The 144,179-nt window shown below is 47.0% G+C and overlaps 3 protein-coding genes across 6 annotated transcripts in view; 2 read left to right on the top strand and 1 right to left on the bottom strand.

Annotated features, from left to right (window-relative positions):
* The window catches only part of DPP10 (dipeptidyl peptidase like 10), a 285,774-nt gene extending 276,713 nt beyond the window's left edge, over positions 1 to 9,061 (top strand). The window contains 3 exon segments of the mRNA XM_075831017.1: positions 7,172 to 7,233; positions 7,235 to 7,246; positions 8,282 to 9,061. Coding sequence (XP_075687132.1) covers positions 7,172 to 7,233; positions 7,235 to 7,246; positions 8,282 to 8,419 — 212 coding nt within the window. The 3' untranslated portion in view covers positions 8,420 to 9,061.
* A 25,326-nt stretch (positions 9,062 to 34,387) lies between these two features.
* DDX18 (DEAD-box helicase 18) lies at positions 34,388 to 79,335 on the top strand. 2 transcript variants are annotated; one of them, XM_075828986.1, is made up of 14 exons: positions 34,388 to 34,550; positions 37,790 to 37,933; positions 39,776 to 39,880; positions 39,953 to 40,088; positions 42,387 to 42,487; positions 52,730 to 52,929; positions 53,008 to 53,122; positions 53,194 to 53,333; positions 76,216 to 76,377; positions 77,033 to 77,185; positions 77,268 to 77,381; positions 77,465 to 77,521; positions 77,614 to 77,791; positions 78,838 to 79,335. In XM_075828986.1, exons 1-14 carry the CDS (start codon positions 34,457 to 34,459, stop codon positions 79,005 to 79,007), a joined length of 1,869 nt encoding a protein of 622 aa, XP_075685101.1. In that variant the 5' UTR covers positions 34,388 to 34,456; the 3' UTR covers positions 79,008 to 79,335. The 2 variants fall into 2 exon arrangements, with proteins under 2 accessions (XP_075685101.1, XP_075685100.1); XM_075828985.1 differs by having other exon boundaries at positions 34,388 to 34,574.
* Positions 79,336 to 86,861: 7,526 nt separating this feature from the next.
* CCDC93 (CCC complex scaffolding subunit CCDC93) lies at positions 86,862 to 136,372 on the bottom strand. Of its 3 annotated transcripts, none has more exons than XM_075828978.1 (23): positions 136,236 to 136,372; positions 124,558 to 124,671; positions 124,367 to 124,461; positions 119,041 to 119,152; positions 118,600 to 118,698; positions 118,063 to 118,119; positions 111,740 to 111,840; positions 110,899 to 110,935; positions 105,914 to 105,997; positions 105,728 to 105,778; positions 105,399 to 105,485; positions 105,181 to 105,297; positions 104,304 to 104,366; positions 104,030 to 104,103; positions 103,102 to 103,183; positions 102,899 to 102,970; positions 102,736 to 102,807; positions 100,003 to 100,111; positions 89,235 to 89,317; positions 87,552 to 87,589; positions 87,376 to 87,460; positions 87,184 to 87,297; positions 86,862 to 87,045 (listed from the first exon to the last, which is right to left on the bottom strand). In XM_075828978.1, exons 1-23 carry the CDS (start codon positions 136,284 to 136,286, stop codon positions 86,992 to 86,994), a joined length of 1,851 nt encoding a protein of 616 aa, XP_075685093.1. In that variant the 5' UTR covers positions 136,287 to 136,372; the 3' UTR covers positions 86,862 to 86,991. The 3 variants fall into 3 exon arrangements, with proteins under 3 accessions (XP_075685093.1, XP_075685094.1, XP_075685095.1); XM_075828979.1 differs by having other exon boundaries at positions 136,254 to 136,370; XM_075828980.1 differs by lacking the exon at positions 118,600 to 118,698.
* Between the last annotated feature and the right edge of the window lie 7,807 nt (positions 136,373 to 144,179).

Here is a 144,179-nt window from a genome sequence, read left to right as displayed (position 1 = left end):
TTGGATTTCTCTTCAACTTGTAGTTCCACGCAGGGATGTAGAGATGCTGCGATCCCAGTCCAACACCGCACTGTATCTCCAAAGAGGGAGCAAGGAAACAAATAGCGCAACACTTTTTGGACCCGTTCACTTCACGCTTTTTATTCCATTCTTACAATAAAGGGAAAAGGTTTAATACCCGGCATAATCCACAGCATGCGGCACGCCAAACTACATAGCCCAACCCTGGGTTTCGCCCTTCCGCCTTCCTCTGGGGCATGTAAAGCGTGAACTTAGACAAAGATTTAAATAGCCGCCCAAAAAAAACCACATAAAATGTAACATATAATTAGCATAATTACTACACACATAAAATATAAAAATCACATACAAATATATATTGCATAGTAAATGATGACAGTAAAAACATCATGAAGAGAAAATATATATAATAATAATCAAAAGATGTGGAAACGTGTTACCGCTGCTTCACCGACGCTGACGCTGACTTTGCATTTTTGTTCATCCAAAATCCGTGGGGAAACCTACGGGACTTACCAGCTCAAAACATTATTGTCCCAATTTAGATTTCAAACTAAAATGTTTCTTCTATATTCAGAGATCGTGTCTAAATATAAATCCCCTGCCGTAAGTATTCATTGTAGGTCTGGCGATCACTTTAAACCTTTTCCCTTTATTGTAAGAATGGAATAAAAAGCGTGAAGTGAACGGGTCCAAAAAGTGCTGCGCTATTTGTTTCCTTGCTCCCTCTTTGGAGATACAGTGCGGTGTTGGACTGGGATCGCAGCATCTCTACATCCCTGCGTAGAACTACAAGTTGAAGAGAAATCCAAAAACCACACGATGTGGACTAAGGAATTGCCTTCTTGCCTATAGGCTGGAATTTTGTTCCCTTGGAAGATACATATCAGATTGTGGAACCGTCTTCTATACGACCGTCAGAGCGGTAAAATATCTGCTATATTTTATTTGTATTTGGGTGTAGAGGATTCCACCTGGCTTAATTTCGCCTGCTCCTGTCCAAATATCACATATTGAGTACAGAGCCGGGGATTATCTAATATTCAGTACTGTCTAGAGTAAGACTTACTTTTAGGAGGGCTAGAGATGGGGTTAGTATTAGTAGAGGTAGAGTTATAGTTAGTATTAGTAGGGGTAGAGTTAGGTTTAGTATTAGTAGGGGTAGAGTTAGGGTTAGTATTAGTAGGGGTAGAGTTAGGGTTAGTATTAGTAGAGTTAGGGTTAGTATTAGTAGAGTTATAGTTAGTATTAGTAGGGGTAGAGTTAGGGTTAGTATTAGTAGGGGTAGAGTTAGGGTTAGTATTAGTAGAGTTAGGGTTAGTTTAAGTAGTGTGTAGAGTTAGTATTAGTAGGGGTAGAGTTAGGATTAGTATTAGTAGGGGTAGAGTTATAGTTAGTATTAGTAGGGGTAGAGTTAGGGTTAGTATTAGTAGGGGTAGAGTTAGGGTTAGTATTAGTAGTGTATAGAGTTAGGGTTAGTATTAGTAGAGTTATAGTTAGTATTAGTAGGGGTAGAGTTAGGGTTAGTATTAGTAGGGGTAGAGTTAGGGTTAGTATTAGTAGAGTTAGGGTTAGTATAAGTAGTGTGTAGAGTTAGTATTAGTAGGGGTAGAGTTAGGATTAGTATTAGTAGGGGTAGAGTTATAGTTAGTATTAGTAGGGGTAGAGTTAGGGTTAGAATTAGTAGGGGTAGAGTTAGGGTTAGTATTAGTAGAGTAAGAGTTAGGGTTAGTATTAGTAGGGGTAGAGTTAGGGTTAGTATTAGTAGGGGTAGAGTTAGGGTTAGTATTAGTAGAGGGTAGAGTTAGGGTTAGTATTAGTAGGGGTAGAGTTAGGGTTAGTATTAGTAGAGTTAAGGTTAGTATAAGTAGTGTGTAGAGTTAGTATTAGTAGGGGTAGAGTTAGGGTTAGTATTAGTAGGGGTAGAGTTAGGATTAGTATTAGTAGGGGTAGAGTTAGGTTTAGTATTAGTAGGGGTGGAGTTAGGGTTAGTATTAGTAGGGGTAGAGTTAGGGTTAGTATTAGTAGAGTTAGGGTTAGTATTTAGTAGAGTTATAGTTAGTATTAGTAGGGGTAGAGTTAGGGTTAGTATTAGTAGGGGTAGAGTTAGGGTTAGTATTAGTAGAGTTAGGGTTAGTATAAGTAGTGTGTAGAGTTAGTATTAGTAGGGGTAGAGTTAGGATTAGTATTAGTAGGGGTAGAGTTATAGTTAGTATTAGTAGGGGTAGAGTTAGGGTTAGTATTAGTAGGGGTAGAGTTAGGGTTAGTATTAGTAGAGTAAGAGTTAGGGTTAGTATTAGTAGGGGTAGAGTTAGGGTTAGTATTAGTAGGGGTAGAGTTAGGGTTAGTATTAGTAGGGGTAGAGTTAGGGTTAGTATTAGTAGAGGGTAGAGTTAGGGTTAGTATTAGTAGGGTAGAGTTAGGGTTAGTATTAGTAGAGTTAAGGTTAGTATAAGTAGTGTGTAGAGTTAGTATTAGTAGGGGTAGAGTTAGGGTTAGTATTAGTAGGGGTAGAGTTAGGATTAGTATTAGTAGGGGTAGAGTTAGGTTTAGTATTAGTAGGGGTGGAGTTAGGGTTAGTATTAGTAGGGGTAGAGTTAGGGTTAGTATTAGTAGAGTTAGGGTTAGTATTAGTAGAGTTATAGTTAGTATTAGTAGGGGTAGAGTTAGGGTTAGTATTAGTAGGGGTAGAGTTAGGGTTAGTATTAGTAGAGTTAGGGTTAGTATAAGTAGTGTGTAGAGTTAGTATTAGTAGGGGTAGAGTTAGGATTAGTATTAGTAGGGGTAGAGTTATAGTTAGTATTAGTAGGGGTAGAGTTAGGGTTAGTATTAGTAGGGGTAGAGTTAGGGTTAGTATTAGTAGAGTAAGAGTTAGGGTTAGTATTAGTAGGGGTAGAGTTAGGGTTAGTATTAGTAGGGGTAGAGTTAGGGTTAGTTAGTAGAGGGTAGAGTTAGGGTTAGTATTAGTAGGGGTAGAGTTAGGGTTAGTATTAGTAGAGTTAAGGTTAGTATAAGTAGTGTGTAGAGTTAGTATTAGTAGGGGTAGAGTTAGGGTTAGTATTAGTAGGGGTAGAGTTAGGTTTAGTATTAGTAGGGGTAGAGTTAGGGTTAGTATTAGTAGAGTTAGGGTTAGTTTAAGTAGTGTGTAGAGTTAGTATTAGTAGGGGTAGAGTTAGGATTAGTAGGGGTAGAGTTATAGTTAGTATTAGTAGGGGTAGAGTTAGGGTTAGTATTAGTAGGGGTAGAGTTAGGGTTAGTATTAGTAGTGTTTAGAGTTAGGGGTTAGTATTAGTAGAGGTAGAGTTATAGTTAGTATTAGTAGGGGTAGAGTTAGGGTTAGTATTAGTAGAGTAAGAGTTAGGGTAGTATTAGTAGGGGTAGAGTTAGGGTTAGTATTAGTAGAGTTAGGGTTAGTATAAGTAGTGTGTAGAGTTAGTATTAGTAGGGGTAGAGTTAGGGTTAGTATTAGTAGGGGTAGAGTTATAGTTAGTATTAGTAGGGGTAGAGTTAGGGTTAGTATTAGTAAGGGGTAGAGTTAGGATTAGTATTAGTAGAGGTAGAGTTATAGTTAGTATTAGTAGGGGTAGAGTTAGGGTTAGTATTAGTAGAGTAAGAGTTAGGGTTAGTATTAGTAGGGGTAGAGTTAGGGTTAGTATTAGTAGAGTTAGGGTTAGTATAAGTAGTGTGTAGAGTTAGTATTAGTAGGGGTAGAGTTAGGATTAGTATTAGTAGGGGTAGAGTTAGGGTTAGTATTAGTAGGGGTGGAGCTAGGGTAAGTATTAGTAGGGGAAGAGTTAGGGTTAGTATTAGTAGGGGTAGAGTTACGGTTAGTATTAGTAGGGGTAGGGTTAGTATTAGTAGAGTGTAGAGTTAGGGTTAGTATTAGTAGGGTTAGTATTCGTAGTGTGTAGAGTTAAGGTTAGTATTAGTAGGGGTAAGAGTTAGGGTAAGTATTAGTAGGGGAAGAGTTAGGATTAGTAGGGTTAGAGTTAGGATTAGTATTAGTAGGGGTAGAGTTATGGTTAGGATTAGTAGTGGGTGAGTTAGGTTAGTATTAGTAGGGGTAGAGTTAGGGTTAGTATTAGTAGGGGTAGAGTTAGGGTTAGTATTAGGGGTAGAGTTAGGGTTAGTATTAGGGGTAGAGTTAGGGTTAGTATTAGTAGGTTAGTCTTAGGATTCGTATTAGTAGGGGTAGAGTTAGGGTTAGTATTAGTAAAGGGTTAGGGTTAGTATTAGTAGAGTAAGGGTTAGGGTTAGTATTAGTAGTGTGTAGAGTTAGGGTTAGTTTTAGTAGAGTGTAGGGTTAGTATTAGTAGTGTGTAGAGTTAGGGTTAGTAGGGTAGAGTTAGGGTTAGTATTAGTAGGGTTAGGGTTAGGATTCGTATTAGTAGGGGTAGAGTTAGGGTTAGTAGGGGTAGAGTTAGGGTTAGTATAGTAGTGTGTAGAGTTAGGGTTAGTATTAGTAGTGTGTAGAGTAGGATTAGTGTTAGTAGGGGTAGAGTTAGGGTTAGTATTAGTAGTATGTAGAGTTAGGGTTAGTATTAGTAGTGTGTAGAGTTAGGGTTAGTATTAGTATGGGTAGAGTTAGGGTTAGTATTAGTAGAGTAAGGGTTAGGGTTAGTATTAGTAGAGTTAGGGTATTAGTAGGGTTAGAGTTAGGGTTAGGATTCGTATTAGTAGGGGTAGAGTTAGGGTTAGTATTAGTAGAGTTAGGGTTGATATTAGTAGAGTAAGGGTAGGGTTAGTATTAGTAGTGTGTAGAGTTAGGGTTAGTATCAGTAGTGTGTAGAGTTAGGGTTAGTATTAGTAGGGGTAGAGTTAGGGTTAGTATTAGTAGAGTTAGTATTAGTAGTGTGTAGAGTTAGGGTTAGTATTAGTATGGGTAGAGTTAGGGTTAGTATTAGTAGAGTAAGGGTTAGGGTTATTATTAGTAGAGTTAGGGTTAGTTTTGTAGGGGTAGAGTTAGGGTTAGTATTAGTAGTGTGTAGAGTTAGGGTTAGTATTAGTAGTGTTTAGAGTTAGGGTTAGATTATTAGTGTGTAGAGTTTGGGATAGTATTAGTAGTGTGTAGAGTTAGGGTTAGTATTAGTAGTGTGTAGAGTTAGGGTTAGTATTAGTAGTGTGTAGGGTTAGGGTTAGTATTAGTAGAGTTAGGGTTAGTATTCGTAGTGTGTAGAGTTAGGGTTAGTATTAGTAGAGTGTAGAGTTAGAATTAGTAGTGTGTAGAGTTAGTATTAGTAGTGTATAGAGTTAGGGTTAGTATTAGTAGGGGTAGAGTTAGGATAGTATTAGGGGTAGAGTTAGGGTTAGTATTAGTAGAGTAAGGGTTAGGGTTAGTATTAGTAGAGTAAGAGTTAGGGTTAGTATTAGTAGAGTTAGAGTTAGTATTAGTAGGGGTAGAGTTAGGGTTTGTATTAGTAGTGTGTAGAGTTAGGGTTAGATTAATAGTGTGTAGAGTAGGGTTAGTATTAGTAGGGGTAGAGTTAGGGTTAGTATTAGTAGAGTTAGGGTTAGTATTAGTAGGGGTAGAGTTAGGGTTAGTATTAGTAGAGTAAGAGTTAGGGTTACTAGGGGTAGAGTTAGGGTTAGTATTAGTAGAGTTAGGGTTAGTATAGTAAGGGTAGAGTTAGGGTTAGAATTAGTAGTGTGTAGAGTTAGGGTTAGTATTAGATGGGGTAGAGTTAGGGTTAGAATTAGTGTGTAGAGTTAGGGTTAGTATTAGTATGGTAGAGTTAGGGTTAGTATTAGTAGGGGTAGAGTTAGGGTTAGTATTAGTAGGGGTAGAGTTAGGGTTAGTATTAGTAGAGTAAGGGTTAGTATTAGTAGGGGTTAGAGTTAGGGTTAGTATTAGTAGGGGTAGAGTTAGGGTTAGTATTAGTAGGGGTAGAGTTAGGGTTAGTATTAGTAGAGGGTAGAGTTAGGGTTAGGGTTAGTATTAGTAGGGGTAGAGTTAGGGTTAGTATTAGTAGAGTGTAGAGTTAGGGTTAGTATTAGTAGTGTGTAGAGTTAGGGTTAGTATTAGTAGGGGTAGAGTTAGGGTTAGTATTAGTAGGGGTAGAGTTAGGGTTAGTATTAGTAGAGTAAGGGTTAGTATTAGTAGGGGTAGAGTTAGGGTTAGTATTAGTAGGGGTAGAGTTAGGGTTAGTATTAGGGGTAGAGTTAGGGTTAGTATTAGTAGGGGTAGAGTTAGGGTTAGTATTAGTAGGGGTAGAGTTAGGGTTAGTATTAGTAGGGGTAGAGTTAGGTTTAGTATTAGTAGTGTATAGAGTTAAGTTTAGTATTAGTAGGGGTAGAGTTAGGTTTAGTATTAGTAGTGTATAGAGTTAAGTTTAGTATTAGTAGGGGTAGAGTTAGGGTTAGTATTAGTAGTGTGTAGAGTTAGGGTTAGTATTAGTAGAGTAAGGGTTAGGGTTAGTATTAGTAGGGGTAGAGTTAGGGTTAGTATTAGTAGTGTGTAGAGTTAGGGTTAGTATTAGTAGGGGTAGAGTTAGGGTTAGTATTAGTAGTGTGTAGAGTTAGGGTTAGTATTAGTAGAGTAAGGGTTAGTATTAGTAGGGGTAGAGTTAGGGTTAGTATTAGTAGTGTGTAGAGTTAGGGTTAGTATTAGTAGGGGTAGAGTTAGGGTTAGTATTAGTAGAGTAAGGGTTAGTATTAGTAGGGGTAGAGTTAGGGTTAGTATTAGTAGGGGTAGAGTTAGGGTTAGTATTAGTAGTGTGTAGAGTTAGGGTTAGTATTAGTAGGGGTAGAGTTAGGGTTAGTATTAGTAGGGGTAGAGTTAGGGTTAATATTAGTAGAGTGTAGAGTTAGGGTTAGTATTAGTAGAGTGTAGAGTTAGGGTTAGTATTAGTAGGGGTAGAGTTATAGTTAGTATTAGTAGGGGTAGAGTTAGGGTTAATATTAGTAGAGTGTAGAGTTAGGGTTAGTATTAGTAGGGGTAGAGTTAGGGTTAGTATTAGTAGGGGTAGAGTTAGGGTTAGTATTAGTAGGGGTAGAGTTAGGGTTAGTATTAGTAGGGGTAGAGTTAGGGTTAGTATTAGTAGTGTGTAGAGTTAGGGTTAGTATTAGTAGAGTAAGGGTTAGGGTTAAGGGTTGGAAGATTCGCATATCAGGATATTGTAATCTTTTCTCCATCTCACTGATGTCTCTTCAGCAAAGGTCCATTTCCAGCATTCAGCAGAACTGATCAAACAGCTCATCAAGGTTGGGGTGAACCCACACGGTCCAGGTAAGCTGCTCCCCTGTACTCTCTGCTGCCTCTTCATCTGCACTGTGTTATCTTTATCGTTAATTTTATTTTTAGAAGAATCCTCTACCAAAATCCTAAATTTTACAGAATTTATCTTTACGTTTATAAATGTGGAAGATTCCAATTTAGATGGTGATGATGATTTATAATGATGATAAAGATAGTGATGATGATGATGATTTATAATGATGATAAAGATAGTGATGATGATGATGATGATGATGATTTATGATGATGATGAAGATGGTGATGATGATGATTTATAATGATGATGAAGATAGTAATGAAGATGGTGATGATAAAGATAGTGATGATGATGATGATGATTTATAATGATGATAAAGATAGTGGTGATGATGATGATGATGATGATTTATGATGATGATGAAGATGGTGATGATGATTTATAATGATGATGAAGATAGTGATGATGATGATGAAGATAGTGATGATGATGATGATGATGATGATGAAGATAGTGATGATGATTTATAATGATGATGAAGATAGTGATGATGATGATGAAGATAGTGATGATGATGATGATGAAGATAGTGATGATGATGAAGATAGTGATGATGATGATGTTGATGATTTATAATGATGATAAAGATAGTGATGATGATGATGATTTATAATGATGATGAAGATAGTGATGATGATTTATAATGATGATGAAGATAGTGATGATGATGAAGATAGTGATGATGATGAAGATAGTGATGATGATAAAGATAGTGATGATGATGATGATTTATAATGATGATGAAGATAGTGATGATGATGAAGATGGTGATGATTATTTATAATGATGATGAAGATAGTGGTGATGATTTATAATGATGATGAAGATAGTGATGATGATGATGATGATGAAGATAGTGATGATGATGAAGATAGTGATGATGAAGATAGTGATGATGAAGATGAAGATAGTGATGATGAAGATGATGATAATTACGCACTGCACCGCCTCGTCTTCGTTTTTCATAAACATTTGTCTTTTCCCTGTAGATTTATCCTGATGAAGGTCACAGCATTCTGTCTGATAAGAATCGCTTCCATCTGTACAGCACGTTGCTGCGCTTCTTCAGTGACTGCTCGCAGGGAGAAGCTGTTGTGCTGCCACTGGAGGTGGAGGAGGATGAATGAAGATAAGTGCAGGATTGTTCTTCATACTCACTGGTGTCCTCGCAGATTCTAGGACTGTGGCCCCCGGAGCTTTGCATCCACACACCTGAAGTGTTCTGCTGAGAAGGTTCTACCGGCGGGGGATGTACAGCGGATGCTCCTTTCCACATGAACCCCGTTTTGGATACAATTAGTGTAGTGCATGTTTTCTTCTGTTCCTTCACCAGACATTGTCCTATTGTTGATCTGCCCAGAGACGTCTCAGAATCTCCATCTGCCACGACACAAGTGCAATTTCCTCAGGATTTTCCTTCTGACAGATCTTCTTCCTTTAGTTGGTCCTGACTCTTCTTTTTCAGTCCAGACGGGCATCGCTATTTGGTAGAGAATTTTTTCATTACGTCCGTTTCTACGTCTCCACGAACTCTATATAAACAGTCTCCTTTGGTCTTTAAGGAAAACTTCTATTTTTCAAGCTGAATTGACGGCTCTGTTGGACAGGAGGTCCCAGGATTCACTGCAGATTTGCATTGAAGATGACAAGTGTTTTATTTGTCTGATTGGTTTATTATACAGAGAATATCTGGTTTGTTTTACTTTCCAATGTAAATTTCTCACTTGTATATATGAATACATCAATATTAAATTATGGTTTCCTATAAATCTTTGAACCCCTGTGTGCCGGCCTTATGGGGACCTGCCCAGATCCATCTACTAGCAGCGCACAGTCCGTCATTAGTAGCAGATGGTTCTCTGTGTTGTATTCATTGTGGGGGGTAGACAGTTCCGTTGGTGTACACAATGCCCAGGTGTAGGGAGTTACTGACGTGATGGCACCACCTTATCACGTAATCTGTGGTTTTAGCTGGGTGTAATCGGGTCACAAAGGGTCTGAAGAGGCTGAAGATATAGAGTCAGAAACTGCAAAAGTGAAGAAAACACCTCAGGAACCCACCGGGTTAACCATACCTAACCCGCCTAGTGTCCTTGGTAGGTAAGTAACCTCCCCCTTGATTAGGTTAAGCCTGTTCCCCCATAACAGCTGGAAGAACAGGCTGTATACTCGAGTCCAGAGAGGTTCTGGCAGAATGCACACACTGCCCAGGTAAAGCAACATGGGCACCAGGTAGGCCTTGGCCAAGTGAACCCTTTCCCTCAGGGTTAAGGACCAACCCTTCCATTGGTCGACCTTCTGCGCAACTAGATTCAGCCTATCCTCCCAGTTTTTCTTGGGGTAATCACCTGGGCCAAATTCCACTCCTAAAATTTTAGCAGACCCTTGAGGCTCTGGAAGGGTGTCCAGGAGGCCAAAACCAGGACCTCCTCCTCCCAGCCAGAGACTTTTGCACTTATCCCGGTTGATCTTGGACCCAGATGCCAGCGAGTAACGTTCCACTTACGACATCACCCATTCTGCCTCCCCTTTCAAGGAGACAAAGATGGAGACGTCGTCCGCGTACGCAACCACCCTCTGAGCGTCCTCTAGCCCTACCAGGCTAGCCCTGACTCCCGCCAATGGTTCACGATCAATCCTTCTGAGAAAGATATGGAAAAACAGAAAACACGGCGCCACATAGTGCAGATTACCCAGGCAAGGAGTAGTATATAATTGCAATGCTACTAACCTGGTGTAAGATGATAATAGGCAATGAGAAATATAGGTGCTGCTGCTGCCAGGACTCAAGGCCGGTGTTTCGAAAGAAAAAAACGCAAGAGGTATGCTGGGTTTGCAAGAAAAAGGAGTCTCCACGGGCGCTGCTGCACTTCAGTTAACACATCAATACATGAGTAATGATGAGTAATACGAGAGAAAATATTATAAAGATTTATTAATATAATGAGGCTACGCGTTTCAATGCCGCACCGGCATCTTCATCAGGCCATTGAAAAAACATACAAAGTTCACTGCTTAAATAACCATACTATTAAGGAAAAACACCCGCCAATGTGACCGAGGTCAGAGTGCTCCAATGACGTCATAGGTCAAGGTTTGGATTTAAAATATAAATATTCGCAAAAGCAATGAGTAGTTAAACATATAAAAGAAGGAAAACAATATCTTACAATACTAAAGCAAAAAATATTAAGTATCCGCAAAAATGACATAATAATATGATGAAGCACATTTAAAACACGGCGTACAAAACATCCAAAAGGATGCTAAACATAGAGACATCCATTAGGATGCCAGAGTAACCTCCATTTGGATGCAAAGAGCAGCAACGTTCACATGGATGCACACAATGCATCCATTTGGATGCTAAATGAGAGGACATCAGTAAGGTGTCCAACTAAACAAACTATTAGGCTATGTTCACACGGAGTATTTTGGGGGAGGAATATCTGCCTCAAAATTCCGTTTGCAACTTTGAGGCAGATATTCCTCTCCCTGCACGCCGATTTTCGCGGCGATTATCGCGCCGTTTTTTGCCCGCAGCCATTGAGCGCCGCGGGCATAAAACAGCGAGAAATACGCTTTCTCCTGCCTCCCATTGAAGTCAATGGGAGGTCAGAGGCGGAAGCGCCCGAAGATAGGGCATGTCGCTTCTTTTTCCTGCGAGGCAGTTTTACTGCTCGCGGGAAAAAGACGCCGACGCCTCCCATTGAAATCAATGGGAGGCGTTCTCGGGCCGTTTTTGCCGAGTTTTGCGACGCGGTTTCCGCGTCAAAAAACTCGGCAAAATACCCCGTGTGAGTAGCAAAGTACAGCGAATGTACAATTATATATTTAGTAAGAAAACAGTATCGGCACATGTAGAAACTGGACGAAAAGACATCATACAGCAAAAAACGACATTATAAAAATTCATTAAAACGGTTAGTAAATAAAAATTGTGAGCAATAAAAGTTATAAATATATAATAAAATTACATTTAAAAAAATACAATAATACACAAAAAAAGCGGCATAATAGACTCATTACGGCAAAAGAAAACCGGAAAATCGGAAAGCTGAAATTATTCATAAAACTAAAAGGAGGGCTAACAGGGTGCCATAAATTATACCCAAGTGGTAAGTGTATCAGTGGGCATACCGGAAGGAGGGCTAACAGGGTGCCATAAATTATAACCAAGTGGTAAGTGTATCAGTGGGCATACCGGAAGGAGGGCTAACAGAGTGCCATAAATTATACCCAAATGGTAAGTGTATCAGTGGGCATACCGGAAGGAGGGCTAACAGGGTGCCATAAATTATAACCAAGTGGTAAGTGTATCAGTGGGCATACCGGAAGGAGGGCTAACAGGGTGCCATAAATTATAATCAAGTGGTAAATGTATCAGTGGGCATACCGGAAGGAGGGCTAACAGGGTGCCATAAATTATAACCAAGTGGTAAGTGTAACAGTGGGCATACCGGAAGGAGGGCTAACAGGGTGCCATAAATTATAACCAAGTGGTAAATGTATCAGTGGGCATACCGGAAGGAGGGCTAACAGGGTGCCATAAATTATAACCAAGTGGTAAGTGTATCAGTGGGCATACCGGAAGGAGGGCTAACAGGGTGCCATAAATTATACCCAAGTGGTAAGTGTATCAGTGGGCATACCTGAAGGAGGGCTAACAGGGTGCCATAAATTATACCCAAGTGGTAAATGTATCAGTGGGCATACCGGAAGGAGGGCTAACAGGGTGCCATAAATTATAACCAAGTGGTAAGTGCATCAGTGGGCATACCGGAAGGAGGGCTAACAGGGTGCCATAAATTATAACCAAGTGGTAAGTGTATCAGTGGGCATACCGGAAGGAGGGCTAACAGGGTGCCATAAATTATAACCAAGTGGTAAGTGTATCAGTGGGCATACCGGAAGGAGGGCTAACAGGGTGCTATAAATTATAACCAAGTGGTAAGTGTATCAGTGGGCATACCGGAAGGAGGGCTAACAGGGTGCCATTAATTATAACCAAGTGGTAAATGTATCAGTGGGCATACCGGAAGGAGGGCTAACAGGGTGCCATAAATTATACCCTAGTGGTAAGTGTATCAGTGGGCATACCGGAAGGAGGGCTAACAGGGTGCCATAAATTATAACCAAGTGGTAAGTGTATCAGTGGGCATACCGGAAGGAGGGCTAACAGGGTGCCATAAATTATACCCAAGTGGTAAGTGTATCAGTGGGCATACCGGAAGGAGGGCTAACAGGGTGCCATAAATTATAACCAAGTGGTAAATGTATCAGTGGGCATACCGGAAGGAGGGCTAACAGGGTGCCATAAATTATAACCAAGTGGTAAATGTATCAGTGGGCATACCGGAAGGAGGGCTAACAGGGTGTCATAAATTATACCCAAGTGGTAAGTGTATCAGTGGGCATACCGGAAGGAGGGCTAACAGGGTGCCATAAATTATACCCAAGTGGTAAATGTATCAAGGGGCATACCGGAAGGAGGGCTAACAGGGTGCCATAAATTATACCCAAGTGGTAAGTGTATCAGTGGGCATACCGGAAGGAGGGCTAACAGGGTGCCATAAATTATAACCAAGTGGTAAGTGTATCAGTGGGCATACCGGAAGGAGGGCTAACAGGGTGCCATAAATTATACCCAAGTGGTAAATGTATCAGTGGGCATACCGGAAGGAGGGCTAACAGGGTGCCATAAATTATAACCAAGTGGTAAGTGTATCAGTGGGCATACCGGAAGGAGGGCTAACAGGGTGCCATAAATTATACCCAAGTGGTAAGTGTATCAGTGGGCATACCTGAATGAGGGCTAACAGGGTGCCATAAATTATAATCAAGTGGTAAATGTATCAGTGGGCATACCGGAAGGAGGGCTAACAGGGTGCCATAAATTATAACCAAGTGGTAAGTGTAACAGTGGGCATACCGGAAGGAGGGCTAACAGGGTGCCATAAATTATAACCAAGTGGTAAATGTATCAGTGGGCATACCGGAAGGAGGGCTAACAGGGTGCCATAAATTATACCCAAGTGGTAAGTGTATCAGTGGGCATACCGGAAGGAGGGCTAACAGGGTGCCATAAATTATACCCAAGTGGTAAGTGTATCAGTGGGCATACCGGAAGGAGGGCTAACAGGGTGCCATAAATTATACCCAAGTGGTAAGTGTATCAGTGGGCATACGGGAAGGAGGGCTAACAGGGTGCCATAAATTATAACCAAGTGGTAAGTGTATCAGTGGGCATACCGGAAGGAGGGCTAACAGAGTACCATAAATTATAACCAAGTGGTAAGTGTATCAGTGGGCATATCGGAAAGAGGGCTAACAGGGTGCCATAAATTATAACCAAGTGGTAAGTGTATCAGTGGGCATATCGGAAAGAGGGCTAACAGGGTGCCATAAATTATAACCAAGTGGTAAGTGTATCAGTGGGCATACCGGAAGGAGGGCTAACAGAGTGCCATAAATTATACCCAAATGGTAAGTGTATCAGTGGGCATACCGGAAGGAGGGCTAACAGGGTGCCATAAATTATAACCAAGTGGTAAGTGTATCAGTGGGCATACCGGAAGGAGGGCTAACAGGGTGCCATAAATTATAACCAAGTGGTAAGTGTATCAGTGGGCATACCGGAAGGAGGGCTAACAGAGTGCCATAAATTATAACCAAGTGGTAAGTGTATCAGTGGGCATACCGGAAGGAGGGCTAACAGAGTGCCATAAATTATACCCAAGTGGTAAGTGTATCAGTGGGCATACCGGAAGGAGGGCTAACAGGGTGCCATAAATTATAACCAAGTGGTAAGTGTATCAGTGGGCATACCGGAAGGAGGGCTAACAGGGTGCCATAAATTATACCCAAGTGGTAAGTGTATCAGTGGGCATACCTGAAGGAGGGCTAACAGGGTGCCATAAATTATACCCAAGTGGTAAATGTATCAGTGGGCATACCGGAAGGAGGGCTAACAGGGTGCCATAAATTATAACCAAGTGGTAAGTGCATCAGTGGGCATACCTGAAGGAGGGCTAACAGGGTGCCATAAATTATACCCAAGTGGTAAATGTATCAGTGGGCATACCGGAAGGAGGGCTAACAGGGTGCTATAAATTATAACCAAGTGGTAAGTGTATCAGTGGGCATACCGGAAGGAGGGCTAACAGGGTGCCATTAATTATAACCAAGTGGTAAATGTATCAGTGGGCATACCGGAAGGAGGGCTAACAGGGTGCCATAAATTATACCCTAGTGGTAAGTGTATCAGTGGGCATACCGGAAGGAGGGCTAACAGGGTGCCATAAATTATAACCAAGTGGTAAGTGTATCAGTGGGCATACCGGAAGGAGGGCTAACAGGGTGCCATAAATTATAACCAAGTGGTAAATGTATCAGTGGGCATACCGGAAGGAGGGCTAACAGGGTGCCATAAATTATAACCAAGTGGTAAATGTATCAGTGGGCATACCGGAAGGAGGGCTAACAGGGTGTCATAAATTATACCCAAGTGGTAAGTGTATCAGTGGGCATACCGGAAGGAGGGCTAACAGGGTGCCATAAATTATACCCAAGTGGTAAATGTATCAGTGGGCATACCGGAAGGAGGGCTAACAGGGTGCCATAAATTATACCCAAGTGGTAAGTGTATCAGTGGGCATACCGGAAGGAGGGCTAACAGGGTGCCATAAATTATAACCAAGTGGTAAGTGTATCAGTGGGCATACCGGAAGGAGGGCTAACAGGGTGCCATAAATTATACCCAAGTGGTAAATGTATCAGTGGGCATACCGGAAGGAGGGCTAACAGGGTGCCATAAATTATAACCAAGTGGTAAGTGTATCAGTGGGCATACCGGAAGGAGGGCTAACAGGGTGCCATAAATTATACCCAAGTGGTAAGTGTATCAGTGGGCATACCTGAATGAGGGCTAACAGGGTGCCATAAATTATAACCAAGTGGTAAGTGTATCAGTGGGCATACCGGAAGGAGGGCTAACAGGGTGCCATAAATTATACCCAAGTGGTAAGTGTATCAGTGGGCATACCGGAAGGAGGGCTAACAGGGTGCCATAAATTATAATCAAGTGGTAAATGTATCAGTGGGCATACCGGAAGGAGGGCTAACAGGGTGCCATAAATTATAACCAAGTGGTAAGTGTAACAGTGGGCATACCGGAAGGAGGGCTAACAGGGTGCCATAAATTATAACCAAGTGGTAAATGTATCAGTGGGCATACCGGAAGGAGGGCTAACAGGGTGCCATAAATTATACCCAAGTGGTAAGTGTATCAGTGGGCATACCTGAATGAGGGCTAACAGGGTGCCATAAATTATAATCAAGTGGTAAATGTATCAGTGGGCATACCGGAAGGAGGGCTAACAGGGTGCCATAAATTATAACCAAGTGGTAAGTGTAACAGTGGGCATACCGGAAGGAGGGCTAACAGGGTGCCATAAATTATAACCAAGTGGTAAATGTATCAGTGGGCATACCGGAAGGAGGGCTAACAGGGTGCCATAAATTATAACCAAGTGGTAAGTGTATCAGTGGGCATACTGGAAGGGGGGCTAACAGGGTGCCATAAATTATAACCAAGTGGTAAATGTATCAGTGGGCATACCGGAAGGAGGGCTAACAGGGTGCCATAAATTATAACCAAGTGGTAAATGTATCAGTGGGCATACCGGAAGGAGGGCTAACAGGGTGCCATAAATTATAACCAAGTGGTAAATGTATCAGTGGGCATACCGGAAGGAGGGCTAACAGGGTGCCATAAATTATAACCAAGTGGTAAGTGTATCAGTGGGCATACCAGAAGGAGGGCTAACAGGGTGCCATAAATTATAACCAAGTGGTAAGTGTATCAGTGGGCATACCGGAAGGAGGGCTAACAGGGTGCCATAAATTATAACCAAGTGGTAAGTGTATCAGTGGGCATACCGGAAGGAGGGCTAACAGGGTGCCATAAATTATAACCAAGTGGTAAATGTATCAGTGGGCATACCTGAAGGAGGGCTAACAGGGTGCCATAAATTATAACCAAGTGGTAAGTGTAACAGTGGGCATACCGGAAGGAGGGCTAACAGGGTGCCATAAATTATAACCAAGTGGTAAATGTATCAGTGGGCATACCGGAAGGAGGGCTAACAGGGTGCCATAAATTATAACCAAGTGGTAAGTGTATCAGTGGGCATACCGGAAGGAGGGCTAACAGGGTGCCATAAATTATACCCAAGTGGTAAATGTATCAGTGGGCATACCGGAAGGAGGGCTAACAGGGTGCCATAAATTATACCCAAGTGGTAAGTGTATCAGTGGGCATACCTGAATGAGGGCTAACAGGGTGCCATAAATTATAATCAAGTGGTAAATGTATCAGTGGGCATACCGGAAGGAGGGCTAACAGGGTGCCATAAATTATAACCAAGTGGTAAGTGTAACAGTGGGCATACCGGAAGGAGGGCTAACAGGGTGCCATAAATTATAACCAAGTGGTAAGTGTATCAGTGGGCATACCGGAAGGGGGGCTAACAGGGTGCCATAAATTATAACCAAGTGGTAAGAGTATCAGTGGGCATACCGGAAGGAGGGCTAACAGGGTGCCATAAATTATACCCAAGTGGTAAATGTATCAGTGGGCATACCGGAAGGAGGGCTAACAGGGTGCCATAAATTATAACCAAGTGGTAAATGTATCAGTGGGCATACCGGAAGGAGGGCTTACAGGGTGCCATAAATTATAACCAAGTGGTAAGTGTATCAGTGGGCATACCGGAAGGAGGGCTAACAGGGTGCCATAAATTATAACCAAGTGGTAAATTTATCAGTGGGCATACCGGAAGGAGGGCTAACAGGGTGCCATAAATTATAACCAAGTGGTAAGTGTATCAGTGGGCATACCGGAAGGAGGGCTAACAGGGTGCCATAAATTATAACCAAGTGGTAAGTGTATCAGTGGGCATACCGGAAGGAGGGCTAACAGGGTGCCATAAATTATAACCAAGTGGTAAATGTATCAGTGGGCATACCGGAAGGAGGGCTAACAGGGTGCCATAAATTATAACCAAGTGGTAAATGTATCAGTGGGCATGCCGGAAGGAGGGCTAACAGGGTGCCATAAATTATAACCAAGTGGTAAATGTATCAGTGGGCATACCGGAAGGAGGGCTAACAGGGAGCCATAAATTATAACCAAGTGGTAAATGTATCAGTGGGCATACCGGAAGGAGGGCTAACAGGGTGCCATAAATTATAACCAAGTGGTAAGTGTATCAGTGGGCATACCAGAAGGAGGGCTAACAGGGTGCCATAAATTATAACCAAGTGGTAAGTGTATCAGTGGGCATACCGGAAGGAGGGCTAACAGGGTGCCATAAATTATAACCAAGTGGTAAGTGTATCAGTGGGCATACCGGAAGGAGGGCTAACAGGGTGCCATAAATTATAACCAAGTGGTAAATGTATCAGTGGGCATACCTGAAGGAGGGCTAACAGGGTGCCATAAATTATAACCAAGTGGTAAGTGTAACAGTGGGCATACCGGAAGGAGGGCTAACAGGGTGCCATAAATTATAACCAAGTGGTAAATGTATCAGTGGGCATACCGGAAGGAGGGCTAACAGGGTGCCATAAATTATAACCAAGTGGTAAGTGTATCAGTGGGCATACCGGAAGGAGGGCTAACAGGGTGCCATAAATTATACCCAAGTGGTAAATGTATCAGTGGGCATACCGGAAGGAGGGCTAACAGGGTGCCATAAATTATACCCAAGTGGTAAGTGTATCAGTGGGCATACCGGAAGGAGGGCTAACAGGGTGCCATAAATTATAACCAAGTGGTAAGTGTATCAGTGGGCATACCGGAAGGAGGGCTAACAGGGTGCCATAAATTATACCCAAGTGGTAAATGTATCAGTGGGCATACCGGAAAGAGGGCTAACAGGGTGCCATAAATTATAACCAAGTGGTAAGTGTATCAGTGGGCATACCGGAAGGAGGGCAAACAGGGTGCCATAAATTATAACCAAGTGGTAAATGTATCAGTGGGCATACCTGAAGGAGGGCTAACAGGGTGCCATAAATTATAACCAAGTGGTAAGTGTAACAGTGGGCATACCGGAAGGAGGGCTAACAGGGTGCCATAAATTATAACCAAGTGGTAAATGTATCAGTGGGCATACCGGAAGGAGGGCTAACAGGGTGCCATAAATTATAACCAAGTGGTAAGTGTATCAGTGGGCATACCGGAAGGAGGGCTAACAGGGTGCCATAAATTATACCCAAGTGGTAAATGTATCAGTGGGCATACCGGAAGGAGGGCTAACAGGGTGCCATAAATTATACCCAAGTGGTAAGTGTATCAGTGGGCATACCGGAAGGAGGGCTAACAGGGTGCCATAAATTATAACCAAGTGGTAAGTGTATCAGTGGGCATACCGGAAGGAGGGCTAACAGGGTGCCATAAATTATACCCAAGTGGTAAATGTATCAGTGGGCATACCGGAAGGAGGGCTAACAGGGTGCCATAAATTATAACCAAGTGGTAAGTGTATCAGTGGGCATACCGGAAGGAGGGCAAACAGGGTGCCATAAATTATACCCAAGTGGTAAGTGTATCAGTGGGCATACCTGAATGAGGGCTAACAGGGTGCCATAAATTATAATCAAGTGGTAAATGTATCAGTGGGCATACCGGAAGGAGGGCTAACAGGGTGCCATAAATTATAACCAAGTGGTAAGTGTAACAGTGGGCATACCGGAAGGAGGGCTAACAGGGTGCCATAAATTATAACCAAGTGGTAAATCTATCAGTGGGCATACCGGAAGGAGGGCTAACAGGGTGCCATAAATTATAACCAAGTGGTAAGTGTATCAGTGGGCATACCGGAAGGGGGGCTAACAGGGTGCCATAAATTATAACCAAGTGGTAAGAGTATCAGTGGGCATACCGGAAGGAGGGCTAACAGGGTGCCATAAATTATACCCAAGTGGTAAATGTATCAGTGGGCATACCGGAAGGAGGGCTAACAGGGTGCCATAAATTATACCCAAGTGGTAAGTGTATCAGTGGGCATACCGGAAGGAGGGCTAACAGGATGCCATAAATTATAACCAAGTGGTAAGTGTATCAGTGGGCATACCGGAAGGAGGGCTAACAGGGTGCTATAAATTATACCCAAGTGGTAAGTGTATCAGTGGGCATACCGGAAGGGGGGCTAACAGGGTGCCATAAATTATAACCAAGTGGTAAGTGTATCAGTGGGCATACCGGAAGGAGGGCTAACAGGGTGCCATAAATTATAACCAAGTGGTAAATGTATCAGTGGGCATACCGGAAGGAGGGCTTACAGGGTGCCATAAATTATAACCAAGTGGTAAGTGTATCAGTGGGCATACCGGAAGGAGGGCTAACAGGGTGCCATAAATTATAACCAAGTGGTAAATTTATCAGTGGGCATACCGGAAGGAGGGCTAACAGGGTGCCATAAATTATAACCAAGTGGTAAGTGTATCAGTGGGCATACCGGAAGGAGGGCTAACAGGGTGCCATAAATTATAACCAAGTGGTAAGTGTATCAGTGGGCATACCGGAAAGGAGGGCTAACAGGGTGCCATAAATTATAACCAAGTGGTAAATGTATCAGTGGGCATACCGGAAGGAGGGCTAACAGGGTGCCATAAATTATAACCAAGTGGTAAATGTATCAGTGGGCATGCCGGAAGGAGGGCTAACAGGGTGCCATAAATTATAACCAAGTGGTAAATGTATCAGTGGGCATACCGGAAGGAGGGCTAACAGGGAGCCATAAATTATAACCAAGTGGTAAATGTATCAGTGGGCATACCGGAAGGAGGGCTAACAGGGTGCCATAAATTATAACCAAGTGGTAAGTGTATCAGTGGGCATACCGGAAGGAGGGCTAACAGGGTGCCATAAATTATAACCAAGTGGTAAGTGTATCAGTGGGCATACCGGAAGGAGGGCTAACAGGGTGCCATAAATTATAACCAAGTGGTAAGTGTATCAGTGGGCATACCGGAAGGAGGGCTAACAGGGTGCCATAAATTATAACCAAGTGGTAAATGTATCAGTGGGCATACCTGAAGGAGGGCTAACAGGGTGCCATAAATTATAACCAAGTGGTAAGTGTAACAGTGGGCATACCGGAAGGAGGGCTAACAGGGTGCCATAAATTATAACCAAGTGGTAAATGTATCAGTGGGCATACCGGAAGGAGGGCTAACAGGGTGCCATAAATTATAACCAAGTGGTAAGTGTATCAGTGGGCATACCGGAAGGAGGGCTAACAGGGTGCCATAAATTATAACCAAGTGGTAAATCTATCAGTGGGCATACCGGAAGGAGGGCTAACAGGGTGCCATAAATTATAACCAAGTGGTAAGTGTATCAGTGGGCATACCGGAAGGGGGGCTAACAGGGTGCCATAAATTATAACCAAGTGGTAAGAGTATCAGTGGGCATACCGGAAGGAGGGCTAACAGGGTGCCATAAATTATACCCAAGTGGTAAATGTATCAGTGGGCATACCGGAAGGAGGGCTAACAGGGTGCCATAAATTATACCCAAGTGGTAAGTGTATCAGTGGGCATACCGGAAGGAGGGACCACTGATCATTTGTATGAGAATACTGGTAAAAGGAGAAAAAAAGAATAGGACTTCAAAGTAACGATCTTTCAATAGTAACAACGCACTAATAGGATTTTACTCTAGGGTTGATTCTGATAGATCATTCAGACCATCTGGTTGGAGGGTCTTCATTTTAAAACTCCAATAATTTTCACGCTGTTTCAGCTTACTGAATCTATTAGTGACATTAAGTGGACTCTGTTCTATAGGTGGGATAAGTATGTTACCAAGTAGGCTGCTATGTGTGGTAGAAAAGTGACGGGAGACGCTGCTTCATAAAGCCCGTATTCATATTGAACCTATGGTTATTGATCCTTGTCCATAGGCATTGTGTTGTGCGACCAATATATTGTAGATGGCAGGGACATTCCAGCATATAGATTACATAGGAGCTCCTAATAGTAAAGGGTTCCTTGGTTACTGTGGATGTAAAGGTGGTGTCTTTGTGAGCCATATTAGTGCAACACATGCAACGCTGACGACCACATTTATAAGAACCAAGAGTCTTAGGGAGCAAGGTAGAGCAGGGTAGAGCAAGGTAGAGCAAGGTAGAGCAAGGTAGAGCAGAGTAGAGCAAGGTAGAGCAAGGTAGAGCAAGGTAGAGCAGGGTAGAGCAAGGTAGAGCAAGGTAGAGCAGGGTAGAGCAAGGTAGAGCAAGGTAGAGCAAGGTAGAGCAGGGTAGAGCAAGGTAGAGCAAGGTAGAGCAGGGTAGAGCAAGGTAGAGCAAGGTAGAGCAAGGTAGAGCAGGGTAGAGCAAGGTAGAGCAAGGTAGAGCAAGGTAGAGCAGGGTAGAGCAAGGTAGAACAGGGTAGAGCAAGGTAGAGCAAGGTAGAGCAAGGTAGAGCAAGGTAGAGCAGGGTAGAGCAAGGTAGAGCAGGGTAGAGCAAGGTAGGGCAAGGTAGAGCAAGGTAGAGCAAGGTAGAGCAAGGTAGAGCAGGGTAGAGCAAGGTAGAGCAAGGTAGAGCAGGGTAGAGCAAGGTAGAGCAAGGTAGAGCAAGGTAGAGCAGGGTAGAGCAAGGTAGAGCAAGGTACCGTGGAGCTCCCTAATCTGCTTGGTGCTAAAATATTTTTAAGAGACTTAGAGCGTCTGAAAGTGACAATTGGTCTGTCCGGTAACTCAGCCTTTAAAAAGGGATCGCTCTTCAGGATATGCCAAGGCTTATCCAAAACCTCCCGGATTTTTTTGTTTCCACTATTAAATGAGGTGATAAAATTATTACTGAAATTCTGGTTCTCTTTTTTGCCTATTTTCTGCTCAATGCAAGATTCTTGTGATCGTTGGGCAGCCTTAAGACGTGCCCCTTTGATAAGACTCAAAGGAAAAAATTTTCTTTGAATCTTTTTTCTAGTAGATTTCATTCCTCCAGGAAGTCCATATTAGTCGTGCAGTTTTTTCTAACCCTTCTAAATTGTCCGAAGGGAACATTTTTTATCCATGGGGGATAGTGAGCACTATTAAAATGTATGTAACTGTTGACATCCACAGATTTGAAATGTGTCTTTGCTATAAACTTATTAGTAATGATGTCAAAAGCAATGGTCAGGTCTAAAAAGTCAATAGACATGGTAGAGAAGGTTTGGGTAAAGGACAATCCTAAACGGTTCTGATTTAGACTCCATGAAAGATGTAGCCTCTGCCTCATTACCCAACCAAATGAAAAGAAGGTCGTCAATATAACGTTTATAGAATAAAATATTACTTTTAAAAGGGTGATCCTGATAGATATAACAATCTTCAAAATATCCCATATACAGATTGGCATATGAAGGTGCGAACCTCGAGCCCATAGCGCACCCTTTCATTTGGTTAAAATATTTATTATCAAAACTAAAAGAATTGTGATTGAGAATAAAATCAACGCATTTAGTTAAAAATGTAATTTGACTATCCGGCATACAGGTTTTATACGGGGTTCACTCCACGTCACCTTCCAATGATGTATTATGTGTCACATCTGATCCCCCTCCTTTAGCTCCTATATCATTCATGGATGCTACTACTTCTTTTTTAGGACTTCCCTCTCAATTAACAATGCCACCTATCACGCCAACCATCAACAGCGACGATCACCTCATAACATATCTCGTATGTCCGAAAGTACAAACAATTACTCATTTTTTCCCATTGGTCCAAAAAATATCAACCAAAAGAAAGTTAGATACAGAGGAAGAAGAAGAGGTCGCAAACGTAACAAAACGACCCTCTCAACCGATCTAAAGAAATATCGGACCAACCATTAAAGGTCAAACTTTTTAATTTATCCTCATACAAGTTTAACATACATGAGATCAGCTTGCTTAGGAAGGGTCTCTCCTTCTGTCCCGTTTCGCCACCTAATACTTTTGACCTGTTTATGGACCTAAATAGGTTTGTCCGTAAGTTAACCCTTATCAGGCATTTTTCTATGGCCAAAATGATCCCAATGCTCCCAACATTAGTCCCTATTTCAGAACCTATTGCACAGAATACTCCTTCATTAATAATTACCACGGATTTAAAGCCTAAATCGTGCTTCTATCCTCTGCATCACCATTGGTTCCTTTTTGGAAACTTTTTCCGCCCTGGTAGGGAATGAATTTAGATCTCTGGACAAACCTATTAATACACCTGACAACCTTACCTATTAGGAGAGAAATTCCCTTAAATTATTAGCAAAAAATGATGCCATTGTGATACGTTCTGCTCAGGGGCGTAGCTAAAGGCTAATGGGCCCCGATGCAAAAGTTCTTATTGGCCCCCCCCCCCCCCGCAAACTTCTCATGGCCGATGGTCCGCAGCTTTCAGATGCATCGCTGGGTCTCCTAAGTGACCCAACAATGCAGCACTAGCAGCCGGGGGGGTCACTAAGGCTGGGTTCACACAACCTATTTACGGACGTAATTCGGGCGTTTTAGCATTGAATTACATCCGAAAATGCAGCTCAAAAGCGTTGGCAAACATCTGCCCATTCATTTAAATGGGTCTTACGATGTTCTGTGCCGACGGTCATTTTTTTTACGCGCCGCTGTCAAAAGGCGGCGCGTAAAAAAGACGCCCGCGTCAAAGAAGTGCCTGTCACTTCTTCAGACGTAAATGGAGCCGTTTTCCATGGACTCCATAGAAAAAAAGCTCCAATTACGTCCGTAATGGACGCAGCGAAAGACGCCTGCACGTGCCATTACAGCTGAAATTACGGTGCTCTTTTCTCCTGACCCTCCAGAAACGCTTTCATCTCCTATAAATATTTAAGAGCTCGATGCACGAGAGGAACATGAAAGGAGATAAAAGTGGGGGAACCTGTGCGAGGAGACTGGACTACGATGGTCACTACTAGACTGGACTATGATGGTCACTACTGGACTGGACTACGATGGTCACTACTAGACTGGACTATGATGGTCACTGCTGGACTGGACTATGATGGTCACTGCTGGACTGGACTATGATGGTCACTACTAGACTGGACTATGATGGTCACTGCTGGACTGGACTATGATGGTCACTGCTGGACTGGACTATGATGGTCACTACTGGACTGGACTATGATGGTCACTACTAGACTGGACTATGATGGTCACTACTAGACTGGACTATGATGGTCACTGCTGGACTGGACTATGATGGTCACTGCTGGACTGGACTATAATGGTCACTACTGGACTGGACTATGATGGTCACTACTGGACTGGACTATGATGGTCACTGCTGGGCTGGACTATGATGGTCACTGCTGGACTGGACTATGATGGTCACTACTAGACTGGACTATGATGGTCACTGCTGGACTGGACTATGATGGTCACTACTGGACTGGACTATGATGGTCACTGCTGGGCTGGACTATGATGGTCACTACTAGACTGGACTATGATGGTCACTGCTGGACTGGACTATGATGGTCACTGCTGGACTGGACTATGATGGTCACTACTGGACTGGACTATGATGGTCACTACTAGACTGGACTATGATGGTCACTGCTGGACTGGACTATGATGGTCACTACTGGACTGGACTATGATGGTCACTACTAGACTGGACTATGATGGTCACTACTGGGCTGGACTATGATGGTCACTACTGGGCTGGACTACGATGGTCACTACTGGGCTGGACTACGATGGTCACTACTGGGCTGGACTATAATGGTCACTACTGGGCTGGACTACGATGGTCACTACTGGGCTGGACTATGATGGTCACTACTGGGCTGGACTATGATGGTCACTACTGGGCTGGACTACGATGGTCACTACTGGGCTGGACTATGATGGTCACTACTAGACTGGACTATGATGGTCACTACTGGGCTGGACTATGATGGTCACTGCTGGGCTGGACTATGATGGTCACTACTAGACTGGACTATGATGGTCACTACTGGGCTGGACTATGATGGTCACTGCTGGACTGGACTATGATGGTCACTACTGGACTGGACTATGATGGTCACTACTAGACTGGACTATGATGGTCACTACTAGACTGGACTATGATGGTCACTAATAGACTGGACTATGATGGTCACTACTGGGCTGGACTATGATGGTCACTACTGGACTAGACTATGATGGTCACTACTGGACTGGACTATGATGGTCACTACTAGACTGGACTATGATGGTCACTACTGGACTATGATGGTCACTGCTGGGCTGGACTATGATGGTCACTACTGGACTATGATGGTCACTACTGGGCTGGACTATGATGGTCACTGCTGGACTGGACTGTGATGGTCACTACTGGACTGGACTATGATGGTCACTGCTGGGCTGGACTATGATGGTCACTACTAGACTGGACTATGATGGTCACTGCTGGACTGGACTATGATGGTCACTGCTGGACTGGACTATGATGGTCACTACTGGACTGGACTATGATGGTCACTACTAGACTGGACTATGATGGTCACTGCTGGACTGGACTATGATGGTCACTACTGGACTGGACTATGATGGTCACTACTAGACTGGACTATGATGGTCACTACTGGGCTGGACTATGATGGTCACTACTGGGCTGGACTACGATGGTCACTACTGGGCTGGACTACGATGGTCACTACTGGGCTGGACTATGATGGTCACTACTGGGCTGGACTACGATGGTCACTACTGGGCTGGACTATGATGGTCACTACTGGGCTGGACTATGATGGTCACTACTGGGCTGGACTACGATGGTCACTACTGGGCTGGACTACGATGGTCACTACTGGGCTGGACTATGATGGTCACTACTGGGCTGGACTATGATGGTCACTACTAGACTGGACTATGATGGTCACTACTGGGCTGGACTATGATGGTCACTGCTGGGCTGGACTATGATGGTCACTACTAGACTGGACTATGATGGTCACTACTGGGCTGGACTATGATGGTCACTGCTGGACTGGACTATGATGGTCACTACTGGACTGGACTTTGATGGTCACTACTAGACTGGACTATGATGGTCACTAATAGACTGGACTATGATGGTCACTACTGGGCTGGACTATGATGGTCACTACTGGACTGGACTATGATGGTCACTACTAGACTGGACTATGATGGTCACTACTGGACTATGATGGTCACTGCTGGGCTGGACTATGATGGTCACTACTGGACTATGATGGTCACTACTGGGCTGGACTATGATGGTCACTACTAGACTGGACTATGATGGTCACTACTGGACTGGACTATGATGGTCACTACTGGACTGGACTATGATGGTCACTACTAGACTGGACTATGATGGTCACTACTGGACTATGATGGTCACTGCTGGGCTGGACTATGATGGTCACTACTGGGCTGGACTATGATGGTCACTGCTGGACTGGACTATGATGGTCACTACTAGACTGGACTATGATGGTCACTGCTGGACTGGACTATGATGGTCACTACTGGACTGGACTATGATGGTCACTGCTGGGCTGGACTATGATGGTCACTACTAGACTGGACTATGATGGTCACTGCTGGACTGGACTATGATGGTCACTGCTGGACTGGACTATGATGGTCACTACTGGACTGGACTATGATGGTCACTACTAGACTGGACTATGATGGTCACTGCTGGACTGGACTATGATGGTCACTACTGGACTGGACTATGATGGTCACTACTAGACTGGACTATGATGGTCACTACTGGGCTGGACTATGATGGTCACTACTGGGCTGGACTACGATGGTCACTACTGGGCTGGACTACGATGGTCACTACTGGGCTGGACTATAATGGTCACTACTGGGCTGGACTACGATGGTCACTACTGGGCTGGACTATGATGGTCACTACTGGGCTGGACTATGATGGTCACTACTGGGCTGGACTACGATGGTCACTACTGGGCTGGACTATGATGGTCACTACTAGACTGGACTATGATGGTCACTACTGGGCTGGACTATGATGGTCACTGCTGGGCTGGACTATGATGGTCACTACTAGACTGGACTATGATGGTCACTACTGGGCTGGACTATGATGGTCACTGCTGGACTGGACTATGATGGTCACTACTGGACTGGACTATGATGGTCACTACTAGACTGGACTATGATGGTCACTACTAGACTGGACTATGATGGTCACTAATAGACTGGACTATGATGGTCACTACTGGGCTGGACTATGATGGTCACTACTGGACTGGACTATGATGGTCACTACTGGACTGGACTATGATGGTCACTACTAGACTGGACTATGATGGTCACTACTGGACTATGATGGTCACTGCTGGGCTGGACTATGATGGTCACTACTGGACTATGATGGTCACTACTGGGCTGGACTATGATGGTCACTGCTGGACTGGACTATGATGGTCACTACTGGACTGGACTATGATGGTCACTGCTGGGCTGGACTATGATGGTCACTACTAGACTGGACTATGATGGTCACTGCTGGACTGGACTATGATGGTCACTGCTGGACTGGACTATGATGGTCACTACTGGACTAGACTATGATGGTCACTACTAGACTGGACTATGATGGTCACTGCTGGACTGGACTATGATGGTCACTACTGGACTGGACTATGATGGTCACTACTAGACTGGACTATGATGGTCACTACTGGGCTGGACTATGATGGTCACTGCTGGACTGGACTATGATGGTCACTACTGGACTGGACTATGATGGTCACTACTAGACTGGACTATGATGGTCACTACTAGACTGGACTATGATGGTCACTAATAGACTGGACTATGATGGTCACTACTGGGCTGGACTATGATGGTCACTACTGGACTGGACTATGATGGTCACTACTGGACTGGACTATGATGGTCACTACTAGACTGGACTATGATGGTCACTACTGGACTATGATGGTCACTGCTGGGCTGGACTATGATGGTCACTACTGGACTATGATGGTCACTACTGGGCTGGACTATGATCGTCACTGCTGGACTGGACTATGATGGTCACTGCTGGGCTGGACTATGATGGTCACTACTAGACTGGACTATGATGGTCACTGCTGGACTGGACTATGATGGTCACTGCTGGACTGGACTATGATGGTCACTACTGGACTGGACTATGATGGTCACTACTAGACTGGACTATGATGGTCACTGCTGGACTGGACTATGATGGTCACTACTGGACTGGACTATGATGGTCACTACTAGACTGGACTATGATGGTCACTACTGGGCTGGACTATGATGGTCACTACTGGGCTGGACTACGATGGTCACTACTGGGCTGGACTACGATGGTCACTACTGGGCTGGACTATGATGGTCACTACTGGGCTGGACTACGATGGTCACTACTGGGCTGGACTATGATGGTCACTACTGGGCTGGACTATGATGGTCACTACTGGGCTGGACTACGATGGTCACTACTGGGCTGGACTACGATGGTCACTACTGGGCTGGACTATGATGGTCACTACTGGGCTGGACTATGATGGTCACTACTAGACTGGACTATGATGGTCACTACTGGGCTGGACTATGATGGTCACTGCTGGGCTGGACTATGATGGTCACTACTAGACTGGACTATGATGGTCACTACTGGGCTGGACTATGATGGTCACTGCTGGACTGGACTATGATGGTCACTACTGGACTGGACTTTGATGGTCACTACTAGACTGGACTATGATGGTCACTAATAGACTGGACTATGATGGTCACTACTGGGCTGGACTATGATGGTCACTACTGGACTGGACTATGATGGTCACTACTAGACTGGACTATGATGGTCACTACTGGACTATGATGGTCACTGCTGGGCTGGACTATGATGGTCACTACTGGACTATGATGGTCACTACTGGGCTGGACTATGATGGTCACTACTAGACTGGACTATGATGGTCACTACTGGACTGGACTATGATGGTCACTACTGGACTGGACTATGATGGTCACTACTAGACTGGACTATGATGGTCACTACTGGACTATGATGGTCACTGCTGGGCTGGACTATGATGGTCACTACTGGGCTGGACTATGATGGTCACTGCTGGACTGGACTATGATGGTCACTACTAGACTGGACTATGATGGTCACTGCTGGACTGGACTATGATGGTCACTACTGGACTGGACTATGATGGTCACTGCTGGGCTGGACTATGATGGTCACTACTAGACTGGACTATGATGGTCACTGCTGGACTGGACTATGATGGTCACTGCTGGACTGGACTATGATGGTCACTACTGGACTGGACTATGATGGTCACTACTAGACTGGACTATGATGGTCACTGCTGGACTGGACTATGATGGTCACTACTGGACTGGACTATGATGGTCACTACTAGACTGGACTATGATGGTCACTACTGGGCTGGACTATGATGGTCACTACTGGGCTGGACTACGATGGTCACTACTGGGCTGGACTACGATGGTCACTACTGGGCTGGACTATAATGGTCACTACTGGGCTGGACTACGATGGTCACTACTGGGCTGGACTATGATGGTCACTACTGGGCTGGACTATGATGGTCACTACTGGGCTGGACTACGATGGTCACTACTGGGCTGGACTATGATGGTCACTACTAGACTGGACTATGATGGTCACTACTGGGCTGGACTATGATGGTCACTGCTGGGCTGGACTATGATGGTCACTACTAGACTGGACTATGATGGTCACTACTGGGCTGGACTATGATGGTCACTGCTGGACTGGACTATGATGGTCACTACTGGACTGGACTATGATGGTCACTACTAGACTGGACTATGATGGTCACTACTAGACTGGACTATGATGGTCACTAATAGACTGGACTATGATGGTCACTACTGGGCTGGACTATGATGGTCACTACTGGACTGGACTATGATGGTCACTACTGGACTGGACTATGATGGTCACTACTAGACTGGACTATGATGGTCACTACTGGACTATGATGGTCACTGCTGGGCTGGACTATGATGGTCACTACTGGACTATGATGGTCACTACTGGGCTGGACTATGATGGTCACTGCTGGACTGGACTATGATGGTCACTACTGGACTGGACTATGATGGTCACTGCTGGGCTGGACTATGATGGTCACTACTAGACTGGACTATGATGGTCACTGCTGGACTGGACTATGATGGTCACTGCTGGACTGGACTATGATGGTCACTACTGGACTAGACTATGATGGTCACTACTAGACTGGACTATGATGGTCACTGCTGGACTGGACTATGATGGTCACTACTGGACTGGACTATGATGGTCACTACTAGACTGGACTATGATGGTCACTACTGGGCTGGACTATGATGGTCACTACTGGGCTGGACTACGATGGTCACTACTGGGCTGGACTACGATGGTCACTACTGGGCTGGACTATGATGGTCACTACTGGGCTGGACTACGATGGTCACTACTGGGCTGGACTATGATGGTCACTACTGGGCTGGACTACGATGGTCACTACTGGGCTGGACTACGATGGTCACTACTGGGCTGGACTATGATGGTCACTACTGGGCTGGACTATGATGGTCACTACTAGACTGGACTATGATGGTCACTACTGGGCTGGACTATGATGGTCACTGCTGGGCTGGACTATGATGGTCACTACTAGACTGGACTATGATGGTCACTACTGGACTGGACTTTGATGGTCACTACTGGGCTGGACTATGATGGTCACTACTGGACTGGACTATGATGGTCACTACTAGACTGGACTATGATGGTCACTACTGGACTATGATGGTCACTGCTGGGCTGGACTATGATGGTCACTACTGGACTATGATGGTCACTACTGGGCTGGACTATGATGGTCACTACTAGACTGGACTATGATGGTCACTACTGGACTGGACTATGATGGTCACTACTGGACTGGACTATGTTGGTCACTACTAGACTGGACTATGATGGTCACTACTGGACTATGATGGTCACTGCTGGGCTGGACTATGATGGTCACTACTGGGCTGGACTATGATGGTCACTGCTGGACTGGACTATGATGGTCACTACTGGACTGGACTATGATGGTCACTGCTGGGCTGGACTATGATGGTCACTACTGGGCTGGACTATGATGGTCACTGCTGGACTGGACTATGATGGTCACTACTGGACTGGACTATGATGGTCACTGCTGGGCTGGACTACGATGGTCACTACTGGACTGGACTATGATGGTCACTGCTGGACTGGACTATGATGGTCACTGCTGGACTGGACTATGATGGTCACTACTGGGCTGGACTACGATGGTCACTACTGGGCTGGACTACGATGGTCACTACTGGGCTGGACTATGATGGTCACTACTGGGCTGGACTATGATGGTCACTACTGGGCTGGACTATGATGGTCACTACTGGGCTGCACTATGATGGTCACTACTGGGCTGGACTATGATGGTCACTACTAGACTGGACTATGATGGTCACTACTAGACTGGACTATGATGGTCACTACTGGACTATGATGGTCACTGCTGGGCTGGACTATGATGGTCACTACTGGACTATGATGGTCACTACTGGGCTGGACTATGATGGTCACTACTAGACTGGACTATGATGGTCACTACTGGACTGGACTATGATGGTCACTACTGGACTGGACTATGATGGTCACTACTAGACTGGACTATGATGGTCACTACTGGACTATGATGGTCACTGCTGGGCTGGACTATGATGGTCACTACTGGGCTGGACTATGATGGTCACTGCTGGACTGGACTATGATGGTCACTACTGGACTGGACTATGATGGTCACTGCTGGGCTGGACTATGATGGTCACTACTGGGCTGGACTATGATGGTCACTGCTGGACTGGACTATGATGGTCACTACTGGACTGGACTATGATGGTCACTGCTGGGCTGGACTACGATGGTCACTACTGGATTGGACTATGATGGTCACTGCTGGACTGGACTATGATGGTCACTGCTGGACTGGACTATGATGGTCACTGCTGGACTGGACTATGATGGGCACTGCTGGACTGGACTATGATGGTCACTGCTGGACTGGACTATGATGGTCACTGCTGGACTGGACTATGATGGTCACTGATGGGCTGGACTATGATGGTCACTGCTGGACTGGACTATGATGGTCACTGCTGGACTGGACTACGATGGTCACTACTAGACTGGACTATGATGGTCACTACTGGGCTGGACTATGATGGTCACTACTGGACTGGACTATGATGGTCACTGCTGGACTGGACTATGATGGTCACTACTAGACTGGACTATGATGGTCACTGCTGGACTGGACTATGATGGTCACTGCTGGGCTGGACTATGATGGTCACTGCTGGGCTGGACTATGATGGTCACTACTGGGCTGGACTATGATGGTCACTACTGGGCTGGACTATGATGGTCACTACTGGGCTGGACTATGATGGTCACTGCTGGACTGGACTATGATGGTCACTGCTGGACTGGACTATGATGGTCACTACTAGACTGGACTATGATGGTCACTGCTGGACTGGACTATGATGGTCACTGCTGGGCTGGACTATGATGGTCACTGCTGGGCTGGACTATGATGGTCACTACTGGGCTGGACTATGATGGTCACTGCTGGGCTGGACTATGATGGTCACTACTGGGCTGGACTATGATGGTCACTACTGGGCTGGACTATGATGGTCACTACTGGGCTGGACTATGATGGTCACTGCTGGGCTGGACTATGATGGTCACTACTGGGCTGGACTATGATGGTCACTACTGGGCTGGACTATGATGGTCACTGCTGGGCTGGACTATGATGGTCACTACTGGGCTGGACTATGATGGTCACTACTGGGCTGGACTATGATGGTCACTGCTGGACTGGACTATGATGGTCACATTTCAGGGTTTATATCAGTGAGGACATTGAGCGCTCGGTGGTTGGCCATGCGTTGCCGCCGCTTTCTTCTATGTCTATGAGTCATGGAAACAGCCGAGTGCAGTGAATGTCGTTTTCCGTTATCGCCGGACGCTTTGATTGGAGCGGTGGCGCACACAGGCACGAGGGGTTCAGGTTTCTTCTCCTCATGATCGGTGGGGTCTTCAGCGATCAGAAAATGATTACCGCTCCTGTGGATTGGTGATAATTTAGGATTGTGGAGGAAAATGGAAGCCAAATGCTCTTCATTAACTATAAAGGTCGTTTCCGTGCCACGTCGCAGTATTAGGCTATGTTCACACACACTAATTACGTCTGTAATGGACGGACGTATTTCGGGCGGAAGTCCCAGACCGAACACAGTGCATGGAGCCGGGCTCCTAGTATCATAGTTATGTACGATGCTAGGAGTCCCTGCCTTGCTGCAGGACAACTGTCCCATACTGTAATCATGTTTTCAGTACGGGACAGCAGTTCCACGGAGAGGCAGGGACTCCTAGCGTCGTACATAACTATGATACCAGGAGCCCGGCTCCCTGCACTGTGTTCGGTACGGGACTTGCGGCCGAAATACGTCCGTCCATTACTGACGTAATTAGTGCGCGTGCACATACCCTGACCCGCATTGCTGGAAAAATTAAAATGGTCGGATTTGCTTGTTTATTCCTCACCATGCAAAAATGTCTGCGCATCACGGCATGACGTAAGCAAACCATTGCGCCGCCTGAAGCCCCTCCCCCAGCACCACACCGATTGGTACACTGTAAAGTCGCCTACATTTTTGGTTGGAGAAGGTGAATCAGGACCCCTCACTCGTTTATCAGGCATTACACAGGACAGCTCAGTCACCAGTCAGGACCCCTCACTCGTTTATCAGGCATTACACAAGACAGTTCAGTCACCCGTCGGGACCCCTCACTCTATTATCAGGCATTACACAGGACAGCTCAGTCACCCGTCAGGACCCCTCACTCTATTATCAGGCATTACACCGAACAGCTCAGTCACCCGTCAGGACCCCTCACTCTATTATCAGGCATTACACTGGACAGCTCAGTCACGTGTTAGGACCCGTAACTTGGTGACGTCACGTCCCGTCGCTCCCACGTGTGCGCAGGATGGCGGATCTCCAGATGAAGCTGCTGCGGAGGAAACTCCAGAAGAGAAATGAGAAAATCCGGGAAAGAAACCAACAGAAGAGACAGCGGGAGGGTGAGAGAGAGACAGCGGGAGAGTGTGAGAGAGTGAGAGAGAGACAGCGGGAGAGTGAGAGAGACAGCGAGAGGGTGAGAGAGACAGCGGGAGAGGGTGAGAGAGACAGCGGGAGAGGGTGAGAGAGACAGCGGGAGAGGGTGAGAGAGACAGCGGGAGAGGGTGAGAGAGACAGCGGGAGAGTGTGAGAGAGACAGCGGGAGAGGGTGAGAGAGAGACAGCAGGAGAGTATGAGAGAGACAGCGGGAGAGGGTGAGAGAGAGGGTGAGAGAGACAGCGGGAGAGGGTGAGAGAGACAGCGGGAGAGGGTGAGAGAGAGACAGCGGGAGAGTGTGAGAGAGAGACAGCGGGAGAGTGTGAGAGAGAGACAGCGGGAGAGTGTGAGAGAGAGACAGCGGGAGAGTGTGAGAGAGACAGCGGGAGAGTGAGAGAGACAGCGAGAGTGAGAGAGACAGCGGGAGAGGGGATAGAGAGACAGCGGGAGAGGGGATAGAGAGACAGCGGGAGAGGGTGAGAGACAGCGGGAGGGTGTGAGAGAGACAGCGGGAGAGGGTGAGAGAGACAGCGGGAGAGGGTGAGAGAGACAGCGGGAGAGGGTGAGAGAGACAGCGGGAGGGTGTGAGAGAGACAGCGGGAGAGGGGATAGAGAGACAGCGGGAGAGGGGATAGAGAGACAGCGGGAGAGGGTGAGAGACAGCGGGAGGGTGTGAGAGAGACAGCGGGAGGGGGTGAGAGAGACAGCGGGAGGGGGTGAGAGAGACAGCGGGAGAGGGTGAGAGAGACAGCGGGAGGGGGTGAGAGAGACAGCGGGAGAGGGTGAGAGAGACAGCGGGAGAGGGTGAGAGAGACAGCGGGAGAGGGTGAGAGAGAGACAGCGGGAGAGGGTGAGAGAGACAGCGGGAGAGGGTGAGAGAGAGACAGCGGGAGAGGGTGAGAGAGACAGCGGGAGAGGGTGAGAGAGACAGCGGGAGAGTGTGAGAGAGAGACAGCGGGAGAGGGTGAGAGAGAGGGTGAGAGAGACAGCGGGAGAGGGTGAGAGAGACAGCGGGAGGGGGTGAGAGAGACAGCGGGAGAGGGTGAGAGAGACAGCGGGAGAGGGTGAGAGAGACAGCGGGAGGGGGTGAGAGAGACAGCGGGAGAGGGTGAGAGAGACAGCGGGAGAGGGTGAGAGAGAGACAGCGGGAGAGGGGTGAGAGAGACAGCGGGAGAGGGGATAGAGAGACAGCGGGAGAGGGTGAGAGAGACAGCGGGAGGGTGTGAGAGAGACAGCGGGAGAGGGTGAGAGAGACAGCGGGAGGGGGTGAGAGAGACAGCGGGAGAGGGTGAGAGAGACAGCGGGAGAGGGTGAGAGAGACAGCGGGAGAGGGTGAGAGAGACAGCGGGAGAGGGTGAGAGAGACAGCGGGAGAGGGTGAGAGAGACAGCGGGAGAGGGTGAGAGAGACAGCGGGAGAGGGTGAGAGAGACAGCGGGAGAGTGTGAGAGAGAGACAGCGGGAGAGGGTGAGAGAGACAGCGGGAGAGGGTGAGAGAGACAGCGGGAGAGGGTGAGAGAGACAGCGGGAGAGGGTGAGAGAGACAGCGGGAGAGGGTGAGAGAGACAGCGGGAGAGTGAGAGAGAGACAGCGGGAGAGTGAGAGAGACAGCGAGAGGGTGAGAGAGACAGCGGGAGAGTGTGAGAGAGAGACAGCGGGAGAGGGTGAGAGAGACAGCGGGAGAGGGTGAGAGAGAGACAGCAGGAGAGTATGAGAGAGACAGCGGGAGAGGGTGAGAGAGAGGGTGAGAGAGACAGCGGGAGAGGGTGAGAGAGACAGCGGGAGAGGGTGAGAGAGACAGCGGGAGAGTGTGAGAGAGAGACAGCGGGAGAGTGTGAGAGAGAGACAGCGGGAGAGTGTGAGAGAGAGACAGCGGGAGAGTGAGAGACAGCGGGAGAGTGAGAGAGACAGCGAGAGTGTGAGAGAGACAGCGGGAGAGTGTGAGAGAGAGACAGCGGGAGAGTGTGAGAGAGAGACAGCGGGAGAGTGTGAGAGAGACAGCGGGAGAGGGTGAGAGAGACAGCGGGAGAGGGTGAGAGAGACAGCGGGAGAGGGTGAGAGAGAGACAGCGGGAGAGTGAGAGAGAGACAGCGGGAGAGTGAGAGAGAGAGACAGCGAGAGTGTGAGAGAGAGACAGCGGGAGAGTGAGAGAGAGAGACAGCGGGAGAGTGAGAGAGAGAGACAGCGGGAGAGTGAGAGAGACAGCGAGAGGGTGAGAGAGACAGCGGGAGAGTGTGAGAGAGAGACAGCGGGAGAGGGTGAGAGAGACAGCGGGAGAGTGTGAGAGAGACAGCGGGAGAGTGTGAGAGAGACAGCGGGAGAGGGTGAGAGAGAGACAGCAGGAGAGTATGAGAGAGACAGCGGGAGAGGGTGAGAGAGAGGGTGAGAGAGACAGCGGGAGAGGGTGAGAGAGACAGCGGGAGAGGGTGAGAGAGACAGCGGGAGAGTGTGAGAGAGAGACAGCGGGAGAGTGTGAGAGAGAGACAGCGGGAGAGTGTGAGAGAGAGACAGCGGGAGAGTGAGAGAGACAGCGAGAGTGTGAGAGAGACAGCGGGAGAGTGTGAGAGAGACAGCGGGAGAGTGTGAGAGAGAGACAGCGGGAGAGTGTGAGAGAGAGACAGCGGGAGAGTGTGAGAGAGACAGCGGGAGAGTGTGAGAGAGAGACAGCGGGAGAGTGTGAGAGAGAGACAGCGGGAGGGTGTGAGAGAGAGACAGCGGGAGGGTGAGAGAGACAGCGGGAGAGGGGATAGAGAGACGGCGGGAGAGGGGATAGAGAGACGGCGGGAGAGGGGATAGAGAGACGGCGGGAGAGGGTGAGAGACGGCGGGAGAGGGTGAGAGACGGCGGGAGAGGGTGAGAGACGGCGGGAGAGGGTGAGAGACGGCGGGAGAGGGTGAGAGAGAGACGGCGGGAGAGGGTGAGAGAGAGACAGCGGGAGAGGGTGAGAGACGGCGGGAGAGGGAGAGAGAGACGGCGGGAGAGGGTGAGAGAGAGAGACGGCGGGAGAGCGAGACGGCGGCGGGAGAGGGGAGAGAGGCGGCGGCGGGAGAGGGGAGAGAGGCGGCGGGAGAGGGTGAGAGTGAGAGCGAGACGGCGGCGGGAGAGCGAGACGGCGGCGGGAGAGCGAGACGGCGGCGGGAGAGGGGAGAGAGCGAGACGGCGGGAGAGGGTGATAGAGAGTGGCCGCTCACCTCTTGTCTGTCTCAGGTGTACTGGCGGCTGAGGAGGAGGAGGATATCGTCGTCGCCGCTGTCAGTGAGGAGAGACCGCCGACACCGGGTAGTGGAGACATGGAGGAGACCCCGGGCGTCACCAAGAAGAAGAGGAGGAAGCTGGTGACCGAGGAGGACGGTGAGGACGGGGGAGGGGCAGTACCGTGAACCATGATGGGAATGTCTTACTCACTGCGGTGCCATCGTATTTACCCATAATGCATCGTCCGGGAGTGACCCCATAACTAGTCCGTACCCGGTGCCATCGTATTTGCCCATAATGCATCGTCCGGGAGTGACCCCATTACTAGTCCGTACCCGGTGCCCTCGTATTTACCCATAATGCATCGTCCGGGAGTGACCCCATAACTAGTCTGTACCCGGTGCCATCGTATTTACCCATAATGCATCGTCCGGGAGTGACCCCATAACTAGTCCGTACCCGGTGCCATCGTATTTGCCCATAATGCATCGTCCGGGAGTGACCCCATAACTAGTCCGTACCCGGTGCCATCGTATTTGCCCATAATGCATCGTCCGGGAGTGACCCCATAACTAGTCCGTACCCGGTGCCCTCGTATTTACCCATAATCCATCGTCCGGGAGTGACCCCATAACTAGTCCGTACCCGGTGCCCTCGTATTTACCCATAATGCATCGTCCGGGAGTGACCCCATAACTAGTCTGTACCCGGTGCCCTCGTATTTACCCATAATGCATCGTCCGGGAGTGACCCCATAACTAGTCTGTACCCGGTGCCCTCGTATTTACCCATAATGCATCGTCTGGGAGTGACCCCATAACTAGTCCGTACCCGGTTCCGTCGTATTTACCCATAATCCATCGTCCGGGAGTGACCCCATAACTAGTCCGTACCCGGTGCCATCGTATTTGCCCATAATGCATCGTCCGGGAGTGACCCCATTACTAGTCCGTACCCGGTGCCCTCGTATTTACCCATAATGCATCGTCCGGGAGTGACCCCATAACTAGTCCGTACCCGGTGCCCTCGTATTTACCCATAATGCATCGTCCGGGAGTGACCCCATAACTAGTCTGTACCCGGTGCCCTCGTATTTACCCATAATGCATCGTCTGGGAGTGACCCCATAACTAGTCCGTACCCGGTTCCGTCGTATTTACCCATAATCCATCGTCCGGGAGTGACCCCATAACTAGTCCGTACCCGGTGCCCTCGTATTTACCCATAATGCATCGTCCGGGAGTGACCCCATAACTAGTCTGTACCCGGTGCCATCGTATTTACCCATAATGCATCGTCCGGGAGTGACCCCATAACTAGTCCGTACCCGGTGCCATCGTATTTGCCCATAATGCATCGTCCGGGAGTGACCCCATAACTAGTCCGTACCCGGTGCCATCGTATTTGCCCATAATGCATCGTCCGGGAGTGACCCCATAACTAGTCCGTACCCGGTGCCCTCGTATTTACCCATAATGCATCGTCCGGGAGTGACCCCATAACTAGTCTGTACCCGGTGCCCTCGTATTTACCCATAATGCATCGTCCGGGAGTGACCCCATAACTAGTCTGTACCCGGTGCCCTCGTATTTACCCATAATGCATCGTCTGGGAGTGACCCCATAACTAGTCCGTACCCGGTTCCGTCGTATTTACCCATAATGCATCGTCCGGGAGTGACCCCATAACTAGTCCGTACCCCGCATATAGTCCTTCGGGGAGGTGTTGGTTGCGGCGCGTCCTCTCGTTGACCTCCTGGTTTTCGCGTCTTGTTTTCGTGTCTGTTGCGCTCCTGTCGGCCGCCGGCCGCTCCCCTGTCATATATATTTTGTGATGTGATTGGGTTGCGCGGAGCTCGCGGTCGCGTGTTATTTACTTCGCCAGCGGTCGGGAGGAGATTGGCTGCCGCTGCGGTGACAGCACGTGGGGGGGCGCTGCCGGTGACTCCGGATTGGGACGCGTCCGTCATGTGACAACCTGATTATTTCTCCTATTCAGATGCAAAACGTCCAAAGAACGAGGAGGAGGAGCTGAAAGTGTCGGCGCAGGAGGCGGGAGATGAGGAGGAGGGGGAGGAGCCTGCTTTACCCATGGGTCTGACAGGTGAGTGACCCCCGATCACGGTTGTCAGGGTTGTCAGCGGCCCGTGCTCATGTCATGATGCTCTGTATTTAGGGGCGTTTGAGGACACGGCGTTCTCCTCTCTGGCCGATCTGGTGAATGAGAACACGCTGCGGGCCGTGACGGACATGGCGTTCACTCACATGACGGAGATTCAGCATAAGACCATCCGACCGCTCCTGGAGGGAAGGTGAGACGCTGCAAAGTGAGAAGTTACCGGAGCGGCCAATCACATCGCACCTCTTATTTCTCTGAGGCTGTTGGAAAAGATGAAAACAACATCCTGATTGGTCGCCATGAGTAACTGCTCCGCTTATCCTGTGCACTAGTTTTGATACATTTTGCCGTGTGTGTGTGTGGGGGGGGGTGGGCTGTGTGACGGGTGTATATGGGGGTGTGTGGATACTATGGGGGGGGTGGGTGTATATGGGGGGGTGGCGGGTGTATATGGGGGGGGGGTGGATACTATGGGGGGGTGTATATGGGGGTGTGGCTGTGTATATGGGGGTGTATGGATACTATGGTGGGGGGTGGCTGTGTGGCGGGTGTATATGGGGGTGTAGATGTAGGGGGTGTGTGTATACTATGGGGGGTGGCGGGTGTATATGGGGGTGTGTGGATACTATGGGGGTGGCGGATGTATATGGGGGTGTAGATGTAGGGGGTGTGTGTATACTATGGGGGGTGGCGGGTGTATATGGGGGGTGGCTGGGTGGCGGGTGTATATGGGGGGGTGGCGGGTGTATATGGGGGTGTAGATGTAGGGGGTGTGTATACTATGGGGGGGTGGCGGGTGCATATGGGGGTGTGTATACTATGGGGGGTGGCGGGTGCATATGGGGGTGTAGATGGGGGGGTGGTGGGTGTATATGGGGGGGTGGCGGGTGTATATGGGGGGGGTGGCGGGTGTATATGGGGGGGTGGCGGGTGTATATGGGGGGGGTGGCGGATGTATATGGGGGTGTAGATGTAGGGGGTGTGTGTATACTATGGGGGGGTGGCGGGTGTATATGGGGGTGTGTGGATACTATGGGGGTGGCGGATGTATATGGGGGGTGGCTGTGTGGCGGGTGTATATGGGGGGGTGGCGGGTGCATATGGGGGTGTAGATGTAGGGGGTGTGTGGATACTATGGGGGGGTGGCGGGTGTATATGGGGGGGTGGCGGGTGTATATGGGGGGGTGGCGGGTGTATATGGGGGGTGGCTGTGTGGCGGGTGTATATGGGGGGGGTGGCGGATGTATATGGGGGGGTGGCGGGTGTAGATGTAGGGGGTGTATGTATACTATGGGGGGGTGGCGGGTGCATATGGGGGTGTGTATACTATGGGGGGTGGCGGGTGCATATGGGGGTGTATATGGGGGGGTGGCTGTGTGGCGGGTGTATATGGGGGGGTGGCTGTGTGGCGGGTGTATATGGGTGTGTGTGGATACTATGGGGGGTGGCGGATGTATATGGGGGGGTGGCGGGTGTATATGGGGGGGTGGCTGTGTGGCGGGTGTATATGGGTGTGTGTGGATACTATGGGGGGTGGCGGATGTATATGGGGGGGTGGCGGGTGTATATGGGGGGGTGGCGGGTGTATATGGGGGGTGGCTGTGTGGCGGGTGTATAGGGGGGGTGGCGGGTGTATATGGGGGTGTAGATGTAGGGGGTGTATGTATACTATGGGGGGGTGGCGGGTGCATATGGGGGTGTGTATACTATGGGGGGTGGCGGGTGCATATGGGGGTGTATATGGGGGGGTGGCTGTGTGGCGGGTGTATATGGGGGGGTGGCTGTGTGGCGGGTGTATATGGGTGTGTGTGGATACTATGGGGGGTGGCGGATGTATATGGGGGGTGGCGGGTGTATATGGGGGGGTGGCTGTGTGGCGGGTGTATATGGGTGTGTGTGGATACTATGGGGGGTGGCGGATGTATATGGGGGGGTGGCGGGTGTATATGGGGGGGTGGCGGGTGTATATGGGGGGTGGCTGTGTGGCGGGTGTATAGGGGGGGGTGGCGGGTGTATATGGGGGTGTAGATGTAGGGGGTGTGTGTATACTATGGGGGGGGTGGCGGGTGTATATGGGGGTGTGTGGATACTATGGGGGGTGGCGGGTGTATATGGGGGGGTGGCGGGTGTATATGGGGGGTTGGCGGGTGTATATGGGGGGTTGGCGGGTGTATATGGGGGGGTGGCGGGTGTATATGGGGGGGTGGCGGGTGTATATGGGGGGTGGCGGGTGTATATGGGGGGGTGGCGGGTGTATATGGGGGGTGGCGGGTGTATATGGGGGGGTGGCGGGTGTATATGGGGGGGTGGCGGGTGTATATGGGGGGGTGGCGGGTGTATATGGGGGGGTGGCGGGTGTATATGGGGGGTGCGGGTGTATATGGGGGGTGGCGGGTGTATATGGGGGGGTGGCGGGTGTATATGGGGGGTGGCGGGTGTATATGGGGCTGTGTATTAGGATATATATGACGTGCCGGTTTCTCCCCGTCAGGGACGTTCTGGCCTCCGCCCGCACCGGCAGTGGTAAGACCCTCGCTTTCCTGCTCCCGGCCATAGAACTGGTTTACAAGCTGAAGTTTATGCCGCGTAACGGTGAGTGGTGATTTGTTGTCTGTGCCCGGCCTGCAGGGGGCGCTCGTGGAGGGTTTTCTTCTGATTGCTTATTATTCGGATCTGATCATCCGGCGCCGTCCAATAGTGAAGAATCCGGACACTTTTTGTTCTTGTGGAAGGATTTTTTTAATTGCACCAAATAATGTAAAGTAAATCTCCCCGGGCGAGTCACGCGGGACATTTTCAGCCGTTTTTCGGGCCGTGAACGTTGGAAGCCGCACGCCTACACACATCTGCCCCCCGTTATCAATGGGAAATCCGGCGTTCTGTTCCGACGGGGCGTAAAAAGAAGCGCGTGTCACTCCCTGAGCCGACTCAATAGAAAAACCGCTCCAGTAACCGCCGTAAAAAACGTCTTTTGTTGCGCGTGAACACGGCCTTGGGATTCTTTTTTGTGCAATTCCGCCATTTTTTGGGTGTTTTTGTGGTGGTTAAAAACGACCTGATCACATTTTTTTTCCTGCGGGTGAAACGATTGCGGTGATAACAAATTGATATTCCTTTCCGTGGATTGAGCGGTGCGGTTTTCGCGGGGCGAGCTGTGGTTTTTATTGCTGCCGTTTTGGGGTTCATTCAACTTTTTGATCTTTTCTTTCCATTTTCTTGTTCGTACGGCCATGTTCACACACGAGACTAAACACGGAGCTTCAAGGGAAAACCGCTCCTCATTTTGAGACGTTTTTGAAGGCACTCGCGATTTTCGCTACATTTTTTACGGCCATTTTTGGAGGGGTTTTTAATAGTCTATGAAAAACGACTCCAAAAAACTTCCCAAGATGTGTCCTGCACTTCTTTTTCGTGGCCGTTTTGAAAAAAACAAAAACGGCCCATCGGAACAGAACGCAAGTTTTCTCATTTATTTCAATTACAGCCCGAAAAACAGCCGAAAACACTGTGTGTGAACATACCCTTACATTGGGGGACACAGACCGCGGGTACATGCTGTTACCACTAGGAGGCTTGACAGTAAGAAATGGATGGGAATGTGGCCCCTCCCCCAGACAGCGGTTCAGTCGTGGCTTGTAGGAGCCGACACTTCTGATGATTCCGCCGAGTCCCCACCATTTTTAAGCTTGTTTTACTATTTATTTTCTATTCCATTAGAAATGCACCGCTGTCTAACCTGCCTATGGAGACCCCCCCCCCCCCGCCGCCTGCCTATGGAGGCCCCCCCCAGCCGCCTGCCTATGGAGACCCCCCCCCCCCCCAGCCGCCTGCCTATGGAGACACATCCCCCCCCCCCTGCCTGCTTATGGAGACCGCCCCCCGCCACCTGCCTATGGGCCCGCCACCTGCCTATGGACCCGCCCCCGCCACCTGCCTATGAAGACGTGGAGTCACCTTGCTGACATCACCCGGTCCATGATGCTTTGCCTTTCTGACCACCCACCTCTGGACTCGCGTCGTCTTCACGTGGCGGCTCCTAAGACCGGCAAGATCCACACAAACATAGTTTTTTCCAGCCTCTTCTGCCTCCCCTCCCCCACTGGAGGTGCAGTCTGGTGCCTCCTTTCTCCCATGGAGGCCTCATCAGAGGGGGAGCTCTTTAATTTGGATCCGGGTGACCCTCTTCCAAACTGTCGTCCTACTGTTGAAGGCCGTCCGTGGCACTTTACAGGTCCCTGATGCAGAGCTTTTGCCTGATTTGGTTTCCTTCCATTAACCTCAATGGTCCCAGACGGGGTCTTTCCGGGTCCTTTTGATCTTGACGGCATAGTGTTCATGGCATGGCAACACCTGGACAAGAAGTTAATTCACTCTAGCCGGCTGGATGTATCCGTTTCAGGAAGGGGTCTCTTCCAAGTGGACCTCTGGTTTCCCACCTGGCCAAAGCTATTACTTTGCCTATGGCTGGCACAACTTAGTTCAAGAACCTGTGGGTCGCATCATGGAGTCCTTTGCCTGGTCCACCTTTGAGGCTACGGACTACGCCTTACGTTCTATTTTTGTCTCGACCCTGGGTCAGTAGAACTACCACTAAATGGGCACCCCCATCTGCGTCATGGTCTCCTCCGGAGTAATTGGTTGATCTGTCTCATCACCTACTGTAATGCGTCCAAGTAGCTACGAAAGGCTTCGTCTGCATAAGTATAGGAATATCATGGTATTAGTTGCCCTATTCCTCAAAACGGCTGATAAGCGGCTATGAAGGATCAGCGGCGCCCGTGCATACGCCACATCTGCTACACAGACACACACGCACTCTGCTGTGCTACACAGACACACACGCACTCTGCTGTGCTACACAGACACACACGCACTCTGCTGTGCTACACAGACACACACGCACTCTGCTGTGCTACACAGACACACACGCACTCTGCTGTGCTACACAGACACACGCACTCTGCTGTGCTACACAGACACACACGCACTCTGCTGTGCTACACAGACACACACGCACTCTGCTGTGCTACACAGACACACACGCACTCTGCTGTGCTACACAGACACACACGCACTCTGCTGTGCTACACAGACACACACGCACTCTGCTGTGCTACACAGACACACACGCACTCTGCTCTGCTACACAGACACACACGCACTCTGCTCTGCTACACAGACACACACGCACTCTGCTCTGCTACACAGACACACACACGCACTCTGCTCTGCTACACAGACACACACACGCACTCTGCTCTGCTACACAGACACACACACGCACTCTGCTCTGCTACACAGACACACACACGCACTCTGCTCTGCTACACAGACACACACACGCACTCTGCTCTGCTACACAGACACACACACGCACTCTGCTCTGCTACACAGACACACGCACCCTGCTGCATATTACAAGCTTCCAACCGCACACCGTCCACACTGACAATACATCTAGTGACGGGGCGGGCGTCGGGTGGGGGGGGGGTCTGTCGGGGGTCACGAGAGCGGCGGTCTGTGAGGGAGAGAGGGACAGACAGACACCTTACCTGCAGTGCGGCCGGTCTTCATAATGGCGCCTGCTATCTCCCTACAAACCGCTGCTCTGCTGTGTGACTGACCTGCGTCTGCGCTGTACAGAGCCAGATAGCAGAGGCCATGGACGGCTGCCGTTCATTGACTCCTATGTAGCTGCCGTATTCCATCTCTGTTGTTAATCGACACAGAGATGAAAAAAAAAATGGCAGCCCCCATAGAGAAGTAAAGGTATGAATACATTAAAAAGTAGAAAGTGACAACACAAATAAATAACATTTTTGTTTACATTAAAAGCAATATAATAAAAAAATAAAATATAAATCATGACCCCTTCCCTTTAACTCTCTTTTCTGCATATTGACCTAAGGAGTGCTTGAGTTTACCTTCTAAATACAGACTGGGTGGGAACCCTAGTGATGGCACCCAGACAACCTGCAGAGTGCCACAGACTTCATCTTTACTGAACACCCCAGTCAAGAAGGCAGGTCCTCAATCTCGGTCCTTTCATGTGTACTCCAGCCTTCCTTCTTCCAGAGAACAGTCCCACCAGGACCAGTAGGCCAAACCCTCGATCAAGGCCCAGCTCCTCTTGCCATTCCCGATCTCAGTCGGCCAAGGCCGGAGCTGGTAAGCCAGGGGTGGGCAAACTTTTTGACTCGCGGGCCACAATGGGTTCTAAAATTTGACAGAGGGGCCGGGCCAGGAGCATTTGGAGGGAGTGTTTGGGCCGGATATACTAGTGTGTGCAAACCTCATAGCACAGTAAGAACACTACAAGCCAATTTATTAACTGTCTTTCAAATGTGAAAAATAGCCCTTATCAGTTAATAAATTTGTCTCAAGGAATATGCAAGATATGGCATTTACATACTATTTCGCAGATACTGGGAGGAGGAAATGTCAATAGATTAAAATAACATACGCACTGTGATTTATCAAGAAAAAAGTTCTGTTGACTCTGTAAATGAGCTGCCAACCTCTGAGCAGTAGCCGCCCGTTCTTGTGTTGACTGCTTGCTAGCATAGTTTGCATGCTTCGTGGCAAAGTGACGGCTGATATTGTACTCTTTGAAAACCGAAGGGCTTAATGGTGACGTGAAACGAAGTGAAAATTAAAGAGAAATACGCGCCACATTAACCCCTTAATGACCGGGCCATTTTGCACGTTAATGACCAAGGATTATTTTTGTTTTTTTCACGGTCGCATTCCAAGAGTCGTAACTCTTTTTTTATTCCGTCGACATAGCCGTATAAGGGCTTGTTTTTTGCGGGACGAGTTGTATTTTGTAATTGCACCATTTTTAGATGCTTACAATATATTGATTAACTTTTATTAACTTTATTTTAGGAGAGAATTGAAAATAAGCAGCTATTCCAGCATTAATTTTCACGTTATAAATTTACGCCGTTTACTATGCAGCGTAAATAACATGTTCACTTTATTCTATGGGTCGGCACGATTACGGGGATACCAAATGTGTAAAGGTTTTATATGTTTTTTCTACGTTTGCACAATAAAAAGCCTTTTAGAAAAAAATTACTTGTTTTTGCATCGCCGCGTTCCAAGAGCCGTCATTTTTTTATTTTTCCGTCGATGTGGCCGTACGTGGGATTGATTTTTGCGGGACAATGTGTCGTTTTCATTAGTACTATTTTGGGGTACATAGAACTTATAGATGAACTTTTATTTTATTTTTTATGGGGGGAATGGGAGAAAAGAGAGAATTTTGCCGTTGTTTTTTGCGTTTTCTTTGGACGCCGTTCATCCGGCGGTTTAATTAATGTGTTCATTTTATTGGTCAAGTTGTTACGATCGCGGGAATACCATATATGTGTGTGTGTGATTTGTTTTGACAGTTTTATTAAATAAAACCACTTTTTGGGGCAAAAAAGTAGTTTTATTTGACTTTGACTGTAATTTTTTTTATTTTTTTTTTCACAAACTTTATTTAACGGTTTTACTTTTTTTTTTTTAGTCCCACCAGGGGACTTCACTATGCGATATGCCGATCGCATATATAATGCTTTGGTATACTTCGTATACCAAAGCATTATTGCCTGTCAGTGTAAAACTGACAGGCAACCTATTAGGTCATGCCTCTGGCATCGCCTAACAGGCAGATGCTGAAGACAGACCTGGGGGTCTTTGTTAGACCCCCGGCTGTCATGGAAACCCGACGGCGACCCGCGATTTGTTTGCGGGGGCGCCGATCGGGAGACAGAGGGAGTTCCCCCCTCTGTCAAACACATTAAATGCCGCTGTCACTGTTGACAGCGGCATTTAATGGGTTAAACTGCCGGAATCGGCGCGTGCTTCGATTCCGGCAGTTGCAGCAGGAGCCAGGCTGTGTATAACAGCCGTGCTCCTGCCGCTGATCGCGTGGGTAAACTGTCAGTACCCGTGCGATCACAGGACGGATATATCCGTCCTCCTGCGCGAACTAGCAGCTGCTGAGGACGGATATATCTTGGACAAGTTCGGCGGGCCGGATTAAAAAGCCTAACGGGCCGTATGTGGCCCGCGGGCCGTAGTTTGCCCATGTCTGTGGTAAGCCCAACTTATCTGCAGTTGCGCCCCCACTCTTCAGATCGGCTGGGGAGCAGACTTCTATACTTCTAGGACGTCTGGCTCTCCCACTTTTCAGGCGCCTGGGTTCAGGAACCTATGGATTCTGTTCCTTCAAGGAGTCCTTATTCAGGTGCCCTCGACCCAACCTTTTTTGTTGTACCAAAGAAAAACCGCTTGGTTCATCCCATTGTAGACCTCCGCATCTCAAGAAGTATGTCAAGGTCCGCCATTTCCGCATGGCATCCCTCCGATCAGTCATCGCTTCCATAGAACAAGGGTGTTGCATTCACGTCCATGATGTTAGAGGAGAATGCATGTTCTGATTTGCCAGTCCCACCCGTGCTGCTTCCTCTTTGCAGTGCCTTCTCACAGTTACCAGTTTGTGGCTCCTACCATTGTTCTGACTTCCAGCCCTTAGGCTGGATTCACACGAGCATGTTTGGTCCGTAAAGGACGGAACGTATTTCGGCCGCAAGTCCCGGACCGAACTCAGTGCAGGGAGCCGGGCTCCTAGTATCATAGTTCTGTACGATGCTAGGAGTCCCTGCCTTGCTGCAGGACAACTGTCCCTGTAATCATGATTACAGTACGGGACAGTAGTTCCACGGAGAGGCAGGGACTCCTAGCATCGTACAGAACTATGATGCTAGGGGCCCGGCTCCCTGCACTGTGTTCGGTCCGGGACTTGCAGCCGAAATACGTCCGTCCATTACTGACCGAACATGCTCGTGTGAACCCAGCCTTAGCGTTTTAACAAAAATCCTGTCTGTGGGGATGGTACTCCTTTTGACCAGGGGGGGTGTCCGTTGTCCTTGATCAAATCGCCTATCCAGGAGGACATTGTGATTTGGTCGGGTTCGGTTTGATTGTCAACCGCTCCAAATCTTGTCTGTTCCCCTCCCGATAGATTGAGTGTCCCCACTCAGGAATACAGCCAGCGAGAGTGGTCTGTTCTTCAGTAAGGGATTTGCTCCTTGTGGACAGCTTTACCAACCTCTCTCCACTTCTGCATGCGAGTCCTCGGAATCATGGTGGCCTTGGTTGAAGCCATTCCCTTCGCACAGTTCCATACTCGCCCTCTTCAGCGGGACATCCTCTCCCAGGGGAGCCATTCTCTGAACTCCTGGGGTCAAGGATCCTCCTTCCTCTGGCTGTCTGTTGTACCTCCAGTGGTGAATCTCCTAACCAGCCATTTCCTGCAGTCTCTCCTTCCTTCCGCTGACCTGCAGATCCTCTTCACGGATGCTGGTCTTAAGGGGTGGGGAGGAACATTTTGAAATGTCATGGCACGGGAGCTGTGGTCCCCACAGGAATCGCTTCTTCCCGTCGACCTGCTGGCGTTGAGGGCCATCTTCCTTTGCCTGCTGCACTGGACTTTGCTCCAGTCCGTCCATCTAGTGCAGGTCGGTTGTGGTTTGTCTCAATCACCAAGGCAGGACTCATTACTGGCAGAGGCCACAAAGCTTCTCACCCGGGTAGATCATCTCGTTCCCGCTCTCATTACACATTCCAGGGATCGACAACTGGGTCATGGATTTCCTTAGTGGTGAAGGTTGAATCACCGGGAGTAGTTCCTCCACCAGGACGATTTCAACCCGATTTGCGCCTGATGGGGCGAGTGAAATGTGGTGCTGATGGCGTCCCGGCTCACCTGCAAGGTTCTCTGCTTCCTATCCCGAGCACGTTGCTGAGAGGAATATGCCGTGGACGCTTCTGTGACTCCGTGAACCTGCTTCAGGCTCCTCTATGGATTTCCCCCTCTGCCACGGCTCCTCCAACAGCTATCCTGGTAGCGCCACATGTCAGGGTCGCTGTTACACGGATGTGGTGTCCCTCCTGACAGTCCCGACCTCCCTCAGGGACCTCTCTTCCACCAGAATTTGAGGTCGCTGAGTTTCACATTGTGACTGCTAAGGCCGCCATTCTGAGGGCTCGTGGTTTGTTGGACAGGGTTTTTTTACCACTCTCGTGGGCTCGGAAGCCTTCCTCAGTCCACTTTTATCCTCGTACCTGAAAGACTTGAATTAGTTGATGTGAGGATCTCCCTCCTCTGCGATTTTCTACCTCCCAGAGTTTTTCCCTCTTCCAGGGTGGGCTGGATCAGGGTTTGGCCCTTAGTTTCCTGAAGGGACCGGTGTCTGCACTATCCATCTTGTTTAGTAGCTCGTTGACCTCCAAGTCTGATGCCGAGACTTTTCTATAGAGGGTTTACCATGCGATTTTCCCCCTTCTCGTCCTCCGACTCCTTCATGGGATTGCATCCTGGTATTGGAGGTTCTCCGTCTGAACGTTTGCGTGCAGTCTCTCTCGCGGTGGCAGCGGTGACTTTCCTCCGGAGGGTCTCTGATCTGGTGGATTTATCCTGCCGCTCTTCATTTGGTTCCAGTAGGATGTGGCGGTGCTTCGTATGGTGCCCTCTTCTTCTTTTGCCCCGGCTCTGTCTTTCTCTTGAATAAGGACCTCTTTCTGCCGTCCTCTTCTCAGTCTCTGTCATTCCAGGGAACGTTCTCTCCACAACCTGGACGTTCCCTGCACCTTGCAGACTGACCTTCCTTCTTGATTAATCCTGCCAGAGGGGTCCAGGAAGGGGTTGGCAGCCTCTAAGACCACCATTGCTTGCTGGATTTGAATGATTGTTTGTGAGGCTTATTGGGTTTGGGGCTCACGGTCCGCTCTACCACACTGGTTGTACCTTCCTCTGCCCTTCAGTTGTGCAGGGCGGCCACGTGGTCTCCTCTTACACTTTGGTCACGTTCCCTCAGGTGGGCACATTTTGCCTCTGCAGGCGCTTCCTTGGGTCACAAGGTCTTGCAGGGATCTGTGAAATAGCTGACCATGTCCTGTCTTCTGTTCTCATCTCTGGGGACTTCTCTAGGACACCCATATTAGTGTCCCCCAATGTAACGAACGGAAAACCAGGATTAAATTCCTTCCTTGTCCAGTTATTGGGGGACACAACTTCCACCCATTGTATTTTCCGGGTTTTTTGTTGTCAGTTTGAGGATTCCCCTCTGTGGTTTGACGTTCCTCTCTTACCCTGTATCTGCTTCTCTTAGGGTATGTGCACACACACTATTTACGTCTGTAATTGACGGACGTATTTCGGCCGCAAGTCCCGGACCGAACACAGTGCAGGGAGCCGGGCTCCTAGTATCATAGTTATGTACGATGCTAGGAGTCCCTGCCTCTCTGCAGGACAAATGTCCCGTACTGTAATCATGTTTTCAGTACGGGACAGCAGTTCCACGGAGAGGCAGGGACTCCTAGCGCCGTACATAACTATGATACTAGGAGCCCGGCTCCCTGCACTGTGTTCGGTCCGGGACTTCCGGACGAAATACGTCCGTCAATTACGGACGTAAATAGTGTGTGTGCACATACCCTGACTGCTTGTGGACAGACTGAACAGCTCCGTGTCTGTGGGCGGGGCATATCTTGTAGGAGGAGCCACACTTTTTATTTTTAGTGTCAAGGCCCCTAGTGGCAACAGCATGTACCCACGGTCTGTGTCCCCCAATGAACGGGACGAGAGGATGTTACGGTGACGACCAAAAAACAGAGAGTGGCTTTTTTTTTTTAATGTATTTTTTCTCCTGTCTCATTACGGGACTTAAAGATTTGATTGTTCGGTCGCTGGGACTGTAAAGATTGTGTGTTACGGTGCATTGTCCTTCTAAGTGCTGGTAACGGGGCAGAGCTCGGGGCATTCGTTGGACGCCCGGCTAACAACCCTTCGGCACTCTGCAATGGCACTGCTGGGGTGAGCGGGTCCCCTCCTCTGCCTGACTCTTTAGATTCTGCAATCACTATTGACTGCGAGATGTAAGTGGTTATCAGGAGTCCGTCACCAGACATCTGCCTGTCACAGCTGCAGCGCAGTAATCTAGTGCCTGAATGTCGTCGCTGGTTTCATTTTTCGGATGTGCGGCTCCGTTGTAGCGATTAATCACTAAATTCTTCATATGCAAATAAACATTTGGAGCAACGAGGGCGTCACCTGCTCCAAACATCGCTACCGTCTGTCCCCAGTCCCTCCCTCCCTTCTTTGATTGACAGGTGCAGGCAGTACGAAGATGTGATCCCGTATTCTCCGGCGCTGCGCCCGCGCCTCGTCTTCTGAATCTGTGCATGCGCAGTAGAGCCAATTCGACCGATGAAACTTCAGTGACGTGCTGGGCATGCGCCGACTCAGAAGCCAGGGCTCGGGCGCAGCTCAGGAGAACACGGGGCCAAGCGGGATCACGGCTTTGTACTGCCTGGACCTGTCAATCAAAGAAGAAGGGGAGGGACTAGGCATAGAAGGGGAGGGACTAGGCATAGAAGGGGAGGGACTAGGCATAGAAGGTGGAGCTGGTGATGCCCTCGTTGCTCCAAAAAGCTCATGTGCATATGAAGAATAAAGTCTTAATCGCTGCGTGATGGCGGCTTCTGTACTGCCTGACCCTGGCAATCAAACGGAGCCGCACATCTGAAAATCGTGTGTAGCCTGACCGGAGTGTGACGCCGTTACTGTGCTGCTGCCAGTTTGTGGTGACGCTCCCTTTTGAATGGCGGTTCTCTCCAGTCCCAGCTGTAATACAGGCAGCCCGTCAGCCCGCTCCATACGTAGTGTCCAGAGCCGAGTGAGCAGCAGCATCGATGTCCCTGATGAACCGCAATGTCTGATAATCCGGCACCAATGTTTTCTAGGTGTGACCTGGACCGTTATTTTATTTTTTACTGCAGGAACGGGGGTCCTCATCTTGTCCCCCACGCGGGAGCTCGCCATGCAGACGTTCGGGGTTCTGAAGGAGTTGATGGCGCATCACGTTCACACATATGGGCTGATAATGGGCGGCAGCAACAGGTCGGCGGAAGCTCAGAAACTCGCCAATGGGGTGAATATTATTGTGGCGACCCCTGGGCGGCTGCTGGACCACATGCAGGTGAGGAGCGCGCTGGGTGTCTCGTGTTCTCACTCGTGACATCAGAGCAGTCTAACTTTCCGCCACCTTTTTTTGTAGAACACGCCTGGATTCATGTACAAAAACCTCCAGTGTCTGGTCATCGACGAGGCCGATCGTATCCTGGAGGTCGGATTCGAGCAGGAAATGAAGCAGATAATCAACCTGTTACCGAGTGAGTGGGGGGCCGGGGGACGGCTAGAGATGTAGTAGTGACCCCACAAATAACCGTCTCCTCCCCCGCAGGGCGCAGGCAGACCATGCTCTTCTCTGCCACTCAGACCCGCAAGGTGGAGGACCTGGCCCGGATCTCCCTTAAGAAGGAGCCGCTGTATGTGGGTGTGGACGACAACAAGGACACGGCGACTGTGGATGGTCTGGAGCAGGTAACGGGGCGACAACGGAGGCTTCACCCCTGTATATAGGATCAGTATAAGATGTACAGAGGAGATGTAGTGTCTGTATATAGGATCAGTATAAGATGTACACAGAGGAGATGTAGTGTCTGTATATAGGATCAGTATAAGATGTACACAGAGGAGATGTAGTATCTGTATATAGGATCAGTATAAGATGTATACAGAGGAGATGTAGTATCTGTATATAGGATCAGTATAAGATGTACACAGAGGAGATGTAGTGTCTGTATATAGGATCAGTATAAGATGTACACAGAGGAGATGTAGTGTCTGTATATAGGATCAGTATAAGATGTACACAGAGGAGATGTAGTATCTGTATATAGGATCAGTATAAGATGTACACAGAGGAGATGTAGTGTCTGTATATAGGATCAGTATAAGATGTACACAGAGGAGATGTAGTATCTGTATATAGGATCAGTATAAGATGTATACAGAGGAGATGTAGTGTCTGTATATAGGATCAGTATAAGATGTACACAGAGGAGATGTAGTGTCTGTATATAGGATCAGTATAAGATGTACACAGAGGAGATGTAGTGTCTGTATATAGGATCAGTATAAGATGTACACAGAGGAGATGTAGTGTCTGTATATAGGATCAGTATAAGATGTACACAGTGGAGATGTAGTGTCTGTATATAGGATCAGTATAAGATGTACACAGAGGAGATGTAGTATCTGTATATAGGATCAGTATAAGATGTACACAGAGGAGATGTAGTGTCTGTATATAGGATCAGTATAAGATGTACACAGAGGAGATGTAGTGTCTGTATATAGGATCAGTATAAGATGTACACAGAGGAGATGTAGTATCTGTATATAGGATCAGTATAAGATGTACACAGAGGAGATGTAGTGTCTGTATATAGGATCAGTATAAGATGTACACAGAGGAGATGTAGTGTCTGTATATAGGATCAGTATAAGATGTACACAGAAGAGATGTAGTGTCTGTATATAGGATCAGTATAAGATGTACACAGAGGAGATGTAGTGTCTGTATATAGGATCAGTATAAGATGTATACAGAGGAGATGTAGTATCTGTATATAGGATCAGTATAAGATGTACACAGAGGAGATGTAGTGTCTGTATATAGGATCAGTATAAGATGTATACAGAGGAGATGTAGTATCTGTATATAGGATCAGTATAATGTACACAGAGGAGATGTAGTGTCTGTATATAGGATCAGTATAAGATGTACACAGAGGAGATGTAGTGTCTGTATATAGGATCAGTATAAGATGTATACAGAGGAGATGTAGTATCTGTATATAGGATCAGTATAATGTACACAGAGGAGATGTAGTATCTGTATATAGGATCAGTATAAGATGTACACAGAGGAGATGTAGTGTCTGTATATAGGATCAGTATAAGATGTACACAGAGGAGATGTAGTGTCTGTATATAGGATCAGTATAAGATGTACACAGAGGAGATGTAGTATCTGTATATAGGATCAGTATAAGATGTACACAGAGGAGATGTAGTATCTGTATATAGGATCAGTATAAGATGTATACAGAGGAGATGTAGTGTCTGTATATAGGATCAGTATAAGATGTACACAGAGGAGATGTAGTATCTGTATATAGGATCAGTATAAGATGTATACAGAGGAGATGTAGTATCTGTATATAGGATCAGTATAAGATGTACACAGAGGAGATGTAGTGTCTGTATATAGGATCAGTATAATGTACACAGAGGAGATGTAGTATCTGTATATAGGATCAGTATAAGATGTACACAGAGGAGATGTAGTGTCTGTATATAGGATCAGTATAAGATGTACACAGAGGAGATGTAGTATCTGTATATAGGATCAGTATAAGATGTACACAGAGGAGATGTAGTATCTGTATATAGGATCAGTATAAGATGTACACAGAGGAGATGTAGTGTCTGTATATAGGATCAGTATAAGATGTACACAGGGGAGATGTAGTGTCTGTATATAGGATCAGTATAAGATGTATACAGAGGAGATGTAGTGTCTGTATATAGGATCAGTATAAGATGTACACAGAGGAGATGTAGTGTCTGTATATAGGATCAGTATAATGTATACAGGGGAGATGTAGTATCTGTATATAGGATCAGTATAAGATGTATACAGAGGAGATGTAGTGTCTGTATATAGGATCAGTATAAGATGTACACAGAGGAGATGTAGTGTCTGTATATAGGATCAGTATAAGATGTACACAGAGGAGATGTAGTATCTGTATATAGGATCAGTATAAGATGTACACAGAGGAGATGTAGTGTCTGTATATAGGATCAGTATAAGATGTACACAGAGGAGATGTAGTGTCAGTATATAGGATCAGTATAAGATGTACACAGAGGAGATGTAGTGTCTGTATATAGGATCAGTATAAGATGTACACAGAGGAGATGTAGTGTCTGTATATAGGATCAGTATAAGATGTACACAGAGGAGATGTAGTGTCTGTATATAGGATCAGTATGAGATGTATACAGAGGAGATGTAGTATCTGTATATAGGATCAGTATAAGATGTACAGAGGAGATGTAGTGTCTGTATATAGGATCAGTATAAGATGTACACAGAGGAGATGTAGTGTCTGTATATAGGATCAGTATAAGATGTATACAGAGGAGATGTAGTATCTGTATATAGGATCAGTATAAGATGTACACAGAGGAGATGTAGTGTCTGTATATAGGATCAGTATAAGATGTACACAGAGGAGATGTAGTATCTGTATATAGGATCAGTATAAGATGTATACAGAGGAGATGTAGTGTCTGTATATAGGATCAGTATAAGATGTACACAGAGGAGATGTAGTATCTGTATATAGGATCAGTATAAGATGTACACAGAGGAGATGTAGTGTCTGTATATAGGATCAGTATAAGATGTACACAGGGGAGATGTAGTATCTGTATATAGGATCAGTATAAGATGTATATAGAGGAGATGTAGTGTCTGTATATAGGATCAGTATAAGATGTACACAGAGGAGATGTAGTATCAGTATATAGGATCAGTATAAGATGTATACAGAGGAGATGTAGTATCTGTATATAGGATCAGTATAAGATGTACACAGAGGAGATGTAGTGTCTGTATATAGGATCAGTATAAGATGTACACAGAGGAGATGTAGTGTCTGTATATAGGATCAGTATAAGATGTACACTATACAGAGGAGATGTAGTATCTGTATATAGGATCAGTATAAGATGTACAGAGGAGATGTAGTGTCTGTATATAGGATCAGTATAAGATGTACACAGAGGAGATGTAGTGTCTGTATATAGGATCAGTATAAGATGTACACAGGGGAGATGTAGTGTCTGTATATAGGATCAGTATAAGATGTACACAGAGGAGATGTAGTGTCTGTATATAGGATCAGTATAAGATGTACACAGGGGAGATGTAGTATCTGTATATAGGATCAGTATAAGATGTATATAGAGGAGATGTAGTGTCTGTATATAGGATCAGTATAAGATGTACACAGAGGAGATGTAGTGTCTGTATATAGGATCAGTATAAGATGTACACAGGGGAGATGTAGTATCTGTATATAGGATCAGTATAAGATGTACACAGAAGAGATGTAGTGTCTGTATATAGGATCAGTATAAGATGTACACAGAGGAGATGTAGTGTCTGTATATAGGATCAGTATAAGATGTATACAGAGGAGATGTAGTGTCTGTATATAGGATCAGTATAATGTACACAGAGGAGATGTAGTATCTGTATATAGGATCAGTATAAGATGTACACAGAGGAGATGTAGTATCTGTATATAGGATCAGTATAAGATGTATATAGAGGAGATGTAGTGTCTGTATATAGGATCAGTATAAGATGTATACAGAGGAGATGTAGTGTCTGTATATAGGATCAGTATAAGATGTACACAGAGGAGATGTAGTGTCTGTATATAGGATCAGTATAAGATGTATACAGGGGAGATGTAGTGTCTGTATATAGGATCAGTATAAGATGTATACAGAGGAGATGTAGTGTCTGTATATAGGATCAGTATAAGATGTACAGAGGAGATGTAGTGTCTGTATATAGGATCAGTATAAGATGTACACAGAGGAGATGTAGTGTCTGTATATAGGATCAGTATAAGATGTATACAGAGGAGATGTAGTATCTGTATATAGGATCAGTATAAGATGTACACAGAGGAGATGTAGTGTCTGTATATAGGATCAGTATAAGATGTATACAGAGGAGATGTAGTGTCTGTATATACAATCGGTATAAGATGTACACAGAGGAGATGTAGTGTCTGTATATAGGATCAGTATAAGATGTACACAGAGGAGATGTAGTGTCTGTATATAGGATCAGTATAAGATGTATACAGAGGAGATGTAGTGTCTGTATATAGGATCAGTATAAGATGTACACAGAGGAGATGTAGTATCTGTATATAGGATCAGTATAAGATGTACAGAGGAGATGTAGTGTCTGTATATAGGATCAGTATAAGATGTACACAGAGGAGATGTAGTGTCTGTATATAGGATCAGTATAAGATGTATACAGGGGAGATGTAGTATCTGTATATAGGATCAGTATAAGATGTACACAGAGGAGATGTAGTGTCTGTATATAGGATCAGTATAAGATGTATACAGAGGAGATGTAGTGTCTGTATATAGGATCAGTATAAGATGTACACAGAGGAGATGTAGTGTCTGTATATAGGATCAGTATAAGATGTATACAGAGGAGATGTAGTGTCTGTATATAGGATCAGTATAAGATGTACACAGAGGAGATGTAGTGTCTGTATATAGGATCAGTATAAGATGTATACAGAGGAGATGTAGTGTCTGTATATAGGATCAGTATAAGATGTACACAGAGGAGATGTAGTGTCTGTATATAGGATCAGTATAATGTACACAGAGGAGATGTAGTGCCTGTATATAGGATCAGTATAAGATGTACACAGAGGAGATGTAGTATCTGTATATAGGATCAGTATAAGATGTATACAGAGGAGATGTAGTGTCTGTATATAGGATCAGTATAAGATGTATACAGAGGAGATGTAGTGTCTGTATATAGGATCAGTATAAGATGTACACAGAGGAGATGTAGTGTCTGTATATAGGATCAGTATAAGATGTACACAGAGGAGATGTAGTATCTGTATATAGGATCAGTATAAGATGTACACAGAGGAGATGTAGTATCTGTATATAGGATCAGTATAAGATGTATACAGAGGAGATGTAGTATCTGTATATAGGATCAGTATAAGATGTATACAGAGGAGATGTAGTGTCTGTATATAGGATCAGTATAAGACGTACACAGAGGAGATGTAGTGTCTGTATATAGGATCAGTATAAGATGTACACAGAGGAGATGTAGTATCTGTATATAGGATCAGTATAAGATGTATACAGAGGAGATGTAGTATCTGTATATAGGATCAGTATAAGATGTACACAGAGGTGATGTAGTGTCTGTATATAGGATCAGTATAAGATGTACACAGAGGAGATGTAGTATCTGTATATAGGATCAGTATAAGATGTACACAGAGGAGATGTAGTGTCTGTATATAGGATCAGTATAAGATGTACACAGAGGAGATGTAGTATCTGTATATAGGATCAGTATAAGATGTACACAGAGGAGATGTAGTGTCTGTATATAGGATCAGTATAAGATGTACACAGAGGAGATGTAGTATCTGTATATAGGATCAGTATAAGATGTACACAGAGGAGATGTAGTATCTGTATATAGGATCAGTATAAGATGTACACAGAGGAGATGTAGTGTCTGTATATAGGATCAGTATAAGATGTACACAGAGGAGATGTAGTATCTGTATATAGGATCAGTATAAGATGTACACAGAGGAGATGTAGTGTCTGTATATAGGATCAGTATAAGATGTATACACAGAGGAGATGTAGTGTCTGTATATAGGATCAGTATAAGATGTATACAGAGGAGATGTAGTATCTGTATATAGGATCAGTATAAGACGTACACAGAGGAGATGTAGTGTCTGTATATAGGATCAGTATAAGATGTATACAGGGGAGATTTAGTGTCTGTATATAGGATCAGTATAAGATGTACAGAGGAGATGTAGTATCTGTATATAGGATCAGTATAATGTACACAGAGGAGATGTAGTATCTGTATATAGGATCAGTATAAGATGTATACAGAGGAGATGTAGTATCTGTATATAGGATCAGTATAAGACGTACACAGAGGAGATGTAGTGTCTGTATATAGGATCAGTATAAGATGTACACAGAGGAGATGTAGTGTCTGTATATAGGATCAGTATAAGATGTACACAGTGGAGATGTAGTATCTGTATATAGGACCAGTATAAGATGTACACAGAGGAGATGTAGTGTCTGTATATAGGATCAGTATAAGATGTACACAGAGGAGATGTAGTATCTGTATATAGGATCAGTATAAGATGTACACAGAGGAGATGTAGTGTCTGTATATAGGATCAGTATAAGATGTACACAGAGGAGATGTAGTGTCTGTATATAGGATCAGTATAAGATGTACACAGAGGAGATGTAGTATCTGTATATAGGATCAGTATAAGATGTACACAGAGGAGATGTAGTATCTGTATATAGGATCAGTATAAGATGTACACAGAGGTGATGTAGTGTCTGTATATAGGATCAGTATAAGATGTACACAGGGGAGATGTAGTGTCTGTATATAGGATCAGTATAAGATGTACACAGAGGAGATGTAGTGTCTGTATATAGGATCAGTATAAGATGTATACAGAGGAGATGTAGTGTCTGTATATAGGATCAGTATAAGATGTATACAGAGATGTAGTATCTGTATATAGGATCAGTCTAAGATGTACACAGAGGAGATGTAGTGTCTGTATATAGGATCAGTATAAGATGTACACAGAGGAGATGTAGTATCTGTATATAGGATCAGTATAAGATGTACACAGAGGAGATGTAGTGTCTGTATATAGGATCAGTATAAGATGTACACAGAGGAGATGTAGTGTCTGTATATAGGATCAGTATAAGATGTACACAGAGGAGATGTAGTATCTGTATATAGGATCAGTATAAGATGTACACAGAGGAGATGTAGTGTCTGTATATAGGATCAGTATAAGATGTATACAGAGGAGATGTAGTGTCTGTATATAGGATCAGTATAAGATGTATAGAGAGGAGATGTAGTATCTGTATATAGGATCAGTATAAGATGTACACAGAGGAGATGTAGTGTCTGTATATAGGATCAGTATAAGATGTACACAGAGGAGATGTAGTGTCTGTATATAGGATCAGTATAAGATGTACACAGAGGAGATGTAGTGTCTGTATATAGGATCAGTATAAGATGTATACAGAGGAGATGTAGTATCTGTATATAGGATCAGTATAAGATGTACACAGAGGAGATGTAGTGTCAGTATATAGGATCAGTATAAGATGTACACAGAGGAGATGTAGTGTCTGTATATAGGATCAGTATAAGATGTATACAGAGGAGATGTAGTATCTGTATATAGGATCAGTATAAGATGTACACAGAGGAGATGTAGTGTCAGTATATAGGATCAGTATAAGATGTATACAGAGGAGATGTAGTGTCTGTATATAGGATCAGTATAAGATGTACACAGGGGAGATGTAGTGTCTGTATATAGGATCAGTATAAGATGTACACAGAGGAGATGTAGTATCTGTATATAGGATCAGTATAAGATGTACACAGAGGAGATGTAGTGTCTGTATATAGGATCAGTATAAGATGTACAGAGGAGATGTAGTGTCTGTATATAGGATCAGTATAAGATGTATACAGAGGAGATGTAGTGTCTGTATATAGGATCAGTATAAGATATACACAGAGGAGATGTAGTATCTGTATATAGGATCAGTATAAGATGTACACAGAGGAGATGTAGTGTCTGTATATAGGATCAGTATAAGATGTACACAGAGGAGATGTAGTGTCTGTATATAGGATCAGTATAAGACGTACACAGAGGAGATGTAGTGTCTGTATATAGGATCAGTATAAGATGTACACAGAGGAGATGTAGTATCTGTATATAGGATCAGTATAAGATGTACACAGAGGAGATGTAGTGTCTGTATATAGGATCAGTATAAGATGTACACAGAGGAGATGTAGTATCTGTATATAGGATCAGTATAAGATGTACACAGAGGAGATGTAGTGTCTGTATATAGGATCAGTATAAGATGTACACAGAGGAGATGTAGTGTCTGTATATAGGATCAGTATAATGTATACAGAGGAGATGTAGTGTCTGTATATAGGATCAGTATAAGATGTACACAGAGGAGATGTAGTGTCTGTATATAGGATCAGTATAAGATGTACACAGAGGAGATGTAGTGTCTGTATATATGATCAGTATAAGATGTATACAGAGGAGATGTAGTGTCTGTATATAGGATCAGTATAAGACGTACACAGAGGAGATGTAGTGTCTGTATATAGGATCAGTATAAGACGTACACAGAGGAGATGTAGTGTCTGTATATAGGATCAGTATAAGATGTACACAGAGGAGATGTAGTATCTGTATATAGGATCAGTATAAGATGTACACAGAGGAGATGTAGTATCTGTATATAGGATCAGTATAAGATGTACACAGAGGAGATGTAGTGTCTGTATATAGGATCAGTATAAGATGTATACAGAGGAGATGTAGTGTCTGTATATAGGATCAGTATAAGATGTACACAGAGGAGATGTAGTGACTGTATATAGGATCAGTATAAGATGTACACAGGGAGATGTAGTGTCTGTATATAGGATCAGTATAAGATGTATACAGAGGAGATGTAGTGTCTGTATATAGGATCAGTATAAGATGTACACAGAGGAGATGTAGTGTCTGTATATAGGATCAGTATAAGATGTATACAGAGGAGATGTAGTGTCTGTATATAGGATCAGTATAATGTATACAGAGGAGATGTAGTGTCTGTATATAGGATCAGTATAAGATGTACACAGAGGAGATGTAGTGTCTGTATATAGGATCAGTATAAGATGTACACAGAGGAGATGTAGTGTCTGTATATATGATCAGTATAAGATGTACACAGAGGAGATGTAGTGTCTGTATATAGGATCAGTATAAGATGTACACAGAGGAGATGTAGTGTCTGTATATAGGATCAGTATAAGATGTACACAGAGGAGATGTAGTGTCTGTATATAGGATCAGTATAAGATGTACACAGAGGAGATGTAGTATCTGTATATAGGATCAGTATAAGATGTATACAGAGGAGATGTAGTGTCTGTATATAGGATCAGTATAAGATGTACACAGAGGAGATGTAGTGTCTGTATATAGGATCAGTATAATGTACACAGAGGAGATGTAGTATCTGTATATAGGATCAGTATAAGATGTACACAGTGGAGATGTAGTGTCTGTATATAGGATCAGTATAAGATGTACACAGAGGAGATGTAGTGTCTGTATATAGGATCAGTATAAGACGTACACAGAGGAGATGTAGTGTCTGTATATAGGATCAGTATAAGATGTATACAGAGGAGATGTAGTATCTGTATATAGGATCAGTATAAGATGTACACAGAGGAGATGTAGTGTCTGTATATAGGATCAGTATAAGATGTATATAGAGGAGATGTAGTATCTGTATATAGGATCAGTATAAGATGTACACAGAGGAGATGTAGTGTCTGTATATAGGATCAGTATAAGATGTACACAGAGGAGATGTAGTGTCTGTATATAGGATCAGTATAAGATGTACACAGAGGAGATGTAGTGTCTGTATATAGGATCAGTATAATGTATACAGAGGAGATGTAGTGTCTGTATATAGGATCAGTATAAGATGTACACAGAGGAGATGTAGTATCTGTATATAGGATCAGTATAAGATGTATACAGGGGAGATGTAGTATCTGTATATAGGATCAGTATAAGATGTACACAGAGGAGATGTAGTGTCTGTATATAGGATCAGTATAAGATGTATACAGAGGAGATGTAGTGTCTGTATATAGGATCAGTATAAGATGTACAGAGGAGATGTAGTGTCTGTATATAGGATCAGTATAAGATGTACACAGAGGAGATGTAGTGTCTGTATATAGGATCAGTATAAGATGTACAGAGGAGATGTAGTATCTGTATATAGGATCAGTATAAGATGTACACAGAGGAGATGTAGTGTCTGTATATAGGATCAGTATAAGATGTACAGAGGAGATGTAGTGTCTGTATATAGGATCAGTATAAGATGTACACAGAGGAGATGTAGTGTCTGTATATAGGATCAGTATAAGATGTACACAGAGGAGATGTAGTATCTGTATATAGGATCAGTATAAGATGTATACAGGAGATGTAGTGTCTGTATATAGGATCAGTATAAGATGTATACAGGAGATGTAGTGTCTGTATATAGGATCAGTATAAGATGTATACAGGAGATGTAGTGTCTGTATATAGGATCAGTATAAGATGTACACAGAGGAGATGTAGTGTCTGTATATAGGATCAGTATAAGATGTACACAGAGGAGATGTAGTGTCTGTATATAGGATCAGTATAAGATGTATACAGGAGATGTAGTGTCTGTATATAGGATCAGTATAAGATGCATACAGAGGAGATGTAGTGTCTGTATATAGGATCAGTATAAGATGTATACAGAGGAGATGTAGTATCTGTATATAGGATCAGTATAAGATGTACACAGAGGAGATGTAGTATCTGTATATAGGATCAGTATAAGATGTACACAGAGGAGATGTAGTATCTGTATATAGGATCAGTATAATGTACACAGAGGAGATGTAGTGTCTGTATATAGGATCAGTATAAGATGTACACAGAGGAGATGTAGTGTCTGTATATAGGATCAGTATAAGATGTACACAGAGGAGATGTAGTGTCTGTATATAGGATCAGTATAAGATGTACACAGAGGAGATGTAGTGTCTGTATATAGGATCAGTATAATGTACACAGAGGAGATGTAGTGTCTGTATATAGGATCAGTATAAGATGTACACAGAGGAGATGTAGTGTCTGTATATAGGATCAGTATAAGATGTATATAGAGGAGATGTAGTGTCTGTATATAGGATCAGTATAAGATGTATACAGGAGATGTAGTGTCTGTATATAGGATCAGTATAAGATGTACACAGAGGAGATGTAGTGTCTGTATATAGGATCAGTATAAGATGTACACAGAGGAGATGTAGTGTCTGTATATAGGATCAGTATAAGATGTATACAGGAGATGTAGTGTCTGTATATAGGATCAGTATAAGATGCATACAGAGGAGATGTAGTGTCTGTATATAGGATCAGTATAAGATGTATACAGAGGAGATGTAGTATCTGTATATAGGATCAGTATAAGATGTACACAGAGGAGATGTAGTATCTGTATATAGGATCAGTATAAGATGTACACAGAGGAGATGTAGTATCTGTATATAGGATCAGTATAATGTACACAGAGGAGATGTAGTGTCTGTATATAGGATCAGTATAAGATGTACACAGAGGAGATGTAGTGTCTGTATATAGGATCAGTATAAGATGTACACAGAGGAGATGTAGTGTCTGTATATAGGATCAGTATAAGATGTACACAGAGGAGATGTAGTGTCTGTATATAGGATCAGTATAATGTACACAGAGGAGATGTAGTGTCTGTATATAGGATCAGTATAAGATGTACACAGAGGAGATGTAGTGTCTGTATATAGGATCAGTATAAGATGTACACAGAGGAGATGTAGTGTCTGCATATAGGATCAGTATAAGATGTACACAGAGGAGATGTAGTATCTGTATATAGGATCAGTATAAGATGTACACAGAGGAGATGTAGTATCTGTATATAGGATCAGTATAAGATGTATACAGAGGAGATGTAGTGTCTGTATATAGGATCAGTATAAGATGTACACAGAGGAGATGTAGTGTCTGTATATAGGATCAGTATAAGATGTATACAGAGGAGATGTAGTGTCTGTATATAGGATCAGTATAAGATGTACACAGAGGAGATGTAGTATCTGTATATAGGATCAGTATAAGATGTACACAGAGGAGATGTAGTATCTGTATATAGGATCAGTATAAGATGTATACAGGGGAGATGTAGTGTCTGTATATAGGATCAGTATAAGATGTACACAGAGGAGATGTAGTATCTGTATATAGGATCAGTATAAGATGTATACAGGGGAGATGTAGTGTCTGTATATAGGATCAGTATAAGATGTACACAGAGGAGATGTAGTGTCTGTATATAGGATCAGTATAAGATGTACACAGAGGAGATGTAGTGTCTGTATATAGGATCAGTATAATGTACACAGAGGAGATGTAGTATCTGTATATAGGATCAGTATAAGACGTACACAGAGGAGATGTAGTGTCTGTATATAGGATCAGTATAAGATGTATACAGAGGAGATGTAGTATCTGTATATAGGATCAGTATAAGATGTATACAGAGGAGATGTAGTATCTGTATATAGGATCAGTATAAGATGTACACAGAGGAGATGTAGTGTCTGTATATAGGATCAGTATAAGATGTACACAGAGGAGATGTAGTATCTGTATATAGGATCAGTATAAGATGTACACAGAGGAGATGTAGTATCTGTATATAGGATCAGTATAAGATGTACACAGAGGAGATGTAGTGTCTGTATATAGGATCAGTATAAGATGTACACAGAGGAGATGTAGTGTCTGTATATAGGATCAGTATAAGATGTACACAGAGGAGATGTAGTATCTGTATATAGGATCAGTATAAGATGTATACAGAGGAGATGTAGTGTCTGTATATAGGATCAGTATAAGATGTACACAGAGGAGATGTAGTATCTGTATATAGGATCAGTATAAGATGTGCACAGGGGAGATGTAGTGTCTGTATATAGGATCAGTATAAGATGTATACAGGAGATGTAGTGTCTGTATATAGGATCAGTATAAGATGTACAGAGGAGATGTAGTATCTGTATATAGGATCAGTATAAGATGTACACAGAGGAGATGTAGTATCTGTATATAGGATCAGTATAAGATGTATACAGAGGAGATGTAGTATCTGTATATAGGATCAGTATAAGATGTACACAGAGGAGATGTAGTATCTGTATATAGGATCAGTATAAGATGTACACAGAGGAGATGTAGTGTCTGTATATAGGATCAGTATAAGATGTACACAGAGGAGATGTAGTGTCTGTATATAGGATCAGTATAAGACGTACACAGAGGAGATGTAGTATCTATATATAGGATCAGTATAAGATGTACACAGAGGAGATGTAGTGTCTGTATATAGGATCAGTATAAGATGTACACAGTGGAGATGTAGTGTCTGTATATAGGATCAGTATAAGATGTATACAGAGGAGATGTAGTGTCTGTATATAGGATCAGTATAAGATGTACACAGAGGAGATGTGGTGTCTGTATATAGGATCAGTATAAGATGTACAGAGGAGATGTAGTGTCTGTATATAGGATCAGTATAAGACGTACACAGAGGAGATGTAGTATCTGTATATAGGATCAGTATAAGATGTACACAGAGGAGATGTAGTATCTGTATATAGGATCAGTATAAGATGTACACAGAGGAGATGTAGTGTCTGTATATAGGATCAGTATAAGATGTACACAGAGGAGATGTAGTGTCTGTATATAGGATCAGTATAAGACGTACACAGAGGAGATGTAGTATCTATATATAGGATCAGTATAAGATGTACACAGAGGAGATGTAGTGTCTGTATATAGGATCAGTATAAGATGTACACAGTGGAGATGTAGTGTCTGTATATAGGATCAGTATAAGATGTATACAGAGGAGATGTAGTGTCTGTATATAGGATCAGTATAAGATGTACACAGAGGAGATGTGGTGTCTGTATATAGGATCAGTATAAGATGTACAGAGGAGATGTAGTGTCTGTATATAGGATCAGTATAAGATGTACACAGAGGAGATGTAGTGTCTGTATATAGGATCAGTATAAGATGTACACAGAGGAGATGTAGTATCTGTATATAGGATCAGTATAAGATGTACAGAGGAGATGTAGTATCTGTATATAGGATCAGTATAAGATGTATACAGGGGAGATGTAGTGTCTGTATATAGGATCAGTATAAGATGTACACAGAGGAGATGTAGTATCTGTATATAGGATCAGTATAAGATGTACACAGAGGAGATGTAGTATCTGTATATAGGATCAGTATAAGATGTACACAGAGATGTAGTGTCTGTATATAGGATCAGTATAAGATGTACACAGAGGAGATGTAGTGTCTGTATATAGGATCAGTATAAGATGTATACAGGGGAGATGTAGTGTCTGTATATAGGATCAGTATAAGATGTACACAGAGGAGATGTAGTATCTGTATATAGGATCAGTATAAGATGTACAGAGGAGATGTAGTGTCTGTATATAGGATCAGTATAAGATGTATACAGAGGAGATGTAGTGTCTGTATATAGGATCAGTATAAGATGTATACAGAGGAGATGTAGTATCTGTATATAGGATCAGTATAAGGTGTACACAGAGGAGATGTAGTGTCTGTATATAGGATCAGTATAAGATGTACACAGAGGAGATGTAGTGTCTGTATATAGGATCAGTATAAGATGTACACAGAGGAGATGTAGTGTCTGTATATAGGATCAGTATAAGATGTACACAGAGGAGATGTAGTGTCTGTATATAGGATCAGTATAAGATGTATACAGAGGAGATGTAGTGTCTGTATATAGGATCAGTATAAGATGTACACAGAGGAGATGTAGTGTCTGTATATAGGATCAGTATAAGATGTACAGAGGAGATGTAGTGTCTGTATATAGGATCAGTATAATGTACACAGGGGAGATGTAGTATCTGTATATAGGATCAGTATAAGATGTACACAGAGGAGATGTAGTGTCTGTATATAGGATCAGTATAAGATGTACACAGAGGAGATGTAGTATCTGTATATAGGATCAGTATAAGATGTGCACAGAGGAGATGTAGTGTCTGTATATAGGATCAGTATAAGATGTACACAGAGGAGATGTAGTGTCTGTATATAGGATCAGTATAAGATGTACACAGAGGAGATGTAGTGTCTGTATATAGGATCAGTATAAGATGTACACAGAGGAGATGTAGTATCTGTATATAGGATCAGTATAAGATGTACACAGAGGAGATGTAGTATCTGTATATAGGATCAGTATAAGATGTACACAGAGGAGATGTAGTATCTGTATATAGGATCAGTATAAGATGTACAGAGGAGATGTAGTGTCTGTATATAGGATCAGTATAAGATGTACACAGAGGAGATGTAGTGTCTGTATATAGGATCAGTATAAGATGTACACCGAGGAAATGTAGTATCTGTATATAGGATCAGTATAAGATGTACACAGAGGAGATGTAGTATCTGTATATAGGATCAGTATAAGATGTATACAGGGGAGATGTAGTATCTGTATATAGGATCAGTATAAGATGTACACAGAGGAGATGTAGTATCTGTATATAGGATCAGTATAAGATGTACACAGGTGATGTAGTGTCTGTATATAGGATCAGTATAAGATGTACACAGAGGAGATGTAGTGTCTGTATATAGGATCAGTATAAGATGTACACAGAGGAGATGTAGTGTCTGTATATAGGATCAGTATAAGATGTACACAGAGGAGATGTAGTATCTGTATATAGGATCAGTATAAGATGTATACAGGGGAGATGTAGTATCTGTATATAGGATCAGTATAAGATGTACACAGAGGAGATGTAGTATCTGTATATAGGATCAGTATAAGATGTACACAGTGGAGATGTAGTGTCTGTATATAGGATCAGTATAAGATGTACACAGAGGAGATGTAGTGTCTGTATATAGGATCAGTATAAGATGTACACTATACAGAGGAGATGTAGTGTCTGTATATAGGATCAGTATAAGATGTACACAGAGGAGATGTAGTGTCTGTATATAGGACCAGTATAAGATGTATACAGGAGATGTAGTGTCTGTATATAGGATCAGTATAAGATGTATACAGAGGAGATGTAGTATCTGTATATAGGATCAGTATAAGATGTACACAGAGGAGATGTAGTGTCTGTATATAGGATCAGTATAAGATGTACACAGAGGAGATGTAGTGTCTGTATATAGGATCAGTATAAGATGTACACAGAGGAGATGTAGTGTCTGTATATAGGATCAGTATAAGATGTACACAGAGGAGATGTAGTGTCTGTATATAGGATCAGTATAAGATGTACACAGAGGAGATGTAGTGTCTGTATATAGGATCAGTATAAGATGTATATAGAGGAGATGTAGTGTCTGTATATAGGATCAGTATAAGATGTATATAGAGGAGATGTAGTGTCTGTATATAGGATCAGTATAAGATGTACACAGAGGAGATGTAGTGTCTGTATATAGGATCAGTATAAGATGTACACAGAGGAGATGTAGTGTCTGTATATAGGATCAGTATAAGATGTACACAGAGGAGATGTAGTATCTGTATATAGGATCAGTATAAGATGTACACAGAGGAGATGTAGTGTCTGTATATAGGATCAGTATAATGTACACAGAGGAGATGTAGTGTCTGTATATAGGATCAGTATAAGATGTATACAGAGGAGATGTAGTGTCTGTATATAGGATCAGTATAAGATGTACACAGAGGAGATGTAGTGTCTGTATATAGGATCAGTATAAGATGTACACATAGGAGATGTAGTGTCTGTATATAGGATCAGTATAAGATGTACACAGAGGAGATGTAGTATCTGTATATAGGATCAGTATAAGATGTACACAGAGGAGATGTAGTGTCTGTATATAGGATCAGTATAAGATGTACACAGAGGAGATGTAGTATCTGTATATAGGATCAGTATAAGATGTACACAGAGGAGATGTAGTGTCTGTATATAGGATCAGTATAAGATGTACACAGAGGAGATGTAGTGTCTGTATATAGGATCAGTATAAGATGTACACAGAGGAGATGTAGTGTCTGTATATAGGATCAGTATAAGATGTACACAGAGGAGATGTAGTGTCTGTATATAGGATCAGTATAAGATGTATATAGAGGAGATGTAGTGTCTGTATATAGGATCAGTATAAGATGTATATAGAGGAGATGTAGTGTCTGTATATAGGATCAGTATAAGATGTACACAGAGGAGATGTAGTGTCTGTATATAGGATCAGTATAAGATGTACACAGAGGAGATGTAGTGTCTGTATATAGGATCAGTATAAGATGTACACAGAGGAGATGTAGTGTCTGTATATAGGATCAGTATAAGATGTATATAGAGGAGATGTAGTGTCTGTATATAGGATCAGTATAAGATGTATATAGAGGAGATGTAGTGTCTGTATATAGGATCAGTATAAGATGTACACAGAGGAGATGTAGTATCTGTATATAGGATCAGTATAAGATGTACACAGGGGAGATGTAGAATCTGTATATAGGATCAGTATAAGATGTACACAGAGGAGATGTAGTGTCTGTATATAGGATCAGTATAAGATGTACAGAGGAGATGTAGTGTCTGTATATAGGATCAGTATAAGATGTACAGAGGAGATGTAGTATCTGTATATAGGATCAGTATAAGATGTATACAGAGGAGATGTAGTGTCTGTATATAGGATCAGTATAAGATATACACAGAGGAGATGTAGTGTCTGTATATAGGATCAGTATAAGATGTATACAGAGGAGATGTAGTGTCTGTATATAGGATCAGTATAAGATGTATACAGAGGAGATGTAGTGTCTGTATATAGGATCAGTATAAGATGTACACAGAGGAGATGTAGTGTCTGTATATAGGATCAGTATAAGATGTACACAGAGGAGATGTAGTATCTGTATATAGGATCAGTATAAGATGTATACAGAGGAGATGTAGTGTCTGTATATAGGATCAGTATAAGATGTATACAGAGGAGATGTAGTGTCTGTATATAGGATCAGTATAATGTACACAGAGGAGATGTAGTGTCTGTATATAGGATCAGTATAAGATGTACACAGAGGAGATGTAGTGTCTGTATATAGGATCAGTATAAGACGTACACAGAGGAGATGTAGTGTCTGTATATAGGATCAGTATAAGATGTACACAGAGGAGATGTAGTATCTGTATATAGGATCAGTATAAGATGTACACAGAGGAGATGTAGTATCTGTATATAGGATCAGTATAAGATGTACACAGAGGAGATGTAGTGTCTGTATATAGGATCAGTATAAGATGTACACAGAGGAGATGTAGTGTCTGTATATAGGATCAGTATAAGATGTACACAGAGGAGATGTAGTGTCTGTATATAGGATCAGTATAAGATGTACACAGAGGAGATGTAGTGTCTGTATATAGGATCAGTATAAGATGTATACAGAGGAGATGTAGTATCTGTATATAGGATCAGTATAAGATGTACAGAGGAGATGTAGTATCTGTATATAGGATCAGTATAAGATGTATACAGAGGAGATGTAGTATCTGTATATAGGATCAGTATAAGATGTACACAGAGGAGATGTAGTGTCTGTATATAGGATCAGTATAAGATGTACACAGAGGAGATGTAGTGTCTGTATATAGGATCAGTATAAGATGTACACAGAGGAGATGTAGTGTCTGTATATAGGATCAGTATAAGATGTATACAGAGGAGATGTAGTGTCTGTATATAGGATCAGTATAAGATGTACACAGGGGAGATGTAGTATCTGTATATAGGATCAGTATAAGATGTACACAGAGGAGATGTAGTGTCAGTATATAGGATCAGTATAAGATGTACACAGAGGAGATGTAGTATCTGTATATAGGATCAGTATAAGATGTACACAGAGGAGATGTAGTATCAGTATATAGGATCAGTATAAGATGTACACAGAGGAGATGTAGTATCTGTATATAGGATCAGTATAAGATGTAGACAGAGGAGATGTAGTGTCTGTATATAGGATCAGTATAAGATGTATACAGAGGAGATGTAGTATCTGTATATAGGATCAGTATAAGATGTATACAGAGGAGATGTAGTGTCTGTATATAGGATCAGTATAAGATGTACAGAGGAGATGTAGTATCTGTATATAGGATCAGTATAAGATGTATACAGAGGAGATGTAGTATCTGTATATAGGATCAGTATAAGATGTACACAGAGGAGATGTAGTATCAGTATATAGGATCAGTATAAGATGTACACAGAGGAGATGTAGTATCTGTATATAGGATCAGTATAAGATGTACACAGGGGAGATGTAGTATCTGTATATAGGATCAGTATAAGATGTACACAGAGGAGATGTAGTATCTGTATATAGGATCAGTATAAGATGTACACAGAGGAGATGTAGTGTCTGTATATAGGATCAGTATAAGACGTATACAGAGGAGATGTAGTATCTGTATATAGGATCAGTATAAGATGTACACAGAGGAGATGTAGTGTCTGTATATAGGATCAGTATAAGATGTACACAGAGGAGATGTAGTATCTGTATATAGGATCAGTATAAGATGTACACAGAGGAGATGTAGTGTCTGTATATAGGATCAGTATAAGATGTACACAGAGGAGATGTAGTGTCTGTATATAGGATCAGTATAAGATGTACACAGAAGAGATGTAGTGTCTGTATATAGGATCAGTATAAGATGTATACAGGGGAGATGTAGTATCTGTATATAGGATCAGTATAAGATGTACACAGAGGAGATGTAGTGTCTGTATATAGGATCAGTATAAGATGTACACAGAGGAGATGTAGTATCTGTATATAGGATCAGTATAAGATGTATACAGAGGAGATGTAGTATCTGTATATAGGATCAGTATAAGATGTATACAGGGGAGATGTAGTATCTGTATATAGGATCAGTATAAGATGTACACAGAGGAGATGTAGTGTCTGTATATAGGATCAGTATAAGATGTACACAGAGGAGATGTAGTATCAGTATATAGGATCAGTATAAGATGTACACAGAGGAGATGTAGTGTCTGTATATAGGATCAGTATAAGATGTACAGAGGAGATGTAGTATCTGTATATAGGATCAGTATAAGATGTACACAGAGGAGATGTAGTATCAGTATATAGGATCAGTATAAGATGTACACAGAGGAGATGTAGTATCTGTATATAGGATCAGTATAAGATGTACACAGAGGAGATGTAGTGTCTGTATATAGGATCAGTATAAGATGTACACAGAGGAGATGTAGTATCTGTATATAGGATCAGTATAAGATGTACACAGAGGAGATGTAGTGTCTGTATATAGGATCAGTATAAGATGTACACAGAGGAGATGTAGTATCTGTATATAGGATCAGTATAAGATGTACACAGAGGAGATGTAGTGTCTGTATATAGGATCAGTATAAGATGTACACAGGGGAGATGTAGTGTCTGTATATAGGATCAGTATAAGATGTACGCAGGGGAGATGTAGTATCTGTATATAGGATCAGTATAAGATGTATACACAGAGGAGATGTAGTGTCTGTATATAGGATCAGTATAAGATGTACACAGAGGAGATGTAGTGTCTGTATATAGGATCAGTATAAGATGTACACAGAGGAGATGTAGTGTCTGTATATAGGATCAGTATAAGATGTACACAGAAGAGATGTAGTATCTGTATATAGGATCAGTATAAGATGTACACAGGGGAGATGTAGTATCTGTATATAGGATCAGTATAAGATGTACACAGAGGAGATGTAGTATCTGTATATAGGATCAGTATAAGATGTACACAGAGGAGATGTAGTGTCTGTATATAGGATCAGTATAAGATGTACACAGAGGAGATGTAGTGTCTGTATATAGGATCAGTATAAGATGTACACAGAGGAGATGTAGTATCTGTATATAGGATCAGTATAAGATGTATACAGAGGAGATGTAGTATCTGTATATAGGATCAGTATAAGATGTATACAGGGGAGATGTAGTATCTGTATATAGGATCAGTATAAGATGTATACAGAGGAGATGTAGTGTCTGTATATAGGATCAGTATAAGATGTACACAGAGGAGATGTAGTATCTGTATATAGGATCAGTATAAGATGTACACAGAGGAGATGTAGTATCTGTATATAGGATCAGTATAAGATGTACACAGGGGAGATGTAGTATCTGTATATAGGATCAGTATAAGATGTACACAGAGGAGATGTAGTGTCTGTATATAGGATCAGTATAAGATGTACACAGAGGAGATGTAGTATCTGTATATAGGATCAGTATAAGATGTACACAGAGGAGATGTAGTATCTGTATATAGGATCAGTATAAGATGTACACAGAGGAGATGTAGTATCTGTATATAGGATCAGTATAAGATGTACACAGAGGAGATGTAGTATCTGTATATAGGATCAGTATAAGATGTACACAGAGGAGATGTAGTGTCTGTATATAGGATCAGTATAAGATGTATACAGAGGAGATGTAGTGTCTGTATATAGGATCAGTATAAGATGTACACAGAGGAGATGTAGTATCTGTATATAGGATCAGTATAAGATGTACACAGAGGAGATGTAGTGTCTGTATATAGGATCAGTATAAGATGTACACAGAGGAGATGTAGTGTCTGTATATAGGATCAGTATAAGATGTACACAGAGGAGATGTAGTGTCTGTATATAGGATCAGTATAAGATGTACACAGAGGAGATGTAGTATCTGTATATAGGATCAGTATAAGATGTATACAGAGGAGATGTAGTGTCTGTATATAGGATCAGTATAAGATGTACACAGAGGAGATGTAGTATCTGTATATAGGATCAGTATAAGATGTATACAGAGGAGATGTAGTATCTGTATATAGGATCAGTATAAGACGTACACAGAGATGTAGTGTCTGTATATAGGATCAGTATAAGATGTACACAGAGGAGATGTAGTGTCTGTATATAGGATCAGTATAAGATGTACACAGAGGAGATGTAGTATCTGTATATAGGATCAGTATAAGATGTACACAGGGGAGATGTAGTATCTGTATATAGGATCAGTATAAGATGTACACAGGGGAGATGTAGTGTCTGTATATAGGATCAGTATAAGATGTACAGAGGAGATGTAGTGTCTGTATATAGGATCAGTATAATGTACACAGAGGAGATGTAGTGTCTGTATATAGGATCAGTATAAGATGTACACAGGGGAGATGTAGTGTCTGTATATAGGATCAGTATAAGATGTACACAGAGGAGATGTAGTGTCTGTATATAGGATCAGTATAAGATGTATACAGAGGAGATGTAGTGTCTGTATATGGGATCAGTATAAGATGTACACAGAGGAGATGTAGTGTCTGTATATAGGATCAGTATAAGATGTGCTGGGCTTATAGACACCTCCCCTCCCCCCTGGATTTACAATCTATTGATTATGGGGGGGGGGGGGGGGGTGACGACTTCTCCAGGTTTCATCTTCGTTATCCGTTTGCTCAAAGGAATAATTATTTAGATTTTTCAGTCGTCGTCGTGTAACTGGTCCGTTTTAGTTCTGGGGGGATTTGTTTGAATTAGTGTCTTGCGAATATAATTGCCCCACCCCATCTGGCCCCTAACACCAGGCACTGGGGTCCCACGTGTGAGATCAGCCTCAGACTTCGTCCTTCCTCCCGTTTCAGGGTTACGTGGTTTGTCCCTCGGAGAAGCGGTTTCTGCTGCTCTTCACCTTTCTGAAAAAGAACCGGAAGAAGAAGATGATGGTTTTCTTCTCGTCCTGCATGTCCGTGAAATTTCACTACGAGCTCCTGAACTACATTGACCTGCCGGTGATGGCGATCCATGTGAGTAGCCGGCGGAGAACGATGTCCCAGGAGAAAACCCATCAGACGTTCTGTGACTGGAGGCGCAAATCACAGTCCGATATATTCTGCCACCAGTGTATATGTTGTGCCCCCGGGTGTTGTCTCCGCCTCTCTCTCTCGCCCTACCCCCCTCTCTCTCTCGCCCTCCCTCTCTCTCTCGCCCTCCCTCTCTCTCTCGCCCTCCCTCTCTCTCTCGCCCTCCCTCTCTCTCTCGCCCTCCCTCTCTCTCTCGCCCTCCCTCTCTCTCTCTCGCCCTCTCTCTCTCTCGCCCTCTCTCTCTCTCGCCCTCCCCCTCTCTCGCCCTCCCCCTCTCTCGCCCTCCCCCTCTCTCGCCCTCCCCCTCTCTCGCCCTCCCCCTCTCTCGCCCTCCCCCTCTCTCGCCCTCCCCCTCTCTCGCCCTCCCCCTCTCTCGCCCTCCCCCTCTCTCGCCCTCCCCCTCTCTCGCCCTCCCCCTCTCTCGCCCTCCCCCTCTCTCGCCCTCCCCCTCTCTCGCCCTCCCCCTCTCTCGCCCTCCCCCTCTCTCGCCCTCCCCCTCTCTCGCCCTCCCCCTCCCTTCCTCTGGATGTTGCCTCCGCCGTGTCTCGGCAGTTCTGGGTGTTGCTAGTTCTCGCTCCTTACATTTCTTTTCCTCCAGGGGAAGCAGAAACAGACTAAGCGCACCACGACCTTCTTCCAGTTCTGTAACGCGGACTCCGGGATCCTCCTGTGCACGGACGTTGCAGCCAGAGGGTTGGATATCCCAGAGGTGGACTGGATTGTTCAGTACGACCCCACGGATGACCCCAAGGTGGGTATCACCCCCCCCCCCGGTTGTGTGGTTTTCTGGAGGTGACATTGACTATTGAGCGTTGTGACCGTCTTGTTGGCAGGAATATATCCACCGAGTGGGCAGGACGGCGCGGGGGATTGATGGGCGGGGCCACGCGTTGCTGATTCTGCGTCCTGAGGAGCTGGGCTTCCTGCGATATCTAAAACAAGCCAAGGTGAGTGCGGGTCTGGTGTGAGCGCCCCTGAACCCCTCCCCCATCTTCTACAGTCGCCACTCACCATTGTCTTCCCATTACAGGTGCCGCTCAGCGAGTTTGAGTTTTCCTGGAGTAAAATTTCTGACATCCAGTCTCAGGTACGTTCTGTTGCTCTACGTTGTGGATGATGAGGGTGTTAGTTTCTTGTGTCGTTTCCACGTTTGAATTGTCGCTTGTCGTCTGGTTTCAGCTTGAGAAACTGATAGAGAAGAATTATTATCTGAACAAGTCTGCGCAGGAAGCGTACAAGGCGTATATCCGCGCCTACGACTCGCACTCCCACAAGCAAATATTTGACGTCAACACCTTGGATCTGCCGAAAGTGTCTCTGTCCTTTGGGTTCCAGGTCCCTCCATTCGTTGACCTCAGTATCCTTAACCTGATGACATTCGCATTGTCGCTCCAGTCCCTGTATGATTTCACTGGTGGGGGAGGGGCTATTTGTATTACCTGTCACGTCACTATGGGCTCTTAGTGCCGCCTGCTGGGGCCCTGATCACACTAACCTAGAGGAAGAGCGAGGGCTGTGAGGTGACTTGAGGCCGGTGGCGAGGGCTGTGAGGTGACTTGAGGCCGGTGGCGAGGGCTGTGGGGTGACTTGAGGCCGGTGGCGAGGGCTGTGAGGTGACTTGACGCCGGTGGCGAGGGCTGTGAGGTGACAGGCCGGTGGCGAGGGCTGTGTGGTGACAGGCCGGTGGCGAGGGCTGTGAGGTGACAGGCCGGTGGCGAGGGCTGTGAGGTGACAGGCCGGTGGCGAGGGCTGTGAGGTGACAGGCCGGTGGCGAGGGCTGTGAGGTGACAGGCCGGTGGCGAGGGCTGTGAGGTGACTTGAGGCCGGTGGCGAGGGCTGTGAGGTGACTTGACGCCGGTGGCGAGGGCTGTGAGGTGACTTGACGCCGGTGGCGAGGGCTGTGAGGTGACTTGACGCTGGTGGCGAGGGCTGTGAGGTGACTTGACGCTGGTGGCGAGGGCTGTGAGGTGACTTGAGGCCGGTGGCGAGGGCTGTGAGGTGACTTGAGGCCGGTGGCGAGGGCTGTGAGGTGACTTGAGGCCGGTGGCGAGGGCTGTGAGGTGACTGCCGCCGGTGGCGAGGGCTGTGAGGTGACTTGACGCCGGTGGCGAGGGCTGTGAGGTGACTTGAGGCTGGTGGCGAGGGCTGTGAGGTGACTTGACGCCGGTGGCGAGGGCTGTGAGGTGACTTGACGCCGGTGGCGAGGGCTGTGAGGTGACTTGAGGCCGGTGGCGAGGGCTGTGAGGTGACTTGAGGCCGGTGGCGAGGGCTGTGAGGTGACTGCCGCCGGTGGCGAGGGCTGTGAGGTGACTTGATGCCGGTGGCGAGGGCCGTGACGCGACTGATGCCGTGGCGAAGGCTGCAGCTGGTGATTGTCCACTTTCCTTCACTCCGTCTTCTCAGATGTTAACAGCAGCGGAGGGAAGAAGCTGCAGAAGCGAGGAGGAGGAGGAGGAGGAGGGTTTGGAGGAGGAGGGTTTGGATATCAAAAGTCAAGAAATCTGCACAAAACCAAGATCTTCAAACACATCAATAAGAGCGGCCGGAGCGATGGGCGGCAATTCACACGCTGATCATGGCCTGCAGCTTTATCACAACCTGAGCGGTCACAATCTCTTCACCCTCTGGTTCTGTTTTTAATAACGTGACTGAACGGTCGTTTGTAAGTGAATCCCCTCCCCCACCTTCAGTTTTATCACCGAGCTCGGTGCTCTCCAGTTATTTCCATGTTTCCTCTGCGGTCTGGGCTTGTCTGCTCCTCCTCCTCATCATCCTTCTCTGTTGGGGGTTATAGTTTGTACATTCCGCTCCATCAGATTCTTCTTCTTCGTGCTGCAGCCACTGGATAAGGAGCCGCGCCGAGTCTGATCCAGAGGTTTATTTGGGACCTTCTCACTTGGGGGGGGGGGGGGGGGGGTTTATCTACAGAATAAAGTTGATGTCCTGCGCACAGACTGTTGTATGCTCCGTGACTTTGGATTGTAATCCGCTATCCTGGCTCCTCCTCCAGTCGTGTGATTGGTCGCTTGGATCTTGCCGGAGTCATGTGGTTTCTATGGTTTGCGGGGGATGTAGTGGAGACCTGTGAATCCGCCTTTAGCCTCAATGTTCCAGATAAGGAAATCTTTTTATTGGCGCTGAAACGTTGCGGAGTCCGCACTATGGGACAATAAGAAGATTTACTTCTGTGGAACGCTGACGTCATCGCTTCTTCTTCCTGTGAACCCGCGGGTGGGCTGGAGCTGCCCCGGGAGGACGGTCTGTTGTGTGGATTGTGTTCCTATGTCCACAGTGTCGCCACTTATTAAAGGGCCGGCGTTTCTACCATTTTTAATCGGGTTGGTTTGCTGCTCCAGGTTTTATGGTTTCTCCCCTTTTAACAAAATTCCACCTGTTCATGACCGTGAGGTTTGATAAGGACCCCCATCCCTTATAAGATTGGGGCTACACCTAGACATAAATCACTGTCCAGAAGAATACATTATACTAGAGGTAGTCACGAGCATTAATATCCCTACACTAAATCATGATTACATTATACTAGTCAGGACTTCTAGAGCAGGGGTCTCAAACTCGGCCGGGTAATTGGGCCACATGTAGAAAAAATGGGAAGTTGACGGCCGTCAAATTTGATACAATACAAAATTATTGTTAATCAATTAGTATTCTAGTAATATAGTGTTCTAGGAGATCAAATAGCTAATACTACATTACTAGAACAATACTAGATTACTATAATTATACCGCTAGGTTTAAAATCTGAGATTTTTCTCCACGTGCTTATTTAAAAAAATCCAGTTTTGCCATTTAAGTGTCGCTAAATGCAGTCCGGCTGCTCAGTTGGCAGCGTTTGGGGGGGGGGGGGGGGGAAGACCCTGACTACACTGTGCATGTATGGACAGCGATGTCTGGGAATTTCCACAGAGAAAGGAGCAGAGACTATACTAGCGCTCTGCCCGGGACTTCGGCTCTGAGGAAGCTCCAGACATCGTGTGTCCATACATGGACACCGATGTCAAGGAATTGAGCAGAGCCGATACTAGCGCTCTGGCCGGGACTTTACTCTGGGGAAGAACATTGACAAACTGGAATTCCCTGATATCACTGTCCATATATGGACAGTTTGTCAGGGTTTTCCCCAGAGTAGAGGCCCGGCCAGAGCGCTAGTATCGGCTCTGCTCAATTCCTTGACATCGGTGTCCATGTATGGACAGAGTCCCGGAGCAGAGCTTATACTAGCGCTCTGCAGGGGACTCGGGAAACCCCAGACATCGCTGTCCATATGTGGACAGCGATGTCCGGGAATTCCAGAGTCCCGTAGCAGAGTCTGTACTAGCGGCTCTGTCCCGCGGGCCGTAGATGACCGCTCCAGGGGCCGTGTGCGTGAGACCCCTGCTCTAGTATAATGTATTCATGATTTATTGTAGGGATATTAATACTCGTGAGTACCTCTAGTATATCGTATAGCCCTGGACATGTTTGTAGTGGGTGATAAATCGGCCTTCTCATGCCACATCTAATAGTCACTAGAGGGAATCTGGGACGTTTATCTTGGTGATTCTCCAATATTTTTCATACTTATGAGAACTTGGAGGAAAAATAGAATTAGCCCCTTGGGTAATTCTGAATTTGTCCATGACCGCACCACAGGAGGATAGGGCTCCGCCTCTAATAGGGATCGGGAATCACACGAGGTTAAATAGCCCCTCCCCCTTCTCAGTGTATTTGAAACTACCATATGGCATAGCGATTCAACATACTTATTCCTCCATAATCATATTGATCACTTAATATAATTAATAATATGGGGGAACTCTGGGTGTTGTCATGGAGGGTTGCTTACCAGTAAGTCTATGTTCTTACTTCCCCCTCCATGATTACACCACAGGAGAGTTAACATGTAAATTTATTGGGGGGGGGGAGATGAGATGGGATGGGACTCGCCTGCCAAAGGAAAGATCTTCAACAGAAGCCAAATGAAGTCTAGTGGTTAATGATTGTACGGCCGGAAGACCAAGTAGCTGCGTTACAGATCTGGTCCCGGGTAACGTCTCCTCTTTCAGCCACGGACATTGCTCGGGGGGAGGGACACTTCCAGGGGGATTAAGGAGCTGGACCTGGTGCGTTTCGATGATCGATTTCTTAGACCAGTGTGTGATGGTCGTTCTGGAAGTTTTTTTTGCTTTATTTATTCCCCAGAACTGACAAACATTCTGATCTATCCTCCAAAACTGTCAACCCCGAGTTCTTTAGTGCGGTTTTACGTACGTCCAGGGAATGGAACTCTTCTTTATTCTTAGGATTTTGACAGATAGATGGAAGTACAACGTCCTGAGACATGTGGACTTCTGATACCACTTGTGGTAGGAAAGAGAGGTCTGGACGAAGCACAATCCTGTCTCCCATCATCATCCTCCTCCGATAGGGTTTTCTTATGGAGAGGGCTTGGATTTCTCCTACTCTGCGTGCCGTAGTAACAGCCGCTAGAAGAGCTGCTTTCCAGGACCGTCTCCTAATTTCAGGAGGAGGTTTAACTGGAGACATAGTTAGTCCCTTTAATGCAATATTTATGTCCCAAGTAGGGACTAGAATCCTCTTTTCTTTTTTTTTGGTGTCCGCCTGTAGGTTCTTACGAAGAATCTCTTGGTCCATCTGTGGCCGCTACGAGGTCCTGATCGAATTATGAACTTCGCACTGATATTTGGACTTTGTGTACTTGGTTTTAATCCCTTTTCAAGTCCTGTTTGTAGGAAGTCCAGAACTATTGCTATTTTGGGATAAAGAATATTTGGTTGATCATCCCCAGCCCAGGAGCGGAACTTTTTCCAAGCCTTATTATAAATCGCATTGGTCACTTATTTTCTACTTTTTTGCAGCATATTGATCACTGGTCAGACAATCCTTTTGATTTCCGGATGGAGGCTCCAGAATCCAGGCTGGTGGTTGGAGCTTTTGAGGGTCTGTATATAGGCTTGGTCCCTGATGTAGGACATCCTGACATGTTGGTAATATCCAGGGTTCTGCTGCTTTTAGACTGTTTAACAGTCAGGCCAAAAAGGTCTGGTTCGGGGGGCAATTAACATCACCTTTGTTTTCCCTAACCTGATCTTCTGAAGTTTTTGGGATCAGGGGAATTGGAGGAACCGCATAGGCCAGTTGGAAACTTCAATTGTGAGCCAATGTGTCGAATCCTAGACCTTTTTTTTTTTTTTTATTTAGAGAAAATAGAGTTTTTGATTTTTTTTTTTTTCTGGTTTGCAAATAAATCCTTTTCCGGAAGTCCCCACTTCTGAGTTATTTGGACATAAACCTCCTGTTTTAGACACCATTCAGTTGGATCTAAATCCTTTTGACTTAAGAAACGTGCCTGGATGTTGGAGGGACCTGCGAGATGGAGGGGTAATAGCCGAAAACTCTGCCCAGGAAAATATTAGTCCCGCTAGGATCCGCAGGTTTTTCTGTCTGACACCTCTGGTCTCCGATATTGTCTGACTACATTCTCACGTGAGTTTTGGATATGATCTGTCATCTTTTAGAGATTCCAGGATGGCTCTTAATTATCCGAAATTTGACGAGTGATTTTCTTATTTGCTTTGGCCAAACTCTCCAGAAAGAGCCTTGATCCAACCTGTTCCCTTGGCTAGTAAGGAAATGGATGCGATTAGGTCCTCTGTAGGGGTCCCTGAGGAACCTTTAACTGGTCTAACCCCCTGTAGATGGACCTTGCGCTGCAGGTAGCGCCTATGTTTACTTGAAGCGAGGCAGAAGCGTCCCATGACTTTTTCCAATAGGCTGTTGGCCTTACTATTTAGTTGGGAAGAATCTTCAAAGGGTAGAATAGTCTTTTTACCCAATTTGGCAACCTGGATGTTAATTTTTGGGACTTTAAGACATTTTAAAAGGTCTTCATCCAGCGGAAATCTATCCTTTAATTCCGCGGGCCAAGACACTTGTTTTTTGGGGAACTTCCATTCATCTTCAATGAGCCCTTGAAGATTTTCATGGCTGGGAAAGCATAGCTTCTTTTTGCCCGTAGTACAGCAAATGTTTTGTCCTGGATTGTACGAGTTTCTTCTCCTGTGCCCTGTAGTATTTCTTACTGCGTTAGTAAAACTTTTCTTCTATAAGTGAAAATATGCAAGAACTTCTTCTGGGGAGCAGAAGGTCCCAGCTGTCCCCCTTCCTCAGGGATATCACCCAATATAGAGGGACGGTGACCTTCTGCAGACCCTGAATCCTCTTCTACCACAAGTTTCCTTCCTTAGGTGTGGGAGGGGGTTGGGAGGGGTAATGCAAGGAAGACGGGATCTCCTGCTTGACGATTCCCTTAGCCTCCTGCATAGATGATGATTGCTCCTCCCTGATGATGTTCCCTGTGCAGGAAGGGCAGGGGGGCTTTTTGTTATTAGATTGTTTTTGTGACATATGGCACATTTAAGGGGGGGGGGGGGGTGTTTCTCTCTTAGGCTTCCTAGAGGTCTGAAATAAGAAGGGAAATAGTTAAGTAACTAATCCCTATACAAATATTCCCATGACTAGAATACTTAGGCTGGGTTCACACGTGGCGGAATTTCACTTGAATTCCGCTGCGGACACTCCGCAGCGTTAATCCGCAGCAGAGCCGTTTGTCCATTGACTTTCACTTTAATTTAGCAGTGTTCATTTAGACGAGGCGTAAAATTCCGCTGCGGAGCGGAATTTGGTGTCCGCAGCATGCTCTGTCTGTTGCGGAGCAGTGGCGGACTCATGGTGGAATTTCTCCATTGACTTCAATGGAGATTCTAATTTCCGCAATGAAGTCCGCAGCTGTCATGCACATGTTATGTGTGCTGCGGATGCGTTTTGCTTTTTTAACATGACATTTCTTCATTCTGGCTGGACCTATGTATTTCTAGGTCTACAGCCAGACTGAGGAAGTCAATGGGGCTCCCGTAATGACGGGAGCGTTGCTAGGAGACGTCTGTAAATAGTCACTGTCCAGGGTGCTGAAAGAGTTAAGCGATCGGCAGTAACTGTTTCTGCCCCCTGGACAGTGACTACCGATCCCAATATACAGCAACCTGTAAAAAAAAATAGAAGTTCATACTTACCCAGAACTCCCTGCTTCTGTCTCCAGTCCGGCCTCCCAGGATGACGTTTCAGTCTAAGTGACGGCTGCAGCCAATCACAGGCCAATCACAGAGTGCAGCCAATCACAGGCTGCAGCGGTCACATGGACTGCCGCGTCATCCAGGGAGGTAGGGCTGGATGCCGAAAGAGGGACGCGTCACCAAGACAACGGCCGGTAAGTATGAAATTCGTTTACTTTCACTAGGGAAAGTGCTGCCCCTTCTCTCTATCCTGCACTGATACAGAGAAGGGAAGCACTTTTTCCGCAGTCCGCAGCAGCTAGTCCGCATCAATTTACTGCACATTTTGGGCAGATCCGCAGCCGTAATCCGCAACCCGGATTAGGTGCGGCATTGATGCGGACAGTTGTGGAGGAAATCCGCCACGTGGGGGCATGCCCTTACTGGGTGGGGAGGCAGATTTCTCAGACTCAGTCATGGTGCAGGCAAGACAGGAGTGATACAAACCTTCCTACCTGAGAATGAGGCCTTATGTCCGGGTGACTTTTAACCTTGACCACCTGGACCTGTGTGATTATGGACGCAGCCCATGCCATGCGGCGCCGCCATGACACTTACAGCGTCCACACCCAGAAGTCCATCACTCGTCCGTTCATATTGTGAAGCGCGGGCTATGAGCAGAAGGATTTCCGATTACAAGAGGAGCGGCTGGGAAGGATCGGAGACGGCACATTGTTTTTTGTTTTCTTCACCTCCGCTTTACCGAAGGTGCAGGAGAGGTGAACGGGGTCCCAAACTTGAGGAAGATGGGAGCAGTGATCAGTGGCGGATTAAAAAGACCATGGGCCTTGGGCTGTTACCCAAACTTGGGCCCCCCTTCTCCACCACCACCCTGCCGCGCCGTAACTATTGCTAACACTACCTAAACACTAGTACACAAAGTACACACAGTAGGCACATTATGCACAAAGTACGCACAGTACACAAAGTACACAAAGTACCACATTATGCACAAAGTACACACAGTACAAAGTACGCACACAGTACACACATTATGCACAAAGTATGCATAGTACACAAAGTACACACGCGTATGCACATTATACACAAAGTACACCTTGTAAACACATGAATATGGACATTAAACACACATGAACATTAAACACACATGCACTTACCTTTTATGTCTTCACTGCAGCTCTTCTCCTGCTCACGGCACAGAGCCCGCCGACAGTCTCGTCTCCCCTCCCCCATGTCCCGACAGCTAGCAGCAGAGGAGAGATGTTTAGAGCAGGGAAGGGGGGCTGGAGGGGGAGCTTCTAAAGCAGCACAGACCACGGCTGCCAAGTAGAAGCGAAGCTCCCCTCGCCTGACAGGTGCGGTCCTGGCACCGGGGCTCCCTCCGGTGCTAGCGACGCCACTGGGCATGAGGGGGTTCGGGCGGTCATGGGAGCCTTGGGCCCCGGGCGACCGCCCGAAACGCCCTAATGACAATCCGCCACTGGCAGTGATTATATAGAGGTGAGACGTGACCACTCACTACCTGGAGATTTCTTTTTTTTAAAAAGTGAAACGACGGACACCAGCCAAACCCGCAGCACCTCTAAATGCCCAATAGGGACAGGGGAAAAAAACCATATAGGGGGGCGCTATTTAAGCTCTTGTTTTTCCTGTCCCTGTTAGAGGCAGAGCCCTCTCTGGTAGCGCTGTCATGGAGGGTAAGTGAGAAATGACTAAGCTGCAGGATTATTGGCTCATTCATTGTACAATCCATCGACCTAACGATGACCTTCTAGAGGGGACTGGTGCTGTGCATGATCCCTACTGCTGTGTCCCAGGCCTGACGTGCGCAGCGGACGATGGGTGCAGCCTTGTGAGGGGACCATGCTAAGGCTGGTGTATAACATGTCCGATTACAGGGGGGCGGTACTGGTTGCAGTACCAGACACAGCCTATGGGCAGGGATGGCGCTGCTTTTTGAGGTAAGCAGCCATGTTATTCTAGTCCTGTACAACCCCTTCATGTCTCTCCACATGACCTCATAACATTTAGGGTTTATAACTTTTATACTTGTGTTCATCCCGAAGCTGCAGATGCCACAAAAGACTGCGGTTCAGGTTTCGGTGTATTCAGCCGCAGGGACGTGGCCAGAGGTTCACCTATAAATCAGGCCGGATGCTGGGAGTTGTTTGGTGAAGGCCAGTGAACATCCAGTACCAGGGAATTCTAATCATTCACAAGAGAAAACTAAACCCAGGGGCCCCAGTCCTCCCAGGGCCACACGCATCATGTGCAGGCAGTCACTTTATCTTCAGCTGTGGAGGGGGGGGGGGGGAGAACACGAGTCACAGACGGAGGAACATTGTATGGTTTTATTATCGGGGAGGAGATCCGGATACACATGACATTTTTAGTGACTCCACCTACAAGGAGACGACGCGGCGGTACACGGTGGATTCCGGGCGCTCCGCACAGACCGGACGCGACTTCAGGGGGCGCGATTCTTCAGTTTACTCAGTAGCACCTCATTCCTGCGACATTCCTAAAAAGCAACAAAGGATGAAGAGCGGAGGAAGCGCCTCGTGCGTATTCATGACTGAGGAGCAAGTTCTCACATTCTCCAGGTCACGAGACGCCGTGTGACCGGCCGCCTCCTCCACCGCGAGACGTCACCTCTCACCTCTTTAAACTCCTTGACCGTCTTGAAGTAAAGTCTCTGCTTCTCCAGCATCTCCAGATATTCGTCATTCAGTTGATCTCGTCTCATCTTGTTTTCCTGCTTCTTCTTCTCCATCTGGAAAACACAAGATTTATTACTCCTCAGGGGTGGGGCTACCAGCAGTCCACACCCCTCCCCCACATGTGCGCGTGCCTTATTCCTGTTCTGTCTGATCCCATCCACAATCTGCTCCATCTGCCTGAGGAACTGCTCCCGGGTGCCGGATGACGCCATCGCCCTGAGGGGGTAAAACATCAATTAACGGCCGGCGGTCCAGACTCTCCCCCACATCAGGCGCCGCTCATCTCCGCGTCTTTGCTGATACTTACTGCTGGAAGTTGTCGTGAATTGAATTCAGCAAATTCACCTGAAAGAGAAACCCGTCACTAATCATTCCACGTCCAAAGCAAAATCCTCCCCCAACTGCAGCCCCATAGCCACCTGGCCAGCAAAAATCATCGGTGCGAGCCAACCATCGGAATCTAGGACTACGAGACAGTAAAGATTTGCGCCATAATTAAAAGCAGTTTCTGGCATAAACGATAAATCGATGGAACGGACAGTGGCCCCACCCCTCCCACTAAACCACACCCCCTCCCACTAAACTCCACCCTATATTTTGATCCACTTTTACAATTCTCTCGTCCGTCACAAAGCAGCAAATTACGGCATAAATGTGAGATGCGCCATAATTAACGACTTTTCAAACCCCAGAATTGTGGCATAAATGCAATACATTTTCTGAGACCACCAAAAAGAGAGCGCTCACTACTACATACAGATATCTACAGCTCCCACAGTTACATAATATGCTGCTGCCTGCAGCCACCACTAGGTGGAGCTCACTACATACAGATATCTACAGCTCCCACAGTTACATAATATGCTGCTGCCTGCAGCCACCACTAGGGGGCGCTCACTACATACAGATATCTACAGCTCCCACAGTTACATAATATGCTGCTGCCTGCAGTCACCACTAGGGGCGCTCACTACATACAGATATATACAGCTCCTATAGTTACATAATATGCTGCTGCCTGCAGCCACCACTAGGTGGAGCTCACTACATACAGATATCTACAGCTCCCATAGTTACATAATATGCTGCTGCCTGCAGCCACCACTAGGGGGAGCTCACTACATACAGATATCTACAGCTCCCACAGTTACATAATATGCTGCTGCCTGCAGCCACCACTAGGGGGCGCTCACTACATACAGATATCTACAGCTCCCACAGTTACATAATATGCTGCTGCCTGCAGCCACCACTAGGGGGCGCTCACTACATACAGATATCTACAGCTCCCACAGTTACATAATATGCTGCTGCCTGCAGTCACCACTAGGGGGAGCTCACTACATACAGATATATACAGCTCCCATAGTTACATAATATGCTGCTGCCTGCAGCCACCACTAGGGGCGCTCACTACATACAGATATCTACAGCTCCCACAGTTACATAATATGCTGCTGCCTGCAGCCACCACTAGGGGGAGCTCACTACATACAGATATATACAGCTCCCATAGTTACATAATATGCTGCTGCCTGCAGCCACCACTAGGGGGCGCTCACTACATACAGATATCTACAGCTCCCATAGAGTTACATGATAATAATCTACTGCCTGCAGTCACCACTAGGAGCTCACTACATACAGATATATACAGCTCCTATAGTTACATAATATGCTGCTGCCTGCAGCCACCACTAGGGGGCGCTCACTACATACAGATATCTACAGCTCCCATAGAGTTACATGATAATAATCTACTGCCTGCAGCCACCACTAGGAGCTCACTACATACAGATATATACAGCTTCCATAGAATAACGAGAAGATTCTGCTACCTGCAGCCACCACTAGGGGGAGCTCACTATATAGATTCTCACATGTCCTAAAGCAGTGGCGTGGACAGACCATGGTAGATACATTTATCCACAGTCTGTATTAGCCATATTGTTACTACAGCACGACCCCCCCCCCCCCCCCCCCACCTCACCTCCTTCTCCAGATAAAGCTTCTTATCATCCAGAGTGTTGTACAAAGTGAAGAACTGTTTGGTCTCCTTGTGAGTGGCCGAAACTGTAAGACAAAAGCAGATTCCAGTTTTCAGGTAAAGAATTAAAGAAACAGTTATAGGAGTTCAGATTCAACCTCCAGCCTGTACCCCTCTCCTTCCAGCAGCCTGTACCCCTCACCTTCCAGCAGCCTGTACCCCCTCTCCTGCCTGCAGCCTCTCTGTAATATATGTTATTAGAGGACAGTGTCACCTCCTCACCTTCCAGCAGTCTGTACCCCCTCTCCTGCCTGCAGCCTCTGTAATATATGTTATTAGAGGACAGTGTCACCTCCTCACCTTCCAGCAGCCTGTACCCCCTCTCCTGCCTGCAGCCTCTGTAATATATGTTATTAGAGGACAGTGTCACCTCCTCACCTTCCAGCTGCCTGTACCCCTCTCCTGCCTGCAGCCTCTGTAATATATGTTATTAGAGGACAGTGTCACCCCTCACCTTCCAGCAGCCTGTACCCCCTCTCCTGCCTGCAGCCTCTCTGTAATATATGTTATTAGAGGACAGTGTCACCACCTCACCTTCCAGCAGCCTGTACCCCCTCTCCTGCCTCCAGCCTCTCTGTAATATATGTTATTAGAGGACAGTGTCACCTCCTCACCTTACAGCAGCCTGTACCCCCTCTCCTGCCTGCAGTCTCTGTAATATATGTTATTAGAGGACAGTGTCACCTCCTCACCTTCCAGCAGCCTGTACCCCCTCTCCTGCCTGCAGCCTCTGTAATATATGTTATTAGAGGACAGTGTCACCCCCTCACCTTCCAGCAGCCTGTACCCCTCTCCTGCCTGCAGCCTCTGTAATATATGTTATTAGAGGACAGTGTCACCTCCTCACCTTCCAGCAGCCTGTACCCCTCTCCTGCCTGCAGCCTCTGTAATATATGTTATTAGAGGACAGTGTCACCTCCTCACCTTCCAGCAGCCTGTACCCCCTCTCCTGCCTGCAGCCTCCCTGTAATATATGTTATTAGAGGACAGTGTCACCTCCTCACCTTCCAGCAGCCTGTACCCCTCTCCTGCCTGCAGCCCCTGTAATATATGTTATTAGAGGACAGTGTCACCTCCTCACCTTCCAGCAGCCTGTACCCCCTCTCCTGCCTGCAGCCTCTGTAATATATGTTATTAGAGGACAGTGTCACCTCCTCACCTTCCAGCAGCCTGTACCCCCTCTCCTGCCTGCAGCCTCTGTAATATATGTTATTAGAGGACAGTGTCACCTCCTCACCTTTCAGCAGCCTGTACCCCCTCTCCTGCCTGCAGCCTCTGTAATATATGTTATTAGAGGACAGTGTCACCTCCTCACCTTCCAGCTGCCTGTACCCCCTCTCCTGCCTGCAGCCTCTGTAATATATGTTATTAGAGGACAGTGTCACCACCTCACCTTCCAGCAGCCTGTACCCCTCTCCTGCCTGCAGCCCCTCTGTAATATATGTTATTAGAGGACAGTGTCACCTCCTCACCTTACAGCAGCCTGTACCCCCTCTCCTGCCTGCAGCCTCTGTAATATATGTTATTAGAGGACAGTGTCACCTCCTCACCTTCCAGCAGCCTGTACCCCCTCTCCTGCCTGCAGCCTCCCTGTAATATATGTTATTAGAGGACAGTGTCACCTCCTCACCTTCCAGCAGCCTGTACCCCTCTCCTGCCTGCAGCCTCTGTAATATATGTTATTAGAGGACAGTGTCACCCCCTCACCTTCCAGCAGCCTGTACCCCTCTCCTGCCTGCAGCCTCTCTGTAATATATGTTATTAGAGGACAGTGTCACCCCCTCACCTTCCAGCAGCCTGTACCCCCTCTCCTGCCTGCAGCCTCTCTGTAATATATGTTATTAGAGGACAGTGTCACCTCCTCACCTTCCAGCAGCCTGTACCCCTCTCCTGCCTGCAGCCTCTGTAATATATGTTATTAGAGGACAGTGTCACCTCCTCACCTTCCAGCAGCCTGTACCCCTCTCCTGCCTGCAGCCTCTCTGTAATATATGTTATTAGAGGACAGTGTCACCTCCTCACCTTCCAGCAGCCTGTACCCCCTCTCCTGCCTGCAGCCTCTCTGTAATATATGTTATTAGAGGACAGTGTCCCCTCCTCACCTTCCAGCAGCCTGTACCCCTCTCCTGCCTGCAGCCTCTGTAATATATGTTATTAGAGGACAGTGTCACCTCCTCACCTTCCAGCAGCCTGTACCCCCTCTCCTGCCTGCAGCCTCTCTGTAATATATGTTATTAGAGGACAGTGTCACCTCCTCACCTTCCAGCAGTCTGTACCCCTCTCCTGCCTGCAGCCTCTGTAATATATGTTATTAGAGGACAGTGTCACCTCCTCACCTTCCAGCAGCCTGTACCCCCTCTCCTGCCTGCAGCCTCTGTAATATATGTTATTAGAGGACAGTGTCACCTCCTCACCTTCCAGCAGCCTGTACCCCTCTCCTGCCTGCAGCCTCTGTAATATATGTTATTAGAGGACAGTGTCACCTCCTCACCTTCCAGCAGCCTGTACCCCTCTCCTGCCTGCAGCCTCTGTAATATATGTTATTAGAGGACAGTGTCACCTCCTCACCTTCCAGCAGCCTGTACCCCCTCTCCTGCCTGCAGCCTCCCTGTAATATATGTTATTAGAGGACAGTGTCACCTCCTCACCTTCCAGCAGCCTGTACCCCTCTCCTGCCTGCAGCCTCTGTAATATATGTTATTAGAGGACAGTGTCACCCCCTCACCTTCCAGCAGCCTGTACCCCCTCTCCTGCCTGCAGCCTCTGTAATATATGTTATTAGAGGACAGTGTCACCTCCTCACCTTCCAGCAGCCTGTACCCCCTCTCCTGCCTGCAGCCTCTGTAATATATGTTATTAGAGGACAGTGTCACCTCCTCACCTTCCAGCAGCCTGTACCCCCTCTCCTGCCTGCAGCCTCTGTAATATATGTTATTAGAGGACAGTGTCACCCCCTCACCTTCCAGCAGCCTGTACCCCCTCTCCTGCCTGCAGCCTCTGTAATATATGTTATTAGAGGACAGTGTCACCTCCTCACCTTCCAGCAGTCTGTACCCCTCTCCTGCCTGCAGCCTCTGTAATATATGTTATTAGAGGACAGTGTCACCTCCTCACCTTCCAGCAGCCTGTACCCCCTCTCCTGCCTGCAGCCTCTCTGTAATATATGTTATTAGAGGACAGTGTCCCCTCCTCACCTTCCAGCAGCCTGTACCCCTCTCCTGCCTGCAGCCTCTGTAATATATGTTATTAGAGGACAGTGTCACCTCCTCACCTTCCAGCAGCCTGTACCCCCTCTCCTGCCTGCAGCCTCTGTAATATATGTTATTAGAGGACAGTGTCACCCCCTCACCTTCCAGCAGCCTGTACCCCCTCTCCTGCCTGCAGCCTCTGTAATATATGTTATTAGAGGACAGTGTCACCTCCTCACCTTCCAGCAGTCTGTACCCCTCTCCTGCCTGCAGCCTCTGTAATATATGTTATTAGAGGACAGTGTCACCTCCTCACCTTCCAGCAGCCTGTACCCCCTCTCCTGCCTGCAGCCTCTCTGTAATATATGTTATTAGAGGACAGTGTCCCCTCCTCACCTTCCAGCAGCCTGTACCCCTCTCCTGCCTGCAGCCTCTGTAATATATGTTATTAGAGGACAGTGTCACCTCCTCACCTTCCAGCAGCCTGTACCCCTCTCCTGCCTGCAGCCTCTGTAATATATGTTATTAGAGGACAGTGTCACCTCCTCACCTTCCAGCAGCCTGTACCCCTCTCCTGCCTGCAGCCTCTGTAATATATGTTATTAGAGGACAGTGTCACCTCCTCACCTTCCAGCAGCCTGTACCCCCTCTCCTGCCTGCAGCCTCCCTGTAATATATGTTATTAGAGGACAGTGTCACCTCCTCACCTTCCAGCAGCCTGTACCCCTCTCCTGCCTGCAGCCTCTGTAATATATGTTATTAGAGGACAGTGTCACCCCCTCACCTTCCAGCAGCCTGTACCCCTCTCCTGCCTGCAGCCTCTGTAATATATGTTATTAGAGGACAGTGTCACCCCCTCACCTTCCAGCAGCCTGTACCCCCTCTCCTGCCTGCAGCCTCTGTAATATATGTTATTAGAGGACAGTGTCACCTCCTCACCTTCCAGCAGCCTGTACCCCCTCTCCTGCCTGCAGCCTCTGTAATATATGTTATTAGAGGACAGTGTCACCTCCTCACCTTCCAGCAGCCTGTACCCCTCTCCTGCCTGCAGCCTCTGTAATATATGTTATTAGAGGACAGTGTCACCTCCTCACCTTCCAGCAGCCTGTACCCCCTCTCCTGCCTGCAGCCTCTGTAATATATGTTATTAGAGGACAGTGTCATCTCCTCACCTTACAGCAGCCTGTACCCCTCTCCTGCCTGCAGCCTCTGTAATATATGTTATTAGAGGACAGTGTCCCCTCCTCACCTTCCAGCAGCCTGTACCCCCTCTCCTGCCTGCAGCCTCTGTAATATATGTTATTAGAGGACAGTGTCACCCCCTCACCTTCCAGCAGCCTGTACCCCCTCTCCTGCCTGCAGCCTCTCTGTAATATATGTTATTAGAGGACAGTGTCACCTCCTCACCTTCCAGCAGCCTGTACCCCCTCTCCTGCCTGCAGCCTCTCTGTAATATATGTTATTAGAGGACAGTGTCATCTCCTCACCTTCCAGCAGCCTGTACCCCCTCTCCTGCCTGCAGCCTCTGTAATATATGTTATTAGAGGACAGTGTCACCTCCTCACCTTCCAGCAGCCTGTACCCCTCTCCTGCCTGCAGCCTCTGTAATATATGTTATTAGAGGACAGTGTCACCTCCTCACCTTCCAGCAGCCTGTACCCCCTCTCCTGCCTGCAGCCTCTGTAATATATGTTATTAGAGGACAGTGTCACCCCCTCACCTTCCAGCAGCCTGTACCCCCTCTCCTGCCTGCAGCCTCTCTGTAATATATGTTATTAGAGGACAGTGTCACCTCCTCACCTTCCAGCAGCCTGTACCCCTCTCCTGCCTGCAGCCTCTGTAATATATGTTATTAGAGGACAGTGTCCCCTCCTCACCTTCCAGCAGCCTGTACCCCTCTCCTGCCTGCAGCCTCTGTAATATATGTTATTAGAGGACAGTGTCCCCTCCTCACCTTCCAGCAGCCTGTACCCCTCTCCTGCCTGCAGCCTCTGTAATATATGTTATTAGAGGACAGTGTCACCTCCTCACCCTCCAGCAGCCTGTACCCCCTCTCCTGCCTGCAGCCTCTGTAATATATGTTATTAGAGGACAGTGTCCCCTCCTCACCCTCCAGCAGCCTGTACCCCCTCTCCTGCCTGCAGCCTCTGTAATATATGTTATTAGAGGACAGTGTCACCCCCTCACCCTCCAGCAGCCTGTACCCCTCTCCTGCCTGCAGCCTCTGTAATATATGTTATTAGAGGACAGTGTCCCCTCCTCACCCTCCAGCAGCCTGTACCCCCTCTCCTGCCTGCAGCCTCTGTAATATATGTTATTAGAGGACAGTGTCACCCCCTCACCCTCCAGCAGCCTGTACCCCTCTCCTGCCTGCAGCCTCTGTAATATATGTTATTAGAGGACAGTGTCCCCTCCTCACCTTCCAGCAGCCTGTACCCCCTCTCCTGCCTGCAGCCTCTGTAATATATGTTATTAGAGGACAGTGTCACCCCCTCACCTTCCAGCTGCCTGTACCCCCTCTCCTGCCTGCAGCCTCTGTAATATATGTTATTAGAGGACAGTGTCCCCTCCTCACCTTCCAGCAGCCTGTACCCCCTCTCCTGCCTGCAGCCTCTGTAATATATGTTATTAGAGGACAGTGTCACCCCCTCACCCTCCAGCAGCCTGTACCCCTCTCCTGCCTGCAGCCTCTGTAATATATGTTATTAGAGGACAGTGTCACCTCCTCACCTTCCAGCAGCCTGTACCCCCTCTCCTGCCTGCAGCCTCTGTAATATATGTTATTAGAGGACAGTGTCACCTCCTCACCTTCCAGCAGCCTGTACCCCCTCTCCTGCCTGCAGCCTCTGTAATATATGTTATTAGAGGACAGTGTCCCCTCCTCACCTTCCAGCAGCCTGTACCCCTCTCCTGCCTGCAGCCTCTGTAATATATGTTATTAGAGGACAGTGTCCCCTCCTCACCTTCCAGCAGCCTGTACCCCTCTCCTGCCTGCAGCCTCTGTAATATATGTTATTAGAGGACAGTGTCACCCCCTCACCTTCCAGCAGCCTGTACCCCTCTCCTGCCTGCAGCCTCTGTAATATATGTTATTAGAGGACAGTGTCACCCCCTCACCTTCCAGCAGCCTGTACCCCTCTCCTGCCTGCAGCCTCTGTAATATATGTTATTAGAGGACAGTGTCACCCCCTCACCTTCCAGCAGCCTGTACCCCCTCTCCTGCCTGCAGCCTCTGTAATATATGTTATTAGAGGACAGTGTCACCCCCTCACCTTCCAGCAGCCTGTACCCCTCTCCTGCCTGCAGCCTCTGTAATATATGTTATTAGAGGACAGTGTCACCTCCTCACCTTCCAGCAGCCTGTACCCCCTCTCCTGCCTGCAGCCTCTGCAATATATGTTATTAGAGGACAGTGTCACCTCCTCACCTTCCAGCAGCCTGTACCCCCTCTCCTGCCTGCAGCCTCTGTAATATATGTTATTAGAGGACAGTGTCACCCCCTCACCTTCCAGCAGCCTGTACCCCCCTCTCCTGCCTGCAGCCTCTGTAATATATGTTATTAGAGGACAGTGTCACCCCCTCACCTTCCAGCAGCCTGTACCCCCTCTCCTGCCTGCAGCCTCTCTGTAATATATGTTATTAGAGGACAGTGTCACCCCCTCACCTTCCAGCAGCCTGTACCCCTCTCCTGCCTGCAGCCTCTGTAATATGTGTTATTAGAGGACAGTGTCACCCCCTCACCTTCCAACAGCCTGTACCCCCTCTCCTGCCTGCAGCCTCTCTGTAATATATGTTATTAGAGGACAGTGTCACCCCCTCACCTTCCAGCAGCCTGTACCTCCTCTCCTGCCTGCAGCCTCTGTAATATATGTTATTAGAGGACAGTGTCACCCCCTCACCTTCCAGCAGCCTGTACCCCCTCTCCTGCCTGCAGCCTCTGTAATATATGTTATTAGAGGACAGTGTCACCTCCTCACCTTCCAGCAGCCTGTACCCCTCTCCTGCCTGCAGCCTCTGTAATATATGTTATTGGAGGACAGTGTCACCTCCTCACCTGCCTGCAGCCTGTACCCCCTCTCCTGCCTGCAGCCTGTACCCTCTCCTGCCTGCAGCCTGTACCCCCTCTCCTGCCTGCAGCCTCTCTGTAATATATGTTATTAGAGGACAGTGTCACCTCCCCACCTTCCAGCAGCCTGTACCCCTCTCCTGCCTGCAGCCTCTGTAATATATGTTATTAGAGGACAGTGTCACCTCCTCACCTTCCAGCAGCCTGTACCCCCTCTCCTGTCTGCAGCCTCTGTAATATATGTTATTAGAGGACAGTGTCACCTCCTCACCTTCCAGCAGCCTGTACCCCCTCTCCTGCCTGCAGCCTCTCTGTAATATATGTTATTAGAGGACAGTGTGACCCCCTCACCTTCCAGCAGCCTGTACCCCCTCTCCTGCCTGCAGCCTCTGTAATATATGTTATTAGAGGACAGTGTCATCTCCTCACCTTCCAGCAGTCTGTACCCCCTCTCCTGCCTGCAGCCTCTGTAATATATGTTATTAGAGGACAGTGTCACCTCCTCACCTTCCAGCAGCCTGTACCCCCTCTCCTGCCTGCAGCCTCTGTAATATATGTTATTAGAGGACAGTGTCACCCCCTCACCTTCCAGCAGCCTGTACCCCCTCTCCTGCCTGCAGCCTCTGTAATATATGTTATTAGAGGACAGTGTCACCTCCTCACCTTCCAGCAGCCTGTACCCCCTCTCCTGCCTGCAGCCTCTGTAATATATGTTATTAGAGGACAGTGTCACCTCCTCACCTTCCAGCAGCCTGTACCCCCTCTCCTGCCTGCAGCCTCTGTAATATATGTTATTAGAGGACAGTGTCATCTCCTCACCTTCCAGCAGCCTGTACCCCCTCTCCTGCCTGCAGCCTCTGTAATATATGTTATTAGAGGACAGTGTCACCCCCTCACCTTCCAGCAGCCTGTACCCCCTCTCCTGCCTGCAGCCTCTGTAATATATGTTATTAGAGGACAGTGTCATCTCCTCACCTTCCAGCAGCCTGTACCCCCTCTCCTGCCTGCAGCCTCTGTAATATATGTTATTAGAGGACAGTGTCACCTCCTCATCTTCCAGCAGCCTGTACCCCCTCTCCTGCCTGCAGCCTCTCTGTAATATATGTTATTAGAGGACAGTGTCACCTCCTCACCTTCCAGCAGCCTGTACCCCTCTCCTGCCTGCAGCCTCTGTAATATATGTTATTAGAGGACAGTGTCACCCCCTCACCTTCCAGCAGCCTGTACCCCCTCTCCTGCCTGCAGCCTCTGTAATATATGTTATTAGAGGACAGTGTCACCTCCTCACCTTCCAGCAGCCTGTACCCCTCTCCTGCCTGCAGCCTCTGTAATATATGTTATTAGAGGACAGTGTCACCTCCTCACCTTCCAGCAGCCTGTACCCCTCTCCTGCCTGCAGCCTCTGTAATATATGTTATTAGAGGACAGTGTCACCTCCTCACCTTCCAGCAGCCTGTACCCCCTCTCCTGCCTGCAGCCTCTGTAATATATGTTATTAGAGGACAGTGTCACCTCCTCACCTTCCAGCAGCCTGTACCCCCTCTCCTGCCTGCAGCCTCTGTAATATATGTTATTAGAGGACAGTGTCACCTCCCCACCTTCCAGCAGCCTGTACCCCCTCTCCTGCCTGCAGCCTCTGTAATATATGTTATTAGAGGACAGTGTCACCTCCTCACCTTCCAGCAGCCTGTACCCCCTCTCCTGCCTGCAGCCTCTGTAATATATGTTATTAGATGACAGTGTCATCTCCTCACCTTCCAGCAGCCTGTACCCCTCTCCTGCCTGCAGCCTCTGTAATATATGTTATTAGAGGACAGTGTCATCTCCTCACCTTCCAGCAGCCTGTACCCCCTCTCCTGCCTGCAGCCCCTGTAATATATGTTATTAGGGGACAGTGTCTCCTCCTCACCTTCCAGCAGCCTGTACCCCCTCTCCTGCCTGCAGCCTCTGTAATATATGTTATTAGAGGACAGTGTCACCTCCTCACCTTCCAGCAGCCTGTACCCCCTCTCCTGCCTGCAGCCCCTGTAATATATGTTATTAGAGGACAGTGTCCCCTCCTCACCTTCCAGCAGCCTGTACCCCCTCTCCTGCCTGCAGCCTCTCTGTAATATATGTTATTAGAGGACAGTGTCACCTCCTCACCTTCCAGCAGCCTGTACCCCCTCTCCTGCCTGCAGCCTCTCTGTAATATATGTTATTAGAGGACAGTGTCACCCCCTCACCTTCCAGCAGCCTGTACCCCCTCTCCTGCCTGCAGCCTCTGTAATATATGTTATTAGAGGACAGTGTCACCCCCTCACCTTCCAGCAGCCTGTACCCCCTCTCCTGCCTGCAGCCTCTGTAATATATGTTATTAGAGGACAGTGTCACCTCCTCACCTTCCAGCAGCCTGTACCCCTCTCCTGCCTGCAGCCTCTGTAATATATGTTATTAGAGGACAGTGTCACCTCTCACCTTCCAGCAGCCTGTACCCCTCTCCTGCCTGCAGCCCCTGTAATATATGTTATTAGAGGACAGTGTCACCTCCTCACCTTCCAGCAGCCTGTACCCCCTCTCCTGCCTGCAGCCTCTGTAATATATGTTATTAGAGGACAGTGTCACCCCCTCACCTTCCAGCAGCCTGTACCCCTCTCCTGCCTGCAGCCTCTGTAATATATGTTATTAGAGGACAGTGTCATCTCCTCACCTTCCAGCAGCCTGTACCCCCTCTCCTGCCTGCAGCCTCTCTGTAATATATGTTATTAGAGGACAGTGTCACCTCCTCACCTTCCAGCAGCCTGTACCCCCTCTCCTGCCTGCAGCCTCTGTAATATATGTTATTAGAGGACAGTGTCACCTCCTCACCTTCCAGCAGCCTGTACCCCCCTCTCCTGCCTGCAGCCTCTGTAATATATGTTATTAGAGGACAGTGTCACCTCCTCACCTTCCAGCAGCCTGTACCCCTCTCCTGCCTGCAGCCTCTGTAATATATGTTATTAGAGGACAGTGTCACCTCCTCACCTTCCAGCAGCCTGTACCCCCTCTCCTGCCTGCAGCCTCTGTAATATATGTTATTAGAGGACAGTGTCACCCCCTCACCCTCCAGCAGCCTGTACCCCTCTCCTGCCTGCAGCCTCTCTGTAATATATGTTATTAGAGGACAGTGTCACCTCCCAGCAGCCTGTACCCCCTCTCCTGCCTGCAGCCTGTACCCCCTCTCCTGCTGCCGTCTTTATGGATAAACCTTTATGTGACATCCACGCCACAAAAGGAGACGGAGAGAAGACTAAAAAAAAAACTGCAGGTTCCACCCAAGATTTGTGGCTCCACCACCAGTTACATCTAGAGCTGCACCGGAGGGACGGGAGGTTTTCTTGTCATGCGCTTTCAGGTCATGTCCGTTTCCCACACAGCCCCCGGCGCACCCAAACATAAATGAGAATGCCGGACGTCCCGCTGCCACCACATAAAATACCTTGTCCATAGAGCTCAATGAACCTCTTCTGATATTGCGTCAGCTCCGCTCGGCTTGGCACCTCATCGATTTTGCGCTGTAGAATAGCGATTTCCCGATTCCTTCGAGCCTAATGATTTAAAGAACACAAGTTTAGATACCGGATCATGTGGACATTAAGACGCGGCTTCTGGCCAATCATTATACAGCGACTGGCAAAGTATTCAACCCCTGAAGACGCCACAGACTTGTCTGGAAACTCCACGCTCAGATTGTTCCAGGCAGCAGATTTGTGATCGCTCTGATAGAAAATTGTCAAACTCAAAATCCATTATTTGTCAAATACTTTTATTTATTCAGTTCAAGCTTCAAATATAAACACGTGAAAGATACTGCCCAAAAAATGAAGACGAAGACGAGCACAAGGCAGGCAGCGGCGGCACAATAATCTCTGCGTGTCTGGATATCCGAGGAGAGAGGAACGATCCAGCGCGGTGTCGGGGCAAAAGCGACACGACGTTCCCACCTCTATCGATGGAAGAATAATATTAAAATGGAAGGAGTCGCAGTCTCAACGTGGATTTTTTCCATGAATAAGAACACGGTCGGTGCTCGAAACGCGTAGGCTCTGGCATTTGCCTGCATCACCACCACCTGGAGACTGCGACTCTTTCCATTTTAATATTATTCTTCTATGGATAGAGGTGGGAACGTCGTGTACCTTTTGCCCCGACACCGCGCTGGATCATTCCTCTCTTCTACATTACCTACGTGGGCCGTCACGGGGATCCGAGCAAAGTGCTTGTTCGAGGCGCAGGATCGGTGAGCTGCAGGTTTTCCTCCTTTTTTTCTATTTTCTGGATATCCTAGTTAGAAAATTCGGCACCGTATGTTTAGCACTGCCAGGACCCAGCGGTCCCTCAAAACGGAGCGCCAGAGCGAGGAGACGTGTGACGGAAGCCACCGGATGGACAAAAGAGCTGCAGAGTCCTGTGGGTGCGGCGCTGGGAGGGTCACCAATCTCCAGAGCTCTATACACAGCGGGCCGATATGGGAGGAAACCAATAAAAAGAAGCCATTACTGAACCCATCAAAGCCTCAGAGCGACCCGGCTACAATGTGACAAATTGAGAAGAGGGGCAGATCTAATGTGGGGGGAGGAAGGCGCGACATCCAGGACAACCATCTCAAGCAGCTCACAAGTAACGTGAACGCTCTACATCGGCCGTCCACACCAAAAACACCGACTGGAACAATCGGCGTCAAATCCGTTCACTTTTTGGAGCATTAAACATTAACTGTTAAATCCCTGAAAAGAAACCTGAAGGAAACACTAAACCCCTCATCAGATCTCACAATTTATGTCCGTAAACATTTTAAACTTGAATCTTTTGTTCAATTTGTTGGTACTAAATGTTGTGTCAGCGAAATACGGAAACCAAAATCATCAACTGAGGGCGTCCAAGTCTCCCCGAAAACCTTGAAGTCACAGGCGGATCCCGTGTGTGTGACTGTCATGTGACCCAGCAGTGACTGCGCCCTCCACGCACTCCCGGTAACATCTGAGCAGCCTCCTGAAGACGGTCCTGGATATCTCCTCCTAGACCTGGATCAGGACATCCCGAGCTTCTGGACAGTCCGGAGGCACCGATTTATAATGTCCCAGAGGTGATCATTCAGGTCTGGAGAACGCGAGGGCCCGTCACTGGCATCAATACCGCAGTCTTCCATGAATTGCCTACACGCTCGCGACCCACGAGGCCGGGCTTTGTTCTCCACCAGCTCAAGGTCGGACAATGGCGATTTCATCTCGTAGCGAACAGCGGTCAGTGTAACATTGGCTATCAGGAAATGCGCGACCCTCCGAGAATGTGCCTCCCCAGACCATCACCGACCCATCGCCAAACCGCAGCAGAACCTTCACCACGTCGTCTCCAGGCTCCTTTACGCGCTCAGTGTGAAGAGAACCAATGGTGGACCTGCCCATTCTGGTGTTCTCAAGCTGGAGGCTGCGAGCTCAGGTCCCACTACAGGACTGCGGTCCCTCTTTCCACCCTCATGGAGTCTGTTCTGGCAGCTTGGCAGGCACAACGGTAGCCACCGGAGGTCATGTTGTAGGGCTCCGACATCGCTCCGCCTCTTCCTCCTTGCACAAAGTAGCGGACACCGGTCCTGCTGATGGGCTGACGCCCTTTCACGGCCCTGTCCAGCTCTCCTCGTGGCTCTTGACTGTGCTGGAAGACAGAAAACCATCTAGAGGAGCTGGACAACCTGAATGGGCGGCAGGTCCCGCCTCATGCGACCAGTAGTGACAAGGACTCCGGCAAAACTAGAGAAGATTGTCAGGAAGGATAAGCAGAGCGGAACCACCTACATTCCCCTTTTTTGGGTGTGGTCTTGCGGATGACTCTTTAAAGCACCTGTGGTCACTTTCATTTGCCCCCAAAGCAGTTGAAATGGATTCCCAATGGCTTATGTTTCTTAACTGGACAGATTGAGATCCCCAAAGTTTAATTGACTTTGCGCTACACTCAGATGCTCAAGCGTTCCCTTTTTTTGAGCAGTGTCTGAAGCCCCGGCCACGCTCGTGTAGTAACTGAAGCTTCAAGTTACATCTAAAATGGTTCTCAGCCCCATCAGGCCGCAGGACAAGTTTTATGAAAGGGTCACAGTCCCCTTATAGCAGAGGCCAGACACAGTGAGGGGGATGTAGGGGTCTTCAGCCCCCCGGCAGTGGCCCCATTCATCACTCACCAGGAGGAGCCGGATCTTCTGCAGTTTCTCACGCTCCGCTCTGTGCTGCTGTTCAAACAATGAAGATCTCTCCTGAAAAACACAAGACACAACATGATCCCAACAGTTTAGAGCAGCGGCTCCCAGACCCCACATCCCTGTGCCACCGCTTATCACACATCACCTCCTCCTCCCCGCTCTCTGCCATCTCAGCATTAAGGGTCTCAATGTTCTGCTGCAGACGGGTCATCTCCTCCTGCAGACACCACAGTATAAAGGTTATTCCAGGTCTGTCGGGGTGGCAGTGAACATATGGGGGGGGGGGGGGGGTACAGTCTTATTTTAGATTGTAGTCTGTGGGGTGCAAAGATACCACAAACTTCTCACCCGGCAGTGCGCCCGGAACTGCTGCTCCTGAGACTTCAGACTCTCGTTCATGGCCACCAGAGCTCGGAGTTTCTGTAAAATGCTGCAGACACATCAACATTACACAGCGCAGCACCAAATACGAGGACACGGAAACCAGACATTAAGAAAAATAGGCGAACATCTACAGCAACGGGATTCTTCTCATCATTCTATATTTCCATGATCAACACAGCATGAGGTCAAAATAAAGACTCCCAAGACAACCCCTCCCATCCTGTGATCTCACCAAACCTCCCAAAACAACCCCTCCCACTCTGTGATATCACCAAACCTCCCAAGACAACCCCTCCCACCCTGTGATATCACCAAACCTCCCAAGACAACCCCTCCCATCCTGTGATCTCACCAAACCTCCCAAAACAACCCCTCCCACTCTGTGATATAACCAAACCTCCCAAGACAACCCCTCCCACTCTGTGACATCACCAAACCTCCCAAGACAACCCCTCCCACCCTGTGACATCACTAAACCTCCCAAGACAACCCCTCCCACCCTGTGATATCAAACCTCCCAAGACAACCCCTCCCATCCTGTGATATCACCAAACCTCCCAAGACAACCCCTCCCACTCTGTGACATCACTAAACCTCCCAAGACAACCCCTCCCACCCTGTGATATCAAACCTCCCAAGACAACCCCTCCCATCCTGTGATATCACCAAACCTCCCAAGACAACCCCTCCCACTCTGTGACATCACCAAACCTCCCAAGACAACCCCTCCCACCCTGTGATATCACCAAACCTCCCAAGACAACCCCTCCCATCCTGTGATATCACCAAACCTCCCAAGACAACCCCTCCCACCCTGTGATATCACCAAACCTCCCAAGACAACCCCTCCCTGTGTTAGATAACAAGACTTAACCAGTTGCTCATAACCCACCTTGGATCTGCTGTGGACTCCAACTTCTCCAGCACCAACATCTCCTCATCCAACTTCTCACTGTAATTTATAACCTGCAGAAGTAAACGCAAAAGATGGTGAAGGGGGCAGGGCATAGGGCAGCAGCTGCGGGGCACTAATTTACAAAGTCAGGAGGAGCGGCGCAGAAGTTGGTGGAGGAGAGGATGGGGGGCGGGACAGCAGGACAGTGGTACAGGAATACATTGGCAGGGAAGGGGCAGAAGTTGTTGGCCAGTATCCTGGGCACTCTTACCTCTGACAACTTCTTCTTTGCATTTTCACATTCTGACTGCAGCTCAGAGGATTTTAACTTCCACTGAAATCACAGAGAAGATTTATATCAATTTAAGAAAAAAGGGAATCACAGCGACATCCGGTCACCCGAGAAACAAGACGACCACCGAGGAATCACAGGAAAACACAGCGACATCCGGTCACCCGAGAAACAAGACGACCACCGAGGAATCACAGGAAAACACAGCGACATCCTGTCACACGAGCAACAAGACGACCATCGAGGAATCACAGGAAAACACAGCGACATCCGGTCACACGAGAAACAAGACGACCATCGAGGAATCACAGGAAAACACAGCGACATCCGGTCACACGAGCAACAAGACAACGATCGAGGAATCACAGGAAAACACAGCGACACCACTGAGGCGTTATAATTCCAGGCCGTTATTCCTAAGCTTTTACAGGACGCGTCCTCGAGACGCACGGATCGCTACCACTAAACATATGCGGAATATTTCTTATTCGTGCAAGTCTGAAACGGATAACTAAATAAAAGAAAATCTGTCCTTAGCCATCGCTGAAACAACAGCCTCCGCCCATTGCACCCTGAACCCCTCAAACTTCACCCAGAACCCGAAGACGCCCGCTGAGACGGTAATGGACCCCAATAAGGTCTCAGTACTCAAAATTGCTCCTAGGGGAGCTGAGATATGAGGGCTGTTTGTCAGCTCCGCACTCCTACTAGCTTATCTGTGTAGTTCTTTTATCCGCTGCTCCGGTACGGCTGTTGAGGTCGGCAGATCCACCATTCAGGAGTCTGGGGAAGTTGGGTGAGACCCTGCAGATGTTCTTTACATATCAAACCACAAACATTAGCAGCCATGTTGTACCTGCTCCAGGACTTTAGTTCTCTGTGTGATCTGCTTGTTGAGAGCCGCCAACTTCCTGCGATGTTGCTGCGCAGGCCCCATGTGCTCTGGTCGCTCCTCCGCGCTAAGCTCTGATTGCTGGGTGACAGAGAGGTGGAGTCAATGCTGCCATCAGGTGAGCGCGACAAAAACCAGCTGCGTCCACTGAACGTCCCTCCACCTACTGCTGGGACACTGACCTTCTCCGCGTACTCCGACACCATCTGCTTTATCTCACACGACTGTAATCCCACAATCTGTCCGACCGTGCTGGCCGTCAGACGACCCTAAAAAAGGTCAAAACACAAGGTGACGTCATCTCTTAGCGAGGTTAATCGCCATTATACTCCACTTCAACCACATCATACACCCCGATAACAGGCTCCTCCCCAATAAACCCACGTACAACCCCCATCACATGATGCAGCAGTACAATAGAACATTTAGCGATACGCCAGTCGCTACTATGTACATGGAGGCGGTGTCAATGCCTATTATAATCCTGCATCAGGCTCCGCCCACCCCTCACCTGCTCCAGGTCCATGGCCGCCATCCCTGTCATTAAGGTCTTGATGCGGAGCTTTTCCACAGAAAAATAAAAGGAGAACATCGTTAGGTCAGGGTGTATTCACACCGCGGTTTTGCCGCGTTGCCATAAGACGCACCAAAAAAACGCACGCCCTTACTTTATGAAGAGTAGAAGGAAATCACTTACTTCCTCCTGCGCCTGAAGCTCCTCCTCGTCCTTGATGTCTCCTTTGACACTTCCAGATGGGAGCGCCAGTTTCTGATCCTCCGGCTGCGAATAATAAAAGCGTAAGGAAAAATGTATATCAGTTATATTATACAGCAGTGACATCACCGCTCTCCAGATATATTATATTATACAGGAGTGACATCAGCGCCCTCCAGATATCAGTAATATTATACAGCAGTGACATCACCGCTCTCCAGATATCAGTAATATTATACAGCAGTGACATCACCGCTCTCCAGATATCAGTTATATTATACAGCAGTGACATCACCGCTCTCCAGATATATTATATTATACAGCAGTGACATCACCGCTCTCCAGATATCAGTAATATTATACAGCAGTGACATCACCGCTCTCCAGATATCAGTTATATTATACAGCAGTGACATCACCGCTCTCCATATAGAAGTTATATTATACAGCAGTGACATCACCGCTCTCCAGATATATTATATTATACAGGAGTGACATCACCGCTCTCCAGATATCAGTAATATTATACAGCAGTGCTGATATACAGAAAAAAATTGGAGTCTCCAAGGCGCTGCTGCACGGGAAAGCAATAAGCAAACGATGTATCAAGTAAAGGTGATTTAATGAAATCAAGGCTATATCAGTTATATTATACAGCACCGCCCTCCAGATATATTATATTATACAGGAGTGACATCACCGCTCTCCAGATATCAGTTATATTATACAGCAGTGACATCACCGCCCTCCAGATATCAGTTATATTATACAGCAGTGACATCACCGCTCTCCAGATATCAGTTATATTATACAGCAGTGACATCACCGCTCTCCAGATATCAGTTATATTATACAGCAGTGACATCACCGCTCTCCAGATATCGGTTATATTATACAGCAGTGACATCACCGCTCTCCAGATATCAGTTATATTATACAGCAGTGACATCACCGCTCTCCAGATATCAGTTATATTATACAGCAGTGACATCACCGCTCTCCAGATATAAGTTATATTATACAGCAGTGACATCACCACTCTCCAGATATCAGTTATATTATACAGGAGTGACATCACCGCTCTCCAGATATAAGATATATTATACAGCAGTGACATCACCGCTCTCCAGATATCAGTTATATTATACAGCAGTGACATCACCGCTCTCCAGATATCAGTTATATTATACAGCAGTGACATCACCGCTCCCCAGATATATTATACAGCAGTGACATCACCGCTCTCCAGATATCAGTTATATTATACAGCAGTGACATCACCGCTCTCCAGATATCAGTTATATTATACAGCAGTGACATCACCGCTCTCCAGATATATTATACAGCAGTGACATCACCGCTCTCCAGATATAAGATATATTATACAGCAGTGACATCACCGCTCTCCAGATATCAGTTATATTATACAGCAGTGACATCACCGCTCTCCAGATATATTATATTATACAGCAGTGACATCACCGCTCTCCAGATATATTATACAGCAGTGACATCACCGTCCTCCAGATATCAGTTATATTATACAGCAGTGACATCACCGCTCTCCAGATATTAGTTATATTATACAGCAGTGATATCACCGCTCTCCAGATATAAGTTATATTATACAGCAGTGACATCACCGCTCCCCAGATATCAGTTATATTATACAGCAGTGACATCACCGCTCTCCAGATATCAGTTATATTATACAGCAGTGACATCACCGCTCTCCAGATATAAGTTATATTATACAGCAGTGACATCACCGCTCTCCAGATATCAGTTATATTATACAGCAGTGACATCACCGCTCCCCAGATATAAGTTATATTATACAGCAGTGACATCACCGCTCTCCAGATATCAGATATATTATACAGCAGTGACATCACCGCTCTCCAGATATCAGTTATATTATACAGCAGTGACATCACCGCTCTCCAGATATCAGATATATTATACAGCAGTGACATCACCGCTCTCCAGATATCAGTTATATTATACAGCAGTGACATCACCGCTCTCCAGATATATTATACAGCAGTGATATCACCGCTCTCCAGATATATTATATTATACAGCAGTGACATCACCGCTCTCCAGATATCAGTTATATTATACAGCAGTGACATCACCGCTCTCCATATAGAAGTTATATTATACAGCAGTGACATCACCGCTCTCCAGATATATTATATTATACAGCAGTGACATCACCGCTCCCCAGATATCAGTTATATTATACAGCAGTGACATCACCGCTCTCCAGATATCAGTTATATTATACAGCAGTGACATCACCACTCTCCAGATATCAGTTATATTATACAGCAGTGACATCACCGCTCTCCAGATATAAGTTATATTATACAGCAGTGACATCACCGCTCTCCAGATATCAGTTATATTATACAGCAGTGACATCACCGCTCTCCAGATATAAGTTATATTATACAGCAGTGACATCACCGCTCTCCAGATATCAGTTATATTATACAGCAGTGACATCACCGCTCTCCAGATATCGGTTATATTATACAGCAGTGACATCACCGCTCTCCAGATATAAGTTATATTATACAGCAGTGACATCACCACTCTCCAGATATCAGTTATATTATACAGCAGTGACATCACCGCTCTCCAGATATCAGTTATATTATACAGCAGTGACATCACCTCTCTCCAGATATATGTTATACTATACAGCAGTGACATCACCGCTCTCCAGATATATTATATTATACAGCAGTGACATCACCGCTCTCCAGATATCAGTTATATTATACAGCAGTGACATCACCGCTCTCCAGATATCAGTTATATTATACAGCAGTGATATCACCGCTCTCCAGATATATTATATTATACAGCAGTGACATCACCTCTCTCCAGATATATGTTATATTATACAGCAGTGACATCACCGCTCTCCAGATATCACTGCTGTATGATATAACGACTATCACTGCTATCTACATAGAATGCTATATTATAAATCAGGTGATATCACCGCTCTCCAGATATCAGTTATATTATACAGCAGTGACATCACCGCTCTCCAGATATCAGTTATATTATACAGTGACATCACCGCTCTCCAGATATAAGTTATATTATACAGCAGTGACATCACCGCTCTCCAGATATCAGATATATTATACAGCAGTGACATCACCGCTCTCCAGATATCAGTTATATTATACAGCAGTGACATCACCGCTCTCCAGATATATTATACAGCAGTGACATCACCGCTCTCCAGATATCGGTTATATTATACAGCAGTGACATCACCGCTCTCCAGATATCAGTTATATTATACAGCAGTGACATCACCGCTCTCCAGATATCAGTTATATTATACAGCAGTGACATCACCGCTCTCCAGATATCAGTTATATTATACAGCAGTGACATCACCGCTCTCCAGATATAAGTTATATTATACAGCAGTGATATCACCGCTCTCCAGATATCAGTTATATTATACAGCAGTGACATCACCGCTCTCCAGATATCAGTTATATTATACAGCAGTGACATCACCGCTCTCCAGATACCAGTTATATTATACAGCAGTGACATCACCGCTCTCCAGATATATTATACAGCAGTGACATCACCGCTCTCCAGATATCAGTTATATTATACAGCAGTGACATCACCGCTCTCCAGATATCAGTTATATTATACAGCAGTGACATCACCGCTCTCCATATAGAAGTTATATTATACAGCAGTGACATCACCGCTCTCCAGATATCAGTTATATTATACAGCAGTGACATCACCGCTCTCCAGATATCAGTTATATTATACAGCAGTGACATCACCGCTCTCCAGATATAAGTTATATTATACAGCAGTGACATCACCACTCTCCAGATATCAGTTATATTATACAGCAGTGACATCACCGCTCTCCAGATATCAGTTATATTATACAGCAGTGACATCACCGCTCTCCAGATATATTATATTATACAGCAGTGACATCACCGCTCTCCAGATATATTATATTATACAGCAGTGACATCACCGCTCTCCAGATATCAGTTATATTATACAGCAGTGACATCACCGCTCTCCAGATATATTATATTATACAGCAGTGACATCACCACTCTCCAGATATCAGTTATATTATACAGCAGTGACATCACCGCTCTCCAGATATCAGTTATATTATACAGCAGTGACATCACCGCTCTCCAGATATCAGTTATATTATACAGCAGTGACATCACCGGCTCTCCAGATATAAGTTATATTATACAGCAGTGACATCACCACTCTCCAGATATCAGTTATATTATACAGAAGTGACATCACCGCTCTCCAGATACCAGTTATATTATACAGCAGTGACATCACCGCTCTCCAGATATCAGTTATATTATACAGCAGTGACATCACCACTCTCCAGATATCAGTTATATTATACAGCAGTGACATCACCGCTCTCCAGATATCAGTTATATTATACAGCAGTGACATCACCGCTCTCCAGATATCAGTTATATTATACAGCAATGACATCACCTCTCTCCAGATATATTATACAGCAGTGACATCACCACTCTCCAGATATATTATACAGCAGTGACATCACCACTCTCCAGATATCAGTTATATTATACAGAAGTGACATCACCGCTCTCCAGATACCAGTTATATTATACAGCAGTGACATCACCGCTCTCCAGATATCAGTTATATTATACAGCAGTGACATCACCACTCTCCAGATATCAGTTATATTATACAGCAGTGACATCACCGCTCTCCAGATATCAGTTATATTATACAGCAGTGACATCACCGCTCTCCAGATATCACTGCTGTATGATATAACGACTATCACTGCTATCTACATAGAATGCTATATTATAAATCAGGTGACATCACCGCTCTCAAAATCTAGTATATCAAGCCATCCATAGGAAAGGTAATGACCAGACCTTCTCCATCTTTCCAGGTTTGCTGGTTCCGTATCTCCTGCAATAAATAAAAAATAAGAATCTTGCAGAGAATAGAAGACGCAGAGCTCCAAACCAAAACCGCAAGACCAGTAACTCGTATCTGCCCCGTTCCAGTCACATGACAAGACATAACACGGCGCGCCTCATAAGGGACTACACGCCGCGCCTCATAAGGGACTACACGCCGCGCCTCATAAGGGACTACACGCCGCGCCTCATAAGGGACTACACGCCGCGCCTCATAAGGGACTACACCGATCGCCTCATAAGGGACTACACGCCGCGCCTCATAAGGGACTACACCGATCGCCTCATAAGGGACTACACCGATCGCCTCATAAGGGACTACACCGATCGCCTCATAAGGGACTACACCGATCGCCTCATAAGGGACTACACCGATCGCCTCATAAGGGACTACACCGATCGCCTCATAAGGGACTACACCGATCGCCTCATAAGGGACTACACGGCACGCCTCGTAAGGGACTACACGGCGCGCCTCCCACGCCTTGTTATCAGCGACTACACGGCACGCCTCGTTATCAGTTATTACACTAAAATCATCAGCTCGGACTGCCGTTCCCCTGGACCCGTGTGTAATAATCGGATATTCACAGGATAAATGACCCGCGGCGCCCAGACACAGAAATCAGGCGCCGCCTCATGCAGATGTGATCGATTGTCTGACATGCAGAGGTCAGTACTCCGCAATATTAGACAAGGCTGAGGGGAGAAAACTATGTGAACCCGGTGGGGGGGTGGACCTTCCAGAGCACTCCGCAGTAATGGCAGCGACCCCATCCCCCTGGCGTGTTACCTGCCGTATTCCAGGAGGGTGGAGTGAACACGCGAGTCCTCATCCGTCAGCTCCACCGCGTCCTCCTGCCGCTTGTATCTCCTGCAGGGCTTGTAGATATCCTGAGGACAGGACAGAAGTTCTCAAAACCGGGAATCTGGCGTCCGGGAGGCGCGAATATTAATAAATTCCACTCTCCCCCTTGAACGCTCATATTGACGCCCGTATCCGTCTCCTACCCTTAGTCTGACGCCCATTTGTTACTTTAGTCTTCTTATAGCGATTGGGTGTGAACGCCCCGCATTCTGCTGAACTGCATTGTGGGACGGATAGTTTTCCCTACTACTGTAGGAGGGTGAGCAGATCACAGGAAATCAGCAGCTCTGGATGTGACTGGAGACATTACTGGATCAATGCGATTGGTTGACAAATGTTTAGACTATGGGTGGGGACGAGCAGATAATTATCCCGACATCTCCACCGCTGCCCATCCCCCTCGCTCTACAGAGATAACCAGTGATTGGACAGGCAGAATGTGCAGAAATGAAGGACGGACGGCCGCCGGGACTGAAGCCGCCGGGACTGTCGTACCGAGTGCAGGGTAAAACCAGCAACATTATAGGCATGGGGGGGGGGGTAGAAAGTTCCAATTTACAGATCGAGAATCAGGTTTTTTAGCAGGATACATTCTGGATTAAGAATGAACAAGTGAGAAAACAGGATTTTTTTTAGTCGTCACCGTAACATCCTCTCGTCCCGTTCATTTGGGGACACAGACCGTGGGTACATGCTGTTGCCACTAGGGGGCTTGACACTAAAATTAAAGAGTGGCTCCTCCTACAAGATATGCCCCGCCCACAGACACGGAGCTGTTCAGTCTGTCCACAAGCAGTAAGAGAAGCAGATACAAGGTAAGAGAGGAACGTCAAACCACAGAGGGGAATCCTCAAACTGACAACAAAAAACCCGGAAAATACAATGGGTGGAAGTTGTGTCCCCCAATAACTGGACAAGGAAGGAATTTAATCCTGGTTTTCCGTTCGTTACATTGGGGGACACTAATATGGGTGTCCTAGAGAAGTCCCCAGGGGTGAGAACAGAAGACAGGACATGGTCAGCTATTTCACAGATCCCTGCAAGACCTTGTGACCCAAGGAAGCGCCTGCAGAGGCAAAATGTGCCCACCTGAGGGAACGTGACCAAAGTGTAAGAGGAGACCACGTGGCCGCCCTGCACAACTTGATCCACGACACTACAGAAAAGAAAAAATTCTGGAGAAAAAACGCAAGGGGGTAAGATAGCGATTCTCACACAAACAAAAGCACGGGCTGAAGGCGGCTTCCTGGCATTGAGCATAGCGAGAGTAACACTCGGAGACCAAGCACGAGCTTCCAGAACAGTGGCCTCAGCCATGCAGTTAAACGACGTACCGGAGCCTGAAGTCTGTCCACGGCACAGAGAGTCCTCGGCACAGCCCTCTGCTTCGTCCCCCGAAAACCAGAGAACCGGACATATTAAACCTGGAAGCCATCAGGTCCCATCTGGGACATATCTGGTCAAGAACCTCCTGGTTTAGAGATCACACCCCACAATCCACCTTTTCACCACTGAGAAAGTCAGCGACCTAGTTGTCGACCCCAGTAATGTTTAGTGCCATCAGAGCAGGAACGGGAGCTTCCACCCAGGCCAGAATCCTTGCGGCCGCGACCATCACAGTCACGGTGCGAGTGCTGCTGTCTGCAGCCGGGATAGAGCGCCAATGCGGGAGCGATGCATGGAGGCGCCGGCCGTGTCTGAGCTCCAGAGTGCGAGCTGCGAGTGCCGCCTTGGTGATGGAGATAAGAAATGGCCTTGTCTGTTTGAAGTCGCACTGGATGTCCAGTGCAGTAGGCAAAGCAAGACTGCTCTCAACTCCAGCAGGTTGATGGAAAGGGAGGATTCCTGTGTAGACCACATTATCTGAGACGTGAGGTTCAAATCGTGCCCCCCACCCCTAGGGCCTGGCATCCATCGAGAGGATCAGCCAGTTAAGCGGAAGGAAGGAGCGACCCTGGGAAACGGCCGGAGAGGGGATCCACCACCAAAGCGAGCCATGGACTACGAAGGGAAGGATGAACTGCAGGTCCAGGGAGATCAGGGAATGTTTCCACCAGGAGAGGATCGCCTGCTGAAGGGGGAGCGTGTGGAACTGTGCAAAGCGGATTGTCTCGATCAAGGTCACTTTGATTCCAAGAACACAATTTCAAATAGAAGGAGAGATAGAGCGGCACTGCTCCGACTCTTGGAGTACCACATGTCCCAGCACCATGCACGATCCCCAACGAGATGTTACATCTATAAGATGGGTGGAGCGCAGCGGCGTATAGAAAAAGATACTGAAACCGCACGAGGGAGAAGAAAACTCCACAGCACTCACCATTCAGTCAACAATTCTTCTTTTATTTGGCAGAAAAAGGTAAAACTGACGTGGAGCACAAAGTCTACGGCCGTTTTGCGCGTCCCCACGCTTTGTCAAGGCCTCAGCGTTAGAAAACCCTGCCCCCTTATATACAAATGGGAAAACTTTAATGACATCACATGAACACAATATTATGCGATACATATAAATGTTTTGTAAGTTATGGATCTAAAAACGCACTCAAATCATTAGTCATTCAGACCTAAAGGAGCCCGGGCTTCTGCCCGGAAGAGAAGCTCCACCTCGGTGTGGAGTAATTCATGTTTTTGCCCCATGAGATGGGCTGTTTGATGCACTTATGACCAGCAAACATCATTCTCCTGAGCCGTGCCGAGCGAGCAGGTGTAGCATTTAGAAGAAGTTGGTACTTTGAGGTTTACAGAATGGCGAGTGCCGTGGAATCTTCTTCTACCTCGAGTGCACGGCTCCCAGAACCCTCATACAGAATGCCGGGGGGGGGGGCTACAGGCAGGATTTGGAGTGGTTAATAATCGAACCGTAACGGTGTCCAGAGTGATCTGGAGCACCACCTCGTTGACCTCCCTGGAGGGGGACTCTATTAAAACGTCGTCCAGGTATGGGAGCGCCATCACGATGGACAGAACCTTTGTAAAGACTGAGCCGTTGTCAGGCCGAAAGAAAGGACCAAAAATTGGAAATTATGGGACAGAACTGCAAAGCGCAGGAAGCACTGGTGAATCTGGCAAATAGCAACATGAAGATACACGTCCTTGAGGCCCAACTCACCCTGTTCCATGGAAGCGATGACCGATAGAAGGGATTCCATACGAAAACGACAGACCCAGACATGTGCGTTGAGACGCGCGAAGGTCCAAGATGGGCCAAACTGAGCTGTCCTTCTTTGATATGACAAAAAGGTTGGACTAGAACTCCAAAACCCTTGGGTTGGGAATACCGGAATGATAACGCCTTGAAGGAGCAGAGAGTTGATTGCTCGAAAAAAGGTGGCCGCCCTGAAGGGGTACTAGTGAACAACAGACTAAAAGCAGCGCTCGAGGAAGACTGGGACATTTGGTTTTGTATCTGGAAAATACCACTTCCTGAGCCCAGGCATTCGAAAAGTGTGAGAGTCTGACGTCGAAGTGCAGAAGCCTGCCCCCCCCCCCCACTCGACTGAATCGGAGTGGGGGGGGTACCTTCAGGAAGAAGTGGACTAACCGGCTCCAGGCTTTGCAGATTGAAGTTGGGGTTGCCAGGAGGGGTGAATCTTAAGGGAAGGTTTGACCTTCCGATCCTGGTAAATCTGCAGACCTGAGGACGCAGTGTTGGAAAACACACGAAAAGACTGAAGACAAGGACCTGCCTTTGACAAGCGCATTCTGCTTGACCCGGTTTTGGAGGAAGAGGGTGCTCTTACCAACCGTAGCCTCCAAGATAATTTCATCCAATCTAGGTCCAAAGAGACCGAAACCTGCAAAGAAAAGCGAGGTCGGGGACCACTTGGTAGCTAAAAATCAGCAGACCAAGCTTTAAGCCAAGTTTTTCCTGTGAATAGCCATGGAAGAAGCCGAGGCCCAAGCTACCAGACAGGCAGCATCAAGGGCAGACTCGCATAGGAACATGGATGCATTGGAGATGAGAGGAGACAGATCTAGTAGTTCCTCCGGAGGACCCGAGAGCAGGTCATGTCGATGTTTGTGCGCCAATTCCGTGCCTGCTCTGTTGACCCCGACTGTGGCAAAAATTGGGTGTTGGGTGTAGCCGGAGGCCTCAAGAAATGGAGTCAGATGAAGGGGAAGGTGTGGAATCAGTAAGGACAGCCCTAAATCGGAAGAACCTCGAGGCGCAGATCCCTTGTCAACCGAATCAGACAGTTAGTTCTCGGACAAGACCTCTTTTAGGGGGAGAAGTACTGGACTTTACCTCCGGTAGGGGAGGTGAGGCAGAGGAGGCCGATGAAAGTGAAGATAGGCAATCAGACCTGGCCCGCATTTGGGGCCTGTCGCGTTAGAAATACATGGACAGAGTCCAGGGGACAAGTAGGGATCATGCTCATCATGGACTAAATGATGTTCTCTAGGTTATCAGCCGTTCTGAAAAGGGAATGAGCTCATTCAGGATCCAGACCCATCGTACCAGGGGTGGGCAATACTGGGGGTGGCGGGGGTGCAGGAGCCGCAGGTGTTTGGCCAGGAGGTCGGCAACGCATCGCATAAGGGAGTAGACGGAGCACAAGGAAACTTAGTACTGCACTTGGAACAGGCAGAATAAATGGTGATGGCCGTTTGGCTTCAGGGTTCTCCCTCAGGGTCAGACATGGCTGTAGACGTGGGGGGGGGGGGGCACTGAACCACACACTGGACTAGTGGGAGTGAAGAAACCAATAGAACCACTCAGGACTGCACAGCTATAGATACTACTATTTAGGGACGGATGGCTGCCTTTACCTAGGACTGCTAGGATAAGTACCTACTCCGACAGGGCGGAAGCCCCAGACTGCAGGCTAGGGCACCTGTAGGGAAGTAGAGAAAGGCCAAGGGCCCGTCCTACCTGGTTTCTGATGTCACTCCTGAGGCAAAGATGCAGCAGAGCTGGTCAGGAGCTCCTGGGTCCCCAGCCGCGTCCATCCGAACACAGGAGACACAGAGCGGATACACAGGCTTCACCCACGGAGCGCCACGATTTTAGAACGACTGTTATGTGAGGGAGACCGGCGAAGCAGAAAGGGAGGCGGATTCCCCATGTAGGAAGTGAAATAAGTGCACTGGAGCGTGATTCGACGAGTGAAAGAAACTGCCCCCCCCCTCAGCTTGTAAAGTAGAGTGAGAAAAAGGCACCACCGGCCCCATAGGCTGGAAGTAGCACCTCGTAACAATAAGGGCCGGCAATGCCCGCAAACCGGTAGAGACTGGTAGGCGGAGTACAGCGGACCAATGAGTGTACTGACGGTACTGTATAGAAGCGGCGGCCCGGAGGGGGTGGGGGTTTCAGACACAACATCCAGCCCCCTCAGCGTGACCTCCTTTACTAAGGGCCACTGGTGGGAGAAGTGTGAGGGGTGCTCCTTAGGCTGTGGGGGGGTCTTCATAGGCCGGTTGGACAGCAGTGCATTTGTAATAGGACACCGTGCGCCCGCCGTGGGGACAACAAGGCGACCGTGAAACCTGCGTCCCAGCTAAAGAGGGAAGAAAAGAAATAATAAAACGAACATAAAAATGGTGGAGACTCGGCGGAATTATGAGCAGTGTCGGCCTCCTGCGAGCCACGACTGAACCGCTCAGTGTCTGGGGGAGGGGCCTATCCTGTAGGAGGGGCCACATTTACATTTCTTACTGTCACGCCTCGGTGCCCCCCAATGTAACGAACAAGAAACCAGCATTGCGCAGTGGGCGGAGCTTTACATTTCAGCTTTCGTGTAGTAAAGTTTACGTGTAGAGGGTGAGGAGTAAGGGGCACTCAGACTGAAGGAATAAGTGTAGAGACGAGGGGTCTGTAACCCCAAGAGCCTCAACAGCGGTGAGTCATGAGGAGGATCTCACAGCCGTCATTACCAAGCGGCAATGTCCGGTAACGAGGCGCTGCGCCAACCGCCAGCAGGAAGGGGCGGGTCACGCGTGTGAGGAGGACACGGACCCCGAATAAGATTATTAAGCCTCATCTCCGCTCGCACCGCTGGTGTATGGAGATAATCATCATAACGGCACGGAGATTTATTCTCTACATTCTCTGCGGAGATCTGAGGGGTTTCAAAGCCATGCAGTGTTGTCATAGGGACACCGTCCACACAACTTCCACTCAGGAACCTCTGGTGAAGTCTTTGCAGCTTTCGGCCTGCAACGATCAGATCTCCGCCTAGACGGAAGATATAACTGGGCGGACAAGTCACATGACCCCAAACAGAAGGTAAACATTGGATTAAACTCACAAAGGTCTCGTTGAGGGTCTTCACGGCTTTCCCTCTCCGGCTGATGAACTCTGCGTCCTGTGAAGATAAAGCAAGATGGCGGACATGGAGAAGATGAGGCTTTGAGCAGCGCCCCCCAGGGGTGACAAATAATGTGAATTTTTTATCATAAATTTGCAGCTATATTACAAGGAAGCTCCTCCCTGCGCCGCGTCCCTGTAATTTGCGCCTCCGACGTCCACCGCTCTGGAGTTTTCGGGGACACTGGGACGCAGCTCCACTTGCCCCAGACACAAAGAACTGCAGCGCAGCATTCTGGGAAGTTCTATTAAATATTCGGCTATTCCGGGGTCACTACGCGGGGGGTTTAGCATTTCTTTCCCCACTAACCTGAACAGAAAACCACCAAAAGAACAGGCAAATCCCCCTCCCCCACAGGACCACCCGCAACATCAGCAGCTAGAACCGGTGAGCCCACGACCCCTCACAGCCGCTCAGCCGGGGGAGGGGCATCAACCTGAGCCGCACAGAACTGACCCAGTGTGACGCAACACTCACCTCAGGGAGACTGTGATCCTTCTGGAACTGAGACACCGAATACGAGCGGATGTAATCTCCCATCTCCTGCCGCGTCTCAATGGCACGTTTCACCAGCCACTGCCCGGGACATGATACCAGTGAGAACACGCAACCCAAATCCAGTACATGAGCCCCCCACACCCACCCCACGCCCACAGGGAAACAGCCGCCCCCCCAGAGAAACCAGCCCCTCCCACACCCTGAGCAACACCCGCCCCACGGCAACCAGCCCCCCCACACCGAGAAACCAGCCCCCCCACACCCTGAGCAACCCCCGCCCCACGGCAACCAGCCACCCACGCCCAGAGCAACCTTGAACCCACAGGGAAACCAGCCCCCCCACAGCCAGTTAAGACCACCGCAGCAGCCTTGCCCAGCTCTAAATTCAGAGTGTACCGCGGACCCCCAGCAGCTCGTTACCTGGATGACCGGGAAGATGTGGATGAAGTCTAGACCTTGGATTTGATGGGGCTCCAGGCGATGGGGACATTTCATTTTCGGTAAAACAGACACAATCTTCTCGGTTAATGCTCTGAAATAGAAAGAGGCGGAGCATGAGGCCGATCCCTCTAATGTCCCCACCCACTGCGACAATTTATAAGAATTGAAGCTCCACCTCTCCATTGTTTTACCACTAACAAAAACAAGGGCCCACGAGACGCTCCTTTACATACATCGCCTGGTTAACGCCTAACCCCCGATGGCAGCGCTATTCTACGAGCCATCGTTTTTTAAATGTCAAAATTGTGGGACGTAGGTCACGTGTGCCGCACTAGCTCCGCCCTCCTGGCGTTGCCTGCCATGCCTCATCCAGGAGCCGAGAGTTAAGAGTCATCGGACGTGATCAGGCGCGCCCCCCACAGTACGGAACGCTCCTCTGTACTGCCCTGCTGGATGTGCGTCGCTACTAGGCAAGCAGCCCCTCCGCTGGAAGCGGCATTAAGCACGGATAGCCACCACAGATACTTGCCGGCCATTCAGCAACTTGGCAGAGTCCCGCAGCACCGCCCTGCTGAGACGTGTCCTTGCAGACTCCCCTCCCCCCCCGTGTGACGTTCTGCGGAGCCTTTTTCCCCTCTCCTCCCTGGACGAGCAGGACTGAGGGGACCGGGGTTACTGCGCAGAAGAGGAGCAGCGCATAGGGGGGGCGTGCACAGAGGGGACAGGCACAGAGGGGACGGGGCGTGCACAGAGGGGATAGGCACAGAGGGGACAGGGTGTGCGCAGAGGGGGGGGGCGTGCACAGAGGGGACGGGCACAGAGGGGACGGGCAGAGGGGACACGTATAGAAGATTTTTTGAAAGGATCTGAGAATCTTGAAAGAATGGAAACACCAGCGACGCATAAATATATTTCAAGACAAGACATCAGTGGAGATTTCGTACGCGACCGCATTACCCGTGTTTAGGAGGCTAAAGCCGTGTCACCAATATTTAGAACACCACAAATTATTTGAATACAGAAGTCGCCTGCGGGGCTCATAGGAAGTTCAGGCTCCATCTATATTCATATTATTCACAGGAAGGCCACAGAAGGGAGGCCCCCATTAGGTGCAGCGTGCGGGCGTTGTATATATTGCGCGATGCCCATATCCTAAAGTTTGTCGGCAAAACCATCCAACAGTTTAGAAGACGAATCTCCAAACACTTAAGTTCTATCAAGCGTCAGGAAGACACCCCATTATCCGGGCACATGAGAATGACACTAGATCCAGCCAATGTGGGGTGTCACCCTGCCGAAACCTGGTCCACGAGGAGGTCAAAGACCGTAGGTTGTTGCAGGAGGAAGCGCGGTGGATTTACCGCCTAAACAGTCTCAGTCCTCGTGGACTCCATGAGGGCTTCACTTTCGTGGCCTTCCTGTGAATAATGTGAATACAGAGGAGCCCTGGATCCTGAACTTCCCGTGAATATAGAGGAGCCCTGGATCCTGAACTTCCTGTGAATATAGGGGAGCCCTGGATCCTGAACTTCCCGTGAATATAGGGGAGCCCTGGATCCTGAACTTCCCGTGAATATAGGGGAGCCCTGGATCCTGAACTTCCCGTGAATATAGAGGAGCCCTGGATCCTGAACTTCCCGTGAATATAGGGGAGCCCTGGATCCTGAACTTCCCGTGAATATAGGGGAGCCCTGGATCCTGAACTTCCTGTGAATATAGGGGAGCCCTGGATCCTGAACTTCCTGTGAATATAGGGGAGCCCTGGATCCTGAACTTCCTGTGAATATAGAGGAGCCCTGGATCCTGAACTTCCTGTGAATATAGGGGAGCCCTGGATCCTGAACTTCCTGTGAATATAGAGGAGTCCTGGATCCTGAACTTCCTGTGAATATAGAGGAGCCCTGGATCCTGAACTTCCCGTGAATATAGAGGAGCCCTGGATCCTGAACTTCCTGTGAATATAGGGGAGCCCTGGATCCTGAACTTCCCGTGAATATAGAGGAGCCCTGGATCCTGAACTTCCTGTGAATATAGGGGAGCCCTGGATCCTGAACTTCCTGTGAATATAGGGGAGCCCTGGATCCTGAACTTCCTGTGAATATAGGGGAGCCCTGGATCCTGAACTTCCTGTGAGCCCCGCAGACAACTTCTGTATTTTCAAATAATTCTTTTTTTTGTTTTTTTAATTATTGTTATCACTGATTTAACCTCATAAATATGTTTCATTATAGCTGCGTTCGCCGCCAGTAGCCCCATTTTCCCCTGAGGACGCCACTTCGGTGGTGAAACCTGTCGGGGGGGGCTCTTCTCTCTTTTTTAAAATTCAGTGTTTTCGGACGATTCGAAGTCCCTTATCAGGCGGAGCGCAGCCGCGGATCCCGGGTGTTTGATACAGGCGGTGCGGCCGCCAGAGACTCTGACCTTAGACGCCACTGACTACGGACTATTATGAGCATCATTGTACGGAGACTCCAGTTCACATTGCGCTTTGAATCTTCATTTCGCTGCTTATCGTTTATAATAAAGTTACAGGTCACAACACTAAGCGTTCCATAGGTGTCCGGGAAACAAGGGCCAATCTTTTTGCCTCTGGCGATATTGATGGGTTTTTGTGTGTACCTCAGCCCACCAGGTACCTGGGTCCTTTGGATGGGTGAGGGGCACACGACACTCCATAAATGTACTGATGGAAGATAAGATACTAACGGGAAGGATTTATAGGGGCGACCCCCTTATAACCAACTGAAACGACATTCACATACGAACCATAAATAGTGCTGTGACTTCTGTGATACTGAACGGGTTATTGGAGCTGGACATTGGTCTCCTCAACCTCTCGTAAGCCAGATCTTAGTAGGCGCCTTGAAGCTTTGTAGGAGGACCGAAGGTTTTCTTGACTGGCTCTGGGGTCTGTTTGTAAAGCCCGAGAAGAGTTGGGGTAGTCGGCCCTTGTAAAGTAGATGGTTTGTGGTGGTTGTGAGATGAGATACTTAAACCGGAAGATGGGCCAAAAACCAAATTATCAGAAAACCAATGGGAGGAGGATGCCCAAACAGAAGAGCAAAATGGAATCCTCAGCCAAAACAGAGAAATCTTGGCAATTCCCTCAGGGTGAAACACGTACAGCACAGAGAGACCGTGCCAAAAATAAAGTGGACCCCCCACCTGGTTATGTATCTGGCACCGGTTATGCAGCTTTGGAGGTGGCATCGAATGAGCTGCTCAGTGACGGCCAAGGATCTCCCTCACGATAAGTAACTCGGCACAATATAATCTCTCCATTCAAATGGGTGAAGTTCAGAGCGACGTCTCTCTGATCCGAGAGGCTACGAATAAAATCCATAACCGGCTTAAAGATGCGGGAGGCAAAAATACATTTAAACTTAAGGAATCAGCAACGGTTCGGGAGGAGACGGAAATACAGAGCTGAGAAAAGAGCGGACCTCGAGGATGTAACAGCCGTTTACTGGGCTTTCCGGAAGGTGCGGAGGGGAAAGATACGGCTGCTTTCATATCTAATAGGATCGGAGAAACGGTGGGTAAGGAATCAGTCTTCATATTTCGCAGTGGAACGTGCTCATCGTATCCTGGGCAGGAAACCCACCCAGGGAGCTCCCCCAAGACATATTCTGATTAAAATGTTGTTCCCCAATATCAAGACTTACAACTTCCTCCATTACAAATTTATGCTGAGAATTTACAACTCTGCCCTTCACCGCGCCAAGTCCATGTCACCTCCTCGTCTCCACCTTCACCGCGCCAAGTCCATGTCACCTCCTCGTCTCCACCTTCACCGCACCAAGTCCATGTCACCTCCTCGTCTCCACCTTCACCGCGCCAAGTCCATGTCACCTCCTCGTCTCCACCTTCACAGCGCCAAGTCCATGTCACCTCCTCGTCTCCACCTTCACAGCGCCAAGTCCACGTCACCTCCTCGTCTCCACCTTCACAGCACCAAGTCCATGTCACCTCCTCGTCTCCACCTTCACAGCACCAAGTCCATGTCACCTCCTCGTCTCCACCTTCACAGCGCCAAGTCCATGTCACCTCGTCTCCACCTTCACCTCGCCAAGTCCATGTCACATCCTCGTCTCCACCTTCACCGCGCCAAGTCCATGTCACCTCCTCGTCTCCACCTTCACCGCGCCAAGTCCATGTCACCTCCTCGTCTCCACCATCACCGTGCCAAGTCCATGTCACCTCCTCGTCTCCACCATCTAATAATCCAAAACGTCTCTGATACTTTTCACTCCCTCGTTAGTCCTAAAATGCAGACGCCGATCACAGATCTCAGCGCTGAAGAGCCGGCCACTTATTTTAAAGTAAAAATTGACAACATCCGCCATGATATTATCTCCCAGTCCCCCAGTAACATCGAGCCCCTTCCCTCCCGCACTCCCTCTTCTTCACTCTCAGCATTTGACCCAATAACAGAAGTCTGCAGTCTCTCTCCTTCTCTAACTACTACCTGTCCTAGTGATCATATCCTCTTACACCTCCTCCAGTCCCTCTCCCCTCACACCTCCTCCAGTCCCTCTCCCCTCACACCTCCTCCAGTCCCTCTCCCCTCACACCTCCTCCAGTCCCTCTCCCCTCACACCTCCCCCAGTCCCTCTCCCCTCACACCTCCCCCAGTCCCTCTCCCCTCACACCTCCCCCAGTCCCTCTCCCCTCACACCTCCCCCAGTCCCTCTCCCCTCACACCTCCCCCAGTCCCTCTCCCCTCACACCTCCTCCAGTCCCTCTCCCCGCCTGTCTCCAGGCTCCTCCTCGTCCTACTACCTGCCCTAGTGATCCTATCACAGTCACTACACGGTTTGCCCATTTACACTTCTTCCTCCCCCCCCCAGTGCTGCACCTCCTGACATCTCCGTCTACCACTCGCGCTCTACGTCCTGCCAACGACCAATGATTAAAATCCTCCATAATCCGAACCCCCAATCCCAGCACCAAGACGTCTCTCCTACTGCACCAGTTCTCCAGGATCCTCTACCAAAGACAATCACAACAACTCCCAACATCCACCGTTATAAACGTGTCCTGAAAACTCATCTTATTACAGCGGGCCGCTAACATTCCCTGATCTCACTCTCCCTGCCCCCCCTCCCCCCTCATTCATGAGAACCCGACCCCTCATTCAGCACCCCCCTCACTCCCTGCCCCCGATTATTCATGAGAACCCAACCCCTCATTCAGCAGCCCCCCAGTCTCGGCCCCCCCCCAATTGACGTAACCACAGCCCCCCAGTAATTCCCCCGATGTTACACAGCCCCCCCAGTGACGTCGCTGCACCTGCTCTACTCACATCTTCTGTCCAATAGTGGAGTTCTCTTGGAAGAGCAGATCCACGTCAACGTCAAAGTTACAGGTTGTGATGCACCAAGTCATCCCGCCGACCACCTGCAGGGAGAACACACAGGGGGCAGAGGTCACATGAATGGAAGACACCACAACTTATGTAGCACACGACACACGACTTGTCTCAGCCCCCGTCACCTTGTCAAATGGGGAGAGGCCTTTAATTCTGGCCCTAAAGTATCCGGCGGCCACCAGCAGCTCCAGGATCTCCACCAGCTTCACCTGCTGCTCCTCATCCTCCCGAGACTCCACCTAGAGACACAAATCACACAATAACTAAACCCGGAGTCCGAACATCACCCTCCCCCGAGCACAAGACGTCTCCTGCTCTACCGACAGCCGAGCGCCACCGGGAGACACAAACCAAGTATATACATTACACGGGACCGCAACAGTCGTACATACAGTCAGAGTCTAAGGCTATGTTCACACGGAGTATTTTGGGGGAGGAATATCTGCCTCAAAATTCCGTTTGGAACTTTGAGGCAGATTTTCCTCTCCCTGCACGCCGATTTTCGCGGTGATTTTCGCGCCGTTTTTCGCCCACGGCCATTGAGCGCCGCGGGCATAAAACAGCGCGAAATACGCTTTCTCTACCTCCCATTGAAGTCAATGGGAGGTCAGAGGCGGAAGCGCCCGAAGATAGGGCATGTCGCTTCTTTTTCCCGCGAGGCAGTTTTACTGCTCGCGGTAAAAAGACGCCGACGCCTCCCATTGAAATCAATGGGAGGCGTTCTCGGGCCGTTCTTGCCGAGTTTTGCGACGCGGTTTCCGCGTCAAAAAACTCGGCAAAATACCCCGTGTGAACATAGCCTTAAGCTCCGACACCCCTTTCCATTCCATGGGTTTTCTTGTTTTCTACTTTGTTGATTCATATTGAAGACGCGATAACTATAAAGGGACACACGGAAGTTTAAAAAAAAAGAAGTGTTAAACAAACCAGAATCGGTTTTATATTTTACATTCTTCAAAGTTACCCCCTTTTGCTTTGATGACGACTTCGCACACTCTTCATGAGGTCATCACCTGGAATGATTTGCCAACAGTCCTGAAGCAGTTCCCAGAGGTGCGGAGCACTTTTTGGCTGCTCGTCCTTCGCTCTGAGATGTCTGGGATGAGTTGACCGCAACTGGGTCTAGTTTGGGCGATTGTGGAGATCAGGTCACCTGACGCAGCCCTCCATCGCTCTCCCTCTTGGTCATACAGCCCTTCTATGGCCTGGAGGTAATTGGGGTCTTTGTCCAGTTGAAATGATGGTCCCACTAAGCACAGACCAGATGTGGTGACGTGTCGCTGCAGATTGTGGGGTAGACACGCTGGTTAAGTGTCCCCAGTAAAGCCCCCTCACTCCTCCTCGCTTCATGGTGGAACCCACGAGTACAAACCATCCGCTCCCCTTTTCTCACGTGGCGGTTCGAACCACAAAATCTCACGCTTTGACTCCTCAGGCCAAAGTTCAGATTTCCACCGGTCTAATGTCCATTCCTTGTGTTTCTTGGCCCGAGCTCGTCTCCTCTTCTTCCTCAGCGGAGGCTTCTTTGCAGCAATTCCACCATGAAGTCCTGATTCTCGGCGTCTCCTCTTCTTCCTCAGCGGAGGCTTCTTTGCAGCAATTCCACCATGAAGTCCTGATTCTCGGCGTCTCCTCTTCCTCAGCGGAGGCTTCTTTGCAGCAATTCCACTATGACGTCCTGATTCTCGGCGTCTCCGCTTCTTTGCAGCAATTCCACCATGAAGTCCTGATTCTCGGCGTCTCCTCTTCTTCCTCAGCGGAGGCTTCTTTGCAGCAATTCCACCATGAAATCCTGATTCTCGGCGTCTCCTCTTCTTCCTCAGCGGAGGCTTCTTTGCAGCAATTCCACCATGAAGTCCTGATTCTCGGCGTCTCCTCTTCTTCCTCAGCGGAGGCTTCTTTGCAGAAATTCCACCATGAAGACCTGATTCTCGGCGTCTCCTCTTCTTCCTCAGCGGAGGCTTCTTTGCAGAAATTCCACCATGAAGTCCTGATTCTCGGCGTCTCCTCTTCTTTGCAGCAATTCCACCATGAAGTCCTGATTCTCGGTGTCTCCTCTTCTTCCTCAGCAGAGGCTTCTTTGCAGCAATTCCACCATGAAGTCCTGATTCTCGGCGTCTCCTCTTCTTCCTCAGCGGAGGCTTCTTTGCAGCAACTCCACCATGAAGTCCTGATTCTCGGCGTCTCCTCTTCTTTGCAGCAATTCCACCATGAAGTCCTGATTCTCGGCGTCTCCTCTTCTTCCTCAGCGGAGGCTTCTTTGCAGCAATTCCACCATGAAGTCCTGATTCTCGGCATCTCCTCTTCTTCCTCAGCGGAGGCTTCTTTGCAGCAATTCCACCATGAAGTCCTGATTCTCGGTGTCTCCTCTTCTTCCTCAGCAGAGGCTTCTTTGCAGCAATTCCACCATGAAGTCCTGATTCTCGGTGTCTCCTCTTCTTCCTCAGCGGAGGCTTCTTTGCAGCAATTCCACCATGAAGTCCTGATTCTTGGCGTCTCCTCTTCTTCCTCAGCGGAGGCTTCTTTGCAGCAATTCCACCATGAAGTCCTGATTCTCGGCGTCTCCTCTTCTTCCTCAGCGGAGGCTTCTTTGCAGCAACTCCACCATGAAGTCCTGATTCTCGGCATCTCCTCTTCTTTGCAGCAATTCCACCATGAAGTCCTGATTCTCGGCGTCTCCTCTTCTTCCTCAGCGGAGGCTTCTTTGCAGCAATTCCACCATGAAGTCCTGATTCTCGGCGTCTCCTCTTCTTCCTCAGCGGAGGCTTCTTTGCAGAAATTCCACCATGAAGTCCTGATTCTCGGCGTCTCCTCTTCTTCCTCAGCGGAGGCTTCTTTGCAGCAACTCCACCATGAAGTCCTGATTCTCGGCGTCTCCTCTTCATTGCAGCAATTCCACCATGAAGTCCTGATTCTCGGCGTCTCCTCTTCTTCCTCAGCGGAGGCTTCTTTGCAGCAATTCCACCATGAAGTCCTGATTCTCGGCGTCTCCTCTTCTTCCTCAGCGGAGGCTTCTTTGCAGCAATTCCACCATGAAGTCCTGATTCTCGGCGTCTCCTCTTCTTCCTCCTCAGTGGAGGCTTCTTTGCAGCAATTCCACCATGAAGTCCTGATTCTCGGCGTCTCCTCTTCTTCCTCAGCGGAGGCTTCTTTGCAGCAATTCCACCATGAAATCCTGATTCTCGGCGTCTCCTCTTCTTCCTCAGCGGAGGCTTCTTTGCAGCAATTCCACCATAAAGTCCTGATTCTCGGCGTCTCCTCTTCTTCCTCAGCGGAGGCTTCTTTGCAGAAATTCCACCATGAAGTCCTGATTCTCGGCGTCTCCTCTTCTTCCTCAGCGGAGGCTTCTTTGAAGAAATTCCACCATGAAGTCCTGATTCTCGGCGTCTCCTCTTCTTCCTCAGCGGAGGCTTCTTTGCAGCAATTCCACCATGAAGTCCTGATTCTCGGCGTCTCCTCTTCTTTGCAGCAATTCCACCATGAAGTCCTGATTCTCGGTGTCTCCTCTTCTTCCTCAGCATAGGCTTCTTTGCAGCAATTCCACCATGAAGTCCTGATTCTCGGTGTCTCCTCTTCTTCCTCAGCAGAGGCTTCTTTGCAGCAATTCCACCATGAAGTCCTGATTCTCGGTGTCTCCTCTTCTTCCTCAGCGGAGGCTTCTTTGCAGCAATTCCACTATGAAGTCCTGATTCTCGGCGTCTCCTCTTCTTCCTCAGCGGAGGCTTCTTTGCAGCAATTCCACCATGAAGTCCTGATTCTCGGTGTCTCCTCTTCTTCCTCAGCGGAGGCTTCTTTGCAGCAATTCCATCATGAAGTCCTGATTCTCGGCGTCTCCTCTTCTTCCTCAGCGGAGGCTTCTTTGCAGCAATTCCACCATGAAGTCCTGATTCTCGGCGTCTCCTCTGTACGGTTGATGTGGAGATGTGTCTGGTTATTGATCTCGGAGGTGCTGGTAATCTGGGGTTTCGGAGGCTGGTGACTAATGAACTTCCCCTCCGCAGCAGCGGTCACTCTTAGTTTCCTTTCCTGGGGCGCTCCTCATGAGACAGTTTCATCATAGAGCTTGAAGGTCTCAAGTGCAGTCATGGAAACCATCAACGTTCTTGACATTTTCCGGATTAACCGACATTCACGTCTAAGGGTTTGTTCACACGGCTAAAAATACGGAGTCTGAACAACTCTAAACATCTGCCCATTGATTTCAATGGGAAAAAGGGCGTTTCGTTCCGACGGGGCGTATTTTTTTTATGCAGCCATTTGAAAAAACGGCTTGTTAAAAAAAAAAAAAAACGCTGCAAAAAAGAAGCGCATGTCACTTCTTAAGCCGTTTTTCATTGGGTCAATAGAAAACCAGCTCCAAAAACAGGCGTAAAAAAAAAAAAAAAAAAAAAAAATGGAAAAAAAGGAGGCTATTTTTCCCTTGAAAACAGCTCCGTATTTTACAGCCGTTTTTAGTTTAGGGTGTGAACGGGGCCTTAAAGTGATAACGGACGGTCGCTCCTCTATTTAGTTGAGTGGAATGTGGAATAGATCAGTAGTTAAATAGAAGCGTGAAGCAATCCGACCGCCACACACCACGGATGGCCTCACACATTATACCGCCACACACCACTGATGGCCTCTTACACATTATACCGCCACACACCACTGATGGCCTCTTACACATTATACCGCCACACACCACGGATGGCCTCACACATTATACCGCCACACACCACTGATGGCCTCACACATTATACCGCCACACACCACGGGTGGCCTCACACATTATACCGCCACACACCACTGATGTCCTCTTACACATTATACCGCCACACACCACGGATGGCCTCACACATTATACCGCCACACACCACTGATGGCCTCTTACACATTATACCTCCACACACCACTGATGTCCTCTTACACATTATACCGCCACACACCACTGATGTCCTCTTACACATTATACCGCCACACACCACGGATGGCCTCACACATTATACCGCCACCCACCACTGATGGCCTCTTACACATTATGGTACCGCCACACACCACTGATGGCCTCACACATTATGACACCTCCACACACCACTGTTGGCCTCTTACACATTATACCGCCACACACCACGGATGGCCTCACACATTATACCTCCACACACCACTGATGGCCTCTTACACATTATACCGCCACACACCACTGATGGCCTCTTACACATTATACCTCCACACACCACTGATGTCCTCTTACACATTATACCGCCACACACCACTGATGGCCTCTTACACATTATACCGCCACACACCACTGATGGCCTCTTACACATTATACCGCCACACACCACTGATGGCCTCTTACACATTATACCGCCACACACCACTGATGGCCTCTTACACATTATTATACCGCCACACACCACTGATGGCCTCTTACACATTATTATACCGCCACACACCACTGATGGCCTCTTACACATTATTATACCGCCACACACCACTGATGGCCTCTTACACATTATTATACCGCCACACACCACTGATGGCCTCTTACACATTATTATACCGCCACACACCACTGATGGCCTCTTACACATTATACCTCCACACACCACTGATGGCCTCTCACACATTATACCGCCACACACCACTGATGGCCTCTCACACATTATACCGCCACACACCACTGATGTCCTCTCACACATTATACCGCCACACACCACTGATGGCCTCTTACACATTATACCGCCACACACCACTGATGGCCTCTTACACATTATACCGCCACACACCACTGATGGCCTCTTACACATTATACCGCCACACACCACTGATGGCCTCTTACACATTATACCGCCACACACCACTGATGGCCTCTTACACATTATACCGCCACACACCACTGATGGCCTCTTACACATTATACCGCCACACACCACTGATGGCCTCTTACACATTATACCGCCACACACCACTGATGGCCTCTTACACATTATACCGCCACACACCACTGATGGCCTCTTACACATTATACCGCCACACACCACTGATGGCCTCTTACACATTATACCTCCACACACCACTGATGGCCTCTCACACATTATACCGCCACACACCACTGATGTCCTCTTACACATTATACCGCCACACACCACTGATGGCCTCTTACACATTATACCTCCACACACCACTGATGGCCTCTTACACATTATACCTCCACACACCACTGATGGCCTCTTACACATTATACCGCCACACACCACTGATGTCCTCTTACACATTATACCGCCACACACCACTGATGTCCTCTTACACATTATACCGCCACACACCACTGATGTCCTCTTACACATTATACCTCCACACACCACTGATGGCCTCTTACACATTATACCGCCACACACCACTGATGTCCTCTTACACATTATACCTCCACACACCACTGATGGCCTCTTACACATACCTCCACACACCACTGATGGCCTCTTACACATTATACCTCCACACACCACTGATGGCCTCTTACACATTATACCGCCACACACCACTGATGGCCTCTTACACATTATACCGCCACACACCACTGATGGCCTCTTACACATTATACCGCCACACACCACTGATGGCCTCTTACACATTATACCGCCACACACCACTGATGGCCTCTTACACATTATACCTCCACACACCACTGATGGCCTCTTACACATTATACCTCCACACACCACTGATGGCCTCTTACACATTATACCGCCTCCACACACCACTGATGGCCTCACACATTATACCGCCACACACCACTGATGGCCTCTTACACATTATACCGCCACACACCACTGATGGCCTCTTACACATTATACCGCCACACACCACTGATGGCCTCTTACACATTATACCGCCACACACCACTGATGGCCTCTTACACATTATTATACCGCCACACACCACTGATGGCCTCTTACACATTATGAAGACAAGAAACTCAACAAATTAACTCTTCACAAGTCGTTCCTGTTCATTGAGAAACATTCCAGGTGACGACCGCACGAAGAGAACGGAGGGAATGCCAAGAGTGCAAAGCCGTCAAAGCAAAAGGGGGCAACTGAAGAATGTAAAACATATTCTGGTTTGTTCAACACTTTTTTGTTACTACTTAATCCCATATGTTCTCAGTGTAATTTCCTGGGGACATGTAAAGCTATAAGGCCTCATTTACACAAGCGTGTGCGTTTTGCGCGCGCAAAAAACGCTGCGTTTTGCGCGCGCAAAATGCATTTGACAGCTCCGTGTGTCATCCGTGTATGATGCGCGGCTGCGTGATTTTCGCGCAGCCGCCATCATAGAGATGAGGCTAGTCGACGCCCGTCACTGTCCAAGGTGCTGAAAGAGCTAACTGATCGGCAGTAACTCTTTCAGCACCCTCGACAGTGAATGCCGATCACAATCTACACCAACCTGTGAATAAAAAAAGACGTTCACACTTACCATGAACTCCCTGCTTCCTCCAGTCCGGTCTCCCGGCCGTTGCCTTGGTGACGCGTCCCTCTCTTGTCATCCGGCCCCACCTCCCAGGATGACGCGGCAGGCCATGAGACCGCTGCAGCCTGTGATTGGCTGCAGCCTGTGCTTGGCCTGTGATTGGCTGCAGCTGTCACTTGGCCTGAATTGTCATCCCGGGAGGTCGGACTGGAGGAAGGAGCCGGGACTTATCGGTAAGTCCGAACTTCTGTTTTTTTTTTACACGTATATGTATATTGTGATCGAAAGTCACTGTCCATGGTGCTGAAACAGTTTAAGTCTTTCAGCACCGTGGGCAGTGACTGTCTCCTGACGTCGCGTACCCGAACATTTTTTGCCGAGTTCGGTCAAAACGAGTTCGGCCGAACCCGGTGAAGTTCGGTGCGCTCATCTCTAATTTGACACTCCGTTTGGATGTTTGTAAACAGAAAAGCACGTGGTGCTTTTATGTTTACATTCATCCTTTTGACAGCTCTTGCGTGATTTTCGCGCATGCAACGCAGTAGCGTCCGTGTGGCATGCGTTGTTTTCACGCACCCATTGACTTCAATGGGTGCGTGTTGCGTGAAAAACGCCCGATTATAGAACATGTCGTGAGTTTTACGCAACGCACTCACGCTGCGCAAAATTGACGCATCGTCTAAACTGCCCCATAGAGTAATATAGGTGCGTACGACATGCGTGAAAAGCACGCGCGTATATTACGCTCGTGTAAATGAGGCCTAAGGGTTATATGTACATACAGGAGGTATATAGGGGGTCACATGTACACACAGGAGGTATATAGGGGGTCGCATGTACACACAGGGGGTATACAGGAGGTTACATGTACACACAGGGGGTATATAGGAGGTTACATGTACACACAGGAGGTATATAGGGGGTCGCATGTACACACAGGAGGTATATAGGGGGTCGCATGTACACACAGGAGGTATATAGGGGGTCGCATGTACACACAGGAGGTATATAGGGGGTCGCATGTACACACAGGAGGTATATAGGGGGTCGCATGTACACACAGGCGGTATATAGGAGGTTACATGTACGCACAGGGGGTATATAGGAGGTTACATGTACGCACAGGGGGTATATAGGAGGTTACATGTACACACAAGGGGTATATAGGTTACATGTACACACAGGGGGTATATAGGTGGTCACATGTACACACAGGCAGTATATAGGTTACATGTACATACAGGGGGTATATAGGGGGTTACATGTACACACAGGGGGTATATAGGAGGTTACATGTACACACAGGGGGTATATAGGGGGTTACATGTACACACAGGGGGTATATAGGGGGTTACATGTACACACAGGGGGTATATAGGGGGTTACATGTACACACAGGGGGTATATAGGAGGTTACATGTACACACAGGCGGTATATAGGAGGTTACATGTACACACAGGCAGTATATAGGTTACATGCACACACAGGCGGTATACAGGAGGTTACATGTACATACAGGCGGTATATAGGGGGTTACATGTACACACAAGCGGTATATAGGGGGTTACATGTACACACAGGCGGTATATAGGGCGTTACATGTACACACAGGCGGTATATAGGGTGTTACATGCACACACAGGCGGTATATAGGAGGTTACATGCACACACAGGCGGTATACAGGAGGTTACATGTACATACAGGGGGTTACATGTACACACAGGCGGTATACAGGGGGTTACATGTACACACAGGCGGTATACAGGAGGTTACATGTACACAAAGGGGGTATACAGGCGGTTACATGTACATACAGGGGGTATACAGGCGGTTACATGTACATACAGGGGGTATATAGGAGGTTACATGTACATACAGGGGGTATATAGGGGGTTACATGTACACACAGGGGGTATATAGGAGGTTACATGTACATACAGGCGGTATATAGGAGGTTACATGTACATACAGGCGGTATATAGGAGGTTACATGTACATACAGGCGGTATATAGGAGGTTACATGTACATACAGGGGGTATATAGGAGGTTACATGTACATACAGGGGGTATACAGGAGGTTACATGTACACACAGGGGGTATACAGGAGGTTACATGTACACACAGGGGGTATACAGGAGGTTACATGTACACACAGGGGGTATACAGGAGGTTACATGTACATACAGGCGGTATACAGGAGGTTACATGTACACACAGGCGGTATACAGGAGGTTACATGTACACACAGGCGGTATACAGGAGGTTACATGTACACACAGGGGGTATATAGGAGGTTACATGTACATACAGGGGGTATACAGGAGGTTACATGTACACACAGGCGGTATACAGGAGGTTACATGTACATACAGGCGGTATATAGGAGGTTACATGTACATACAGGGGGTATATAGGAGGTTACATGTACATACAGGGGGTATATAGGAGGTTACATGTACATACAGGCGGTATATAGGAGGTTACATGTACATACAGGGGGTATATAGGAGGTTACATGTACATACAGGGGGTATATAGGAGGTTACATGTACATACAGGGGGTATATAGGAGGTTACATGTACATACAGGGGGTATATAGGAGGTTACATGTACATACAGGCGGTATATAGGAGGTTACATGTACATACAGGGGGTATATAGGAGGTTACATGTACATACAGGGGGTATATAGGAGGTTACATGTACACACAGGCGGTATATAGGGGGTTACATGTACACACAGGCGGTATATAGGGGGTTACATGTACACACAGGGGGTATATAGGAGGTTACATGTACACACAGGGGGTATATAGGAGGTTACATGTACACACAGGCGGTATATAGGGTGTTACATGTACACACAGGAGGTATATAGGAGGTTACATGCACACACAGGGGGTATATAGGAGGTTACATGTACACACAGGCGGTATATAGGGTGTTACATGTACACACAGGAGGTATATAGGAGGTTACATGCACACACAGGGGGTATATAGGAGGTTACATGCACGAACAGGGGGTATATAGGAGGTTACATGTACATACAGGGGGTATACAGGAGGTTACATGCACACACAGGAGGTATATAGGAGGTTACATGTACATACAGGGGGTATACAGGAGGTTACATGTACACACAGGGGGTATACAGGAGGTTACATGCACACACAGGGGGTATATAGGGGGTTACATGTACACACAGGCGGTATATAGGAGGTTACATGTACACACAGGAGGTATATAGGAGGTCACATGTACGAACAGGCGGTATATAGGAGGTTACATGTACATACAGGGGGTATATAGGAGGTTACATGTACATACAGGCGGTATATAGGAGGTCACATGTACATACAGGCGGTATATAGGGGGTTACATGTACACACAGGCGGTATATAGGGTGTTACATGCACACACAGGCGGTATACAGGAGGTTACATGTACATACAGGGGTATATAGGGAGTTACATGTACACACAGGGGGTATATAGGAGGTTACATGTACATACAGGGGGTATATAGGGGGTTACATGTACATACAGGGGGTATATAGGAGGTTACATGTACATACAGGGGGTATATAGGAGGTTACATGTACACACAGGGGGTATATAGGAGGTTACATGTACACACAGGCGGTATATAGGTTACATGTACACACAGGGGGTATATAGGGGGTTACATGTACACACAGGCGGTATATAGGAGGTTACATGTACACACAGGAGGTATATAGGAGGTTACATGTACATACAGGGGGTATATAGGAGGTTACATGTACATACAGGGGGTATATAGGAGGTTACATGTACATACAGGGGGTATATAGGGGGTTACATGTACACACAGGGGGTATATAGGAGGTTACATGTACACACAGGCGGTATATAGGAGGTTACATGTACATACAGGGGGTATATAGGAGGTTACATGTACACACAGGAGGTATATAGGAGGTTACATGTACACACAGGAGGTATATAGGAGGTTACATGTACACACAGGGGGTATATAGGAGGTTACATGTACATACAGGGGGTATATAGGAGGTTACATGTACATACAGGGGGTATATAGGAGGTTACATGTACATACAGGGGGTATATAGGAGGTTACATGTACATACAGGGGGTATATAGGGGGTTACATGCACACACAGGCGGTATACAGGAGGTTACATGTACACACAGGAGGTATATAGGAGGTCACATGTACGAACAGGCGGTATATAGGAGGTTACATGTACATACAGGGGGTATATAGGAGGTTACATGCACACACAGGCGGTATATAGGAGGTTACATGCACGAACAGGGGGTATATAGGAGGTTACACACCCTACACGATATTATTACCTCCGGCCGTGTCTCTCCTCGGTCCCCGGACATTCTCTCCTCCCGGCGCCCGCTGTCCACGGAAGATGAGGACGCACGTGACCAATCACATGATCTGCTTCGAGATGAGTCACGTGATTTACAGGCACAGTTATAAAGATTCCGGTCATGTCACCGATTCACAATATCCATGGGGTGGCGCTGTGCCGGGACTGAGAGGAATATATTATTCAGCAGGTGGCGCTGTGCCGGGACCGAGTGCATTGTGCAGAAGGTGGCGCTGTGCCGGGACTGATAGGAGCTCGGTGACCGGGAGGTGGCGCTGTGATGTGACTAAGGAATACGATGTCCAGCAGATGGCGCTGTGCCGGGACTGATAGGAAGGTGGCAGTGTGTTGGCTCCCCTAATATAATACAACCACACAATGTGCCCCCTAATATAATACAACCACACAATGTGCCCCCTAATATAATACAACCACACAATGTGCCCCCTAATATAATACAACCACACAATGTGCCCCCTAATATAATACAGCCACACACTGTGCCCGCTAATATAATACAACCACACAATGTGCCCCCTAATATAATACAACCACACAATGTGCCCCCTAATATAATACAGCCACACACTGTGCCCGCTAATATAATACAGCCCCACACTGTGCCCCCTAATATAATACAGCCCCACACTGTGCCCGCTAATATAATACAGCCACACAATGTGCCCCCTAATATAATACAACCACACAATGTGCCCCCTAATATAATACCTCCGCACACTGCGCCTCCTAATATAATACAGCCACACACTGTGCCCCCTAATATAATACAGCAACACACTGTGCCCGCTAATATAATACAGCAACACACTGTGCCCGCTAATATAATACTGCCACACACTGTGCCCCCTAATATAATACCTCCGCACACTGCGCCTCCTAATATAATACAACCACACAATGTGCCCCCTAATATAATACAGCCACACAATGTGCCCCCTAATATAATACAACCACACAATGTGCCCCCTAATATAATACCTCCGCACACTGCGCCTCCTAATATAATACAGCCACACACTGTGCCCCCTAATATAATACAGCAACACACTGTGCCCGCTAATATAATACAGCAACACACTGTGCCCGCTAATATAATACTGCCACACACTGTGCCCCCTAATATAATACCTCCGCACACTGTGCCCCCTAATATAATACAGCCCCACACTGTGCATCCTAATATAATACAGCCACACACTGTGCCCCCTAATATAATACAGCCACACACTGTGCCCGCTAATATAAACAGCCCCACACTGTGCCCCCTAATATAATACAGCCACACACTGTGCCCCCTAATATAATACAGCAACACACTGTGCCCCCTAATATAATACCTCCGCACACTGCGCCTCCTAATATAATACAACCACACAATGTGCCCCCTAATATAATACAGCAACACACTGTGCCCGCTAATATAATACAACCACACAATGTGCCCCCTAATATAATACCTCCGCACACTGCGCCTCCTAATATAATACAGCCCCACACTGTGCATCCTAATATAATACAGCCACACACTGTGCCCCCTAATATAATACAGCCACACACTGTGCCCGCTAATATAATACAGCCCCACACTGTGCCCCCTAATATAATACCTCCGCACACTGTGCCCCCTAATATAATACAGCCCCACACTGTGCATCCTAATATAATACAGCCACACACTGTGCCCCCTAATATAATACAGCCACACACTGTGCCCGCTAATATAAACAGCCCCACACTGTGCCCCCTAATATAATACAGCCACACACTGTGCCCGCTAATATAATACAGCAACACACTGTGCCCGCTAATATAATACAACCACACAATGTGCCCCCTAATATAATACCTCCGCACACTGCGCCTCCTAATATAATACAGCCACACACTGTGCCCCCTAATATAATACCTCCGCACACTGCGCCTCCTAATATAATACAACCACACAATGTGCCCCCTAATATAATACAGCAACACACTGTGCCCCCTAATATAATACAGCCACACACTGTGCCCGCTAATATAATACAGCCCCACACTGTGCCCCCTAATATAATACCTCCGCACACTGTGCCCCCTAATATAATACAGCCCCACACTGTGCATCCTAATATAATACAGCCACACAATGCGCCTCCTAATATAATACAGCCACACACTGTGCCCCCTAATATAATACAGCCACACACTGTGCCCGCTAATATAATACAGCCCCACACTGTGCCCCCTAATATAATACAGCCACACACTGTGCCCGCTAATATAATACAGCCCCACACTGTGCCCCCTAATATAATACAACCACACACTGTGCCCGCTAATATAATACAGCAACACACTGTGCCCGCTAATATAATACAACCACACAATGTGCCCCCTAATATAATACAACCACACAATGTGCCCCCTAATATAATACAACCACACAATGTGCCCCCTAATATAATACAGCCACACACTGTGCCCGCTAATATAATACAGCCCCACACTGTGCCCCCTAATATAATACAGCCCCACACTGTGCCCGCTAATATAATACAGCCACACAATGTGCCCCCTAATATAATACAACCACACAATGTGCCCCCTAATATAATACCTCCGCACACTGCGCCTCCTAATATAATACAGCCACACACTGTGCCCCCTAATATAATACAGCAACACACTGTGCCCGCTAATATAATACAGCAACACACTGTGCCCGCTAATATAATACAGCCACACACTGTGCAACCTAATATAATACCTCCGCACACTGCGCCTCCTAATATAATACAACCACACAATGTGCCCCCTAATATAATACAGCAACACACTGTGCCCGCTAATATAATACAACCACACAATGTGCCCCCTAATATAATACCTCCGCACACTGCGCCTCCTAATATAATACAGCCCCACACTGTGCATCCTAATATAATACAGCCACACACTGTGCCCCCTAATATAATACAGCCACACACTGTGCCCGCTAATATAATACAGCCCCACACTGTGCCCCCTAATATAATACCTCCGCACACTGTGCCCCCTAATATAATACAGCCCCACACTGTGCATCCTAATATAATACAGCCACACACTGTGCCCCCTAATATAATACAGCCACACACTGTGCCCGCTAATATAAACAGCCCCACACTGTGCCCCCTAATATAATACAGCCACACACTGTGCCCGCTAATATAATACAGCAACACACTGTGCCCGCTAATATAATACAACCACACAATGTGCCCCCTAATATAATACCTCCGCACACTGCGCCTCCTAATATAATACAGCCACACACTGTGCCCCCTAATATAATACCTCCGCACACTGCACCTCCTAATATAATACAACCACACAATGTGCCCCCTAATATAATACAGCAACACACTGTGCCCCCTAATATAATACAGCCACACACTGTGCCCGCTAATATAATACAGCCCCACACTGTGCCCCCTAATATAATACCTCCGCACACTGTGCCCCCTAATATAATACAGCCCCACACTGTGCATCCTAATATAATACAGCCACACAATGCGCCTCCTAATATAATACAGCCACACACTGTGCCCCCTAATATAATACAGCCACACACTGTGCCCGCTAATATAATACAGCCCCACACTGTGCCCCCTAATATAATACAGCCACACACTGTGCCCGCTAATATAATACAGCCCCACACTGTGCCCCCTAATATAATACAACCACACACTGTGCCCGCTAATATAATACAGCAACACACTGTGCCCGCTAATATAATACAACCACACAATGTGCCCCCTAATATAATACCTCCGCACACTGCGCCTCCTAATATAATACAGCCACACACTGTGCCCCCTAATATAATACCTCCGCACACTGCGCCTCCTAATATAATACAACCACACAATGTGCCCCCTAATATAATACAGCAACACACTGTGCCCGCTAATAGAATACAACCACACAATGTGCCCCCTAATATAATACCTCCGCACACTGCGCCTCCTAATATAATACAGCCCCACACTGTGCCCCCTAATATAATACCTCCGCACACTGTGCCCCCTAATATAATACAGCAACACAATGTGCCTCCTAATATAATACAACCACACAACGTGCCCCCTAATATAATACAGTAACACACTGTGCCCCCTAATATAATACAGCCACACAATGCGCCTCCTAATATAATACAGCCACACACTGCGCCCCCTAATATAATACAGCCACACAATGCGCCTCCTAATATAATACAGCCACACACTGTGCCCCCTAATATAATACTGCCACACACTGTGCCCCCTAATATAATACAGCCACACAATGCGCCTCCTAATATAATACCTCCGCACACTGCGCCTCCTAATATAATACAGCCACACATTGTGCCCCCTAATATAATACAACCACACAATGTGCCCCCTAATATAATACAGTAACACACTGCGCCTCCTAATATAATACAGCCACACACTGTGCCCCCTAATATAATACAGCCACACAATGTGCCCCCTAATATAATACAGTAACACACTGTGCCTCCTAATATAATACAACCACACAATGTGCCCCCTAATATAATACAGTAACACACTGTGCCTCATAATATAATACAGCCACACAATGTGCCCCCTAATATAATACAGTAACACACTGCGCCTCCTAATATAATACAGCCACACAATGTGCCTCCTAATATAATACAGTAACACACTGCGCCTCCTAATATAATACAGCCACACAATGTGCCTCATAATATAATACAGTAACACACTGCGCCTCCTAATATAATACAGCCACACACTGTGCCCCCTAATATAATACTGCCACACACTGTGCCCACTAATATAATACAGCCACACAATGCGCCTCCTAATATAATACCTCCGCACACTGCGCCTCCTAATATAATACAGCCACACAATGCGCCTCCTAATATAATACAGCCACACACTGTGCCCCTAATATAATACCTCCGCACACTGTGCATCCTAATATAATATAGCCACACAATGCCCCTCCTAATATAATACAACCACACAATGTGCCCCCTAATATAATACCTCCGCACACTGTGCCCCCTAATATAATACAGCAACACAATGTGCCTCCTAATATAATACCTCCGCACACTGCGCCTCCTAATATAATACAGCCACACAATGTGCCCCCTAATATAATACAGCAACACACTGCGCCCCCTAATATAATACAGCCACACACTGTGCCCGCTAATATAATACAGCCACACACTGCACCCCCTAATATAATACAGCCCCACACTGTGCATCCTAATATAATACAGCAACACAATGTGCCTCCTAATATAATACCTCCGCACACTCCGCCCCTAATATAATACAGCCACACAATGCGCCTCCTAATATAATACAGCCACACACTGTGCCCCCTAATATAATACAGCCACACACTGTGCCCCCTAATATAATACAGCAACACAATGTGCCTCCTAATATAATACCTCCGCACACTCCGCCCCTAATATAATACAGCCACACAATGCGCCTCCTAATATAATACAGCCACACACTGTGCCCCCTAATATAATACAGCCACACACTGTGCCCGCTAATATAATACAGCCACACAATGCGCCTCCTAATATAATACAGCTACACAATGCGCCTCTTAATATAATACCTCCGCACACTGCGCCTCCTAATATAATACAGCCACACACTGTGCCCCCTAATATAATACAACCACACAATGTGCCCCCTAATATAATACAGCCACACACTGTGCCCCCTAATATAATACAGCCACACAATGCGCCTCCTAATATAATACAGCCACACACTGTGCCCCCTAATATAATACAGCCACACACTGTGCCCGCTAATATAATACAGCAACACAATGTGCCTCCTAATATAATACAGCCACACACTGTGCCCGCTAATATAATACAGCCCCACACTGTGCCCCCTAATATAATACAGCCACACACTGTGCCTCCTAATATAATACAGGAACACAATGTGCCTCCTAATATAATACAGCCCCACACTGTGCCCCCTAATATAATACAGCCACACACTGTGCCCCCTAATATAATACAGCATCACAATGTGCCTCCTAATATAATACAGCCACACACTGCGCCCCCTAATATAATACAGCCCCACACTGTGCATCCTAATATAATACAGCCACACAATGCGCCTCCTAATATAATACAGCCACACACTGTGCCCCCTAATATAATACAGCCACACACTGTGCCCGCTAATATAATACAGCCACACAATGTGCCTCCTAATATAATACAGCCACACAATGTGCCTCTTAATATAATACCTCCGCACACTGCGCCTCCTAATATAATACAGCCACACACTGTGCCCCCTAATATAATACAGCCACACACTGTGCATCCTAATATAATACAACCACACAATGTGCCCCCTAATATAATACCTCCGCACACTGCGCCTCCTAATATAATACAGCCACACAATGTGCCCCCTAATATAATACAGCAACACACTGCGCCCCCTAATATAATACAGCCACACACTGTGCCCGCTAATATAATACAGCAACACAATGTGCCTCCTAATATAATACAGCAACACACTGCGCCCCCTAATATAATACAGCCCCACACTGTGCATCCTAATATAATACAGCAACACAATGTGCCTCCTAATATAATACCTCCGCACACTCCGCCCCTAATATAATACAGCCACACAATGCGCCCCCTAATATAATACAGCCACACACTGTGCCCCCTAATATAATACAGCCACACACTGTGCCCGCTAATATAATACAGCCACACAATGCGCCTCCTAATATAATACCTCCGCACACTCCGCCCCTAATATAATACAGCCACACAATGCGCCTCCTAATATAATACAGCCACACACTGTGCCCGCTAATATAATACAGCCACACACTGCGCCCCCTAATATAATACAGCAACACACTGTGCCCGCTAATATAATACAGCCACACACTGTGCCCGCTAATATAATACAGCCACACAATGCGCCTCCTAATATAATACAGCCACACAATGCGCCTCTTAATATAATACCTCCGCACACTGCGCCTCCTAATATAATACAGCCACACACTGTGCCCCCTAATATAATACAGCCACACACTGCGCCCCCTAATATAATACAGCCCCACACTGTGCATCCTAATATAATACAGCCACACAATGCGCCTCCTAATATAATACAGCCACACACTGTGCCCCCTAATATAATACAGCCACACACTGTGCCCGCTAATATAATACAGCAACACAATGTGCCTCCTAATATAATACAGCCACACACTGTGCCCGCTAATATAATACAGCCACACAATGTGCCTCCTAATATAATACAGCCACACACTGCGCCCCCTAATATAATACAGCCACACACTGCGCCCCCTAATATAATACAGCCACACACTGTGCCCCCTAATATAATACAGCCACACACTGCGCCCCCTAATATAATACAGCCACACACTGTGCCTCCTAATATAATACAGCCACACCCTGTGCCCCCTAATATAATACCTCCGCACACTGTGCCCCTAATATAATACAGCCCCACACTGTGCATCCTAATATAATACAGCCACACAATGTGCCTCCTAATATAATACAGCAACACACTGCGCCCCCTAATATAATACAGCCACACAATGTGCCTCCTAATATAATACAGCAACACAATGTGCCTCCTAATATAATACAGTATTACACTGTGCCTCCTAATATAATACAGCCACACACTGCGCCCCCTAATATAATACAGTAACACACTGTGCCTCCTAATATAATACAGCAACACAATGTGCCTCCTAATATAATACAGTAACACACTGTGCCTCCTAATATAATACAGCAACACAA

The sequence above is a fragment of the Rhinoderma darwinii genome, chromosome 6 (assembly GCF_050947455.1).
Source record: "Rhinoderma darwinii isolate aRhiDar2 chromosome 6, aRhiDar2.hap1, whole genome shotgun sequence".
NCBI classification, from domain to species: Eukaryota; Metazoa; Chordata; class Amphibia; order Anura; family Rhinodermatidae; genus Rhinoderma; species Rhinoderma darwinii.
This window is presented reverse-complemented; position numbering and strand designations above follow the sequence as displayed.

Coding starts and splice junctions, on each gene's coding strand:
- DDX18 (XM_075828985.1), top strand. CDS start 34,457: ATGGCGGATCTCCAGATGAAGCTGCTGCGGAGGAAACTCCAGAAGAGA. Junction 39,881..39,952: donor TTTACCCATGGGTCTGACAG/GTGAGTGACCCC, acceptor CTCTGTATTTAG/GGGCGTTTGAGGACACGGCG. Junction 53,334..76,215: donor CTGTGGATGGTCTGGAGCAG/GTAACGGGGCGA, acceptor CTCCCGTTTCAG/GGTTACGTGGTTTGTCCCTC.
- CCDC93 (XM_075828978.1), bottom strand. CDS start 136,286: ATGTCCGGGGACCGAGGAGAGACACGGCCGGAGGTAATAATATCGTGT. Junction 118,699..119,040: donor ACATCTTCCCGGTCATCCAG/GTAACGAGCTGC, acceptor TGTCCCGGGCAG/TGGCTGGTGAAACGTGCCAT. Junction 100,112..102,735: donor AGAAGATCCGGCTCCTCCTG/GTGAGTGATGAA, acceptor TTAAATCATTAG/GCTCGAAGGAATCGGGAAAT.